Below are 144,179 nucleotides of genomic sequence, written 5' to 3' on the forward strand. Positions count from 1 at the left end.
CATTAGTAAGTGCCCTACGACAGTTGTGTTCTATTGCTATTTCTAAAGGTGAATGCATTAAGTTCCCTCTTGGAGGTGTGGTAGCCCATAACAATATCGTAGTGATGTCTCCATCACTTCAGTCATGAACTATACACCTATCATTAACAATCTAGCCACTAGGCTTACCCTAGCAAGGTAAAGATTAACAACGGATTTTTTTAATGCTTGGCATAAACAACACTTCTGAGAGAGTGATTGTCCCACCATTTGTAGTAGTGAGAACAAAATTACCAACTCTTGGATACAAGGAGTTATTTGCACATGTGACTATTCCTCCTTGAGGAGCAGTCTCAAAGTGAGGAGAATATATCACACTGAGAAGTAATGTTCTTGCTAGCCCCACTACCAAAGTACTAGACATGCTTATCTATCACTGACATGCGACAAAGGGATCATAATTGTAGTTCATAATGAGTGCCTAATCATCATGTGCATAGTTCACTATGACTCTTTCTTTTCAACACTTGATGCACTTGGTGTTGATGAATCAACCATGCTTGACTCTTTCTACTTCTCTTTTCTTTAGCCTTTTTTTTCATTCATTGTAATGGCCTAGCTTCCCATAGAAGTTGCATTTACCTTTCTTCTTAGGCTTATCACCCCCCTTATTATTAGCATCCTTCCTAGAACACTAGGTGGAATCTGCCTTTAGTTTATAGCCACCCTAAAAAAGGCTTTGCCTTTACCTTTTTGACTGGCAGAGCAAATGCCCGATCTCCCACACACATACTAGTTTGGCCTTGTTGAGATTTCTCTTCTTACAAGAGCATTGCAAAAGTAAGATCATAGGGTAATGCTCTAACCTCTGTCCTTTTCTCCCCTCTTGCATGCATGTGGCATGAGGTGAAGGTTGAGCTTTCCATAGCTCCCTCCTTCTTGCTCTCTACGTAGCCATTGAATCTCTACTTGGGTGATACAAGTAGAGGTGGAGTGAGCCCCTAGCAACTTGACATCGAGGAGTTAACCCTTATTAGGGTTGGCTAAGTGCAACTCTCCGAGCTTGACCCTTGCATATTGTCTCTCTTCTCTTCTCTCTCCCCCTTATGTGCAAGGTAGTATGTTAGGTTTAATATCTTTGTCGTCACTACCGGGGAATGCATTTAGCTTAGGGTCCTCCACTTTGTTCATTTTCTAGAGCCCTTGTTTGGCCCAGTTGGAGTGCAAATCCACTAGTTAGTTACTTGATTTTCTACTTGTTTTTGTTTGTTGATGGTGATCCCATGGAGCATTGAAGGTTGATCAAGCATTGGAGCATTGAGATCTTCACCGAGCGCACGAGAGAAGCAAGTAAGTGCTCAACATTGCCCTTGACATTCATGCAACTCTTTGATTTTTTGTTTCTTTTTTATCAAGTTAGCTTAATCAACAAATTAATCTTAATTAGCTAGGTTTCATTAAGCATTGTAGACATCAATAGATAGCTTGAGACTAGCTCTAGCTCTCTATTAAATCAAAAAAACAAAAAATTAGCGGAAAGATTCTTAAATTAGCAGGAATGTGAGGGAAAAACCAAGCAAAAATCATATTTTTTGGTAATTATGAGAAGCGAATGGTTGTTCCCTTTACAGGTCACAGCCGTGGCACATTTGCCATGCCCTTTTCCTTCTCAATGGCCAAATCTGGGAAGATCTTTAGCCCTGAATGTGGCAGTTACATTAAAAATGGAATAATTACATTAAATTGGGCATAAAGAGCATTCAATTGCATTCAACCAAGTTGGAACAACTAAATTTATCAGGGAATATAGTGAGTGGCTCTCAGACCTACAGCCTTAAACTCCCAGAAATCCTCTTGAAAAATCTTAAAAATCTCTGAATCTGACAGTGCCAAGGCCGTTCTTTCCTAAAGGGTATGCTCATTCCAAAGCATTCATTGTGTTTGCCACGGCCATTTTAGTTTTACGACGTCGGTGTCATTCTCTTTTGCACTTAATTCAGCGTACTGCCGTTCCACTTGTGTTGTGACCGTACCACTTGTCTTGTCCAAAGCAAACACCCGTACTAGTTGTTTTTCCTGAAGCATACGCCCGTGGCAAACCTACCGCACCCGTTCCCTTCTTGGCCCTAGCTTGGTACACCCGTTCTAACAACTGCCACACTCGTACCTTCTCCATTCCAAAGCGCATGCCCATTCCTTTGTGAAGCCACTCTCGTGTCCTTCACAAAGCAAACGTACATGCCATCTACCCTTTGAGAAGCGTATGCCCATTTCCATATTTCCATGCACCTACACTTGGGTAAATTGGTACAAAATAACCCTCTTTTTGACAAAGTGAACTCTCCCAAAGCTCCCTCACTTATAAGGTCGGACCCATCAGTTTTAATACTGCATGGAGTCAAATGGTGCTTGTCTTTGATAGCACCAACAAAAGTGAAGGCCACCCTAGTACGGGACGAGAAACTCTTGACCTCGAGACAAGAGAGCCTAAACCTCAGTGCATGGACAGACCACCAAGCTCCTACCTCTCCCACATATTCATAGAGAAGCCTTGCTTCACGCAATTTCATCCCGAGAAACACATAGTCGGAACAACCACAACCCAGGGTGAGAGGTATGGACCATCCACAAGAAAGTGAGCCCACTCCATCTCTAGATTCTAGAGAGGAAGTAGGGCAGAGTGACAGCCAACAGACCTAGACTAAACCATCATTCTGGAGAGCTATTTCCTATTTCAGGAGTGGCTATTATAGGGCACAAAGACCTGTACAAAACCTAGGGCCATGTCCATCATCTCAAGGACCAGAAACGTCATACCAAAGAGAAAGGGTCTACCCAGGCCCTTCACATCAGCCTAATCTGCCTGTATATCAGCAGTACCCACCATAGGGAGCTTACCCTTGGTACCACATGGGACCACAAGGGGCATAATCTAACCCACCTACAAGGCAAAGGCCTCCAATGGTATATTACCCTCCTGGCCTTGCTCCTCCTCCGACCTTTCCTCAACCTACACCTGCTCTAGCCATAACCCTAGAAATGTTAAGATTAGCCATGGAAATAGGGAGGGGCAAGCATCATGCCCCTAACACTAGTGCAACCTACACCTGCACCAAGATTAGAGTGGAACAAACCTGCCAACATCTCAAAGCTTATCACTAAGTTTGATGGAACTAGAGATCCGATTCCACATTTGGAGATGTTTAATCAAATTTGTGAAGCCTTTGGCCACGTGGAGGATCAAGTTAAGGTGAGTGCCTTCAGCCTAATGCTCGATGGTAAAGCAGACCAATGGTTTAGTTCCTTGCAAGTTGAGGATAAGGCCACCTTTGAAGCCTTGAAAGAGGCTTTTAAGGTAGGATATTCTCGCCAAGGCACCAGATGAAGTCTAGTTGAGTAGTTGCACAATGTCAGACAAAGGGATGGTGAAACCATCCGAGATTACATCAATAGAGTCAAATATCTCCATTCTCGTTGCAGTGCCAGAGACAAGTTCTCTGATGAAATACTCATATAAGGAGATTCCTAGAAGGTCTGGATGACGTACCCTTGCATAATTCATTATATGCCATGGACCATACCTCCTTCGAGCAATGTTGTAGGCATGCTATGGACTTTGAAGACAATTTCAAGGGAACACGTTCCTAAGAACTTCATGAGGGCACATCTGAAGCCTCTTTCAAGACCACCAATATGAAATATGAAGGAAAAAGTAAGGACCCCACAAGCGGACATGTTGAGCAGTTGGTCACTACATTAATACAACAAATGACCCAACATTGGAGAATTGGCCAAGGTCGCCATCTCTATCCAAAGAGGGAGCTTGTATGGTGCCTGATCTATTGAGCTAGCCATACTAGCACGGAGTGTCCACATCTGAGAACCCCTTCTAACCTTTACTGCTTATATTGCCAAAGATGGGGCAATCATGAAGTTACAAACTGCTATCATCAGAGAGATGCTCAGGCCCGTGCTCTACCTCAGGCCTTGCTAGCTAATCCAAGGCAACCGCTGGCTTTGCCATCATAATGCACCTCAACCAGGCTGAGAAATGGCCCAAAGAGGAATCCTTGGGGTACCTAAAATGCCCTTATCACCCCTATTCTCCCACCTCAACCCCCATTTCCAACAATTCATCAGCTAACCCTGACAGAAGGGGATGACGAGAAAATTCCAGAAGTTCTTACCTATGAAACCCTAGAGCCAACAAGCACACCCTCACAAATGTACCGAGTGTACTTAGCCACCCCAATGCCATGGGCTAGAGACATGAATACAATGGCAAAATGACCACCTATACAGTGCTATCATTGCGCAGGACCTCACCAAGTGGCTGAGTGTCCTAACAAGAAAGGGATGGCGACGAGTACCTCTATAGGTGGTCCCGCATTAACTCCCTTGTATGTAGGGTGTGGAATTGACCATATATATAAAGATGTCCGCTAAGACCTCGAACAATGGGGAAGGTTTGTGAAGCTAATCCAAGCACCAGCATTAACCTACTGAGTGTGAGAGATGGCTTCATCATATAGTCCCTCTCAACACCGTGACTCGATTACAAAACTGACAATAAGCCGCAGCTCATGCTATAGCAGATGCATCTACCTGACGAGACCAAGGACAAGCCAAGATCATATCCTCAAAGAATGTCCTTGAGCAAGCATGAGCAACTAGATGCTAAAAGAAGAAAACCACAAAGATCGGGATACTATTGTGTAGTTATTCAAAGTGGTTTGAAAGACGACATGACAACACATACATCAACCTCTTCATCAGAAGAGGAAGATATGATATGTGTAGTCGCCCGAGCTTGAGAATCCATTGATGCTACCCATGGGGCTCCCAAAAAATCTTGCTGAATATCCTAACCCCATAAAGGAGAAAGAAAGATTAATGGCAGCCCAAGCATTGGTCAGGGATTGCCAGGGACAAATAGAAGATGAGTCTCCTACTTCCTACGTTAAGCCTTGTCCGTCAGTTTCCAACATGAGATCTTCGGAAGATGCTCAGGTATATCCTAGAGAGATCCCAGACATGTCACCCCCACAGAGGCCAACAAAAGCAGCAGAACTCACTATAGTAGCTACCCCCTACCCCAGGGAGACCAAGAAGCAAAATATCTCAAAGATCTAGGGGATGACCACCTTAAATGAACAGATACATAAATCCCTATCCACATTCCGTACACTTAGAAGAGCTTAAGATTAAGCCAAACCAACCTTCCTCACGAGACAGCCTCTGTCCCTAGAGGCATTGCTGGTCTCTCTTCCTTCCTTTCCTCTCAGATCTAGATCTCTATTGGCACCTTGCTTCAAGGTAGCCAGAGCTTATGGAAAGATCTCAAGGATTGGATGGAAAGACGCGTAGGGGAAGGCATGCATGAATCCATGGACCCAGACAACTCTAATGAGTCTGAGAAAGATGAACTTGTTATACTCCACAAAATAACTAGCACCCTCATAGTCTGAGTAAATAAGTTTGGACAATACTTCGAAGAAGATAAATTGAACCCGATAACCTTCGATGGCCTCCAGGTCATAGCAATCCTAGATGGGGAAGCAGGAGTGAGAATTGCTACAAAACAATGTTGGGAAAAATGGGGAGCACCTGCCATGGATGACACCACATCACTAGTCAAACTCACCTGATGGAGCCATAGCTAGATCCATTGGTCTACTGAAGGATTTGAAGATAAACATCCTTGGAACCACTTACCGCCACACCTTTATGGTGATGAACTTTGGACATTAGCAGCCTGTTTCTTATGATTGCATCCTTGGACGACCGTTCATGAGAGAATCAAAGATGATCCATGACTAGGATACTGATCACATTTACATTCGAAGAAAGGATCAAACTGTAAAGATCAATCTACGCACATGGAAGGTACACCCAATGAGTGGCAGACCATTCGCAGAGGACTCGGTCACAACAACTCGATCGACTACACCCCATATGTGTCAAATGTGCCACAAGACACTCAATGATGAAAAGGATAGTGAGGAATGTGCACCTCTTCTGGAGCCGAAAGACTATGAGAATTGGATGCATATCCTTGCCACCCAGGACATTCTACCTAGACGCAGTGGCACGAGGTTTGCTACAGCAATGGGGAAGAGATCACATCTTTATACATGATTAGCTCAGCATACCTGCCTAGTGTTGCCACCCAAGAATTGGAACAAGCTATTAGAGCAGAACCATTAAGGGACACACGCTCCCACAAGACTCGCAAGCCCGATGGATTCCCAGGGCCAGAACGATATACCTTTCCAGGCGAGTCAAATACCCACTAGCTGAAGTATGTTAGGGCTAGCACATAACCACTTCAACAGTATATGGCAAAAGGAGTTCGCCCAGTAGCTCCCTTCTGGTCCACACAACACCCCAAAGCCAATGGAACACACACCAGAACCAGAAAAGCTTTGCCGCCGCTCAACGCACAGAGTTTGCAATAAAAAGTTTGCTTGCAGAAAAAGAAGCCAAAAGGCTAGTGGAAGAAAAAAGCGTTAAAGTCAAAGAAACCAAATAGGTGCCCAAACATTTCAAGACCTTTTAGATAGCTGACAGATTCATCCAGCATGACTCAGCCCAAAGGTCTCACAATGGGAAACTAGGGACCTCATATGATGGTCCAAGGAAATGAACCTGGCAAGCTCGGGCGAAGACCCGAGGCCAGTATATGTTGGTGAAGACCTCTCTATACAGGAAGAGATTGAGCTTGTTGCTCTGCTTACTGAATTCTAGGATTGCTTTGCCTAGAAGTACATAGATATCAAGGGTGTACCTCTCGAAGTAGTCACACATACCATTCCAATGGTTGATGGATCAAGGTCGTTCAAACAAAGGGCATATCCTATGAACCCAAAATATTCCAAGATGGTCCAAGAAAAGATCGACCAACTCATTGATGTCGGGTTCATCTATGAAAAGAGCATACGGAATGCGTATCACGCATTGTGATAGTGCCCAATAAGAACAGGAAAGTCAGAGTGTGCATAGACCTCAAAAAGGTTAATGTCGTCACTCACCATAAGGGACCATTAGCCCTTACCATTCACAGAACATGTGCTAGAATGAGTAGCGGCAAAGGAAGCCTATAGCTTCCTTAATGGATTCTCTCGTTTACAACCAGGTGTTAATCGACCTAAAGGATCAACACAAAACATCCTTCGCCACCAAATGGGGCACATATGCATACCGTGTCATGCCCTTCGGGCTGACCAATGCCCCTGGCACCTTCCATCGTTTAATGTGCACAGCCTACAAGGAATATCTTTGAAAATTCCTAGAGGTCTTTACGGATGACCTTTATGTCAAATCCTCTTCGAAGGCACACCTTGACTGTTTGCGTAAGGTGTTAGAAAGATGCAGGCTGTATCGCATTTCATTAAACACACTCAAATGTTAATTATGGGTTAGACATGGAGTGATCGTAGGACACATTGTCTCCAAGCAGGGCATCTCCACAGATGATGGCAAAGTGTGACTCATCCTTGAGCTGCCTCCACCCACTAACGTTAAGGAAGTCCAACGCTTCATGGGACATGTCGGCTATTATAGGTGATTTATTTTTATGTATGTTGATATAGCTCAACCTCTTTATGGACTTCTGATAGTTTTCCAGTGGATGGAGGAATGCCAACAGGGACATTATCTTTCATGTCTACATCGATGCCTCCGCTTTTGCTATTGGATGTAAGCTGGCCCAACCAGGTAAACACAAGATGGATTTCCCCATCAGTTTTGCCAGCCGCCACCAACTTAATGAAGCTGAGAAGAATTACATCACAACTGAAAGAGAAGGGTTGGCTATGATCTACACGGTTAAGAAGTTTTGCCATTATCTTCAGGCAACCAGGACCATTAAGCTCTTCTATACCTGGTAAACAAGCCATGTACGATAGGCAGAATCACCAAGTGGCTGCTTATCTTGCTTGATTTTGACTTCACTATTATTGTGAGAAAAGGCTCACAGCATGTTCTCGTAGACCACATGTCACGGATCCCTAAAACGGGGAGCTGCCCGTGGGAGTCGAAGATGCCACCCTGTTCCAACTATGCTTAATTCCTGAATGGGGCAAAGAGGTAGCACACTTTTTAGCTAATAGCTTACCAGTGGACCCCCTCCTAAATAAAGACCGTGCTCGTCGCGCCTAATTAAACAGGTAGCCCCCTACCAACAGGTGGGGGCGAATGCAACTGAGTATGTCAAGCGGTGCGACGAGTGCCAATGTGTGGCAATTCCTCACTTTGAGGAGGAAAGTATGCCCCTGAATCTTGTAGTATCCTTACAACTGTTTAAAAAATGGGGCATCAATTTCATTGGACCCATCAATCCTACAGCCAGATACACCCAAGCTAGATATATAATTGCTGCCACGGATTATTGCACTAAGTGGGTTGAAGCTCGAGCTATCTGTAAAGCTGATGCGCAATCGATTGCCAAGTTCCTTTATGAATCAGTCACATCACACGCTTTAGTTTCCCCCTTGAGTTTGTCAGGACAATGGGACACATTTCATTAATGTGGTAATCCAATTCCTCTTGCAAGAGTTCCTTGTTGCTTATTAAAAGTCCTCCCCCTATTACCCACAAGCGAATGCTTAGAAAATCACACACACACACACACACACACACACACACACACAAAGAAAGAAAGAAAGAAAGAAAGAGGCACCACTAAGGCCACGAGATCCTACCAGTCAACAATGACTGATGAAATTTTCAAAATGTTACAGATGGCATCCTCCAAGGCCTCCGACCCAGAGTGTGAAGGGAACCCGGCCATCACCCAAGCCAGCACAACAAGATCACTGGCTAGTCAGAAAAAAGAAGCGGGTGCAAAGGGGCACAAAATTGACCTATCTGGGGCCATATGCATAGGATTTACAAGGGACAATGCTCCAGAAAAACATCCAGACCAATCAAGGTACAATCCTCCTCCAGTACCACAGCCCGAAGTGCCTCAAGATTCTTGAAGACACTGATGTGGGCTATAGGTTGGAGAAAGTGGGGCTAGGAAAGATGGCAGAGGTACTCCCCTAGACAATTTTGTTATGTGCAGAATACATTAAGACCTACGGCAAGAATACAAAGCAGGGGATCATCACAAAGCCAGATGGATCTCAAGAGCAGGTTCTCATCATTAAAGCCCTAATCAGAGATGCACTAAAGTTTCCCTCTCCAACTCAGTCACATGTGCACTCACAACATCACTGGATCAAAATGCCCATGGAGGACATGCTCAAGAGGGTCTCCTTTAATTCCAATGAAGCTGATTATGAGAACATACAAGAGGAAGCATATGAAAGAGCATGTAGAGTGATGTCAATGCTCATGCAAGTGAAACCAATGGACAGGTACAACAGGATTCCTCTCCATAGAATTGCTAAAGTACATGAGGAGAAATCTAACGATTGGGCATGGTACATCCATAGGGAAATGGAGAACTATCTCTGGTCTCACCAGTCCAAAGTATGAAACCCTTACCTCTTCATAGAAGTTCTAATCCATGCAAGTAATATCCCCATACACAAAGACACTCAAGAAGTAAAACTATCATAGGCCAAAGGAGAAATGGAGCCAACAACAAACATAACACAGAAGAGTTGCAACAAGGACAAGCTATCCTTAAAGAGACAAAGGAGCTTATATAGGGCATTGCCAAAGGGGTCAAAGAAGGTAAGAAGACAAGGAAGCCTAAAAAGACGAGGAGCAACCTAGAGCAAGTGGAAGAGGAGACAAAGCGCCTGCATGAAGAAGTCACCACACAGATTGCCTCATATCAACGGGCTCTTGAGGAACACCAACCAACGCCATGGGTAACAACCATTGAATTGGGCATGGAGAGCATAAACTTCACAGGAAAGTTATGCTCCAAAACCATAGTTCCTGAGTCCATACTCCAAACACCACCTACCATCCCTGCCATCCTTGTGTTCAAAAACCTCTCGCCACTACAAGATCTTCCCACTTCCGATGAGATAGGTGCCACACCAGCTCAGGGGTAACAGCCATTGCCACAAACAGATGAGGGTAACAAGAATAAAGAGACCACATCCGCACACCTAGAGGCTGCTATAGAGGAACAAGAAGAGGACAAATGCAAGAGGACAAAGGAAAGACCCAGCCCCAATAAGAAAAGGAGATTGGACTTCAAAGGAGCTCTATGCATAGGCTTTTTCCTAGATTGTTTAGATATATCTAAAGATGTAGATACCTTTCTCTCAAAGAAACCATTAAAGGTCTTGACAGTTTGCTCCAACTCCAATTTCATGAAGCAGATGGCATGGCCTCTTCCAGCTTCTTGATTTGGTCACAGGAACAAAGAGTGTGGCGATGTCACCTTCTCACAACTCATCTACTACATGACAGACATGAAGAATTGTGGGCAGCAACTCAAAGACAAAATAGAACAGATGCAATCTCTTCAAGATCAATTAGTTGCCACTGACACCACACATAATGAGGTAATCATTAAGGGTTTAAAGGCAGATGAAGAATAAGAAACAAGGTTTCAAACATTGGAAGGTCACAATCAACTACTAAGCTAGAACAACTGAAGAAAACAATGAGCTTAAAGCGCAAGAAGTTGATCAAGCAAAGAAACAACTCCAAACAGGAAGTGGCTAACTCCAAGGAAAAAGAGGTACAACACACATAGCAATTAAGGGCAGCCCATGCCACGTTCCAAGCTAAAGAAGAAGGATACACTTAGCAAATCCAAGAGCTCAAAGAAGCACTTATTGCCTCGCCAACAAAAGGTGGCTAGCCTACAAGCAAAAAGAGAACAGATGAACAAGGAACACACAGAGAAGCTCAAAGACCTCAATGAGGTTATCAGCACCAAGACACAAGAGGTGGATCAAATGTTGGTAAGTCACCAACAAGTGCTTAAACATATGAACCAACAACTCCACAACACCCAAGTCTTGGCACAAGAGCACCTGTAGAGCAGGTCAATGAGGCTCAAGCTCAATCCATAGCACATAACATAGCCAACGATGAAGCTGAAAGACGATACACAATGCTAGCGGCTACTCGGTATGTCTGTGAGGTAGCTTTCTCAGCACTATTTACGACAATGACTCCAGGATCTAGGAGCTGGAGCAAAGACTTTCACTGCAACAACAACGACCTCAAAGGGATGATCAACCCGATGAACTGTGACAACTCATCGAGCAAGCTTTGGAGATAGGTTCGCTGCCAATGACTCCTCAAGCCCCTTCTCAGACTCTCACTTTGTTTTTATCTACACTAACCCTCTTTCTTCTTCAATAAAAAATAAAGCTAACCAACGACCTCAGCTTAGGAGACCTAACACTTATCCATCAAAATACGAAAAGAGCTACAGATTCCACCTTAGTGATGGGAATCCTTAGAGGGGATCTACTACTATCTAACCCAACCCTGACATTGTCTTGTTCCCATTACACCCAATAATGCTCATCCTTCGTAGTTGGATGTTGGGTGCTGCAAACAATTGGCCATCTTGGATGACAGTGTTGATAAACTTGACCTGTTTCTACCAGATGACATACCAATAACACCCACCAACTACAAAGTTGTTGCACGTAGCTACCAATGGGTAATAAACCAAGCATGGATTGAAGTTTATAATACTCATCAACATCTAAATATCTCTGAATCAACATTATATCATCCATACGGTATTATAAAACTATATAGAAACATCCATAGACACCTGGAGGCAATGCTCACCACTATGGTTTATAATTTTGATAAAGAACATATTGAATATCCCAATATAACCATAGAAGAAATCATTGACCTCCATGAATTTATGAAAACTAACAACCCACCCAACCACCAAGCAATTCAGGAGAAGGAAAGGAAGAAATACTCGAATATTCAACATCTGTTACTTACACTATGTTTTCTTCCATCTCCAGTAAGCTACTAAATCCCTTTCCTAGTGTTTCTCTCCTACTAACAAAACTAAGGCGAATGTATCTTCTCTCGCTACTCTTATGTTACAATTATGGGGAGTATGCACAATGGAAGCAATAGTTGATGGCAAGATAGAGCACAAGAAGTTGGTTGAATATTTAGAACGAGGCTTTATTAGGCCAAGTAAGTCTCCCTAGACTTCACTAATATTATTAAAGAAGAAAAAAGATGCATATATATATGTGCTTGTGTATATATTTTTGTGGATTAAATTCAATCACAATTAAAAATAAATTTCCTATTTCTAGGATAGATGAGTTATTTTATCAATTCAAAGGTGCTAAATATTTTATAAGATCGATTTAAAGTCTGGATATCATCAAGTAAAAGTTAGAATTAAACATGTGCCAAAACAGCATTTAGGACATCTTTTGGGCACTTTGAGTTTTTAGTTATGCCTTTTGGTCTAGCTAATACTCTCGCTACTTCTATATTTAGGAAAATCTGTGGTGGTTTTTATTGATGATATATTAGTCTTTAGTTAAAATGAACAAGAATATATTGAGCACCTTAGAAAAGTATTCAATTATGGAGGAAAAACAAATTATCAGCCAAAAAAATCTAAATTATTTGAAAGTAAAAGTTGAACAAAGCTCAAAGTAAATATTCAACTTATGAAAAAGAACTATTTGAAATTGTGCATGCTTTAGTGGAGTCATTATTTATATAGTGCCAATTTGGAAGTATTGTTTGACCATGAAAGTCTTAAATGGTTAAGTACTCAAAAGGAGTTAAAAGGTAGGAAGGCTAGATGGGCTGAAATCCTACAAAAGTTTGATTTTCAAATCAGATATAGAAAAAGAAAAATTTAAGGTCGTGGGGTAGATGCTCTAAGTCAAGCACCCATGATAAATGAGTTGAGTCACCCATGATAAATGAGTTGAGTCACCCATGATGAATGAGTTGAGTTTTACTCAACTAGGAAGTGAGTTGCTGGCTCACTTAAAAGAAAAATGTGCTAATGACCTAGTTTGGAATTACTTGATTAAAAGAGATAACTCTCAAATAGAAAAATTTAGCCACTGCTAGTGATAAAAGGGTATCACTTAAAAAGATAGTAGTTCAAAGGAATCACTTAAGAAAGAGTCAAAAGTGGAAAAGATTGTTAATGCCTAGTAAAGATAGTTAATGCCTGATAAAAGTGACATGTCTATCTATAAATAAGAGTCTAAATCCTTGGAAAAGAGGAAAGACTATAAATTCTCATGGTGGTGAGATAGAATAAAGTGATGTTTGTTTCGGCCACATCGTAAAAGTATGAGTATGTGATTGTAAAAGAAAGTAATGACATGTACTCATTTGTGAAAAGAAAAGTTGACCATATTAAAGAGAGGTATCATTACGAGTGGTTATGGATTCCATGATGGTAGTAGACATGGTACAAGAAGGAACCTTATAATTGTTTCTATATATGCATAAAAAGTTATCAAGCAAATAAGTAGCTTGAAAAATATCTACCAATAAAAAGAAATGTCTATGTGGACATTGTTTCACTTATTGAAGTGTAACAAAAAAGAAATTATTACCTAGATCTAAATTCAAGAACATCCAAACTTTTAAAAGGCAGGGTCTAGTATTAATGACTGGTTACTCAAGGTACTTGGGAGAAACTAGGTGGAATGGGACGCCTAAAGATGTATGCCATGCTAATGTACGAGTAATCAAAAGGAGTTGACCGAGCAAGGTTGAGGTTGTCTCATCAAAAAGAATTTCTCAATTGAGTCGACTGCCGAGAAGTAAAAGGAATTGGCAAAGGGAGTAAATGGTTACTTTACTCTTCATTTCTTATGGTATGTAAGGTTGGTCAACTAGTACTACGCAAGGTACTAAAAGGTAATAGAACAATCTTATTTGGGAATTGTGTCTCACGAAAAGGAGGTTATCCATAATATTGGTTCTAGTTAGTGTATACAAGTGTTCACTAGGAAAAGGGTTGATGGTAACCAAGTAAAGCTTCTGAGTGATCGTGACACGCGAGAAGTTAAAAAGAGCAATGAGAAGTCATTAACTGCATACAATTTTATTTGGGAATTGTGTCTCACGAAAAGGAGGTTATCCATAATATTGGTTCTAGTTAGTGTATACAAGTGTTCACTAGGAAAAGGGTTGATGGTAACCAAGTAAAGCTTCTGAGTGATCGTGACACTTGAGAAGTTAAAAAGAGCAATGAGAAGTCATTAACTGCATACAAGCCTCTGATCAAGGACATGCAAAGTTGGTGGACATAATCATATTAGTTTGTACTCATGTATAGCATCAACCAAAACAAAATGTTCATCTTAGAAGAAGATGTTAAAGCTAACCTCATTGTTATAAGGGTAACATAAAGTTTAACACTGTGTCAGCAGATATGTACGGTGTAATGACACTTGCATGGACAGTAGGTGTTTTTAAAAGAAAAAGATACTCTCCCATAGAAAGGGAGTTTAAGAACACATGAACAAGGAAGTAATATTCCTCTACTAAAGGAAGTGTTTCTATAATTGAAATACTTATAAAAGAGAACTTATTCCAAGTTGAGTGGCTACACTTAAGAAAAGGTTTCCTGAGTTTATTTTCAAAGGGGGAGGAAATGTTATGAGATTGAGAGGAAATACTATAAGGTAAGACTAGAAAATATTATTTATATGTAAAAGGTTTGCATATAAATAAGGTTCAGGGAATTTCAAATTGGAAATACCCAAAGCAATGGTTAATAGGCATTAAGGTCAATGTAAAAGGGATGTAGATGGTGTATAAGGGAAGCCCAAAGGTCACAGAAGTAGGCGCCCCCTTCTAGGGGGAGTTGAGGAGGCATTGGATAATGAAAGGGCCATGCCTAGCCATTGAAAGGTCAAGGGGTTGATGTTGGAAGGCCATGCATCACCTAGGCCTATACAACCATGTGTTTAGGGTCCATTTGGGATGTGGTTGGGTGGAGAATCAAAGTTCTAGTCTTACAAGTCCTAAAGCTATTGATGCAAGGAGCATTACAGGACACCCATGTGTATCTTCAGTAGAAGGCTCTTTATGGTCTCAGATAGGCACCCTGTACCTGGTATCAGAAGATTGATTATGTTAATAATCTCATTCTTTCTAGCTCAGATACTGGGTTGGTCACACCGGTTCAGTCCAAGCTTTTAGAGACATTTGAGATGACTGATATTAGCCTTCTACATTATTTTCTTAGGCTGGAGGTTTGGCTAAAAGATGATTGTATCTTCATTTCTCAGCAGAAGTATGTGAAGAAGCTGCTCTCACTTTATGGGTTGTCAGATTGTACACCTCTCTCTTGTCTCATGGATCCCAATGCCAAGTTATCCAAGGAGGATGATACACCCTTAGTGGATTCCATATAGTACCGATAGATTGTTGGTTCATTGCTTTACCTTGCCAACACCCATCCAGACATCTCCTATGCTATGAGTGTCCTCAGCCAGTTCTCATTAGCCGCTTGAAGGTCTCATTGGCAAGCAGCTTTGAGAGTTCTTTGTTATCTTTGAGGTACTTCAGATTATGCCATCACCTACTCTTATGGTGTTGATTTGGTTGGCTTCATAGATTCTGATTGGGTAGGCTATATTGATACTTGGATGTCTACATCTGGATATTGCTTCATGCTTGGTTTTGGATTGGTTTCTTGGAAGTCTCAAAAGTAGAGGACTGTTTTTGCTTCTTCCATCGAGGCTGAGTATAAATCGTACCCTCTCCTCCGCCTGAGACACTCTGGATTCATTAGATTCTGGAGAATTTGTGATGTGCCGACACTTCCTCGGTTACTATCTTCTCGGATTCTAAGAGTGCTATTGCTCTAGCTCAGAATCCTGTGATACAGGGACGATCCAAACATATTGAAGTGCATTATCATTTTGTACGTGACTGGATCAAGTTGGGACTTCTTCGACTAGCCTAATATTCTACCAAGGACAATTTTCGAGAGCTACTATGGAGGTGTTACTTAAGCGTGCTAATATTGGACCACCCCTCTGGTGCTAAAGAGGAGGTGTTGGATTATATCATCTCCAAATGGTCTACATCTCCAGATGTTCTACATCACCATTTTCATGCTTGTATTGGCCATTTATGAGGCCCTGCATTGGCATATCTTAGCACATATTGTTCAACATTTTTTTAACCATTTTAAGGTATTTTATAGCATTTTATGCTAGTGTCTTACTGTCAGCATGCTATAACTGGCTGACTAGCACTCTGAGGGATATATAAGGGTTCTCACCCTTTCCCTCACTTTCGTCTCATTCTTTTGCATCCAGTTGAGGTCATTAGCAGCTGCTTCTGCTTCTTACCATTTTACAGCACCTACGGGCTTTCCTCGTGCTTAGTTTTCAACAAAATAATAAACATTAGTTTTCAGCATTTACAGGTCTTGTACCTGGGCCTATATTTGTGTTTTCTATTTGCTTCACTTTCTTTCACAATTTTAACAATCTTAATTGATAAAGAATAAAAACATATCCTCTAGAATCTTTAATTCAAAACTAGGTTAAACAAAATAAACTTATACATATTTTCGTTTAGGGCCAAGGGTGCCAAGAGCCCTAGTCATACAATATGAAAAGGTGACCGGGAAAAGTGTTCATAAGATTAGTAATGGCTATTATCCAAGTAATTGGAGATGTGGATGCAAATTTCGGATACCATATTAAAGAAGAATAAAATGTGTAATTTGGATAAGGCATCTGGGAAAGCGTTATGGGTCATGACTGTGATGTCAAAATCCACGACCTTTGTAGCCAAATCCCAAGCGCTTCTACGTGACCATAAGATAAGAGGTCAAGGAAAGTCTAAGGAGGAGGTTCATGGTCGATGAGTTTCTGCACAAAAAGGTAAATGTGAGGTAATGAGGTTTCTCTAAGGGCCAAAAGAAGTGGCCGGATTGAAGGTTGATTGGCCAAGCCAAGATAGTAGAAGCTTCATCTCAAATTCCTGACAAACAACCTTGTGAACAAAAAGTATCTTATCTAGAAATCGAGGTAATGTTCTCATAAATGTTTCAATCACATAAGCTAGAAAAGTTTCCAAGGGATTGAATATGAAAATTGAGTAAACAAGAAACATAGATTTAAGTTAAACTCTTTGTTTATGCTATGCTTTAATCTCTAAGTAATTTGGGTCAAAATTAAATGTGGTCAGAAAACAGTGAAAGATGATAAAATATGGAAGGGATAAAACCCGAAGACGGCCAATTTAATAAAACAAAGGACAAAGGAATAAAGCTTTGACCAAACTTTCTTCCTTTTATAAAACCTTTAAACAAGACCGTCTATGGCTGATTATGTAACCAAAGAAAATTATGAAACCTAGGACAAGGGTTCAAATCTTGGTTTTTGAGGGATCTTTAGCTTAAGAGCTATAAGCTTTCAAAGCTTATGTATATAGTTTGAGTTTAATATATTACACAAAGCTTTAATATAAAGCTTTAAAGCTTAGAGGCAAAAAGGGTTTAAAGCCTTTTTAAAAAAAATCTAAAGCTTTTCTTCATAACAGAAATTCAACTCATTTTCTTTTAAATATAAACATATATATCTAAATTAGCATTAAACTTTAACTAAACCTTAAGCCTTCAAACAAGCCTCCCACGAACTCAAAACAGCGTTGCACGCTTTTCCTTTAAAAAAAACAAAAACAAAAAGAACTAGCGCTCATCCACTATCGCCGAATGGAGGGGAAGAAGAAAAATTGTCATCCGGTCGAATTAGAGGAAGAGGAGATAAAATTTGGTGAAGACAATATATATATATATATATATGGCTTTAATTTTCTTTCCTCACTTAAAATCAACACATCACATTTTTCTTCTAGTGGGATAATTTTAAATCGGTGCAGCATGCTTTTCTTCCAGTGGGATAATTTTAATCTCTTAAAATCGTTTATACTAGCCCTCCTTTATACAAATTAAGGCGAGGATAGGCTTAGCAATTCTAAAGCTAGACCAAGGATCACCTCAATGAGCTGATTTCATCCATAAAGATGGGTTAGTGAGATTAAAGATGGTTTTATGGTTTCCACAAACCCACTAATGGTTTTCCACCTTACTTTACCCTTTGGGCAAAAGATTGATGGAGATTTGTTGTCTAATGGTTAAAATCAAGCCTTCTTTCAACCATAACCCTTGATCTCAATTCCCATCCAAGGGCTCAGAAAAATTCCATGCTTTTGTCCATGGGTTATTCATTCTTTCACTACTCTACCCTTTGTTTGTTTGTTTTTTTTTTGGGTGAGTTTCCCCTATTCAATTCCAAGTATCCTAAGCTCTGATACCACTATGACGGGATCTTTATAAATACTTGATGAAGAATAATACAAATAATACAACCATTCAATTGAATACAAATTGACTAGAGTATACATAAAATAAATTTGGAACAAGAGATAGAGTAGAAGGTACTTCCACACACAAGAGACCAATACTGAGTGCAATCTCCTCCCTCAAGCGTGTAGCTCCCACTTCCATGACTTGATCCCACAGTACCTGGGCTCCTTCGCGGGAGTTCTTGGTCTCGCTGTCATGCCCAGTTAATGGGTCTTCCGAGGTCATGCCTTAAGGAAGTAGCCACGACCGAGACGACGAAGGTAATGGCAAAAGCGTTTCTCTGCTTGAATCTCAGAGACCAGCATGCTCGTCTCTGACCTCGGCTCGAAAAACAAAAAAGTATTTAGAGAATTGTATTCAATAAAAATAGACCAAGGAGCTAATAATAGTGGTGCATATAATTTTGGGCTTGCTTTTCCCACTTTTGGGCTTTGCTTTACATATTAATAATCATATCAAGGTTCCTAAGGTTTGTATATATCAAAACCTTTGCCCAAATATAAATACTAAAACCTTTGCCCAAATATAAATACTAATGGGCCTTTACATATGAAATAACCTTGTGCACACTCGCACGTAAAATAACCTAGCCACATGAAAGGCTATAGAGATGAAATAAGATTCTAATACATGATTAGCAAAATGATCTCCATCTTCACGCCACCGCTCCAATACACCATCCATATGATATCTCAATCGGTACCCTCGCACATTTCATGCCATGCGATACCTAAATCAGTACCCTCGCACATCTCGGCACCTATATTCATAAACACAATCCACATTAGTTAAACAATTGATTAAACTCATTAATTAATCCCAACGTCATTATGAGATATAGGTAACCATAAAAATCAAATTACATGTACCAATGGGCACTGCACACACAGGCGTCCCAAATATAAAATAAGAAATATAATTTCCAATAAAGAAGAGTAATTCTCATATCACAAACAGATAGACATGTAGCATTTTCACATAACTCTTAGTGTAGCTTTTTGCATGCCATGCATCTAAGTTACTACCTTGTACTATACCTCTATTCATAGTGTTGCATGTAGAACACCATACAATGGCTTAGCAAAGGTTAGAGCTTTGTTGTCACGTAGGCTGTAACACCTGTCCGACGGCAGACCGGATGGCCAAGGACGTGGCCATCCGGGGTTCAGTGGGAGAGGACGCCCATGCGGAGTCATGGGCGGCCAGGCTAGTGTGGACGGCAGGCCACACACTATATAGCCTGGGGGATGAGGGGCAATCCTCATTCTTCCTCTATGGCTGGGTGGTGAGCTAGAGGCCGTCCCCTCCTGTGGTAGCGCCCGTAGCGGTGTTACGGGTATCTAACACTGGTATCAGAGCGGTGACGATTTGCTTTGTTTTGCTTCTCGCGCAGGAATTTTCTCCGGAATCATAAGAGCTAAGTCTTTTGATTTCATTTTTTTAAACACATATTCTTTATCTTGTTTTTTGTGTGTAAGAAGCAAGAAGAAGGAGATAAGAGTGTGTGGAGTATTATCTATCTATCTTGGATTCAATTTCTTGCATTAGAGGAAGATAATGTCATGTTAGCAAGATATGTATTGCTTGAGGCAAAGAAGTTGGTGTGTATGCACCAAATACTTGGTCTTTTGGGCCAAGGAGTAGATAGTCTGTGTGTGTGTGTGCGACAGTCACCCATGGAAGCCCTTTGGAAAGAAGACAACGTAGGGCATGGATTAGTGTGTGTGTGTGTGTGCGTGAGTGAGTGTGTGTGTGTGTGGAGCATACACACAACTCTTCTTCTGAGAAGAAGGCGTTGTGTGCGTCTGTATGGTGGCGCAGCCCACCAACTCGCACCAAAGGCCATAATTGCCTTAGCAGAGTTTTTGGGCAACGTGGAGGCTAGACCCATGACGAGCAGGTCAGTGCATAAATCGCACACACAGGCTAATCGGTCTCTCCCTTGGCCTCTCTGCCGTAGTGATGCAATACTACAAAAGCTACTGGAGATGTAGAGAATCCATGGTCAAATAGCACAAGAAGAAAAGGGGAAGCTATGCCTAGCACAAGTGCGCAACTGTGTGGGGTGGTGTGTTTGCAGAGCAGAGCATGGTAGACGAGCTTGGATAGCGTTGCCCGTGATGATTGTGGGCTGCAAAGCCTGTAGGGCAGTTGTGGTCTGCAAGAAGAACCCATTTCTCTCTCTCTCTCTCTCTCTCTCTCTCTCTCTCTCTCTCTCTCTCTCTCTCTCTCTCTTTGTTTTCGCAGCAAGGGCTGCGTGCAATAAACGTAGACACACCAGCTGGTTTAGAAGAGAGAGCATTCGCTCTGCTAGGGCACCGTGGGTGCAGGCAAGCGAAAGTAGGGGAGAAGGGGCAATAGGCCTAGAGTTGCATAGACGTTGGCCATAACATGGCAAACACTAGGGCTTGAGAAGCGACCTCCACCTGGGAGCTGGTGAAAGCGAGCAAGCAGCTCACATGGCGGGCACGCAGGTATTGTGTTAAGTAGAGAATGGGCAAAGGGCACTCAGCCCGCGTAGTTGTCACGCTGAAATGAGCGTGGTATGGCTTGCCTTGAAGCTGCGCATCACTGCCAGCAGATGCGCAACAGCAGGAGCGAAGGTTTGTGGCTGTAGGCTGTTTGGAGTAGCGCCCTAGATGAGCTGAAGGACCCCCAAGCTATGGCCATGGAAGAGACTAGCAGAGCGGAGAGCCGTGCAGCAGTAGACCGCAGTAGTAGCAGGTCGGGAGCAAAAGAAACACCACGTAGCTCGTGAGCAAAGGCAGCCGAGTAGGTCAACACATGTGCGGACATATTCGGGGCTGCAGGAAATGAAGGCCGTGTCCCACCTGTGCCAAGCTGATGTAGATAAGGAGAGCTAACGCAGCTTGCCACCGTGTGGTCGTAGAAGACCCTCAAGGAGATAAAGCTGGCGTGATGCAGCAAGAACATAGGGCCCATGAACCTTGTAAAAAAAAATATTTTCTTCTTTCATTATTAAGGCTTTAAGCTTAAGCCTTGTTTCCACCACTCAGCACGTTCATGCCTAAGTCCTATCACAATGTGCCATAGAGCACTTTTACTAGCGTGGGTGTAGCCCATTTTTGCAACGACTATTCTTGGCGCCCGATTTTTTCTTCTCTCGTGTTGGTTTAGCTCTTTTAAGGGCAGTTCACGTAGTAGAGATGTGCCATTGCGCACATAAACTATGGGATGGGTAATGCACGGCTATGATGTGACACGAGACGTGGGTGTGATATGACCAGAAAGGTGCTATGCTTTCTTAGTCTTCAAGAAGCGATATGTGTGCGTAGTTGAGCATTGATGCTCATGCAATGTCGTTCCATCCACAATGTGTTTCGTCTATGACGGAGATAGGCCAAGCTGAACCATGTAAACCCATGTGCCATGTCACATGCATCGCAGTGGTGCCATGCAAACCCATGCGCCATGTCGCATGCATCGCAGTGGTGCCATAGAGCACCCCCATTTGACGGCGGTGCCATAGTGCCCTTCCGTTTACAAATTAGTTTGTGCCATAACACATTCAGTTGTGCAACTGTGCCGTAGGGCATATATACCTATCTGCTTGTATTTATGCTGTAGCGCACTCGTGGCCATGCCGCCATAGGGTACACATGCCTGTGTACGTGTGTAGGGGTCAAGGGAATATACACAATCTTATTTGAATGCAAACAGTTCAAATCTGTATGGCACCATAGGTGGCCGTAGAGTCACAGTTTTTATTGATGATGGAGCTAGCCACAACTTCTTGAACTACTCGTTAGTCAAGAAGTTGGGGTTGACTGAGACCCGGAGTAATCATGAGTATACTGTTGGCCTAGCCAACGGACATGACAAAACGGTATGGAATACCGTAGTATTGGGGGTCCCATTATCTATGCAGGACTACGAGGCTCCGCTTGACTTTCAGGTCATGCACTTAGCCAGAGCATACGTATATCTAGGCAGGGAGTGGCTGTATGGCTTGGGCCCTAGTCTAGGCAGGGAGTGGCTGTATGGCTTGGGCCCTAGTCTAGCTCGGAATTACTTACATAATACACTATGTTTTGAGCGTGGAGGTAGAGTCATTACCCTGTAGGGCGACCGTACTGTCCCCGCCACACCACTTATTTCCTCCATGGAGCTGTGTACAGCGGTCCAGATAGCAGAGGTATATGCTTGTTACCCTCTTTTGAATTCTGTTTCCGTTGATGAAACGATAATTGATGTTTGCGTAAACAAACAAGAAAAACAAAATAGCCCTGGACGAGACCTACTGTTTGAAAACCTTGTTTGGCATGCATGCGATTCAAACAAGAAAAAATCCAAGGTGAAAGAGACATTAAAGAAAAAGTACGTAGATACTTTAATGAATTTATTAGAGGAATTTCAGAATGTTTTTCTTGATGATTTGCCAGATGGTTTACCACCATCTAGAGAAGTAGACCATGGCATCGAAGTTATGCCATGATCAAAACCTATAAGCAAACCTGCTTATAGATTAAGCCACTCTGAGGCACAAGAGGTGGAAAAACAATTGACGAAATATTTGAACAAAGGCTTTATTCGGCCTAGTTCAAGTCCGTGGGCATCGCCTATTCTTCTGGTAAAGAAGAAAGACGGATCTATGCTGATGTGCATAGACTATAGGGCTCTTAATCAGATAACGATTAAGAACAAGTGTCCAATGCCACGCATGGATGAGTTGTTTGATCAACTCTATGGATCAAGATACTTTACAAAAATAGACCTGAGATCAGGATATCATCAGGTTAGAATTAAATAAGAAGATGTTTCAAAGACAGCATTTAGGACCCGTTTCGAGTATTTTGAGTTTTTGGTTATGCCATTTGGGCCAACCAATGCTCCAGCGACGTTTATGACACTGATGGACAGTATTTTACGTCCATATCTGGGAAAATTCGTAGTAGTTTTCCTAGATGATATTCTTGTGTACAGTAAGACACAGAAAGAACACATAGAGCATTTGTGTCTAGTGTTCGAGTTGTTGCGAGAGCACAAACTATTTGCAAAGAAGAGCAAATGTGAATTTTTTGAAACAGAAATTCACTACCTTGGCCATAAAGTAGAGGCTATTCTTAAATGGCCAGCGTCGAAGAATCTCGAGGAACTGTAGATTTTTCTTGGCATGTCGGGGTTCTACCGACAGTATGTGAAAGACTACGTGAAGATCGCAGTCCCGTTGACTGACCAGTTACGGTCAAAAACTAAAAAACATTAGTTGGGGGGAAGCCCAACAGAAGAGCTTTGATAAGCTCAAGGTGACTGTAGCAGCTGCACCTGTTTTAAATATTGTTGATCCAAATGAGCCGTTTGTTTTGGAAACAGACACTAGTAATGAGGCCATTGGGGCCGTACTTATGCAAAGGGGACGCCCAATTGCATTTGAGAGTAAATAGTTAGATCGTGCGCAGCATAACTACTCGGCTTATGAGCAAGAGTTACTAGCGATAGTTCAAGCACTGAAAAAGTGGAGACACTATTTATATGGTGCTACTTTTGAGGTCCGAACGGACCATGAAAGTTGAAATGGCTTTCATGTCAAAATGAACTGAAGGGTAGAAAAGCTTGATGGGCGGAGATTCTACAGGAGTTTGACCTTCAGATACGTTACCAGAAAGGTAAGTATAACGTGGTGGCAGATGCACTTAGTCGCATGCCACAGATTAATGAACTTAGTTTCACAGTCTTCAAGAATGATTTCTTGGAGTCACTGCGTGGTTTATGTGAGCACGATCCATCTTTTACAGAGGTCTGGCGCGCCGTACGCGTACGCACTTCTTCACAGACGCGACCACCTCCCTCGTTGGCATGGATCGCTAGTCCGGAGAGACTGGCCGAAGGTGCAACGAGAAGGGAAGCGAGAGTTAGTCCGGAGAGACTAGCCGTGTCTTCTGGGTATAGTTTGGAGCCGGAGAGCTCTAATGTAGGCCCTTCATCACCTTTGACTGCCCCACGGCTTCAAAGGGGAGTGATAAACTTCGTCGGGGGGAGAAATATGCTAATTACTCCATTGACGAGACGGTACTTACTCTACAAGGGTAGAGTATGTGTACCAATTATTGGTGACTTTCAGGCCTAAATTCTTAAAGAAAGTCATGATGGTCCAAGTGCGGGTCATCCCGGGATTCAGAAGACCTATGCACTAGTAAAAAGACAGTTTTATTGGCCTAGTTTGTTTAAGGACGTCCAGACTTATGTGTTGAAATGCAATAAGTGCCAGGTCAATAAACATGAACGTCTTAAGGTTGGAGGACTACTCCATCCATTAGAGATTCCTCAAGGGAAATGGGAAAGCATTTCCATGGATTTCATTACCGGTTTACCCAAGACGAGTCGAGGGAATGACTCGGTGTAGGTGGTAGTGGACAGGTTAACTAAAATGGCAAAGTTTATCGCCACGAAGAAAACTGTTAAAACGCCAGAGTTGGCAAAACTCTTTATTGAACATCTCTACAAGCTATATGGCCTGCCCGCAGATATAGTGTCGGATAGAGATAGAAAGTTCAACAGTCATTTTTGGAGGGAAGTCTTCAAAAAGTTGGATACTACTCTGAGTATGAGTACGGCTGATCATCCGGAGTCTGATGGTCAAATTGAAAGAGTTAACCAAATTCTAGAGGATATGTTGCGTTCTTATGTTAGTAAGAAGCAATGTAATTGGGAAGAGTACTTGCCCTTATTGGAGTTTGCCTATAACAGCTCCAAACACTCAGTGACTGGATTTACACCATTCATGTTAATGTATGGATTCCAGCCGAGATTTCCGATGGTTGTTGCAGGCGTAGAAAAGGAGAAGATTCAATTTGTCAAGGATTTCCTTGAAGATATGAATGATATGCTTACAGCCGCACGTGAGAGCATTCGTAGCGCTTAGGATCGCGCTAAAACTTATGCGGATAAAGGACGTAGAAAGGTGACCTTTACAGAAGGTGACTTTGTATTCCTCAAGGTTCCTGCGCAGTCAAAAACCATGAAAATGGAAAAGTGTGATAAACTTTCTCTGAGATATTGTGGTCCTTTTAAAATCCTTAAGAAGATTGGGGACGTAGCATATAAACTTGAGTTACCGGAGAGTTCTCAAGTCCATTCTGTCTTCCATGTCAGTAAACTGAAGAAATCAGTTCATGGGTTAGAGAACGAAGTTTCTCCACAGATTTTGGTGGACTTGATAGAGCCACCAAAGATACCACATGAACCTGAAAAGATTCTAGAGTATCGTGACAGACAAACCCGACATAAAGTGTACCAGGAGGTACTTGTTAAATGGACAGATAGGGATGAGGAGGTAGCTACTTGGGAATGCCGTAGTGCAATTTCCAAGAGGTTTCCCCAGTTTGTTTTCGAGGACGAAAACTCTTCTTAAGGGGGGGTAATGTCACGTAGGCTGTAACGCCTGTGGACCGATGGGCAGACCAGATGGCCAAGGACGTGGCCATCCGGGGTTCAGTGGGAGAGGACGCCCATGCGGAGTCATGGGCGGCCAGGCTAGTGTGGATGGTAGGCCACACACTATATAGCCTGGGGGATGAGGGGCAATCCTCATTCTTCCTCTATGGCTGGGTGGTGAGCCAGAGGCCGTCCCCTCCTAGGGTAGCGCTCGTAGGCGGTGTTACGGGTATCTAACATTTGTAGAGTCAAGTGTCCCCACCATAAAGGCATGCTTTAATTAAAGAGGATGTGGTACCATGCTAATTTCAACTAATCATTTAGGAAGTACTGCTAGTAATATTATTACCTATGCCACCTTTTTAATTTAAATGATGTGTTTGGCAACGAGCTCTTGTTATTAACTTTTTGAGGGACATAAGATACGATCTTAACCAAGCATAACTTCCCCCATGAGATCACAAATTGAAGGGTGTTGATGAAACGAAGTCAATGTGACATATGAATAATAAAAATTCACAAGCACATTCAATTGATTGCTTGCTTTTGAAGTGTGGGATATAGCAATGATTGCTACTTCGACCAATTTTTTTGTAGCATTGCAAGGAGTAGTGGGTTTGCCTCTATATAACCTTAAGATTCAATCGATTAGGAAGACAATATGATGAATTTAGCCATCATGACATTGTTTACATTATTGTGAGTGGACTATGAGTGGACGATCCCGAGTGGAGAGATGCTTAGAAGAAGGTAGCGTTCATTCCCACGGATGGGACACTAGATGCTTGGGAGGTAGCATTAGGATTGTTTTCATGTCCATGAATGGGATACTAGATGAGGTCCTTTTGTGACCTTGATTAAAGATGTATGTTTAGACATAGAGGTGCAAAAAATGTGCCCATGTTAGAATTTTGCCACCTCATTTTGCATGTGAGGTTGTGCAACCTAGCTAACATGGGCACACAATTTTTGGAAAAGGCTTAGGTACATGGACAACATCCATTCGTAGAATGTTTTGAGAATTATTTTTACTGAGCATCACATCAATCCTTTTCACTAGCTTTCCGACAAGCATTTTCTTCACACTTCAACTAATTATAATCGAATCTTAAAGGCGACATTTTCTCCCATCAATTTGAGAAGGCTTTTTAGATGATTAAGCAAGTTTTAGGCTAAGCTAAACTGGTCTTTTCCCAAACACTGCGAGTCCCATGTCCATAGGTGTGCCCAAGCTTAATTTTTGAAGAGCACCCTTGCCCTTCAAAATTGATGAAATATAACATTTTTTTTTTGTATTTTAGTGTAATTTTTGACAAGCATTTTAAAATTTACAAGTATTTTACAGCCAAAATGTTAAAAAACGAGCATTAGGCCTACCAAGAAGAAATTATGGGTGTGCCCCAAATGAAACAATTTCAAGGAAATACCTTCGAGGGTTCACTAGCTACCTTTGTGAACCCACCTTAAATAGGTGGTGGAGCTAGGTTGAACCCATAATACATCAATAAATGAAAATGAAGGTGGTATACCTATGAGTTATGTGAGAACATGAAAAGCTATGCCAAGCAGCTGAAATTCCCATGAGGTGTGCTTTGTGGAGACCCATCATCGCTTCTGCGTTGCTTACGCCTTTGCCCCTCACCACCGCCATCACACCAGCTTTGATGGCGCCCTCAGGTTAGTAGTACGCATGTCTATATTTCACTCAATTCTCCTTCTTGGTGCACAGCTTTAGCCACTGCATCAGGCATCACGTTGCCCTTAGGGTTTGTCCTGTTCGTAATGCTCTTGCAAATTACTGTTTTTTCATATGATTTTCATACTACTTGAAGAGGAGTTTTTCTATGGAGGGTGGGCATCACTAGGAGTGGAAAATGAAGGAAAAAAACATTTCGAGGCGTGAAAATCATATGAAAAAACAGTAATTTGCAAGAGCATTACTCCTCTTATTCTTGAAAATCTCACATAATATATTTAATGGAAATGCAAAAAACATTTTGGTGCCATATAGGCTTCGAGTGAGGTACGTGAGGTAGTTTTTTTTTTTGTTTGGGGTAGGTTTTTCTTACTAATTTCAAAAAGATTAACTACTAACCCATTTTTTCGCTGCTTTTAATCACACTGCCACACACATGCAAAGCTCACTTCCACAAATTTTTATTTTGCATTTTTGTATTAGATTATCTAGTTGGACTTTTGAGGAATTACTCTTATTGTCATTGAAAGCAAGCAGTCGTGCCGATCGAGTGTGTATTTTCTACTTTCAAGCTAAGATAAAAAAGAAAGAAAGAAAAGAGAGCAAGCAGTTGTATCAAACTACATTAACACCCATCAATGCTTTATGGCATACATAAGGAGGTGTCAGCAGCCTACATAAGGAGGTGACTGTGCAAGTGATGGAACAATCTCGGAGGGACCCGTGCAAGCAAGAGGAAGGGCCTACTTCTAAGTTTGGGTTGCCCCACAATTACCCAACCCAAGCCACCTCCCCTTTGAAAGTGGGCGTCCAGGGGAGTGAACGAATGACCATGTGCAACCCCCCATTATGTAAGGTACCATGAATTGTTTACCCTTTTTTGTGTTACATGTGGCAAAAATGCTGCTGCAAATGATACCTCTAAAAACCCCCTTACACCAAGTGAAGACGAGAGTACTCAGTAAGCTGAACTTGGCCTTGATATCATGTCTGAGCAACTATGATGAGGCTTTTAAAAAAAAACCACAACGGGACTCATCCAACAAGAGAGGATAGGAGGCTTTTTTGACCACAATGGGACTCATCCAACAAGACAAGGGGCTAGCCTCCAAATCCACCCCTATGACTGCCCAGCCACCCCTTTGAAAGTGGATGCCCCTAGGAGTGAAAGAGCGACCATGGACAAGGCCCTTACACATTCACCATGCTTGTTGGCATGTGGGACTGTTGTTGTGTTGTGTCTAATCCATTGTGTTGTAATTAATCCATAGGTGATGCCTTCAACACTCTCCAGCCAGGTTAATCAGTTGGCCAGCAGCCAGGACAGCTTGAAGCACACGTGTGAAATGATGAAGAGAAGTGGTAGCATTTAATGCTAAATATCAGCAGTCATGAGCATACATTAAGTGGCTGACAGCAGGAATACATGACCGACTAGCTTTAAATTTGCTTATATAAGAAGTCCCCTCAGCCCTTGCATAAATCATCTCATTCTTCATAGAATTCAGGAGTAAAACATTGCAAACACGTGTGTGCTTGAGTCTTTGGTCTTGTAGCCAAGCACTCATTGTGCTGCAGTCCAAGGCAGTCCGAAGCTATCTTCAGCATTCAGCCTTAAATACTGCATCTCCCTCAGCAGATCTAGGTGTGCATAATGAAGGAATGCACAATGGAAGATGGGAAAGTGGAAACGCAGGAGAGAGAGTGAGATGGAGAAAAACGCAGGTGGATACCTGCTCTCAATATCAACCAAACAATATGAACATGCTGGTACAAGTCCCGAGCAAGAGGGGGAAGATCACCCCGTATGTGAGGGACTGCAGCAAGCCAAAATGCAGAGGCACAAGGTGTGTGTGAGGGGGGAAAGTCCCGGCTATATATTTGCCCAAAAAGGGGAAGCCGACCAGCACCACATGACTAGGCAAATAATAACCCACGACTCATAAATGGGGAAAAAGGTGTGAGGGGTGACCATCCCCTCATGCTAACACGGTCAGCCCTAGAGGCACCAATAGGACACCGCAGAGGAGCCAACAAGAAGGGGATGATGATGTCTTAACACCCCCGCTCAGCACCGGATGTTGAGTGAACTCCAAGAAGCCAGAGACACCGTCCTTGATCAAAGATGAGAGACTGCAGCAACATATACCAGGAAAGGTCCACAAGCAATCTCCTCATCAGCAACTCAGCTACAAAAGCAACAGAACAAGCTGTCTGGTACACCGCTCCTCTAGAAGAAACAACCATGCATAGGTTGCTTCATGTTGCTCCAGATAATGGTTCCACTTACAATGCAAGAGGTTTTCACATGCATGAATGCCCATTTTTTGAGTTTTCATTCACACATGCGCCCCAAACACAAAAACAGAATGCTATGCAAGATTGTAAATGCAATGCAGTGGGTTTTCACATGAGCCATGCCCTCATGGGGTTTTCATTGACTCATGCGCCCGTTACAAAAATGATAAATAATCTGGATGGAGAGGGTGATCCCCCTCTCAATATGTGGAGGGTGATGGTGGAGGACCAATGCTGATCCGTTCGCGAAGATGCTCGAGGATGGGCCGGTTAATGGACTTTGTAAGGATGTCGGCATGGTTGTTCGTCGTAGGAATGTATTGGAGCATGATGGTACCAAGCATAGTTGTTACGAGGCGCGCCTCTAACAGTTTGAGGCGTACGACTGCTTGATCGAGGCGTCCACTTTTTTTTTGGGTTTTTTTTTTGGGGGGGGGGGGGGGGGGGGGGGGGGGGGGGGGCTTTTTTGTTGGTGTGAGTCTTTAGACAGGGGCTTTCAGGGCCCAAGGCAGCCCCTCTCAAACACACTATCTCTCCCTCCCTCCCTTAAGCCTTTCTCAAGACCCAAAGTTCAAAGTTCAAACTTCAAACACACTAGGATGATGATGTTTTTTATACCCACTTTTGGAGCTCTCTCTATACTCTACTGGTTCATTTCAGTTCATTTCATTTTACTTTGTAACCCTTGAATCTTGATGATGTATCTAGATGATAAGGATGGACTATTTTGGTCTTGGTCTCATAGGTCATTTTGGCCTTTTGCAGACGTTTAATACAACTTTCTTTCTCACACACACACACTCTCTCCCTCTCTCATACACACCCTCCCTCAAGGCTCATACATACACACTCTAGTCTCTCTCTCTCTCTCTCTCTCAACTTTCACTAGATATATTGTATCTATCTATCACTATATATATATATATATATATATATATATATATATATATATATATATATACGAGTCTTTTGAGGCGCGTACCATACCTGCCTCGTACCAAACGCCTCTGACGCCTCTAACAACCGTGGTACCAAGCTCAACCTGTTCCTTGGTAAAATGAAAATGGACACCCACACGCTTGGTACGGATAGAAAAAATAGGATTGCCAACAAGGACAATTGCACTCTGATTGTCGACAAAGATGGTAGAAGTGGAGTCAATTGTCACAAAATTCCTTACAGCTTCTATTTTTCTATTGTTCATGTGTGGCATGTGGAGCCTGACATGACATACATGTATGGCTGGTGTAGCCTGACATGGTGTGTATGTGTGGCATATGGAGCCTGACATGATAGTACATGTATGGCTGGTGTAGCCTGACACATAGTCATATCAAAACGTGTTTCTGGAGCCCAAAACGCAAGAAACGTTTCAGAAACTCCTATTTTTTTGATTTCTCAAAAAACAAAAAATGTTTCTCAAAATGTTAAAAGTTCCTATTGTTTGGAACTTTAGCAATGCAAAATTATATAGAAAAAAAACCGAACCTTGGCGTTTCTTAGCCGAAGGCCGAAACGTTTTACCCCGAAACCCCAAAAACCCCGAAACGTCAAAAGCCTCGAAACGTTTCTGGTGACTATGGCCTGACATGATAGTGCATGTGTGGCTCGTGGGGCTTGACATGGTGTACATGTATGGCCCATGAAGCTTGACATGATGAAATTCTCTGGGACTAGCTATCTTGGAGATCTTTTGTATTTATGTTCTGGGAAGGTTTCGGAAGGATTAGGAGCCGTGGACATTTTATCGGATACAACTGAGCAAATGGGTGTTTCTTCCAATGTAGCTGCACTCTTGTGTGTGCATGACTTTGATTTTATCTTTGGATGACTTGTCTTGTTTGCCTGGACAATGCCTGAGATTTCTGCCTGCGTTGTCTATGGGGCCGGGGACGCCTGTGGACGTGTATGTGCACACCTGTTTGGGACTGACAGGTGGTCTACATGTGTTTTGCAGGTGGTAAGTATTCCCAAAAACTCAATTTACAGCTTTATGAGTTCACATGCTAATAATTATTGATGCAGGTTCACACTCACTTACAAGTGGTCGGACAACTTATAAGTGAGTACACTTTGAGCAGGACTTATTTAATACACGTGGCGGCCAAAAGCTGGGCATTGGACATTATTTGGGCCTCCTTCAAGTAGGCACCCCCTTCTGGACCTAAAAAGCACACGTGGGAGCTAAAACTGGCGAAGGAGCTCTAAGTTGGAGTAAGACTCTAGTTTTATGTGAGGCGCCTGCTTTTTTGGGTGCATGGGAGCTGGTCGACTGCTTCTACAGGCTGTTTACAGCCTTCTACCGCGACAAAAACCTTATAGGTGCATGGGAGGTGCACTACTGGCCGGCTGATTTACAGCTTGAACAGAGGCTGGACAGACCATAAAAACAGATAGAAAGGGCTGGTCGAGGGCATTTGGACAGTTTTCCTTCTGAGCGGGGGCTTGCAGGCTTGTGTACAGCTGCTGGTCGATTTCTTCTGAGGCTACTGAGGGCTGGCTGACTGCTGAAAACAGCCTTTGAGGGCTGGTCGACTTGCTCTATGAGCCAGACAGGAAGAAGACGATGATGTTGAGTTGTCCCGGGCTGATGTGGGAGTGCTATGGGCTGTCCATAGTTGTCTTGCATGTGCTTGATGCCAGGAATGCTCACTTGTGCGGAGAATTGTCAGCAAATTCAGTTTATGTTATGTTTTCTTGTTTTCATATTGTATTGGAAGAAACAGGTGCAGCTAGTGGTGAACCCTGGGCACCCACAAAGCTGTATCGGAAGCAAACTCCTTTTTGGTAATCTAACCATAAAGGGGGGGGGGGGGAGCCCATCTTCTGGCCCCTAGTGTGGTGTACTGTGCAGATTTGTCATCTTGTTTTATTTGGCATGCTTATGTGTATTTTCAGATTTCATGATTGATTAGATTTTCCATGTATAGTTGCCCTTCTGTTTATGTCAATTGTAACGTGCATCTCCTCAAGAAGCTGACGAAGATACATAGCCTCAGTGGTGGCGTCATAGAGGGCCCGGCACTCAGTCTCAGCGGAAGAATTTGCAATAGTATCCTGCTTCTTGCTAGACCAAGAGAAGGGACCAGATCCAAGTGAGTACAAATAACCACCATGAGAACGCTGGGAATTGATGTCAGTGGCCCAGTTGGAGTCCGTGTAACCACACAGGGTGATCCCATTACTGAAGTGAAGTCCAAACATATAGGTACCCACGGGATAGCGAACAACTCTCATCGTTGAACTCCAATGTGGCTCCTTAGGAGCATTGAAAAATTGACTTAAAATGGATGTGCAATAGGAAATGTCAGGTCGAGAGTTTGTGAGCCATATGAGTTTCCCAACCACTTGGCGGTAGGCTCGCTCTTCATGTGGCGGTGAGTCCTCTTCCTTTGATAGTTTGATGGTGGGATCCAATGGGGTAGCCACAGGGATAGCACCATTGAGAAAGTAGGAAGTAATGAGTTGAAGACAATACTTTTGTTGTGACACAAAAATACCATCGGGATGTTGGACCACCTCCATACCAAGGAAATATGAGAGAAGACCGAGATGAGTCATCTCAAAAGTTCTTCTCAGCTGTGCCATGATATCAGTCACTTTGGCTTGATTTGAACCAGAAATGATGAGGTCATTGACATATAGCAGTAGGTAGCAAACCATTCCTTGATTTGTGTGGATATAGATATTGGGATCACAGTGAGATGGTTGAAAACCTTGGTTGCGTAAAAATTTGTCGATGCGATGATAGCATGCTCGGGGGGCTTGCTTAAGCCCATAGAGAGCTTTATGTAGGCGGAAGACTTTGTCGTCATACCTGGGGAGCGGGAAGCCCGGAGGTTGGTCAACATAGAATTTCTCCTCGAGAATGCCATTTAAAAAAGCACTCTTAACATCCATCTAGTATACTGGCCATTTGTGGTGAGCAACCAGATTGAGTGAAAGACGGATTGTCGTCATTCGAGCAGTGGGCGCGAAGGTCTCATCGAAGTCAATGCCTTCTTTCTGGCGAAAGCCTTGCACAACAAGCCGGGCTTTGTACTTGTCGAAGTTACCATTGGCTTTAAATTTGGTGCGAAAGATCCATTTGGTTCCAATGACCTTCTTATGATGAGGGCAATCCACAAGGGACGGCGTGCCATTATGGTCAATGTTTTCGAGTTCCATAGCTTGTTTCCAAGATGGAAGTTTAATAGCATCTTTCCCCGATGTTGGCTCATCATGCGCCACATAGTCTGCGGAAAAAATAGAGGCAAATGAGGCACGAGGAGTGAGCCTGGTGGACCGACGAGGACCGTCCAAGGGAGTATCATGAGGAAGCATGCGAGTCACGCATGGTCTGTTGGTACCAACGGGGTAAAGGATCCCTGGGTGGCTATCGGGAGGAGGAAGGCTCCTCAAGAGGCGGAGTAATAGTTGATTGATTGGGTTCATGTGGCACAATCAGAGATTCTTGTTGGGGTGGTATGGGCAGCGGAAGACGAAGTAAATCCCGCTCATCAACGACAATGGTTCGACGAACGAAGACTTACTTTGATCTAGGATCAAGGACTTTGTAAGCCTTTGATTCAAAAGAGTAGCCCACAAAAATAAGCAACTCACTCCTTGGCTCAAGCTTGCCCCTCGTGTCATTCGGAGTGTGTGTGTACGCATGACACCCAAATACACGGAGATGCACCCTTGATACATAACTTGGGCACACTACCAGGAGATGAATAATGCTAACACCCCCTCTTAGATCTTGGGAGTGAAACCGGTCCAAGGAGCTGGAAAAGGAAACCTCCAAAGCAAGTCGAGAAGTCGATCTGCTCCTGCCTCTGCCACTTACTCCAAGAAACTGCTCCCGATTTAGAAGTCAAGCAAAATCCAAAAAATGAACCACTAGAATCCAGATGTCCATATCTCCAACCCAATCTGTGTCACACCTGTCCACACAATGTGCTACCTCTTCAGCCCAAGAAAGGATGTCGTTTGACTCTCTACCTCCAAGAAAAAAAATATGCTTCCTTAGAGAACACCGCCAAATTGTCTCCTCCTCTAGACACTCTAGAGGCCCACAATGCCTACATCAGCCTTGGTACTCAAGCCTCCAACTTTGAGCTTATTGAGCACCAATCTCCAGATACTAGGTTTCTGGATCTCCATGTATCCCTCGGTTCAAGAACGCCTCTCTGTCTTGCTAACACTCGAAGTGGAAGAAACATAACTCTAGCACTCTAGCTGACAATCCTGCCGGCACCTGACCTTTAACACCTGTATCCACAACCTGCCGTCGTGTGATGGGACTACTACTCACACACCCCTATGAGTCACCCAGTCACATGGCAACACCCCCCTGAGCTCTTTGGTGTTAACTATGGCACTGAGCTCAAGAAAGCTCTCTTGCCAAAACTTGATAACCCCAGTTGGCAAGCTCCCAACCAGCCAGTCACGTGTCCATGTGGAACCAACCATCCATAACTCATCATCCCAAAGCACAATCTGATGTCAATCATCTGCTTCAAACTGCTGCTCCACTGGTACCTATCTGTATCCAATGGACTTATACACCTGCCATGCATCTTTTTCCCATCCTGCAACTGAGCAAGTACCTGTGAACCTCAACAATAGCTTTCGTCACCAAATGACCTAGCCTGCCTCTGCATGAATGCTGATATCAACCTGTACACCAAGCTCCCAAATCAATGCAACTTGTACACCAAGCTCCCAAATCAATGCTTATCCTAGGGATGAAAACTCCTGTGCCTGTACGCTGTAATCCAGAAGGTCAACTGCCTAGGGAATAGGAGTGGCACACGTTGCCAAAAGTAACCACTTCCCCCTCTCAAGGTGAACACCCTGAGAACCTGAAAGAAAACATCTGTACACCAGCAAAACAAGGCTGAACTGGCACAAACTCATAGACCCCTCTTCCACCGAGAAAGGACTAACTGTCTTCCACACACACCTCGAGGATCTGAATTCAAGTGTGCACTCATGAGTCTGAAAAACCCTGACAAAGCAAAGATTAGCCGAGCAAGGGCTCAAGGCCATGTGGGAAGGCACCATTCCTGAAAAAGAACACCTGCCTCCACTGCCTCCAGAAAACGCAGATGAGATGATGCAACAGAAAACGCTGTTGTAACCAGCAAGCAGCTCGTGTACCAAGAAGAAGAGAGGGTGGTAGAGGAAAACACAGCCATCATGTTAGTACCTCCTCTGGCCACCCCAGATCTGCAGAAAACGCAGCCATCACAGTTCCTCCTCTGGCCGCCCCAGACCTGCAAAACGCTGCCATTGGAGGCTGCCCTTCACCTGCTCACAAGGGCAGAAAACACAGCCATAAGGGTACCTCCTCTGGCCACCCCCGACCTGCAGAAAATGCAGCCCGTAGGGGCTGCCCTGTACCTCCTCCAGCCGCCCCAGACAATGCCAAAACGCTCCCTCCTCCTCTGCAACCAGCAGTATCAAAAAAACGCAGAAATCCTTCTCTCTCTCTCAAAAAAAAAGGCCAGAACACCTTCTGTAGAAGAGCCTCAACCTGGTGCTCTGATACCATGTCAGAGTGCACAGCGGAAAGCATGAGACATAGGCATAGAGAGAAAGAAATGAATCTGCATAATGATGAAGAAGCAATGATACAAATTGCCCTCTGCAAGGGGTGGTCCCCGTAGGTGAGGGCATGATGAACAACTACTCCCGTAAGGGAGGACCCGGGCCTGGAAGCCCCTGTCAAGGTGAGTACAAACGAGGAGGAGGCAAGCCTTATATAGCCCCAAAATAAGCTGGCTGACTTGCTCTAGAAAAGACTCACGACTAGCTAAAATAAACATGTGAAAAATGGGTGGCAACCCCTACAACCAAGGGCCTGAACATGAGGGAAAAATATGGTGCTGCCCGGGATAAATCTGGGCACCCTTGATACATAACTTGGGCACACTACCAAGAGATGAATAATGCTAGCAAGCAGGACGTTGAAAGATGAAAATGTCAGCATTGCCTGCCATATGGTGTGTAGCTCCACTGCCAACTACCCAAGTGACCGGATGGTCACAGGGAAGAGTTGGGTGGGCTTCAATGATGGGCACAGGAGGATTATCAGATAACTGACAGATTTGAACGAAGGCAAATGCTTTCACACGCTGACAGCCTCGTTGAGGTCTTTGTTTCTTCTTCCTTCTGGAAGAGCGGCCAAAGTCAACCTCAAATGTGACCTGAGCGACAGTGGCCGAGGGGCGAGGATGTGATGGAAGTGATGACCAATCAAACAATCTCTTCCGGGGTGGCAAAAGAGACTGACGGGGGGGGGGACCTTGAGTGACCTGACCAGTGGGTCGCCACGGAGAGGATCTAGGTCAATTTGTACCATTGCCTTGTTGTTGGTTCCTTGGTGGGGAACCCTGCAAAGTAGGTGCTGGATTATTACCCCCTCTTGACCACCAATTTGGGGCATTGCTACCACCTTGGTTGTTTTGGCAATTCGAGTTAGTGGTGTTGGGGTTGTTACCTCTATTTTCCTTGGCTTTAATGCCACACTCATCATCAACATGTCCAGGTATTTGGCAATGAGTGCAGAATCTATTCTTTTTGGGAATATTTTGCGAGTGGGTGTTGAAGGGTTTTTGGGATCAATATTGTTGCCTTGAGGTTTGCCTTGATTACCTGAGTTGCTGTTCCCCATCCCTTGCTGCCCTTTTTGAGTAGAGGTGGTATTGGACACAAGGGCCCCCTCTTGAGTAGAGGAGGAAGAAGGGGACTTCTTGGGATGCAACTCGTTATGCAACCGAGCGAAGCGCAAGAGTTGGCTTTCACACTCATATAGGTTAGGCATAGGTTCTAAACTAATGGTCTGTGTGACAAAAGTAAAGAAACTAGGCAGCAACTTGTTCAGTAAAGTGATAACCTAGTCTTCTTGCGACTTGGCGGAGTGAGTGGTGGCGTATTCCGCGTTAAGGCGCCGGTATTTAGCAACCTTGACAGTCAGGTCATCCCCCTCTTTGATAGAGAAAATTTGGATTTGATGCTTGAGATCAATGCAACGCGTGCGATCACGTGCGGCATCTCTCTATGCAAGGTGTGCCCATCTGTCAGAGACATAGGGGAATTGCTAAAGTTGTGAATGAAACTCTGGTAGAAGGCCTTGCATGAGCTCCACTATGGCAATGGCATTTCTAGCTTCCCAATAGCGGATGACTTCCCAATAGCGGATGACTTCAGGAGATGATAGGGAGGGGTGGGGTTTTGGTTCAAATCCCTTTACTAGGTTCCAAGAACCTCGGGAGGTAAAAACCTGTTCTATAAGATTAGCCCAGGTAGTGTAATTAGACCCGTTAAAACGAGTCTTTTTTGTTAAAGCATATATGGGGAGTTCCTCCTAACCCTCTACACTCTGGATATGGGTACCAGGCATCTTGGACCCCCCCATCTCCTTCCTTTCATGTCTCTATGTAGACAATCCACTAATACTCGGCCCAGGTGTAGGATCGGGGGAGGGTACTCCAAAAGATGAGATATAAGGTTGGGGACTCTGCACAGGTGGAGTACCTGGCTGAGGCACAAAACCTTGAGGAGGCACATATACAGGAACAGAGGTAGTGCCTAAGATGGGTTGGCAAACTATTTGATACCCCGGTCTGTTGGGTGGCAACACAGTGCCAGAAGGCAAAATGCCGAGAGGTCCCTGTGGTGGGTAAAACCCATACGCAGGTTGCTATGGCCCATGGGGGTGCGGCCGGTAGTGGCTCCATGCCAACACTAATAGGAAAAAGATGGGTTGGGTGGGAGGGTGGGTTTTGAGCTTGTGAATGAGCAGTATTCCAAAACACATTAGGAGCAGGAATAGAAGGTGAACTAGAAGAGAAAATAATGTTACCTGCATGAACACCAGTAAACTGGGAGCGAACTGTGCTCCTAGACCCTCCTCTATTCGGGTTCACATAATTCCAAGGATCGAGGGTAGTTGATGGTACCATATGCTGAACCTGTGCTGCAGAAGAAGACACCCAGTAGAATTAGGAACATAAGCACTCAAAGGTACATACGAACTTGACTCGGTCTCTAGTAGAGCTGATGACAATGGAACTCCGGACGACCATGATGGTACTTGTCCTCCTTGAGAGAAAATCCCATATCAAAGTCCAGGTTGTCAGCTAGACTGAGCAGCAGGATTCTCTAGATGAGGCTGAATACCAGGGTCCAGTATTGGCACATTGGCAGTAGGCATGTATCCCCCTCTGGAAGGAAAATCTGGTAAGCTTGGAGAAGGACGAGATGCCAGTGGTGTAGAGGGTGAGTAGGTGTAAATAGGACGGTTATCTCCCAATGAAAGACCGTGAATGGGGCTCCCTAAGGAAATCCCATCCTCCGTGTGGTCTAAATCAGAATACGGAGAATCAACAGGTTGATCTCTGGAATTGAGGGTAGACCCTCTGATATGAGGTGAAGCACCGTCGGTGTTGAATGAGCAGAGAGGGCTGCTGTCCCAAAGATGAGATGTAGATGTAAAACGCTGAAGTACTGTAAATGTAGGCTGCTGCAGAGGTGTAGTACTGCTCCAGAGTATGAGAAGCACAAGTGCTGCAGATCCAGAGATGTGGGCCAATGATGGCTGCAGGTAGAGAGTGCTGCGTTTGCAGAAGCCGAGAGCAGCAGCAGAAGTATAATGATGAGCAACATGTTGATGTTGATGCGCCGGCAGCAGCAGAAACTGTAGCAGCATACAGAGAATAACCATGAACAGTGTGTTGATGTTGATGTGCCGGTAGCAGCAGAAACAGCAGCAGCAGCAGCAGGGAAAAACGATGATCTTTTGATGATTTTATGAATAATGAGGCTTTTTGTATATATATGTTGAAGGGGTGCTGGTCGGCCAGGGATAGCTGTCGGCCAGCAGAAAAAGACAAATAAATGCCAAAAATCACACCCTTTTGGGCTGGATAAAATATTAGTTTGGGTATATTTTCACACATTAAGTGGGTAGATTGGGACCCAATCTAGTGTCATCTCTACATTCTCTCTCTCTTTAGCTCTATCTCCTATGAATAAAGATTAAAGGGATTGCTTCATGCTCACTAACATAAAGGTATAAAGAAGGTCTTGCTGAGCGTTACACGATCATACTGGTTGCATGTTACATACGGTCTCGCCATGTGCACGGCATGAGCATGTTTGCTCTCCCGATCCAAGACAGACCTTCAGTGGTGCATCTGCACATCTGTGTCTCATAATAACCTAAGCTCTCACCTATATAGTGATAATTATGCCATAAATAGCTAACTTGCTATAAATGGCCATTAAGCTTGTTTTACAATCCACGAACCCTAGCCACGTATCTTGCTAATCCCTAATCTCGAGGCCCCCTAACTTTGTTGGATTAGGTCCCTAATCGGGTGTCTTGGTACATAACATTGTGACCGGTGTAGGAGAGAACTTATTGGGAAAGTATTGCTTTTGGCACCAACTCAATTTGATGATTCCCAACATGAATGGGTGGGAGCTTGGGCGAGTGGTCATTACTCAACCTGATGTCGTGAAGCTACGAAAGGAGACCTATCATTCGTTGCTCTCAAGGTTTTGTTGGTTGACTAGTGGATTGATCTTTTGGATGATTGGAAAAGGACCAAAGCTTCGAAACGAGAGCTTGGGACAACGCTTGGCTACTTGCTTCAATCTTTGCTTCGATCCGGAGATAAACCCAATCCCCTTCTTTGTAGTTGACATCTCTTCTAGACTTGTGCGCTTGCCTAGTATATGCTTCTTGAGCTTTGGCGAGGTGCTCCTTTACTGACACAATGATTTCTGAAAATGTTTTTGTGATCTTGTTGGCCTCCAAGGAAGGGGACACCATCCTCGTAAGAAGTGACAAGAAACGGTGGCCAAATGCTTGCTCATAAGGAGTCCGACCAATACTGGACGAGTGAGTATCGTTCAAGATTTCTTTACCAAAGGAAGATAATAATGCTCCCACTTCGACTGCTGATCATGGCAATATGACTTGAGAACATCAAATGCAACCCTACTTGCTTTGTATGAGGAATGGTCACCTTTTGGCAAATCTGACATGTTGATAGACATCCCTTCTCATTTTTGGCCAATAAAATGAACGGTCTAACTTTCCAATGTACTGTTGATACCGTGATGACTTCCGACGAGAGTCATGGGCATTGTGAAGAAGTGTCTTTCGCTTTTCCCTTGGTATACATAGCCGGTTCTTGTAAAACAATCATCCATCTTGGATGATATAGTGACCTGGTTCTGACTGAAGGGCCAATCTATACTGAGTCGTGAATTCCAAAGAATCCTTATACTGTGCTTTAATATTGTCTAAATTGTTTCCCTGTATTTCGAGCATAGTGGACCCTTACAGAGTTTGAATGGTATCTTTGTGACTTAGATTGGCAACGGGGTTATTTTGTGTTCCATCATATCTCCAAAGTGCTGGAAGATCTGATTCCATCTGACTTGTCTATCACTCCATTGGGCACTAGGCATGGTTTGTAGCTATTTAAGTGCTTGATGATCTGTCTTAACTGCGAACTCTCTCCCGTTAAAGGAAAGGTTTCCAATGCTTAAGAGCCATCATCACTCCCAATAACTCTGTCATACAGTGAATAATTCTTCTTTGCGTCAATCAATTTCCGGCTATAATAAGCCACTAAGCGCCCTTCTTTTACCGTGTTTGCTTGTTTGGTAGGAGATATCCACCAGTAATGTCCTCCTTGGCCTTTTTCTCAAGTGTCTTCTTAGGCTTGAATTCCCTATTCTTCTTGCCTCTTGAGGTGCTTTGGGAATATTTCTTTGTATCCTTGTTATTCTGAGCTCTCTTTCCCGACTGAGATGATGATTGTTGGGTGGTGGATGACTCTTGTTGGGGTTTGGAGCTAGCTTGGATTTGCCTCCATTTAGCATCATCTCTTGATTCTAAGCGAGAGTAAGGGCCTTGTCATATGACTGTGGCTCAAAATTACGCATGGTGAACCGAATGTTCGTATCCAACCCCCTAATGAACTTTTCAATTTATCCTCCTCGGATATATCCCGAACTGCTGCGTTGATGTGATAACTCTGTTAGAGTATGTCAGTACAAGAGACCTGTAACTCGCGGCGGGTGCCCGGGGGACTAGGGCCTTTGACACACTTGTTGATACCATCAATGCATATTAAAACATTTAAACATGGCCATAGCCTTAACACATATCCATCATCACTTTGCATAAAACATAAAGTTGGACAAAACATCCACAAATGCTGAAAATGGAGTGGTATCAATGCATATTAAAACATTTAAACATGGCCATAGCCTTAACACATATCCATCATCACTTTGCATAAAACATAAAGTTGGACAAAACATCCACAAATGCTGAAAATGGAGCTTGCACGAGTGACACCGCATAGAGGCCGGAATGGGCCGACCCCTCCCCTTGGAGTATTTTATTACCCAAGGAGAATAATATCATGTACAAGCTTTGAGGGCCTTACTCTCCCCACGGGAGATGCCGGATTATCCATATACAAATGCCATAACACAGCCCAACACAAGGCAACTGAGCCGGAACATAGGCTGTAGAAATGCCGAGCCAACAATATAATCCATATACCTCCGTGTGGGTACTGATTCTTCCCCAAAAACCACGGGTCTTCATGCAATAAAGCTGGTACAGTAGGTACAATGGTTGGTACAACAGGTACAGTGGCTGGTACAGTAGGTACAATGGTTGGTACAGCCGGTACAATGGTTGGTACAGCAGGTACAGCAAGTACAAATGCTGGTACAACATGTACAAAGACTGGTACAACAAGTACAATGGCTAGAAATCATAAGAAATGATTAAATATCCTTGCCTTTAGTATTTCTTCGCGATGGAAGCCTCTAAAACAGTCCCCAACAGCCAGTATTCTTCATGGGCAGCCTTCAAGAGAGAGAGAAAGAGAGTAGCCATCATTAGGGCAACCTGTAACGGTGGTAGAGGCTAGTGTGCAGCAAGAGAGCCTCCATTAATGAAGAGAGAGGACTCCAATTTATAGATTTGGGCCTCCCATGAGCTAAAATGGCAAGAGAAGGCTACAATGACAAGTGGAGAGCCACACAATAGCTGAAGTGACAAGTGTGAGGCCACTTGTCTCACTTTGATCCACTTTATAACAAGTGTCAGGCCACTTGTCTCACTTTGGTCCAGTTTCTTGCCACATGTCCCAATCTAAGAGATGGGTCCTTCCATAATCTTTACCTCTAAAAATATCCCAACTGGTAGACATTCTGTCATAGGCACTTTGCCAACTGTTGGTATCTGCTCAATTCCAGATGTAATGACGCGAACAGAATTTCCATCAGAGTCGGGCCAAAAATAGTAACTCTCCGAAATTTTAGGAGTGTGGTCCTTTGTATTCTAGGATAATCCCCCATTCCCAAAGCTTGTACTTTCCAAATATTTAGGCATCCTGGAGTCCACCAGACCCCTTTCATACTAGGAAATGTCCAGGTTGGTGACATCCTCCCCAGTTTCTTAAAAGTTGCCCGCAACTTTAAGCTTCAAGCCATATATTCAAGATATAATCATGTCCCATCAAGTGGGCGAGACGAGATAGTCTGAAAAATCCATGTCCCAAAGAAATGGGTGAGACAAAACAGTCCCATAAGTCGAGATATCATCATGTCCCAAGTAAATGGGCGAGACAAGTCAGTCCCACAAGTCCAGATATCATAATCCATGTTCCAAGTAAATGGGCGAGACAAAATAAGTCTCCTGTCAACAAGGCATCCGTCCACATGACCCTTGGCATAGATATAAGTTCCGTGCGAACCAGGCGTTATGTCCACTTTACCACTTGCACTCCGTGTTGGTACTTTGACCACACACCTTGGATGGAGGTGGGCTCAAGTAACAAGATAAAACAATCACTCGCAGGCATAGATAGCGTAGTGTTCCATAAGCATTTCTGCTACACATAGTTTATAGGCATTTCGGCCACTAATAGTTTGTAGGCATTTCGGCCACCAATAGTTTGTAGGCATTTCGGCCACCAACTCACACTACCCTCTCGAGTGCCCATATTCCCTTCCATCTGCTCTCTATTGTTCGATCCACACATGGCAGAAACAATCTTCAAGAGAGCACGTAGGACAAGAGAACACTACACAGGGTATGTTGTGCTCGACACTATCCTCTGAAGTGTCCATGTTCCCTTCCATCTGCTCTCTATTGTTTCACCCACACATGGTAGAAACAATCTTCAAGAGAGTACGTAGGACAAGAGAACACTACACAGGGTATGTGAACCATGAGTTTCATAAGTCCAGTGCATCCCAAATAAATGGAGCCAAAAAGAATAATCCATCCGAGTAAAAGGGAATCATAAACATAATCCATAAACCTGAGGATGGATCCAAATCCCTAGAAAAGAAGTCCAGGAATCTATAGACTCGTATACCATAATCCTTGTATACCATAACTCTTACCACATACTCCGTGCTAACCACACACCTTGGAGTAGAGGTGGACTTTATTCATTAAAGCATCATATCAATGAGATAACCAAAGATTTCTTCTCTATAAACTCGGACAGATTCGTCCATAGAAATTGCTTGTGAAGCCCAATATCTATATAAATCTCGTCCAAGAAAGAAATCTCCATAGATATAATCCATCCCAATAAAGGGAGTCATGAAAAGAATTCATCCCATTAAAGGGAGCCATAAACAGTGTTTCCCTGAAACCATCTCAAGGCAAACAACACCACCTTTCTCCTTGCATGGCTATACAAGGGTTAGTGAACATCAAAAACACTTCATAGTAAATAGCAAAAGCACCAACTTTGCAAACTCAGAGTATACTTAGCTTTTCTTTGCCAGGTTGATCATGAAGCCAAAAGAAATATCTCGTCACCATATCCTTAAGATATCCTGAGATATATCTCCATATAGCTTGCCTGTAAGCTTGATAATATAATCCACAATATCCATATGGAAAGAGTGCTAAACGTGTGCACATAAAGCCAACTCCACACTTCCAAGATAAAATTTTGTGAATTCATAAATCCTTAGACCAAGCTGTCTATTGCTCATGCTCTTGCTTCATAGGCTCTGAAGTGGCTGGCCATGCTTAATAGCAATGATGGTAAGTGTGGTCTCCACTTGAGATCTTTTCTCTTCCTTATTGATAGAAGGAAGCCTCTGCTTCCAAGAAAGCCTATGCTCTGATACCAATGTAACTCGCGGCGGGTGCCCGGGGGACTAGGGCCTTTGACACACTTGTTGATACCATCAATGCATATTAAAACATTTAAACATGGCCACAGCCTTAACACATATCCATCATCACTTTGCATAAAACATAAAGCTGGACAAAACATCCACAAATGCTGAAAATGGAGCTTGCACGAGTGACACCTCATAGAGGCCGGAATGGGCCGACCCCCCCCCCCCCCCCTTGGAGTATTTTATTACCCAAGGAGAATAATATCATGTACAAGCTTTGAGGGCCTTACTCTCCCCACGGGAGATGCCGGATTATCCATATACAAATGCCATAACACAGCCCAACACAAGGCAACTGAGCCGGAACATAGGTTGTAGAAATGCCGAGCCAACAATATAATCCATATACCTCCGTGTGGGTACTGATTCTTCCCCAAAAACCACGGGTCTTCATGCAATAGAGTTGGTACAGCAAGTACAACTCTCCATTTAGCCGGTACAGCAAGTACAATGGTTGGTACATCAAGTACAATGGTTGGTACAGTCGGTACGGTGGTTGGTACAGCAAGTACAAATGCTGGTACAACATGTACAAAGGCTGGTACAACAAGTACAATGGCTAGAAATCATAAGAATTGATTAAATAATACCCTTGCCTTCAGTATTTCTTCACGATGGAAGCCTCCAAAACAGTCCCCAACAGCTGGTATTCTTCATGGGCAGCCTTCAAGAGAGAGAGAAAGAGAGTAGCCATCATTAGGGCAACCTGTAACGGTGGTAGAGGCTAGTGTGGAGCAAGAGAGCCTCCATTAATGAAGAGAGAGGACTCCAATTTATAGATTTGGGCCTCCCATGAGCTAAAATGGCAAGAGAAGGCTACAATGACAAGTGGAGAGCCACACAATAGCTGAAGTGACAAGTGTGAGGCCACTTGTCTCACTTTGATCCACTTTACAACAAGTGTCAGGCCACTTGTCTCACTTTGGTCTAGTTTCTTGCCACATGTCCCAATCTAAGAGATGGGTCCTTCCATAATCTTTACCTCTAAAAATATCCCAACTAGTAGACATTCTGTCATAGGCACTTTGCCAACTGTTGGTATCTGCTCAATTCCAGATGTAATGAAGGGAATAGAATTTCCATCGGAGTCGGGCCAAAAATAGCAACTCTCCTAAATTTTAGGAGTGTGGTCCTTTGTATTCTAGGATAATCCCCCATTCCCAAAGCTTGTACTTTCCAAATATTTAGGCATCCTGGAGTCCACCAAACCCCTTTCATACTGGGAAATGTCCAGGTTGGTGACAAGATCCATTTCGGGAGAGTCTATAGAACTCATCCTCAAGGTTGGTTATGTATTGTGGAGAAAGAAACCGTTTTTTGAGGTCGGACACGAAGGTGTTCCACACATACTGAGGAGCCCCTATGGTCGGGTCTACATGTAGACTAGACCAATGTTGTCACCAGGTAACTATTTCATCGTGGAGAGGTGAGGTACTGCCAGGTGGACTTGGTCTTCAAGATCTACAAGCTTAGCTAAAGGAAAATATGCTACAAATTGATGAATAAATGTCATAACTGCAGCATGATCATGGCAAAGGAACAAGAAGAAGTGCATGCAAACCTTGTCGCTAAAGAAGAAGATCATGAACCAGAAGACAAGGCATTCACAGTGACCAATGTATTGTCAATGGAGAATCTTTCTCTTAAGGAGAAAGATTATTATTGGGCCTTCCAATTCCTATTATGTTTTGAATCTTGATTCATGGGTTGTCTGCCCGTCCCCCAAAATCTGAGTATTTTGTAGTCATGGATTCTTTGCCCAAGAAGTCCCCACAAAATTTGTTTCTTTTTGTAATGCTCCATCATTCCCTCTTAACCCTGCTTAGAGCAAGGAGACACGCGGCAGGGGGGCGCCGCGCGGGGGGGGTGGGGGGGGGTGGTGTTCTGGTATGCTGATGTAGGCTGTCTTTATCTCCCGAGGCAAGACTTGACCTCTGTGTCCTTCGCACTGAGCCATGCTACATGAGTTTCTAAGTCAGTTGCGAGGAACATGTCTTGTTTTTTTGCTAGTATTGGAGTATGGAGATTATTGAAGGCTTGCCAGGCATCACCTCCATCACTCTAAAGGAGGGTATTGGGATTTCCGGGTTAGTTGATGTGAACACCCTCTAAAGGTGTGAATAGCTCTTATTAAGTCTAGGTCAAAAGACAAGGCATGATGCCTATAAAAGCATGTACTTGGGTGGTTCTTTTAATCATAAGAGTATCATTTGAGCTGTGCAACATCTCTCTTGTGTTTGCTATCACATGTCTCTCTCTCACTCTCTCTATCTCCTCTCTGTGCACCCATCTCCATGGCTCCATCTGTCCTTGCACATGTCACATTCTAGCACCATGATTTCCTACAATTTGCATACGTAGGAACTTGCATCGTGATATACATCGACCCCAGCTCTTCAAAAGAAAAGAAGCTAAGCATGTTGCAGTGTCACATGCACCGACACACTTGCTCAACATTTTATGTAACATCATATAGTATTAATACCTTTTTTAGGATTATTTGTCATACGCCGTAGCCCCAATCCGGGCACGAGCTACGTAGGTCAGCCCCCCAAGCCTTAGAAAGTCTACGTGTGTTAGTCATCTTGCCCACTTGGAGAATTCATCATATAGTGCATGTAGATGTCAGCCTTAGCATTAGATATTGCATTAGGGAACATTATTAGGGGCATGTGCACATGGGCCAGCTTGTGGACTACCCCATAAGGCACCCCATGATGGGGGCTGCCTTGTATATGGTATATGCGACCCCTAAAGGTCATGTTTGCCACCACAGACAATATAGACATCATAAACAGGTAGTCAGCCAGCATAAAATAGCATTAGAGGAGCAGTCGGCCAGCACATATCTGACAAGTGCAGCAATTAATGCTGTTTTCCTCAATCGTGGGCATTTAAAACATTGCATGGTGGAAGCGTTAGAATTTGTACATCTCAGTGTTTTGGGATCTGGACCTGTTATTTGGACACATGTATATTTTCTCATGTTTGTCTAGTCGTGGGGTATTGTTGCTGCTATCGGCCAACTCCTTGAGGGTAGTCGACCAGCCACATGCCTCCCTATATGAAGGGCATTTCCCTTCTCACTTGTAATCAATCTAACCTATTCATAGGCACACTGTTCTACAACATCTGCTGGCTGGTATTGCCATCGTAAAGCCTATTGCTACATAATAAAGATGTTCATTGTCTGATGTCTCTTTCTATCCGCCTCTCCCTCTCTCCTATGTTTTGCTTCCGCATTGTGCAACTGTATCATGGTATAAGTCGCCTAGGTTTCTGCTGCCCATATGTGCGTTTTGCTCCATCTTCTGTGTTTTTTGGCGGTTGAAGACATTGCTGCGTTTTCAACAGTGGCTGCATTTTCTTCTCCTGCACTGCTCTCTCGATCAGCGTTTTCCTCTCCTACTGCTCCTGCCCTGCATTTCCTCGCGGAGTCTAGGTAAAATCTGGGGGGGCTGCATTGGTTGGTGATTGGTGCACTGGCTGCATTCTGTTGCTGGCGGCGTTTTCTTCATCAAGAGCCTCTTCTTCATCAGCGTTTTACTTCGAGTGGCTCTCCGGCCCTTGCATTAACTGCATGGCGCCAAGCAAGGACAGCAATGGAGGGTGGTGTGTTTGCGTATGGTGCGGCTAGATAAGTAGCTTCAACAGATCCTCTTCTTCCCTAGCTTCTTTCCCCTTCCGGAGGATGCTTTCCGGTGCATTTTGGTGGACTGTTTGCTGCTGTCCAGACCCTTTCTCTCTCAGTCTTGAGAGGGGGCTGATTGATCCTCGTGCCTTGTTCCGTTGGTGAAGTTTAGGAGATTGGTGCAGTGTTGAGATCATTGGTGGCACAAAGGCTTGATTGCGAAGGTGTGCTATTGCCATGGATATGGGTTCCCTCTTGGAGGAGGAATCTATCCTCGTTTCTACAGGGCAAGTAAGGTTCCCTCCTAGTGGACAGGATCAGGCACTTGGTACAGTGCAACAGACAAGACGATGCCGCTGCTACTCTTGTGGAAAGCAGGGTCATTTGGCCAAGGATTACAAGAACAACAGTAAAGCCCAAGCTAGTACCAAGTTTTCAAAGAAGTGCAATGATCATATACAGGATGATGACTCTGATACTTCTAGTGTCCCCAATTCTGCAAAAGCCAGGGAGGACCTGGATGGTTAGTTTCTATAGTTATACAGATTGTTTCCCCCCGTGTGCTTCCAGCCAAAGGAGGCTTGTGGACAGGAAAGGGGGTTGTCACAAGCCTTGACTTTTGGTGCATGGGATTAATGCGTTGGACTTCCAAGCAGGTAAAATATCTCGCACGACAAGTTCATTTTTTGGAGCTATGGACTGGATGTGTTCCAAGTCTATTGCTTGGTGTAGCAAGGATGAGTTCCGAGTTCATTGTACAAGGTTTTTTGGACGTGGTGTGTTCACCGTCTATTGTTGGGGGATGATGGGAGTGGTGTTTCTGCAAACTCATAATTCTATACCAGGATCCAAGCAAATTTCTTTGATGTTTAGGGTGGCATTTTGTTTCGAGGAGTCGGGTAAGCAGGTGCTCTTTCTGTGGTGTATCCCCAGTATCCGATATCTCAAGTACCGGAGTGTCCATGGTTGCATCTTCATCAGCTTATCTTCTTCAGACTTTTGCACACTATGAGTTGCAAAGGGGGTGTTAGAATTTGTGCATCTCACTGTTTTGGGATCTGGACGTTTTATTTTCTTGCATCACCCATTGGATGATAGCAACCGCCTCGGTGTGACAACGAGTGCGGGAGGACGGCGGTGACGAGCGGCTACGGTGGAACATTTGAGCCATGCTCAAGCTCGACGGATAGGCAACTTCCCACGACACGTTAGGGTAGGGTTTCATTAACATCTTTGGCATCGTTGCCAGGGAGTGCCAACCGCCTCTTGTCTACGCCATCTTTGATTCGAATCTGACGGAGTCTCCATAGCCGAGTGCTAGGTAGGCTCTTTCGCATGGGGTTTTTTGATTTTTTGATGTTTTGAATAGTTTTTGTTGTGATTCATGTATAGCTTTGTGTTTAGAGTAGGATTATCACTTGTTTGAGTGAAAAAACTTGAGATTTGGGTGACTAGAGAGCCTAAACAAGAGGGTTTTTGATTAAACCTAGACTCTTTTTGTTAGTTTTTAGCTTAATCTTGTTTTTTTTGCTTAATTCCTTTGCATAGGTAGGCTAGCATTGTTAAATAGAACCCTAATCAAACAAAAAACCTAAAAAAAACTGGCGAGAAAGGCCACTACTGGAGGAAGTGTCCTAAGTGGACTGGAAAGAGTGCTGATTCTTCAGCCTTAGCTGCAAAGACTCTTGCATTTGTGCACTTAGAGATGATGGACTCCGATGCTTCATCGTCTTCGAGCGAGGAGGCAGTTGGCTTCACTAGGATACCCGGGAATGCATTCTTGACAGTGGTGCTTCCAGGCACATGACTCTGTCTCGTGACTTCTTTCTGGATCTGAAACGGCAGTTAGGTCGCATTTTCATTGGCGACAACTCCACCATTCCGATTCAGAGTGAGGGCCGGATGGAGATTATTCCTGACGACAAGGGGGGCAAGCATGCTTCCCGTGTTCTTTATGTCCCTGCTCTTGGTTTTCATCTTCTGTCAGTGCATGAAGTATGCAAGACTGGCTTTCGGGTGGAATTTGAGGAGCATTCAGTTGCTGTACGGGACCGTGAGACTGGCCAGGTTGTTTGGGAAGGCGGTATGGAGAATGGTATCTACAAGCTCTCTGCACTCTCCTCAGTGTGACAGGTTCTCAGGTCGGAGATCTGTGACACTTTCGTTTTGGCCACTTAAATGTGGATGCATTGCGGCGAGCTTTCCGGGACCAGATGGTGGTTGGCTTGCCAAATGTTGGTAGTAGGCAAGGACGTTGCAGTTCTTGCATACGTGGTAAGCAGCACAGGGAATCCTTTCGGAAGCAGGCTTCCAGGCGGGCTTCAAAACCATTGGTGTTGATTCACAGTGACTTGTGTGGACCTCAGCAGACACCATCGGTGGGAGGATCTCTCTATTTTATGCTGCTTGTTGATGACTGTACCAGATTCACGTGGGTCTACTTTCTTTCACAGAAGGACCAAGCTTTTGCACGGTTCAAGGATTGGCACGTGATGGTGGAAAAAGAGTCTGGATTGCAGGTAAAGACTCTCAGGGCTGACAAAGGGGGTGAATTCTCCTCGAATGTATTTCTCAGATTTTGTGCAGATCATGGCATCAAGAGGGAACTGGCCAATACAGGATCGCCTTCAGAGAATGGAGTTGTAGAACGCAAAAACAGGACTGTGGTGGAGATGGCGAGGACCATGCTGGAGCATCGTGATCTTCCTCGTCCACTTTGGGGAGAGGTTGTGGCAACGGCTGTCCATACCCTCAATCGGTCTCCAATGACTTCAGTACCTAATATGACTCCGTTTGAGGCATATTTTGGCAGGAAACCTGATGTCTCGCACTTCCGTGTTTTTGGGAGTGATGCGTATGTACATATTCCAAAGAAGCAGAGGGGGAAGCTTGACTCCAAATCCCGCAAGCTTATATTTGTGGGGTATAATTCTCTTTCCAAGGGATACAGATTGTATGATCTAGATAGGAATGAGATTGTTGTTAGCCGGGATGTGGTTTTTTGATGAGCATGTTCTAGTATCCACTGTCGAGGAGCCGCCACTTCTTGGAGATCTAGAAGAGTCTAATGATGATTCCCAGACTATTGTTCCAGTTGATCCACCTCAGTCAGTACAGGAGGTTGAGCCTGCAGCTGGAGAAGAGCCCCCGCAACAGCAAGAGGCTCCACGATCTGTTCGAGTACCCAGGTGGTTGTTGGACACCCTTCGGGAGTCAGGTGTCACAGAGTTACCCTTCGAGTGGACCACAGACGACGGCCCTCGAAGATCGCACGGAGTCCGCGTCAAAAGCAATACCGCGGAGCTTCGTCAGGTAAACTATGCTTTGATGTCTCGTATTATGTGGGACAAGGCATGCCGTCTGTTCAAACCCGGGAAAGCTCGCAGTTGCCACCCTCCTCACCAAAGTCCTCTACCACGTTGGTGGACCCTTTCACAGGGTACTTGGAGGAAAGCCATGCAGGTGGAACTTGATGCCATCGAGAAGAACAAAACATGGGAGTTGGTACCGAGGCCGTTGAAACGGTCAGTCATTGGTGTCAAATGGGTCTTAAAGACCAAATATGCGTCAGATGGATCGGTGGACAAACACAAAGCCAGACTTTTGGCTAAAGGTTATGCTCAGCGGCGCAAGGCGCAATCTCATTCTCACCGGCGGTCATGTGGAGCACGTTGGCGTGACGAAGGCTGCCTTGTCAAAGGAGTTTGAGATGACCGACCTAGGCTTACTCCACTTCTTTTTGAGATTCGAGATCTGGCAGACCCAGAGGGGGTTTTTTTTCTCTCAGCAGCGATATGTTCATGAGTTGCTTGAGGCCTTTGGGATGGAGAACTGCAAGCCTATTACTTCGCCGATGGACCCGAACACAAAGTTAACTGTTAATGATCCTTGTGAGCCAGTTAATGCCTCGCAGTATCGGAAGTTGGTTGGTTCATTGATTTGGTTGCTGAACACCAGATTGGACTTGAGCTTCTCCGTGGGGCTATTGAGCTCTTTTATGCAGACGCCATTGAAGTCTCATTGGGATGCAGGATTGCGGATCTTGCGATATCTGCAGAGTACGAAGGATCTAGGAATCTTTTACACACGAGGGGATGGAGTCAGACTCCAAGGTTGGAGTGACTCAGATTGGGGAGGAGATCAAGACACGAGGAGATCCACTTCAGGTTACAGTTTTACCCTCGGCTCAGGAGCAGTTTCTTGGAGTAGTAAGAGGTAGCCAACTATTGCCCTATCTTCGACAGAGGCAGAGTACCGGGCTGCTTGTGGTGCTGCCTCGGCTCAGGAGCAGTTTCTTGGAGCAGTAAGAGGCAGCCAACTATTGCCCTATCTTTGACAGAGGCAGAGTACCGGGCTGCTTGTGGTGCTGCTTGCGAGGTTGTGTGGCTGCGGAGGCTGCTAGGCGAGATTGGGTTTCCACAAAAGGAGCCCACAGTCATCTAGTGTGATAACCAGAGTTGTAGAGCTATTGCTCGGAACCCGGTCTTCCATGCCCGGACCAAGCACATAGAGATACAGTATCACTTTGTACGTGAGAAGATCTTGGTTGGTGACATCTTGCTACTTTATTGTTCGATGGAGGACAATGCGGCGGACCTCTTCACGAAGTCTCTACCTCAGGCTACGCTTAGGCGGCACTCCAGCTCCCTAGGGTTGATTTCACAGCCAGGATCTGAGAGGGGGTGTTAGAAGTCATCTCCTGCCTTTATCAGACACCAGGACCTCTATTGTGGGTGTGCCCGCCCTGTATAGGTGTTTTCTCATTTTTCCTCACTCCCCGTATTTTTTCCCCATTTTTCCGTGGTGTGGGTGGTTGGCAGGATTAACTGGAGCTGGCCGACTGCACTCATTTGCACATGGAGCTGGCCGACTTGCTCTGTTGGGGTCGTGGATGTTTTTCTTGCTTGGAAGGACCCAGTCGTGAGGCTGGCGGCACATCCCTACACTGGCCGATTGCAGTTATGGGGCCATATAAATAGGCCCTATTGCCCCCACTTCATTGTATTCAGTTTTCATTGTATTCAGTTTTCATTGCGGGATCTTGTGTATAGAGAAGAGTTACACGCCTATCTCTCTCCTTCTCTTGTGCTGTCTATTTTCTGCACTCTACTTGCTCTTGTGATCTCAGATTGTGTTATCATCTCCGCTGCGTATTTTGACACCACCAATGACAATCAAGCCTCGTCGTCAACATTGTCCCTCAACTCTACAACCTCAACCACCCACACTGCAAGCACCCCAAAATCCAAATCCAAGTCTAGATCCAAATCCAAGTCCAATTTCAAGTCCAAATCCCAAGCCCACGTTCAAGTCCAAGTTCCAAGTCCAAACTCCCAAGTCCAAATCCCAAGTCCAAACTCCAAGTTCAAATTCCAAGTCCAAATCTCGAATCTCAAAGATGGGCGACGGTGGGCGGACAGGAGGCGGCAGCCGGAGCTGGGCAATGGCGGGGCTGAGCTGGGCGGCGGCTAGCTGAACTGGGCAGGGGCTCTAGGCGGCTGAGCTGGGTGGCGGCCGGGTGCAAGGAGGTGTAGCCGGAGGTAAGGTAGATGATGAAGATGATGATCTCCACAACTTTATGCACTTGATCCAAGAGAGAGACTCAAAGTGTCTTTTTATACTTGGGGAGTCTTGCTTTTTGCCAAAAATCTCTAACCAAGATTCGCTTTTGTCTTTTTGTTTTTATATTTTAATAATGATAAAATATTACTCATCTTTTACCAAAGTTCTTGATTTATGCTTTTCTAGCTTTCTTTTTGGCCCTGGAGCGGCTTTTTGGAAAAGCGGTCTTTAGCTTTTTGGTTCGGCTTGGTCCTCTTTTTCAATGGTGCCCTTGGCTCACAGTCAACTCAGTTTGACTTTTTTGCTTTTCCTTGCTTTTGACCAAAATTGGTGCTTTTTCCTGTGCCAACTTCATGAATCCTGTTTCCATGCTTGCATCAATCTGTCCATGTGTCCGGGCATAAGTTCCATTATGTGAAAAAGAGCTAGGAGGTCCAAATAGTTACAACATGTTACAACAGTCAACCTATTGCATGCTACATTGGTATCAAAGCTGCAGGTTGTGATCTAACTTAGCTACCCAAAAGTGAGAACATCCCATGGATGATAAAACTACCGTCATATAAACCACACACGGCTCCACAATGTCAGGAGAGACTTCGTCAGAAAGCTACAAAGAAGACATGAAAGGAAAGATGAACAAAGAAGACACCACCACAGAAACACTTCCGCAATTCAGTGAAGACTTCATCAAAGCAATCTTGGAACAAAACAGATTGTTTAGGCAACAAATTGAGGCTAAAGAAGAAGCGGAAAAGGCCAAAGAAGAGGAGGTTGAAAAAGCCAAGGAAGCAGTCAAAGAAGTTGAAAAGCTAAAAGAACTTTCAGAACTAGAAAGATTGTTTCTCATCATAGAGCAACAGAGACAAAAAGAAGAAGCCAAAAAGGCTGAAGAACGAAGGGCCAAAGAAGCCTGACGTGATGATGAACAAAGAGCCGAGGACGCCAAACGCAGGGTTGAAGGAGACCAACGACGGGCAGACCAAGCAGCCCAAGAACACCAACAAAGGCTTGAACGAGATGCTATGCAACTCTAGCACGAGCAATATCTATGTAGGCAAACATGCTGTCGATTCTCCCCGCAATGGCACAACAAGGTTCGATTTCCTCCACCACCCCAACCACCACCATCATACGAGCCCAACCAAATTTTAGCAAGTATGATGGTAAGTGTCTTCTTGAAGCATTTTGCTTCTATGTGACCAAGCTTCTTGCAATAATTGCACTTAATTGTCGTGCCCTCTTTCTTTCCTTTCCATTTGGTTACATAGCTTTGTCTACATCAAATGCCTTTTCACCTTGATCCTTAAGACAGGGGTCTTCTTCTATTAACACTGAAAGCATGTCATCAAAGGATGTCTCTCTGGCCTCTCATAAATGTCAAAATCTTTGAAAACTAGGTGATTTCTTCTATGCTGGATAGAAGACCAGCCTTCTTATCATCTTCTTCAACAGGAGAACAACCTTCTTATCATGTTCTTCAACATGCACTCCCAGACTTGAGAGTTGTTGGAGAATGGAGCCAAGTTTACTCAAGTGCTCTCCTAAGGTCCTCTTCTTCATTCATTTTCAAACCAAACAATTTTTGCTTCAAGAAAACCTTTGTTATTTATCTTGTTGCCAAACGAATTTTCTATACCTCATTAGCACTCTCATTGAAGTCCACATGGTGAACAAGATGGTTGGACAATGCGAGCCCGATGATTTCCCAAGCTGTCCCCCATCAGATCTCCCCTTGCCTTCCATAAAAGTGCCCAATTGATGCAGACTTAAGCTACTGTTGATGTGGCTTAGGCGCAGCACACAACATGTTGGCGGCGGTCGAACGTGCTCGTTGCAGGAGGGCAGCCACTGGGCATGGGTGCCAGGATGCTCAGAAGGCAGTGGCGGTGCTAGAGAGGCAGGCTGGAACTCTGGCAGGGAGCGCCTAGGGTGGCCGGCACAGTGTTGGTTGCTGCTCAGCACTAATAGCACCGGCCTATGGGCAGCGTGCGGTGCTAGATGGGTGGCACAAGCATACCTATGCTCTGAGCATGGCGCTGGCAAGGCAGAGGGAGCAGTGCACAGTGGTCAGGTAAGGTTCAGGTGGTGGGCAGCAGCATCATATGCTTGAACGCAGCTCAAAGAGGGGAAAAAAATGCACAGTTCAGAAAAAAAAACGCACTGATGGTGGTGGAAAAAAAATGCATGAAGCTGGCACATGATGTTAATGCAGAAGTGATGATTGTGGCAGCAGCATGGCGTTAACACAGAGATGGTACCGATGGTCTGATACCATGTAGGAAACCATGGTGCTAGAATGAAACGTGTGCAAGGAGAGATGGAGGTTCGGGCCATGGAGATGGGTGCAAAGAGAGGAGATAGAGTAAGGAGAGAGAGTGAGAGAGAGATGTGATCACTGATAGCAAACACAAGAGAGAGATGTTTCACAACTCAAATGATACTCTTATAATTAAAAGAACCACCCTAGTACGTGCTTTTATTCTCTGAAATCCCAATACAAACAAGGTGTTGCAAGTTATTTAGGCTGGTTACACAACCATGGCTGCCTGTTGCATGGGTGAAATATTGCATAACAGCCTTACTTTTTGTAGATGACAGCATACAGATAACAGATTGTCCTTGCTGCAAATGTTAACATAGAAGCAATCATAGTTACCGCGGAACGGGAACGTTCCGGGAACGTAGAACGGGAGCGGGAACGGGAACAGGAGCAGATCGGGAACGTCGGGGAATGCCACGTCATATGGCATGTCAGCATATGACATAAAATGACAAAACTATATTATGCTCTAAAGACTAGAGAACCTTAAGGCTTAGAGTATGCTAGTTTAGGCTTAATTCATGAATCTCCAAATTCCAATGTTCATTGCGTCAAAATGTAGAGCCTTGTTTAAACTTTACCTGCTCAAGTGCCGACCCAAGTGGCAAGAGGGTAGTGTGGGTAGTTAGTAGCGTGGCTTGTCACCTGTGGGGCAGCCAACTTGCTAAGAGAAGGGGCCAAGGCCCCGAAGAGGAGGTAGGGAGAGTGTGGGGCAGCCAAGCCTCAAGGTGGAACAAAGAGTGTGGGGCAGCCAAGAGGAAGGGTGGAGTGGTAGGGGAGAGCAAGTTGCAACTCAGCAAAGGGGAGAGCACTCAAGCTTCAGCAAATGGCAAAAAAACAGCCGCAGCAGCAACAAAACACGTCGCCGCCGCCGCCGCCGCGTAGAGACAGTCAGGCTGGAAGGCCCGGAATGCGCGTTCCGCCCTACGTTCCGGCGTTCCGGGAAACGTTCTGCCACGTTCCGAGTTTCCTGGGCGTTCCGCGCTCCGATTGCGCGTTCCGGGCACGTGGCATCTTCCAGACCGGCGTTCCGGCGTTTGAGGAAGGCGGAACGCCGTTCCGCGGTAACTATGGAAGCAATACCTCTCAAATGTGTGGGCAGTTGACCTCCTCTGGCAGGCAGTGGAATAGCTCCCTTTACCCAAGTGGGAAGAATGCTTGTAGCTTTCCTGGTTTCAACTTTTAGGCTCGGTGTTTCGACACATTGCTTGTGCACATGGTTTTCCCTTTAGTAATATGTTGTGATCTTAGGTTTTTGGGAAGTTTTGCCTTGGTTTTAAGCCTGTTTGTTGTACAATTTGATGTTTGTATCTAATGGCTATGAAAAAACGTGGGCTATGTCTCTAATTATTCTCTTCTGTTTTTGAATGCAGGAAAGAAGCAGAGAACAATATTTATTGATAGTGTTTTCCGTGAGCCATTTGAACAATATGCGGACACTCTGACTGCAATGGTAGTGCTTCTGTTGTTTTCAGGATTAGATTAAGACAAGCTGGCAATTATTGGAAGTTTAATGGGATATTTGTTTGTAGTAGTACACTATGAAGGCATGAAAATGTGTTCCATGGATGTTTACACCTAAAAGGTTCTGTTAAGCTGGAAGTTTAGTGTTGTGGTGGATGTCTCTTCAAACATGGCTTGTCGTATCGAGTTTTCCAAGAAAACCTTTCATTCACAAAAGAGAATGAAAAGGGGATCATTACACAAAATGAATTAATGGAGTGAATAGCTAGATTGCCTATCACTCACAACCAACTTGCAGATTAAATGAAGAAGGTAATCTTTCATGTAATAGTAAGCACAAGGGTCTATAACTTATACATGAAGAGTGTGGCTCGCACACAACTAAAAATGGACCAACAACAATATACTACAAGATTGCAAGATGTGGAAGGTACAAGATTGAAGATGCAATAGCCATGAGGCCTAGTGCATATTTATACACGAATGTGAGGAGGTGGAATAGAAACCCATGTGTAGATTAGGTGCCACCCAAAGTTAAGGTAATCCTATGTGTCACAATCAAGGAAAGTTCTCTCATAAGTCAACAAGATATGATTGCCATGTAGGTGGGTGGTGCAAAGTCAACAAAAAGACAACCAAATTAACTAAGTGTGCTAATATGAAAGTCTACTTCAATATGTGCTACTATTCTAAGGCTCACAGCCTTTGATATATTGAAATGCTAAATCCTAAGGTTGAAATCTACTAACTTATCATAAATATTTCAATATTCCCCCTTGATGAGGAGTGGATTTTCTTTCATTCCAAGCAAGAATGTGAATTCTTGATGTCGCCAAGAGGTTTTGTTAGGATATTTACTTTTTGCTTATTAGTTGGACAATACATAAGTTTTGTCTCATTACGCTCATGCATTTGATGAATGAAATGATATTGTATCTCTATGTGCTTTGTTTGAGCATGCCAGTTTGATTGAACTTTGATTATCTGTCCAGAAGGGTGTCCGATTGTCTTGCTCTTGTCTGATGTCTCTCAAAATTCTTCTAAGCCAAATAGATTCACGGGTTGCATTGGTGGTGGTTATGTATTTTGCCTCAGTGGATGACAAAGCCTTTGTGCTTTGCTTCTTGCTACTCCAAGAGATCATCCTCGATCCGAGTGAGAAACAATATCTGACGTGGATCTTCTGTCAGCTTTGTTACCTGCTCGGTCACTATGCGTGTAGCCAACTAACGTCAAATATGCTTGAAGGGCAGCCTCCTTCTCTTTTTGTAAAGTGCTGATTGCCTTTATCTTTTTTTGTCAAGATTGACTGATTGGCCATAAGCTGAGAATTTAGCTAGTCTAGCTCTGCTGCATACTGCAATTGCTTTTGAGAGTGAGTCCTCTTCATCTGAATGGTTGCCAAGCAATGCCTCTTTTTCCCTCAAAGTTTCATGTATTTGAGCTTCCCTCAGTCTGATCTGTTCTTGTAAGATAGGGTTTTGTTGGGCATTCTCGATAGCTCTTTGTGCTTGAACTGTGTGTAGCTGGGAAAGTTGAGCCACAATGTGTTGGACCAACTCCATACATCCAGCTTGGATGTCCAGTTGTCCAATGCCAGTTAAGCTCTGGCTCTCTGAAGTAGCCATGTAAAGTTTTGTACAATTGCCTCAGCGTTTTGTTGTTTGTAGGCTCTTATTGCTTTAGAAGTACCCTTCACTAAATGTGTCTACTTTATAAAAAGAAAAGTATGTGCAAATTGCTTTTTCTGGTGTGACAAGGTATGGAAATCTGACATCTGTCCAGTGGGGCTTGGTAATTTTGGTTGAGCCAAACATTGGTGTAAATTCAATGCCATGATTCAAAGTTGCTTTGATATACCGAAGTATTCGTGTAGTGGCTTTCCAGTGACTTTCCCTAGGCTGATCCATGAATTGGAGTGCGTGTGTGAGAGCATATCTTGATACAGTGTTCTACACCCACTATTGGGCACTGATGACGTTAGTGGGGATGTCGTAGTATCTAGTCCATACTATGCATAATGGAGTCGATAGTTATATAGTCTTGTGGGTTGACTACCATGAGTAACATGCAGGTTCCTAAAAGGTGAATTTGTGCATGGTCCTGGATTCATCTAGACATATAATTCAGCCGTATTAGCGGACATGTAGATTTCACATTGTGAATTTTTCGTCCGAGTTGCGGCCAGTTGATATTGTGCTTATTCTTTCTATCTTTGGTTCGCCTCAAGGATATTGTTATGAGTGGGTTTGTCTTAGTCATTCCAGACTCGCAGAAACCTTTCTCTGTGGAGTGTGATGCATCTGGAAGTTGCATTGGGATTGTCCTAAATCAAGAAGGACATGCCATAGCTTATGAAAGCTGTTGTTCGCATGATGCAGAACTTTCTTTGGGCATTTATGAGAAGGAGTTGTTGGCTGTGATTCATGCCTTGACTATTTGGAAACACTAACTTCTTGGGATTGATTTTATGGTCAAGACAGATTATTAAAGCCTAAGGTACTTCTTGACATAAACAAAGCTTTGGGAGAAGCATATGAGGATGGCAAACTTCTTATCTATGTTTCATTTTCACATTATGCACACTCCAAGAAAGAAAAATGTAGTGGCAGATGCATTGTCTAAAAAATCATATGTGGCTGTAGTGTCGATTGCCTCACATGGGGACTTGTCTGCCATGTGTGAATTGTACCATACAGATGTTGATTTTGGGCATATATGGACTGATTTGGTGGCTTGATATGCACATGCCTCTTATGTGATCAAACAGGGGTATCTCATGAAGGATAACTGCCTTAGACATGAGGCAAAAGGTCATTAATGAGTGCCATGCTCATGCGTATGCAGGACATAGAGGTATAATGCCTACTACGTGCGTGATTGAGTGGTCCTTCGTTTGGCTAGGAATGCACAAAGATATAGAGGCATATGTACGTTCATGTATCACTTGCCAGAAAGTGAAGTTTGACAAGCAAAAGGCTCTTGGTTTGCTTCAGCCTTTGCCTATTCCCTTGCAGCCATGGGAAAGTATTGCATTGGATTTTATCATGGATTTGTCTCGTACTAAACAAGGCAATGATGCTATTTGGACCATTGTTGACAGGTATAGCAAGCAAGCACACTTCTTGCCGGTCAAGAAGACCATTAAGCCTGAGCATATGGTCAAGATATTTGTGGCATGAGTGTTCAAACACCATGGTATGCCTAAATCCATTGTGGGGGACATAGATCCCAAGACTATGAGCCTCTGTTGGAGAGCTCTGTTTAACAATATGGGCAGTAAGCTGGACTTCTCGTTGGCTTTTCACTCCCAAATGGATGGGCAAAGTGAGGCTGCAAATTCAGCCTTGTTGGATCTTCTCAAATGCTATGTTGCAAACCAAAAAACAGCTTGGGAAAATGTCATGAGAATATATTTTAAGTCCTCTAGAAAAATATTATTTATCCCCTCTTGAGTAATTTGGGGACGCCTAGATTACTCTTGCGTCATGCCGGCTAGGTTAATATCGTGGGTGATACCACTATAAATATTAATACGTGCGGTATATGACGTATGTTTGAGGCCACCTATGATTATTTCAGTTAGGTTTGTATGGCAGGGTGATTTCTGGGGTACTTACGCCTGGTAGTCATGAGTTGGTGATGATTTGTGCCTGTTTAATATTTGTGGGATTAATTTAATAATTAATTGGGCTTATATTTTCAGGTGATGAAGACTATGGGAATTGAAGAGTTTACTTTGGAAGAAATGTCTTGGATCATCACATTTCATTTTTGGCAAGCATAGTAGCTTGTAATCTTATTAAATGATTTTTTCATTTTGAACTTTAGGAAAGATACATTTATTTTTGTGGAATTTATTAAAGCCTATGGCTTTACCCTAGTCCCAATTTGACACTCTATTTTTGTTAAAGAAGAGTGCCGTGCTCTCTAAAAAGCACATCTTGTATTTTGGGGGCTATGGCCTAATTTTGGTGAAAAGGAAAGCTAATAAAGAAATACTCTTGTGTGGGGAGAGGCCACGCACAAGAGGGGGGAAGATTGCACCTAATATGGTCTTTTTGGAGCTAAGTATTTTTGTTTAAGTATTTTAATTTTTCAATTGATTTGATTTAGTTGAAGCTTACAAGCAATGGTTTTTATGATTGAATTAATTCTCTATCTTTCCACAATCAATTCCTAGAATAAGATTCCGGTTGCAGTGGTATCAGAGCTTGGGCTAGGAGATTTGTGGAGAAGGTAGGAAAGGGCTTCAACTTCTCAAAAATCAAGAAAGTGCAGGAATTTATCCAGTGGACAGAAGGGTGTTTTGCAGGTCTTTACCCAAAGGTCAAAGATTCAAAACTAGATCTACTCTCAAACCCACTCACCACCCTGCAAAACCATCCCTCTTTATCAAAAAGCGGTTTTTCCAAATACTCAGTGAAATCAGAATCTGACCGTATGGATGAAATCCTCATAGCCAAAAACCTCACGGGTAACTCTCAGAAATCAGAAAGCTTCAAAGTTGAGCAAATCTATAATGGACGGGGGAGATAAATCTCTGTAAAAACCATCACAAAATTCTCAACAATCTTTTGGACAAGCAAGCGCACGGCGGCAGCCTGCCGGCGCAAAAGCGTGGAGTGGAGTAGAAAAAAAAAAGTCCATGCTTAATCTTCCATAAGCTAATCACCTCCTTAATCCACTTTTTAATCAAGTTTACTTTTTCCAATCCCTATGCAAGTCACATCACTCCTTTTTCAACCTCTACTTTTTCCTATTTCCAAATTTGAGGAGAAATTCAAAGGTTTTCCAATTCTGAAAATTTCTGGGTGCAGAAAAGTGATTTACAGGTTTTAAAAATCTTGGAAATTGCCTAGAAAAGGCTAGAAAGTTCCGAGATCGCTTCTGAAAAATTCTGAAAATTTCAGAAAAATATTACAGAGTTTGGGCAAGGTTTACAGGACTGTTTCAGCAGGTTTCAAAGTGCAGAAAAATTATTTCATCAACAATTCGACTAGCCCAAGACTCTTGAATCACGCGGAATCGTTCGGGATTTGTTTGAGGCGACGAGAATTCAATTCAGCCATTGAACAACGTCTTGTTCAGCTTCAACCAAGATCGAATTGCGGGAGAAAAACAAGATAAGTACTCATTTTTGCTTTATTTATTTACATCAAATAAAGTAAAATTTTATTTATCTACATCATTTGTACAAGCACTATGGCAGATTTGCCTATTTCGCCATCAATTCAAGAGCAACTCCTTTCTTTACAACATCAAATTGTAGAAGAAAGAGAGAAGCGTATTGAATTGGAGAGACAGCTCTCGAATCGTAGACGCAAGCGTGACTCTTCGCTATCTTTTGATGACGAAGATGACACTATTCAAAGGGCTGTAAATGCTACATTGCAAGCACAAAGGTCACAAAAAGAATCGAAGATTAGTCGGAAAGCTTTCACATTTCAAAATTATGATGGAAAGAAGGATGCTAGGGTCATTTTAGCTTGGCTTAGTCAACTAGATGACTATTTCTCTGGAGAAAAATTTTCAGAGAAAGATAAGATTAAATGTGCAGTCAATCATATGGTAGACAGTGCAGCTTTATGGTGGAGTGTAGTTAAGCAAGGTCGTGATAAGCCAGACTCTTGGAAAAGATTTCAACGGCTGGTTAAAAAGCACTTTTTACTCTCACAATTCAAGTCCAAAGTTAGGCACCAATGGGACACTTTGCATCAATTGGAAAAGGAAACTATGTCACAGTATGTACAAAAGTTCTGGAATACTTTATTACAGGTGCAGGTTGTGGATAGAGTTAGTGAGAAGGATCAAAAAAGGAAGTTTATATCGGGCCTTAGATCTACCATTAGGGCCGATGTGAATATGTTTCGACCTCATTCACTATCTTCTGCAATATCTTTGGCAACTAATTCAGAACGTAAAAATGGTTTTCCTAAAGAGATTAAAGCACATGAGGGTACTTCTTCTAAACCATTTACTAAATCTTTTTATGCTTCAAAGAAGATGTATAAACCAGGTTATGACAAAGGCAAGGACGAGGCTAAAGGCAACCTGAGTACCAATAAGAAAGTCAATGGTGGCAAACCGAAGACATCTCCTATCAAATGTTTCAAGTGCCACAAAGAAGGTCACATAGCACCGAATTGTCTGGAGCGTACCAAGAATTCAACCCCAGCAGCAGCAGCTCGAGTCAACATGATTGAAGAAGACGACAATGAAGAAGAATCATTCAAGCAAGAGGGTAATTCCGATCCAGATTACTCAGAACAGGAAGGTAAACCTCATGTTCATTCTTTGCTTAAAATAAAAGGAACGATAAATGGACATGAAGTTCTTATTTTGCATGATGACGGTAGTACACATGATTTCATTTCTGAAAAGGTACTTAGAGCATTAAATCTTCATTCTTCACCTACGTACTATAAAGTCAAAGCAGCATTTACTGGAACAAAGTATAACTGCATGCAAGTAGTGAAAGATTTGGATTTATGCATCAAACCTTTAACAGAAAAGAGGGATTTCTTAGTTGCACCTTTACAAGGGGTAGATATAATTTTGGGTATGCCTTGGAGACACAAATACAATCCTATTATAGACTATGATACTCATAGAATTTCTCTAAGGAAGGACAATGAAAATATTATCCTCCAGTGTCAAGTCAAAGGAGAAATGAGTCCTTTGTTGAGTCACACTCAAGCAAAGAGAGCCCTAAGAAAAAGAGACAAGACTTATATGGTATGGGTTAACCAGCTTGATGCTGAGTTGGACACATCCAAAATACCAAAGTTTGATTCTTTTATCTCCAAATTTAGTGACTGTTTCATGGAAGATCTGCCTCCAGGATTACCTAAGTCTAGGCCAGAGGATCATAGCATTGACTTATTGCCTGGAAATTCCCCGCCTTGTAAAGCTCCCTATAGAGTCAACAATTTAGAGCAAAGAGAAATCCAAAGCCAAATAGAAGACTTGCTAGAGAGAGGCCTTATTCGACCTAGTAGTTCACCTTTTGGAGCTCCAGTACTTCTTGTTAAGAAGAAGAACGGAACTTACCGAATGTGTGTAGACTATCGTGCATTGAATAAGATTACTGTCAAGAACAGATATCCTATTCCTAGGGTAGATGATCTTCTTGATAAGCTTAGAGGATCAAAGGTCTTTAGCAAGATTGACCTAAAGTCTGGGTATCATCAAGTCCGTATGACTCAATCTGACATATTCAAGACAGCTTTTAGAACCCAAACTGGTCATTATGAGTTTTTGGTTATGCCATTTGGTTTGACCAATGCTCCAGCTACTTTCAGCCGTATGATGAATCGTATATTCCTTAAGTTTCAAAGTTTTGTTATAGTGTTCTTTGATGACATTCTTGTTTTCAGCAAGGATCGACAAGAGCATGAACAACACTTGGAACAAGTGTTCAATCTTTTGAGAGAAAATGAATTGTATGTCAATTCTGAAAAGAGTTCTTTCTTTCAAGAGGAGATTGAATACTTAGGACATATAGTATCGGCCGAAGGAATTCGTGTAGATCCTAAGAAAATTGAGTGTATTGCTTCTTGGCCTACGCCTAGAAACATACATGATCTTAGATCTTTTCTTGGCTTATGTAGTTATTATAGGAAGTTCGTCAAGAATTTTGCTTGTATTGCCAATCCTTTGACTGAACTCCTTAAGAAAGCTACAAATTTCAATTGGACTGATAAGCAAGATAAATCTTTTGCAACACTCAAGAATGTTTTAACACAAGCACCAGTTCTTACACTACCTGATTTTCAAAGACCATTCTTTATAGTAGTGACTGATGCTAGTGGCAAAGGATTTGGAGCTGTTCTTATGCAAGACAACCATCCTATTGCTTATCAAAGTAGAAAGCTTAAGCCTGCAGAGCAAAATTATAGCACTTATGACAAAGAATTAGCAGCAGTAGTGCATGCTTTAAAAATTTGGAAGCATTACCTAATGGGCTCTGAATTTCTTATCAAAACAGACCAACAAAGCATTAGGCATTTGCTTACGCAACCTCTTATTTCAGATAGGCATATCAAATGGGCAGCTTTCATTCAAAGTTTCCAACCTATGATTCAATATCAACCTGGAAAAGAAAATGTTATTGCCGATGCTTTGAGTCGAAGACCAAATATCAACAACATTTCTATAATTGAAAGTGAACCATTTGTTCTCATGAAAGAAACTTATGAAGTTGATCCAGATTTTTCTCAAATATGGATCAAATTGCGTGAAAACAATTGGACACCTCAAGGAAGTTATTCTCATAATGATGGCTATCTTTTCTTTGAGAAAAGATTGTGTGTTACTCAACCTTACAGACAGCTTGTCTTGGAAGAGATGCACCAACCACCATTTGTGGGACATAGAGGAGTTTCCGCAACACTTCAAGTAGTTTCTCGAGAATTTTATTGGCCCCATTTGAAGAATGATGTAGCTAAGTTTGTAGCTGAATGTAACATTTGCCAAACAATTAAAAGCTACAAAGGCAAAGCTTTAGGATTGCTTATGCCTCTACCTATTCCTGATAGACCATGGGAACAAGTGTCTATGGACTTTATTACTGGCTTCCCTACTACTTCCAATCACCATGACATGATTTGGACAATAGTGGACAGATTTAGTAAGCAAGCCTATTTCATTCCATGTAAAAAGACACTAACTTCTCAGCAAGCCGCGAACATATTTGTTAAGCAAATTTTTGTTCATCATGGTCTACCCAAAGTGATAGTTTCTGATAGAGATTCTAAATTTTGACAAGCGTCGATTAAAGAGTGTGGAAAAATTCCCTGCAGTGAAGCTAGCGTCTAGATATTATGGGCCATTTAAAATCCTTCAAAAGATTAATGATGTGGCCTATAGATTAGAGCTTCCATCTAATTGGAATATCCACAATTCTTTTCATATCCATCTCTTAAAACCTTTTCGAGGAACACTTCCTACTCACCCAACATATGAGGAACCACCTCTTATTGAAGGAGAGGAAGAAGTACTAATTCCTGATGCTATCATTGACCAAGAGATAACAACAACAAGGACAGGTAATCAATACTTCAAGTATCTTTTGACTTTTAAGAATCATCCACAAGAAGATGCTAAATGGATGCCTGAGAAATTTTTCCGAGTTTACCCTGAAATTCTTCATTCTTTTCAAACCCAGCAAATCCGCAATTGAGGACAATTGCAAACTCAAGCAAGAGGGATGTCATGAGAATATATTTTAAGTCCTCTAGAAAAATATTATTTATCCCCTCTTGAGTAATTTGGGGACGCCTAGATTACTCTTGCGTCATGCCGGCTAGGTTAATATCGTGGGTGATACCACTATAAATATTAATACGTGCGGTATATGACGTATGTTTGAGGCCACCTATGATTATTTCAGTTAGGTTTGTATGGCAGGGTGATTCCTGGGGTACTTACGCCTGGTAGTCATGAGTTGGTGATGATTTGTGCCTGTTTAATATTTGTGGGATTAATTTAATAATTAATTGGGCTTATATTTTCAGGTGATGAAGACTATGGGAATTGAAGAGTTTACTTTGGAAGAAATGTCTTGGATCATCACATTTCATTTTTGGCAAGCATAGTAGCTTGTAATCTTATTAAATGATTTTTCCATTTTGAACTTTAGGAAAGATACATTTATTTTTGTGGAATTTATTAAAGCCTATGGCTTTACCCTAGTCCCAATTTGACACTCTATTTTTGTTAAAGAAGAGTGCCGTGCTCTCTAAAAAGCACATCTTGTATTTTGGGGGCTATGGCCTAATTTTGGTGAAAAGGAAAGCTAATAAAGAAATACTCTTGTGTGGGGAGAGGCCACGCACAAGAGGGGGGAAGATTGCACCTAATATGGTCTTTTTGGAGCTAAGTATTTTTGTTTAAGTATTTTAATTTTTCAATTGATTTGATTTAGTTGAAGCTTACAAGCAATGGTTTTTATGATTGAATTAATTCTCTATCTTTCCACAATCAATTCCTAGAATAAGATTCCGGTTGCAGAAAAGTTTCTACCATTGGTAGAGTTTGCATACAACACAGTGCATGCCTCCATGGGAAAGGCTCTGTTTGAAATTGTTTATGGCAACGTGATATTGCTGCCCGTCCTACGCGCTAAGAATGTGATCTTTGTAGTTGATAAGTATGTCAGAGATACCTGCTATTTACAGGTTCCAAGGACGGGAGATATTTCCATTGCATCATGCATCTCTGCCTATTTGAAACTGTTTTTTGCCCGACTTGTTTTCGTGTGAATGCTTACTATGATGTGTCCAGTTTACGGGCAGGGGACGCCCACCCGTGAGCCGTGTGAATGTCCAGTATTCTGACATGGTTTGTGGCAAGTGAACAGGTGGTAAGTTGTTTATTATTGTAAAGGTTTTATAACCTTAATAGTGCACACTTATTAAAGTTCGGCATCGGTCACTGGCTTAGTGCTTGGGGCCCTTGGTTAAGAGTGTGGCCAGCCCAAACTGTGGTGGGCACACACACATGGCCTCCTAATTGTGTGGACACTTAAAGGAGGTGCCCACCATTAATTATAGTGGGCTGTGCCACATGGCACAAGGGGCTTGGACCCCTCCACCTCCTCTCCCCCATTCTTCTCCACCTCTTTCCGCTTTTCCTTCTCCTAGAAGGTGGTGCCCATCTCTCCCTTGCTCTCTTCCCTTTTTCTGCTGGTTGACTGCTCCCTACAGTACCTTCAGTACGTGCTGCACCTGCAGAACCTGTTGTACTTGCAGCACCTTCAATACCTGCAGCACGTGCTGAAACTTTAGCACCTGTTGCACCTGCAGGACCTGCTGCACCCTCAGTACCTCCTGTACATGCAGTACCGTCTGTACCTACAGTACCAGCTGTACCTGCTGTGTACCTGTTGCTGCGGGCACCTGCTGTACCACATGTACCAGCTACCGTACCTGCTGAAAACCTAACTGTACCAGCTGTACATGCTGAAAACTGTACTCATGGTTGTACCTGCTGAAACCCTAATAGTACCAGCTTGTATACCGGATCTTCTACAAGTACCTTTTCGTGTACTTGTAAAGTGTGAGCACCTGTTTGTGTGCCTACACTTGGGAGGACCAAGCCCGTTCCTCTACGAGTTGTGCAAGCCAGGCTCTAGTATGAGAGCGCCTGTTCGTGCGTGGTCTCGGAACGACAGTTTCATGTTCACACAACTCAAGGTGTATGAGGAGTCGGGGCTGTATTGACTCATTCGACGAGTCTGGCTTCGACATTCTTCACCCGGCAAATACTTGTTTGGGTAACATGCCTTCATATTATGCATTGCATGGATTATCTCTACACAAATAAAATACTCCAATAATATACTTCAGTATTGAGGGGGGGGGGGTCGGCCTGTTCGCGGCCCCAATGGTGTTGTACTGTGCAGTGCTTCTCTTTTGCAGACACGAGACGGTGCCCAAGGACGTGCACACCTAGTCGCTGTAGTTGCACTTTCCGTATAGTTAGAGGGGGGAGTACATGTCCAAGGAGTGTAATGCATACTTGTCGGAAAGAAGCATTCAACGTCAGTGTACCGTGCCTTACACACCTCAGCAAAATTGTGTATCTGAGAGGAAAAATAGGTCTCTCATGGAGATGGCACGATGTATGGGCAAGGGCCAGCACGTGCCTCACAAGTTTTGGATGGAAGGTGTCATGTGTGCAACCTATGTTCTTAACAGTTGTCCAACAAGAGCCTTGCAGACCACCATCACTCCTTATGAAGCTTGGCATGATAGGAAGCCATCAGTGGCTCATATGCGTGTATTTGGATGCTTCGTTTATCCTCTTGTGCTTGAGCAACATCACACAAAGCTTGATGATAAGGCAATGAAATGCATTTTTGTGGGCTACATCTCAAAGAGCAAAGGGTATCGTCTATACCATCCGGCCTCACATGCTGTTAATCAGCCCATAACAGCTGATTTTTTGATGATAAGGCAATGAAATGCATTTTTGTGGGCTACATCTCAAAGAGCAAAGGGTATCGTCTATACCATCCGGCCTCACATGCTGTTAATCAGCCCATAACAGCTGAAAATCAGCAGCCAGACATGCTTAATGTTGAGCCCATTGGTCAGGCAGATGCTGATGATACAGTGGTAGAGGCAAGGACAGCCATGCATGAAGCATGAAGCTAAAGCAGTTTTACCTCGTTGGCTGTTGCAAACCTTATGGGACAGTCATGTTGAGGCTCCTCCTATGTCGTCTAAGCTCTATCAGGTATATCTCGAGACATCTTTGGTCCTGATATTGCATCACCCGTGCTACTGGCCTGAACCCCCGCCTCAACAGGCATTGAAATCTCCCCCATTTCTCATAATACTATGGGCATCTGAACATATAGTGAGCCTCGTCCTCTACCTCCCCTATGGTGCATACTCTGCATATCTGCTTCTCTTTTGGGGGTAGAAAGAAAGAAAGAAAGAAAGATTTTATTAACGTCTTCCAAAAGACCGAACTCGGCCTATGAGACAAATCGGAGTACATGTATGGGGTATCCTCTGTCATCCCAACAAAATGAAAAAGTACTGAATAAAAAAGCTGAATCTGGGTGTGTAGGGGATGGAGCTCTATTACTAGGAGAATGCAAAGCTATATGCATGGAGTATACAATCATGATATGCAACCTAGCTAGCTCCATCCTGTACCATACTGGGGGTATAAAATGGTATACATCAGTGAAGGGGGTGTCCACAGCTCTCTGAAGAACATGCCTGGGTGTGCTCTGAAGCGAGCCAGTCGCTCCTCACCCTCTCTATGAAACTGAGCTCTGATCTCTGTCATCTCTCTCTGGTATAGGCGTGGTGTCCGAAAGCCAGGTGTCCTCTGTCTCCTGCGGGCTCTAAGTGTCTCTGCTCTCTGGAGAGTAATTCCCTGCCGTGTAGGGGCTGGGAGGGGTATGGATCTCTGAAAAAATGTAGTAATCTGTGTCTGTCGTCCCCCCTCTGGAGCTGTCTGAGCCTGTAATAATGTCTCTCTGTGGCGCTGTATGTCTAGAATGTAGCTCCCCAATATGCGCTGGTCTGCTGCCTCAAAGATCTGGCGTAGGGAATGTGGCTCTCTGAATAAAATGGGATATCTCTCTCTGATGGCTGTATATGCTCTGCATCTGCATACATAATGCTCCTCACTCTCCACCTCCTCTCTGCACAATCTGCATACCCTCTCCTCTCGGGGGATCCGTGCTGCTCTGCCAGTCTCAATCTCCAATCGGTGTGATGAAACTCTGAGCTGACCAATAGCCACTCGGGAGCCGTGTGGTAAAAAGCCCTCCATGTATCTAGGCCTCTCTATAAATCCATCATCAGTGATACTCATGAGTGATCTCTGTAGTATAGCATCTTCGGTGGAAGAGGCTGTGTAGGCGATATCCATGTCTCTCGTGTATAGAGCTGCCATAGATCCTGTCTCAATACTCTGTTCCTCTCACTATGAGAGAGACGGATATGTGGTGCATCCCTGTCATACTGGAATGGTGGTAGATGATCCATGTCTAGGCCATGCTGTGAGAACCAATGTGTGACCTGTGCATACCATGATCCTCTGTCTCCTGCCTCAGCCAACTGTCTAGATGCCTGAAAAGCTCTGTATGATAATCTGTCCTGTGGCATCTCTCTGAATCTGTCTAGCAGGCATATAGTCTGAAATATGGCCTCTACCATCATAGGAGAGAGAGAGAGAGAGAGAGAGAGATTAAGCGTCTACTAAAGACCCAATTGGCCTATGGGACCAAAGTGATACAATAATGTCCATGGCATATCTCATCATGGAATGGAAAATTAAATAGAAACAAAAACATAGCTATTTCAATAGGATGATACAAAGGTATCCATGGAAAATCATCATGGAATACCAGGAACATAGAAACATGAGAGGAGCATTAGTCTCTAGTAGATGGTATACCACACTCCAAAATATCAAGCATGGGGCTAATGAGTATGGCCGAGAGGTCTCCCTCATCTACGTTATGTGGAAAGGTAGCTCGATGGTGGTGGAGCATGTCTTGGATCTCGAGTTGATGAGGGGATCGTGGCTGGTGTCTAGGGGGTTGGGGGCGTCGGGCACGCTGGAATGCGGAGGCCCGGTCGGAGGTAACTCCTCTCGGGCGAGGTAGGTCCGGAGTAGCCCGAGGTGGGTCCACAAGATCACTGTATGGGTGTCCTCCACCTCCTGGGTCCAGAAGAAATTGGTGATGGTTGGCTGGCGACGAGGGAGGGGTCGGGGTGATTGTGGCCGAAGCTCTCTCAAGTGATTGTCCCCGAAGAGCCCTAGGCAACGTTGGTCCAGGAAGTCAATGATTTTGGCGAGTGGACCAAATCCCTCACGAAACAGTCAGTGAAACCTCCCGTAGATCTCATATTATAATGGGCAACGACATATGTAATGCTCCTATGTCTCAACCTCTGTGTGGCATAATCGGAAGATCCTCTCTTCTCTGGGTCTCCATATGAGCTCCCCGGCTCTGAAGACGTGCTCAACTCGACCTGTCTCCACTCTGAGGTGGTGGAATGAAACCCGCATTTGGCCAATTGCAATCCGCATGGCATGGTATATGTGGACATTGAGGTAGCTAGGCTACTGGATGAATCCATTCTCAGTGAGCCTGAGGAAGTGATCTCTGTAGAAGTGCATCTTTGTTAGGAGCTCCGAAGGTGTGATCCATGTGCAATGGGTGTAGAGGGAGAGAAGATCTAATCGGATAACCCAGCTGGTATCCTCATGAGAGATCCGGAGAAAAGGGGAGTCCGAACTATACTAAAGGGGTGGTAGACGGTCCATGTGGAGCCCATATACTGAGAACCAAGTGGAAACTAAGCATAGTTGCAATGAAACGCGTTTCATTCCATCTGAATGAAACGAAACGTTTCATTGGAATGAAACGCGTTTCTTTCATGCTCTGCCTGGGAAAACGTACGTTTTTCAACGTTTTCTATCCAGAGAGCACGCTTTTCGAAAAAAAACGTCTACAGGCGACTGGGAAAGTGATTGAAGGAGCTCCTGCCTTGCACATCATTCATGCATGATTGCATCTATCAGGCTTCAGCATGCTTTACTTTGTGTATTTCAAACTTCAGTTTACTTTTTTTGTATCAGCTCAGGATTCAAACTTTTTGTGGTCACTTTGAGTGCCATTATTGAGTAGTTGCCATTATTGATGATGAAATCCAGATCTTGATTCTTGATGTTGCCAATTTATTTATGCCAATTGGTCAGTGACTCAGTTGGGTGCCCATTGTAACTGGGTCACCCAGATTCTTTAGTTTTAGCTTGTAAACATGTTTTAATGTGTAAATGATGCATGTTTAATATTGTTTTGCAGAGAAGGCAACATATTTTTAACATATTATAAACCTGTATATAAATTTTGAGGCGTGTACCCTCCCTTTTTGTATGAATGAAACTTCTGGAAAATGAATGAAACGTTTATGAAACACGTTTCATGAATGAAACTTCTGGAAAATGAATGAAACGTTTATGAAACACGTTTCATGAAACGCCTGGTAACTATGAAACTAAGGCATACCATACTCCAGAGTGGCCCTCAAGTGCTAGCTGTCTCGAGGACTCCAGGGCAATGCTCGGATACTTGTGGGGATCCATGTGATTGATGCGATGGAGGTGTGTGATTGTCTGGACGAGTGCATCCAGTACCATTGGGGCTGCAACAAACTCTACCTGGATAATTTGGTATGGGATTGATGGTTTGCTGTGGATCATACGGGAGAACATCGTGACCTGGGGCCCCGCCAATCCTCATCGGATAAATGTGGCTCCCAAAAGGATGCTCCATACATCAAGGTTGGTGTGACGAGGGTGTCAAAGAGCGAACCCTTCGTCCTGGGCTCCTGGAAATGTGACTGGAAGCATTGCCGCTCAAGTAAGCTCAATGTTGCATATCCCCGTGTCACTCTGGCATGTGCTGCGGCGGGAAGCATGGTGAAGTGTGGGCCACTGAAAGTGACACCAAGTAGACATAGGATGAGACAATCTCCACAGGATCCCCTCTATATGTGAAGCTCAATCTGGATATGAAGGGGCGGGAAGTATTGAAGAACATTACCTTGGTTTTACCAAGGTTAACAGAGAAGTCCCGCTGAGTGCAAAAGTCTTGTAAGGCATCCAACTGTCTCGGAAGCCCCTTGGCTGAATTTGAGAGGACGACGATGTCATCTGCATAAAGTAGTATGGGGATCAGTATGCTTGCCAGTGTGGGACCAGCCCCGCCTAATCCGTCAATGAAGCTCGAGATCTATCAATGTAGAGGCTGAAAAGAGTGGGTAAAAGAGGGCAACCCTGTTTCACCCCAATAGTCTCCTGCGATGTACCTCTTGGGGCTCTCACTCGTCCGGTGACGGACTCATAGAGGGCGATGATGCTTCAAACCATGTTATCTCCTGATGGTGTAGGAGGCGGGCTCGGGGTACAATATTCAAAGCTTTGTGGAAATCCACAAAGCAGTAGTAAATCCTTTGATGTCATGCTCTACCCTCCACGATAATGGCATGGAAGGTGAAGATGTGGCCAAGGGTAGAGTAGCTCCTCTGAAAGCTTGCTTGTCCTGAGGCTTTGCATCCCTGTCTCTCTACAAATGAACTGAGCTCCACCTCTAGCACTGTCATGTGCACAGTGTGTATCTACCGTGTGCTACACGCACACAAGACTAGTTTCAAGGCTTGGGGAAGCTTGGAGCTAGGCAGGCTGATTGACGAGTTGAGTTAGGGATATACTAACGAGCGGGCACCCAAGTATGGACGGGCGGGCGCCTAAGTGTGGACACCCGATGACCGGCCAAGAGCCTATAAAAGGGTGGCCAAGGTTGGTTATTGAGATATAAAGAGTCACGCGAGTTTGTGAGAGCTCTATGGTCTTGGAGCCTGGATCTAGTGTAGACGTGCACTTGCTTTATGCAGCCGAGGCTGCCAGCAATCTCGAGGCCCGTGAGGGCAGCTTCGTGGCGGTATGGGACGTCGCCAAGAGAGGAGATTGGTCGGTACGTCAACCTAGTTAGCTCAGCTCGTGGCTCGGTGGGGACAGCCAAGACTGTGGGCTCGCCCACGGCTGTCATGGTTGGGAGGTGAGTCAGGCCTGCACCCCCTCTCAAATCCCCACGGATCTCCTTGTGATCGTTCTTGAACGAGACTCGAATCCTGCAAACAAACGAAGAAACAAACAAGGGGGTGCAGGCTTGACTCACCACCCAACCATGACAGCCGTGGGCAAGCCCACAGTCTTGGCTGTCCCCACTGAGCCACGAGCTGAGCTAACTAGGATGACGTACCGACCAATCTCCTCCTCCTGACGTCCCATACTGCCACGAAGCTGCCCTCGCGGGCCTCGAGATTGCTGCCGGTCTCGGCTGCATAAAGCAGGTGCACGTCTGCACTAGATCCAGGCTCCAAGACCATAGAGCTCTCACAAACTCGCGAGACTTAGATCCAGGCTTAGGGTTGAGTTCCTTTCACCAAAGCAAAGCTTTGCCGGACAGGAAACCTGCTACTAACTGGATCTTTTTTCCATCATCATATGGATGAAACTGAAAGTGAACTTGCCACTTATGTAGCCACGTGTCCACGATCTCCTTGGTACGCTGCTTTTGGTCGCCCCCGAACGGTTCCGGAGTAATGTTGGGGCCTAAAGCAAAAGCCAAGGTATCCATATCCGAGAAAGTAGAGAGGGTAGTGGTCAATAGAGCGATGGAGTTCTGCAAAGCTTGCATCTGGGCTACGATTTGTGCCTGACGTTCCATCGAAGAAGCTTGGAGAGCTACTTTGAACTCTTGGAAATCTGATTTTGACACAAAATCGTCAAAAAGATCGGTATCGCCTTCCGTAGCCGGCAAGCCTTCGCGTTCCACAAGGGGCTCCAACTCTGATTCTTGGGTCGACATCGTGAAGAGGGTAAGCGGAGAGAAAATTCGATCTTTGCACAATGAAAGTGCAAGGGAACTTAAGAGCTTGAGAGCTTGAAAACTTGAGACATGTGCGGCAAGAAGCCCACTTAAGGGGGTTTATAAAGGTTTCTACAAAAACTAAAAGCCCCCAAAAGCTATGTTTGGCTTTTGCTTTTGTGTGTTTATATATATATATATATATATATGGATATATATATATATATATATGGATATATATATTCTATATTCTTAAAAAAAAAAACACTTTTAAACCTTGGAGGAGGGGTTTGTAAACTTTAAAAGAAAAAAATTTAACTAAAAAAGCGAAAGCCCCAAAAAAGGCGTATGCTTTCCTTGTTTTTTTTCTCTCTTTCCTCTTGGATTAACCCTGCCGGTTGAAGCATGCCGTCGATTAAAGTTGCCGGCGCTTGCTTGCGCACAGTTGGTCTGTGCCTCCCTCGCGTAAGTCTGGCCACAAGGCCGCCTACGTAGGCCTGGCCTGGGCACCAGCGCACCTGGCCTAGGCGCTGCATAAGCTTGCTGGCCGCCTGGCTCTGTTGCTGGCTGGCTGTGTACAGAGCCTGGCTGCCTGCGTACAGAGCCCGCCTGCGCACAAGTCTTGCACACGTTTGTGTGCACATATGTATACTTGGCCGACTGCACTCCATAGGTGCGCTTGCCAGCCTGTGCACCAGCGCCTGTTCACATGCGCCGGAGCATGTTAAACAGCCTGCTAGCGACTGCACAAGAATACACGCCCTGACTGCGCGTACAAGTGCTAAACAACCCAGCCGTTGACCGTCTCTCTCTCTCTCGTTCACGTTCAACCAAAAGCAACGAACATGCTTTTTTTTGTTTTCTGTTTCTCTCACTGCTGAAACTGTTTATACAGTTCAAAGCCATCTTCCTCTTCTTTGCAAAGCAAACGACCCTACCATCTACCATCCCCATCAACATGGGTTTTTTGATGAAGAAAAAACACATACTGAATCTGAAAACCACAATATGCACAGAAAAAACAGCAAGCTTTTTAACACATACCTTTCTTCGACCTCATCTTCTCTACCTACCGACTTGCTCGATCACGAGGCATGCTCTGATACCACTGTCAAATCCCCACGGATCTCCTCGTGATCGTTCTTGGTACGTGACTCGAAACCTGCAAACAAACGAACAAACAAACAAGGGGGTGCAGGCTTGACTCACCTCCCAACCATGACAGCCGTAGGCAAGCCCACAGACTTGGCTGTCCCCACCGAGCCACGAGCTGAGCTAACTAGGTTGACGTACCGACCAATCTCCTCCTCGCGACGTCCCATACCGCTGCGAAGCTGCCCTCGCGGGCCTCGAGATTGCTGCCGGCCTCGGCTGCGTAAAGCAGGTGCACGTCTGCACTAGTTCCAGGCTCCAAGACCATAGAGCTCTCACAAACTCGCGAGACTCTCTATATCCCAATAACTAACCTTGGCCACCCTTTTATAGGCTCTTGGCCGGTCATCGGGCGTCCACACTTGGGCGCCCGCCCGTCCATACTTGGGTGCCCGCCCGTTAGTATATCCCTAACTCAGCTTGTCAATCATCCTGCCTAGCTCCAAGCTTTCCCAAGTTTCGAAACTAGTCTTGCGTGCGTGTAGCACACGGTAGATACATACTGTGCACATGACATACTCCCCTTCCTCTAAGAGCTCACTCCTGAGCTCACTAAAAAGCCAGGGTAGTCTCTCTGAAGAGTAGTCAATGTCTCCCATGTAGCGTCCTCCTCAACACGGTCCTTCCACTTGATCTTGTATTCCGTGATAAGTGTACTACGCAGTCTTCAAATCCCCACGGATCTCCTCGTGATTGTTCTTGGTACGAGACTTGAAACCTGCAAACAAACGAACAAACAAACAAGGGGGTGCAGGCCTAACTCACCTCCCAACCATGACAGCCGTGGGCAAGCCCACAGACTTGGTTGTCCCCACTGAGCCACGAGCTGAGCTAACTAGGTTGATGCACCGACCAATCTCCTCCTCGCGACGTCCCATACCGCCACGAAGTTGCCCTCGCGGGCCTCGAGATTGCTGCCGGCCTCGGTTGCGTAAAGCAGGTGCACATCTGCACCAGATCCAGGCTCCAAGACCATAGAGCTCTCACAAACTTGCGAGACTCTCTATATCCCAGTAACTAACCTTGGCCACCCTTTTATAGGCTCTTGGCCGGTCATCGGGCGTCCACACTTGGGCGTCCACCCGTCCATACTTGGGTGCCCGCCCGTTAGTATATCCCTAACTCAGCTCGTCAATCAGCCTGCCTAGCTCCAAGCTTCCTTAAGCCTCGAAACTAGTCTTGCGTGCGTGTAGCACACGGTAGATACACACTGTGCACATGACATATTCCCCTTTCTCTAAGAGCTCACTCCTGAGCTCACTAAAAAGCCAGGGTAATCTCTCTGAAGAGTAGTCAATGTCTCCCATGTAGCGTCCTCCTCTCAACACGGTCCTTCCACTTGATCTTGTATTCCGTGATAAGCGTATTACGCAGTCTTCTTTCACGAAATCCAAGAATCTTTTCAGGTTCGTGCGGAACAAACGTCATGTCCTCGACATCTATAATTTCTAGTAACTAACTGATCTGTTCCACCTAGTACTTCCTTAAGTCTACTGACATGAAATACAGGATGAACTTTCACATGAGAAGGAAAATCCAATTCATATGCAACTGAACCAATCCGTCGTGTAACACGAAACGGTCCACAGTATCTAGGGGATAATTTCGGAGGTCGACTTGTCCATAAAGTCTCGGAATCTTTCGGAACTCGCAAATACACCATCGTTCCTTCAGAGAACTCTCTGGGTGAACGATGTCTATTAGAATAAAAGCTGTCTCGATCTTGAGCACTTCTAATAGATTCCTTCGCAACTTGTAACATTTCCTGTATATCTTGCAAAAAATTACGTGCTGCATCATGCTGAAGTCCTGAGAATCCTATTGTAACAGGTGATCTAGGTTGAAAACCATACATAAGCATGAAAGGACTAAAACCTGTACTCGTATGCTTAATACTGTTATATGCAAATTCTAACATAGGAAGATAATCTTCCCATGAGCTCTGTCTTTTGGATACATATGCTCGAAGCATATCCTCCAAAATCTGATTCACTCTTTCAGTCTGGCCATCAGATTGAGGATGATCAGAGGAACTCAAATTCAAAGTTGCTTTCAACTTCTCAAAAACAAGTTTCCAAAAATCACTCGTAAACTTAGAGTCCCTATCACTGACTATGTCCTGCGGTAACCCGTACAGTCTAAACAATTGCTCGATAAACTGCCGAGCTAATTGCGTAGCTGTAATAGTCTTCCGGGTCGGTAAAAATCTAGCCATTTTTGTCAAGCGATCTACCATAACCCAAAGAGAATCGTGGCCTTGATGTGTTCTTGGCAATCTGGTTATAAAATCCATGGAAATACTTTCCCATTTATTACCTGGGATTTGCAAAGGATGCAACAACCCAGCCTGTCTAAAGCGTTCAGCTTTATTTGCCCGACAAATTTGACACTTGAGAACATAATCTTCTACATACCCTTTCATCTTTGGCCAATAAAAAGTGTGTTTCACTAACGATAGTGTCCTGTTTACCCCAGGGTGTCCAGCAGAAGGGGCGTTGCGACACTCCTTAAGAATCTTGGACCTAATGTCTGGGATCTGTGGTACACAAATTTTGTCATTACGGAATAGTAAACCATTCCGAATCATCCACTGGCCTCCTGTAGCCTGAATGGTAGAGTGCTCAATCATCGAGTCTTGGTCAATCACAATGAGCTCCCGTCCTGGATCTTTTGCCAAAATGGACCAAAATAACTATCAGTCCTGCAAAGCCCTCTCAATGACTGAAATAAGTTAGTAGAAATCTCGGTGAACAACAAAGTATTCACCTCTCTTATTCGACTAAGCGCACCTGCAACACTATTCATGGATAATCAGGGATTGGTTAGTGCTCGCTGAAGCTCCCGTCGCCCCTGCCCGTGGTTCTGCATCGCGTTTGTCGCCCCCACCTACCTGCTCGCCCTCCCGCCTGCCCATCGTTCCTTCCCCCCCTCCGCCTTCATTGCCCGCCGCGGGGTTTTCTCTAGCCCCCCTCGCCTGCTTCCGCTGTTGCCCCCCCCCCCCCCCCCCCCCCCGTTTTTTTCTGCTCCGCTTCGCTTCCTCTCCTCGCGCCTCCCCCTTGTCTTCGCGCCCCCACTCTGCTGCGCCTCATCCTCCCCCATCCGCTTGCTTCCTCCACTTTCCAGTTGCGCGCAGCACCCGCCTTCCCCCTTTTTTGGGGTTTTTTTTTCTTTTTTATCATTCGCCTTCTCCTTCTAGCTTCCGCCCCCCACCCTTGGGGTTTTGTTTCTCTTTTTCGCTCCGTATCCCGCCTCTCTGTGTGCAGTTCGTTTCCAGCAGGTTTCCGCCTTCGCCGCAGCTTCAGACTCTGATGGAGGCTCCTCCTGCCCCGCCTCAGAGGGACTCATCCGCAGCCCCCTCGCCCGCCCCCGAGGTCACCCCCATCAGGCTTTCTCTTTCGCCGGAAGAGGAAGCGAGCCTCACCGCAGAGGTGGAACGCCTCCAGGCTCACTCCACCATCTGCCGTATAGTCGGCACTCGCCCCAGCAGAGGGGAGATCAGGGATCTTCTTCAGGCCCGCCTTCTTGCACATGTGGGCAAGATCCTGGATGTACAGCTTCTGGGCCGGGGACATTATCAGATCGAGTTCGAGGCCGCCCAGAGCGTTGCCAAGGTCCTTGCCATGAGTCCCCTTGACATCAGGGGTGCTCGGGCTTTCTTCAGACCTTGGCAGCATGGATTTGACCCAGCAGCGGCGGAGCAGGGAGAGCGCCTCTTCCATGTTACAGTTTGTTTCCCTGGTCTCCGCCGGGAGTATCTTCCGCTCCTCTCCAGGCTCGGAGCATTGGTGGGCTCGGTACTAGAGACGGGCCCCTCAGTTGCTTCAGTGGTGGCCAGAGCAGCGGGGCTACCTTCGGTCAGAGTGTTGCTGTCCGACATCTCCTCCCTTCCTAAGGTCATTCAGCTACCTAGGATAGGGGGGGGGTGGATAGATCAGAGAGTGGAGTTCTCGGGGCTCCCGAACCAGTGCTTCATTTGCAGGCAGGTCGGTCATCTGGCCAAGGCCTGCCCTCGCAGGAGACCTCGACCCGCACCACAGCAGCAGGCTACTGATGGCCCGCCCACAGATTCGGCTCGGCAGGCTGCCTTCGGGACACCTGCTCAAGCCACAGAGACCTCGGAGTGGCAGCCTGGACAGGGGCGCCGCTGAGGGAGACAGCCACAGCAGCACGCCCAGAGACCGCTGCAGCAGCAGCCACAGTCTCAGCCTCACTGGGTTCCCGTGAGGAACAGCTTTGCTCCCCTACAGGAGGAGACCCCTGCAGCGACTGAGGACCAGGAGATGCCAGCTCCCCCTCCTTCACCCCCCCCACCCCCGTCCCCTCCCTCCGCCTCGCTTCCACCATCGCCTCCTCCCGCCTCCGCTCCGGCTTCGGCAGCGGCTCCCTCTCCACCTCCCTCTCCTCCCCCTCCTCTCCCTCCGCCCGCCTCACCTTCCCGGGAGGCCCTGGCAGTTCCCTGGCGCTCACCTGCAGTCCGGAGAGCGCTGAGCACTGACCTCGCTCGAGCATCACAGAGGAGACCTATGCCGATTAGGGCCTCACGGATTTCATCTATCCGCAGTCGGCTGAGTCGCCTTGGCATTAGACAACGCTCGGAGGCTTTTGATTATACTTTCACACAGCTTTTTGGAGCAGAGGGCCCCCATGAGCCAGCACCCATTCGCGTTCATGTAGTGATACCTCCGGCCCGCGGGGAGGAGGCACTAGACTCAGCGGTGGCCTTCCCGTTCCCTCTTTGTGGACCTTGTGACCGGGAGTGGACTCTAGAGCTCGCTCTCAGCACTTTGAAGACTCAGGCAGTTGAGTTTTCGCACCACACGAGCGATCTGGAGGTGACAGATGTGATAGGCCGACTTTGGGAGTTGGCTCATTTTTTCTTGGATCCCGGGAGTGTGGATACCTCAGGGATTCGTCATTTGGTCGTGCGCATAGTGGCAGACTTGGCACGCGACCCTGGATATGTTAGTATACACGAGGTTGCTCTGTCAGAGCAGGAGGCAGTCGCCATGGGCCACAGCCACTGGCGCCTGATCCGGGATTCTTGCAGTACACCGGGTGGGCAGATTCGCAGCCGTTCGGATGGGGACTACTCTCCATCCAAGCCGCTTGCGAAGGCCCGCCGTACGGCTGAGACAGCATCCACCTCAGCAGGGCATCCATGAGGATCATCTCATGGAATGTACAGGGCCTTGGCGGAGCACACTTTATACGCTATCGAGGCTGCTTGAGGCAGGAGCTTCAGAGATGCTTGGTTGGTGGCAGCATTGATATTTTGATGATGCAGGAGCACCACTTGGGTGAGAGCAGGATCCGGAGATATGGTTCGGTGATGCCTGGTAGATGGGACACTTTGTGGTCTGCAGGGTTTGGTCCTTTGGGTGGACAGGGAGGAGTATGCATGGTTATTGCAGATGTATGGCGGCAGGCCATTGTGGATCGAGGGATCATTGTGCCTGGTAGAGCACAGTATGTCATTCTGAGGATGCACGATCAGCTATTGGGTGTGCTCAACATCTATGCGCCCAATCTTGCTAGTGCCAGAGCAGAGTTCTGGACTGAGGTTACAGATGCATTGCCAGAGGCCGCACATTGGTGTGTTGGGGGAGACTTCAACATGCTTGAGGACTCGGCAGATAGGGTGGGAGGCAGTCATGTTACAGTGCATGGCACGGAGCTTGCAGCTTGGGACCGGTTTTGCATGTGACTGAGGATCACTGATGCATGGCAGCATGGGGCTTTCTCCCGGTCTCAGGACAGTCTTAGTTTCTCTCGGTCGGATCGCCGGCAGGGAGGGACTAATCTATCACGGATTGATCGCTTTTATGTGGGCGACTGGTTAGGGGAGTGAGGGGGCTCCGTCGGCATTCTCGCTGGCACCTCATTTTCAGATCATGCGCTAGTTATATTGGCATTGGAGGAGGGGACCCGGGAGCCCAGCTTGCAGTTGAGGATCCTAGAGAGGGTACTTACAGATCCCAGTCTCGCCGAGGACATTGAGAGGATCTGGCATGATAGCCAGTGCTCTGACCAGGATGCAGCGGGCCAGTGTGCCCAGGGACTCATTGATCTTAGCTCTTTTCTACACGCTGCAGCTTTGACACGACTGGGAGAGATTCGCGAGCGGGAGCAACGGCTGAGACGCAGCCTTGCTTCGCTACAGCGCCTTCAGGAGCAGCAGCCTGCATGTGAGTGGGTGGCGTCCCAATTGAGCCAGGCACGCCAGGAGGTTAGAGAGGTAGAGGAGCAGAGACATGAGTTTTACTATCGTCGTCAGGCCTCTCAGTGGACGCAGCTTGGTGATAGAGTGACTGGAGAGTTTTTTGAGATCACTGGACCCCGTCATGCGCGAGCAGGAGTCCGCCAGCTGGGTAGACCGGATGGATCGGTAGCTACTCAACTCGGGGAGATCAGAGCCATTGCTACTGCATTTTATAGTGACCTGCTTTCAGCGGAGCCAGCCACTGAGGATCGAGATGTTTGCAGACAGACTGTGTGGGCCCATGTGCAGAGGAGGGTCACAGACCATATGCGTACGGTTTTAGGTGCGCCTCTGTCAGAGATTGAGCTTGCCGAGGCCTTGAGGGTCCTGCCGTGACATAGTTGCCCAGGGGAGGACGGACTGACGCCGGCCTTTTTTATGCGCTATTGGGACCTTTTGGGGCCAGGCCTCCGCAGGGGCTTTCAGCATGTTTTGGACACTGGGGTGATGCCGCAGAGCTTTTCAGAGGGCTTGATCTATCTTATCCCCAAGGGGGAGGGAGTATCAGATGACATTCGGCATTGGAGGCCTATTACGATCCTCAACACTGTCTACAAGGTCTTGGCAAAGGCCTTGAGTTTGAGGATCCAGCCCTTCTTGGGGGAGTTGATTCATGCTACTCAGACAGGATTTGTCAAGGAGCGCAGTATCCTTGACAACATCTTTACTTTCTGGGAGGCGACGGCCCGAGCTAGATTTCTTGGCGAGGACTTGGTCGTGATGCTTCTCGATTTTGAGAAGGCATACGATAGAGTTGATTGGGGGTTCTTAGAGGGCACTATGCTTCGCCTGGGCTTTGAGCCAGGATGGATCAGAGGGGTGGCAGCTCTGTATTCCACAGCTCGCAGCCAGGTGCTGATTGCAGGAGGACGGGGGCCGAGTTTTGAGCTGACCAGATCAGTCCGTCAGGGGTGTCCTCTCGCCCCTTTCCTTTTTCTCTTCTTTGCGGAGGCTATGAGTATGTATTTGACGGCAGAAGAGGTTGGTTTGAGAGGATTGCAGCTCCCAGTCCGGGGGGAGGACCTGCTTGATGCTGAGTTTGCAGACGACACGGGCTTATTCTTGCATGGCCATGAGGCCAATCTTATTCGGGCTGAGCAGTCGCTCCAGGTTTTTAGTGCAGCTTCGGGAGCACTGATCAATTGGCGCAAGACAGTGGCCTTTTGGATCAGTAGTGCTCCCACTCCGGCATGGAGCCCGGACCCCGGTTTTAGATGGATTCCTCCAGGCACAGCAGTGCGGTATTTGGGATGCCAGATTGGCCTTGATTTGTCACCTGAGCAGCAGATTGCCCCGCTTCTTCTGAGCATTCGGAAGAAGCTATTGTATTGGAGTACAGCTCGACTATCCTTGGCTGGGAGGGTGGTGGTGGCAAATCAGGTGCTATTAGCGACCATGTGGTACATTACGTCTTGCTGGATTTTCTCGAGCTCTTGCATCAGCCAGGTACAGAGGCTGATCAGGAACTTTCTGTGGTCCGGGAGGGACGGTCAGCCAGCTCGGGCAAAGGTTGCATGGGCAGTTATTACACTTCCGCTGGCTCAGGGCGGTTTAGGCATTATAGATCCAGTCGATCAGAGTAGAGCCTTATTGGGGAAGCTTATTGTTCGGGGGTTGCTTCCAGGCGCTGAGCCTTGGAAAGAGCTTCTCTTGCAGCGACTACAGGCTCGGGCGCCCCCAGCAGGGGGTACTTGGGCACCAGAGATTCGCTGGATCTTCATAGAGATGAGGAGGACAGGCCTCAGTAGAGGATGGGAGGACAGATTTGCTTTGAGCATCCTGAGAGCTTGGGAGCTGCTGAGACCGGGGCTCTCTCAGCGGCCTCCTTCTTGTGTTGAGGAGCGGGCCCGACAGCCGCTCATCTGGAGCCCAGCGGTTCGCACGGAGCAGGGTCATATGCTGGGTTCTCGGCCTCGTCTAGCCTGGGGACCTTTAGCGGCAGGCCCAGCTCGTAGTTTTGGAGACTGGCAGGCTTTCTGCAGTCTACCAGAGGAGATCCAGGTGGAGAGGCTGAGTCACTTCAGAGGGGGTTTGATTATGAGGGATGATATACAGGAGGCACTCACAGAGGAGTGGTTCACGCCTCTCGAGCCAGTGGCCCCACGGTGGATGGGAGCCTTTACACAGTTGGAGATCCTGATTGCTGTCAGAGCTAGCATTGAGGATGGCAGATGCCTCTACTATGAGATCCAGGATGAGGGCAGACTCCAGAGAGTGGAGGTGGAGTCGCCTTTGGCTGCAGAGTGCACCTTTCAGAGGATTCGGGTAGTGGCCGCCGCTTCTCGGAAGTGGCATATTGACCCCGACCCTGCTGATGTGCTCCCGGATTGGCGCATATGGGCATATGCAGCGCGCCCCTTGGCCCGGCTACAGTGGGACCCCGGGGAGTACGAGTGGCATGATCCTTATGCATCCCTTGAGGCCACAGAGATCACCTTTTTCCAGTATACTGTTCGGTTGGGGCGGCATATTTTGACGGCGAGGAGGACGGTTTCTCTAGCGGCAGCGGGGCATTGGCAACTACAGGGACTCTCACAGGAGTTCCTTGAGGATTTCTGGGCTCGGCTCTGGGCTAGTCGGCAGGCCCGCAGGATCTCGGCTTTTCAGTGGCTGGTCGCCCACAGGGGCTCAGCAGTTGGCACTTGGCTTGTTTACAGCGGTCTTCCGGCGGCCTGCGTCCGATGCGGCCACCCTATGGAGACACAGAGACATTGCCTTTGGGACTGCACTCAGGCACATCAGATTTGGCTGCGGATGCTGCGTATTCTGGCCCCCCTCTCTTCAGAGGGTATGTTTACATGGGGTGCCGCTGCTTGGTCGACTTCGTCAGGGCCTGCTATGGGCTATGAGATGGAGCAGGACAGTCAGGCCATCAGATTTATTAGGGGCCAGCCTCGCCTGGTTCCGGCATCGGATTTCTCGTCTGCCAGCTGGACACAGGAGAGGGATTTACGATGGGAGCTCCTCAGCAGCCTCACCATCTGGTTCACCTGGAGGGCCCGGTGCTTTACGGCCTTTGAGGGGAGATTGGAGCCACCAGCAGAGACTGTACGGGGGATTTGGCAGGAGTTGATTCACACCCTGCGAGGACAGTACGACCGCATCCGGGGAGACTCGGATGAGGCGATCTTACGGCGCCAGGCCTTTCACACCACTTGGCGCTGTGGCCCTTTCTACACCTTACACACGGGATCCCCCCGCTGGCACTACAGGCCACCTGTTTGGCTTTTTCCCCCCTCTATTGTATGATTTAGCCGCTCAGTTCTTTGTACTGATGCTTGTATTCTGCAGCACCTAGGGAGAGTCTCCCAGGCTGCCATGATGTATTCGCTGCTCTATCTCTCTTAGGAGCAGGAGAGATCTTTTGTAGCCCTACGGGCGTTTTTATATAACTAATGAAAGGATCTTTTCTCGGAAAAAAAAAACACTATTCATGGACCCTTTCCGATAACGGATCTCAAAATCAAAATCTTGCATTAACTCCGCCCAACGAGCTTCTTGGAGCCATATAAATAATGTCTCTAAACCTTGAGAGCATGAATCACAGCATAAAGCTCTTTCGCAAGGGTTGGCCAACGAGATTGAGTGTCGTCTAGCTTTTTACTTTCAAAAGCAACGGGTCTACCATCTTGAAATAGAGTAGCCCCGATAGCATAGTCACTGGCATCAGTTTCAAGAACATAAGGCCGACTAGGATCGGGTAATGCTAAGATAGGTGCTTCCTTGACTTTATCTTTCAAAAGTCTGAAGGCCATATCCAAATCGTTATTCCAAGTGATAGGCTGATTTGACTTACGTCCACGACCTTTCAATAAGTCGGTCATCAGTATTGTCAGCTGAGAGTACTCCCGTAGAGATTTCCGAAGAAAAACAACAAAACCGAGAAAAGAACGAAGTTTTTTCATTGTTCGTGGTATAGGCCAGCCCAGAACCTTCTGAACTTGGTCATCGTCAATGCTCAATCCATCTCTAGTGATCTTGTGTCCCAAGTAAATGATGTCGGTCATAAAGAACTCACATTTAGTTAACTTAGCATATTGTCGATTCTGTCTTAAAATAGATAAGACAATCGTGAGGTGTCTGACATGATCCTCAAGAGTACGACTATATATCAAAATATCATCCAAGAACACCACCACAAATTTTCCAAATGTTCACGAAAAAGATCGTTCATCATTTGCTCGAAAGCAGCTGGAGCATTGGTTAATCCAAAAGGTAATACCAGTACCTCGTAATGGCCATACCTAGTCCGAAAGGCGGTTCTTTCGACATGCCTTTCATGAATACGTATCTGGTGATAGCCAGTACGTAAATCTATCTTCGTGAAATATTTCGCTCTTGCTAACCGGTCAGTCAGGTCATCTGATCTAGGGAGAGGAGAACGGTTCTTAATGGTCAGCTTGTTTAATCTCTTGTAATCTATACACATTCTACAAGTATTGTCCCTTTTCTCCTAAGCAACACAGGTGCAGTCCAAGGTGATTTACTTGGACGGATCTGGCCCATCTGCAAATAATCTTGGAGTTGTTTAGCCAACTCATCTTCCTCAGCTTGGCTCATCCTGTAAGGTGGAATACTGACAAGATGAGCACCAGGAATCAAGTCAATACGATGATCTTCTGCCCGTTCAGTTGGTAAACCCGATGGCAGTTCCTTAGGAAATACATCTTGAAACGAATCAAGTATCTTCTGTAATTCTTTGCTTTCAAATACACTTAATTCATTTATATCCATGGAAGGTATGAGAGAGGAAGAAAGTGGAATCAATACACAATGGAAAGCGATATACAAAGAAGAATCCATTATATTTCCAAAATTAATGGTATTTACAAGAGGTCCCTGCGAGGGATGAATATAATCACCTAAAATACTATACTGGGTGTCCCTATGCTGAAAAGAAAAAATATGACTAGACCAATCTATCTCGACTTGAAGAGTCTTAAACCACTCAATCCCTAATAACAAGTCTACATTCTCTAGGTGCATTACATAGCATTCCAGAGTATCTTTGTAGTCCTGAATCTGGATTGGAAGCATCTCCACCTTTCGATCCCATACTTGTCTTCCTGCAGGTAGGCGTACCTCATAGGTATGATCGCTGTGTGTCGTATCAAGACTCAATTTCTGCACAAGTTTGTAGTTAACAAAGTTGTGTGAGCTGCCAGGGTCTAGAAGAATGTGAATCTTATGGCCATTCACTTCTCCATAAACTCGGAGAAGATCATGCAAGCCAAATACTTTAGAATTGAACAGGCAATCAGAACAAGTACTAGGACGAGAAAGTCCAGTAATTGACGTACCTGTCAAAGACAACTGGCTAGCTGTCTTTGGCTTGGGTCTTGCGTTTGTCTTGGCACACTTTTGCTTTGGGCACTCGTTACGCATGTGTTCTTTTTCTTCGCAGATAGAACGTCGTCTTCCTTCTTGAGCTTTAAAGCCCTAAGGAGTCGTTTCTTCTTCGCTGGTGTTGAACTTGAATTCTTCGAAGGTTGGTCCGAAGACTTTCCTTCAGTTGTGTTAGCCATAGGTGCAGAGAACTTTCTTTTATGCTTGTTTCCCTGCTCGGTAACGGGTTTTGACTTGGAAGAGACCATTGTATCATCATAGATACGAGCTGAATGAATAGCCTCGTCCAATGTTTTACATTTGTTATTTTTAACCTGTAATCGGTACGAGTCTGGTAAACCTGCTATACGAAAAATCCCAAAAGAGTAGTAGGATCCATCTTTGTAACTTTCATCTGCAAGTCTCGAAACTTCTGGAGGTAGACCTCATAAGTGAGGTGCTGCGAGGTCATGGTCAAAGCTGAAAACCGAGCAACATCATCATAATCATTCTCTTTCTCTCAAGGAATTCTTTCTTAAAGACGTCTTCGAATTGTGCCCAAGTCGTTGGCTTAGGGTTGAGTTCCTTCCACCAAAGCAAAGCTTTGCCGGACAGGAAACCTGCTGCTAACTGGATCTTCTTTCCATCATCATATGGATGAAACGGAAAGTGAACTTGCCACTTATGTAGCCACGTGTCCACTATCTCCTTGGTGTGCTGCTTTTGCTCGTCCCCAAACGGTTCCGGAGTAATGTTGGGGCCTAAAGCAGAAGCCAAGGTATCGATACCCGAGAGAGTAGAGAGGGTAGTGGTCAATAGAGCGATGGAGTTCTGTAAAGCTTGCATCTGGGCTGCGATTTGTGCCTGACGTTCCGTCGAAGAAGCTTCGAGAGCTACTTTGAACACTTGGAAATCTGATTTTGACACAAAATCGTCAAAAAGATCAGCATCGGTACCTTCTGTAGCCGGCAAGCCTTCACGTTCCACAAGGGGCTCCAACTCCGATTCTTGGGTCGACATCGTGAAGAGGGTAAGTGGAGAGAAAATTTGATCTTTGCACAACAAAAGTGCGAGTGAACTTGAGAGCTTGAGAGCTTGAAAACTTGAGAGATGTGTGGAAAGAAGCCCACTTAAGGGGGCTTATAAAGGTTTCTAAAAAAACTAAAAGCTCCCAAAAGGTATGTTTGGCTGTGAACGAGAGAGAGAGAGAGAGAGAGAGAGAGAGAGAGAGAGAGAGAGAAATGAAATGAAATGATATATTAACGTCTTCAAAAGGCCAAAATGACCTATGAGACCAAAAAGGTTACAACAATTGGTGGATCTGATACAATGTCTGTGTAAGGAAAGCTAAAAATAACTAAACAACTAACTGAAACTGAAACAACTATGAGGAAAAGTACGGTACTAGGAGCTCCTAATGGATAACATCTGGGAAGAAAACTCCAGCAACAAAGGTAAGCATCATACAAGATTTCTCTCATCGGTCGATGGCGGATATCCTCAATGTCCTCCATGGTGAGTACTCTGACTGGACGTCTCCCATGCCGTGCTAGTATGGTCCTGATCCTCTGTTGTAGTCTCCGCCGGTGGAGAGAGAGAGAGAGAGAGAGAGAGAGAGAGAGAGAGAGAGAGAGAGTCGACGGCTGTGTTGTTTAGCACTTGTACGCGTAGTCAGGGCGTGTATTCTCGTGCAGTCGCTCGCTGGCAGGCTGTGTAGCATGCTCCGGCGCACGTGTCCAGGCGCTAGTGCGCAGGCTGGCAAGCACACCTATGGAGTGCAGTTGGCCAAGTATACATATGCGCACACAAACGTGTGCAAGACTTGTGCGCAGGCGGGCTCTGTACGCAGGCAGGCAGGCAGGCAGGCAGGCAGCCAGGCTCTGTATGTAGGCAGCCAGCCACGTAGCCTGGCGGCGGCAAGCAAGCTTATGCAGCACCTAGGCTAGGTGGGCTGGTGCCCAGGCCAGGCCTACGTAGGCGGCCTTGTGGCCAAGCTTACGCGAGGGAGGCGCAGACCAACTGTGCACAAGCAAGCGCCGGAAGGAAGCAAGCGCCGACAGCTTCAATCGACGGCAGCTTCAATTAGCGGGGTTAATCCAGGAGGAAAGAGAGAAAAAAAAAAACAAGGGAAGCATACGCCTTTTTTGGGGCTTTCGTTTTTTTTTTAAGTTAAATTTTTTTAATAAAAAGTTTACAAACCCCTCCTTCAAGGTTTAAAAGTGTTTATTTTTTTTTTAAAATATAGAATATATATATCCATATATATATATATATAAAACGCAAAAGCAAAAGCCAAAGATAGCTTTTGGAGGCTTTTAGTTAAAAATAACAAATGTAAAACATTGGACGAGGCCATTCATTCAGCTCGTATCTATGATGATACAATGGTCTGTTCCAAGTCAAAACCCGTTACCGAGCAGGAAAACAAGCATAAAAGAAAGTTCTTCGCACCTATGGCTAACACGACTGAAGGCAAGTCTTCGGACCAACCTTCGAAGAATTCTAGTTCGACACCAGCGAAGAAGAAACGACTCCTTAGGGCTTTAAAGCTCAAGAAGGAAGGACGTTGTTTTATCTGCGAAGAAAAAGAACACATGTGTAACGAGTGCCCAAAGCAAAAGGGTACCAAGACGAACGCAGGACCCAAGCCAAAGGCAGCTAACCAGTTGTCTTTGACAGGTACGTCAATTACTGTACTTTCTCGCCCTAGTACTTGTTCTGATTGTCTTTTCAATTCTAAAGTATTTGGCTTGCATGATCTTCTCCGAGTTTATGGAGAAGTGAATGGCCATAAGATTCACATTCTTCTAGACCCTGGCAGCTCACACAACTTTGTTAACTACAAACTTGTGCAGAAATTGAGTCTTGATACGACACCCAGCGATCATACCTACGAGGTACGCCTACCTGCGGGAAGGCAAGTATGGGATCGAAAGGTGGAGATGCTTCCAATCCAGATTCAGGACTACAAAGATACTCTGGAATGCTATGTAATGCTTCTAGAAAATGTAGACTTGTTATTAGGGATTGAGTGGTTTAAGACTCTTCAAGTCGAGATAGATTGGTCTAGTCATATTTTTTCTTTTCAGCATAGGGATACCCAATATAGTATTTTAGGTGATTATATTCATCCCTCTCAGGGACCTCTTGTAAATACGATTGATTTTGGAAATGTAATGGATTCTTCTTTGTATACCGCTTTCCATTGTGTATTGATTCCACTTTCTTCTTTTCTCATCCCTTCCATGAATGTAAATGAATTAAGTGTGTTTGAAAGCAAAGAATTACAGAAGATACTTGATTCGTTTCAAGATGTATTTCCTAAGGAACTGCCATCAGGTTTACCACCTGAACAGGCAGTAGATCATCGTATTGACTTGATTCCTGGTGCTCATCCTGTCAGTATTCCACCTTACAGGATGAGCCAAGCTGAGAAAGATGAGTTTGCTAAACAACTCGAAGATTATTTAAGGATGGGCCAGATCCGTCCAAGTAAATCACCTTGGGGTGCACCTGTGTTGCTTAGGAGAAAGAAGGACAATACCTGGAGAATGTGTATAGACTACAAGAGATTGAACAAGCTGACCATTAAGAACCGTTATCCTCTCTCTAGATCAGATGACCTGATTGACCGGTTAGCAGGAGCGAAATATTTCACGAAGATAGATTTACGTACTGGCTATCACCAAATACGTATTCATGAAAGGCATGTCGAAAGAACCGCCTTTCGGACTAGGTAGGGCCATTACGAGTTTCTCGTATTACCTTTTGGGTTAATCAATGCTCCAGCCACTTTCCAGCAAATGATGAACGATCTTTTTCGTGAACATTTGTGGAAATTTGTGGTGGTGTTCTTGGATGATATTTTGATATATAGTCGTACTCTTGAGGATCATGTCAGACACCTCACGATTGTCTTATCTATTTTAAGACAGAATCGACTATATGCTAAGTTAAGTAAATGTGAGTTCTTTATGACCGAAATCATTTACTTGGGACACAAGATCACTAGAGACGGATTGAGCATTGACTATGACCAAGTTCAGAAGGTTCTGGACTGGCCTATACCGCGTACAGTGAAACAACTTCGTTTTCTTGTCGGTTTTGTAGTTTTTCTTCGGAAATCTGTGCGGGAGTACTCTCAGCTCACACTACCGATGACCGACTTATTGAAAGGTCGTGGACGTAAGTCAAATCAGCCTATCACTTGGAATAACGATTTGGATATGGCCTTCAGACTTTTGAAAGATAAAGTCAAGGAAGCACCTATCTTAGCATTACCTGATCCTAGTCGGAATTATGTTATTGAAACTGATGCCAGTGACTATGCTATCGGGGTTGCTCTATTTCAAGATGGTAGACCAGTTGCTTTTGAAAGTAAAAAGTTAGGAGCTTTATGCTATGATTCATGCTCTCAAGGTTTGGAGACATTATTTATATGGCTCCAAGTTTGTGGTATTGAGTGATTATCAGTCAATCAAGTATGTGTGTGATGCGGATGATTTGAGAGGAAGGAAAGCTCGTTGGGCGGAGTTAATGCAAGATTTTGATTTTGAGATCCGTTATCGGAAAGGGTCCATGAATAGTGTTGCAGATGCGCTTAGTCGAATTAGAGAGGTGAATACTTTGTCGTTCAGCGAGATTTCTACTGCCTTATTTCAGTCATTGAGAGGGCTTTGGAGGACTGATGGTTATTTTGGTCCATTTTGGCAGAAGATCCAGGACGGGAGCTCATTGATTGACCAAGACTCAATGACTGAGCAGTCTACCATTCAGGCTGCCGGAGGCCAGTGGATGATTCGAAATGGTTTACTATTCCGTAATGACAAAATTTGTGTACCATAGATCCCGGACATTAGGTCCAAGATTCTTAAGGAGTGTCACGACGCCCCTTCTGCTGGACACCCTGGGGTACATAGGACACTATCATTAGTGAAACACACTTTTTATTGGCGAAAGATGAAAGGGTATGTAGAAGATTATGTTCTGAAGTGTCAAATTTGTCAGGCAAATAAACCTGAACGCTTTAGACTGGTTGGGTTGTTGCATCCTTTGCAAATCCCAGGTAATAAATGGAAAAGTATTTCCATGGATTTTATTACCGTATTGCCAAGAACACATCAAGGCCACGATTCTATTTGGGTTGTGGTAGATCGCTTGACAAAAATGGCTAGATTTTTACCGACCCGGAAGACTATTACAGCTACGTAATTAGCACGGCAGTTTATCGAGCAATTGTTTAGACTGTACGGGTTACCGCAGGACATAGTCAGTGATAGGGACTCTAAGTTTATGAGTGATTTTTGGAAACTTGTTTTTGAGGAGTTGGAAACAACTTTGAATTTGAGTTCCTCTGATCATCCTCAAGAGTGAATTAGATTTTGGAGGATATGCTTCGAGCATATGTATCCAAAAGACAGAGTTCATGGGAGGATTATCTTCCTATGTTAGAATTTGCATATAACAGTATTTAGCATACAAGTACAGGTTTTAGTCCTTTCATGCTTATGTATGGTTTTCAACCTAGATCACCTGTTACAGTAGGATTCTCAGGACTTTAGCATGATGCAGCACGTAATTTTTTGCAAGATATGCAGGAAATGTTACAAGTTGCGAAGGAATCTATTAGAAGTGCTCAAGATTGAGACAGGTTTTATTCTAATAGACATCGTTCACCCAGAGAGTTCTCTGAAGGAACGATGGTGTATTTGCGAGTTCCGAAAGATTCCGAGACTTTACGGACAGGTCGATCTCCGAAATTATCCCCTAGATACTGTGGACCATTTCGTGTTACACGACGGATTGGTTAAGTTGCATATGAAGTGGATTTGCCTTCTCATGTGAAAGTTCATCCTGTATTTCATGTCAGTAGACTTAAGGAAGTACTGGGTGGAACAGATCAGTTAGTTACTCCTCAAGAAATTATAGATGTTGAGGACATGACGTTTGTTCCGCACGAACCTGAAAAGATTCTTGGATTTCGTGAAAGATGACTGCGTAATACGCTTATCACGGAATACAAGATCAAGTGGAAGGACCGTGTTGAGGAGGACGCTACATGGGAGACATTGACTACTCTTCAGAGAGATTACCTTGGCTTTTTAGTGAGCTCAGGAGTGAGCTCTTAGAGGAAGGGGAGTATGTCATGTGCACAATGTGTATCTACCGTGTGCTACATGCACGCAAGAGTAGTTTCGAGGCTTGGGGAAGCTTGGAGCTAGGCAGGCTGATTGACGAGCTGAGTTAGGGATATACTAACGGGCGGGCACCCAAGTGTGGACGCTCGATGACCGGCCAAGAGCCTATAAAAGGGTGGCCAAGGTTAGTTTTTGAGATATAGAGAGTCTCGCGAGTTTGTGAGAGCTCTATGGTGTTGGAGCCTGGATCTAGTGCAGACGTGCACCAACTTTATGCAGGCGAGGCCGGCAGCAAGCTCGAGGCCCGCGAGGGCAGCTTCGTGGCGGTATGGGACGTCGCGAAGAGGAGATTGGTCGGTACGTCAACCTAGTTAGCTCAGCTCCTGGCTCGGTGGGGACAGCCAAGACTGTGGGCTCGCCCACGGCTGTCATGGTTGGGAGGTGAGTCAGGCCTGCACCCTCTTGTTGTTTGTTTGTTCGTTTGTTTGCAGGTTTCGAGTCGCGTACCAAGAATGATCACGAGGAGATCCGTGGGGATTTGACAAGCACCTATCCATAGAGTTTGGCCAATGTGTGGCCAATCATGATTGTCTTGTAATTATTAGGATCAAGTGGATCTTCGGCCTGGGAAGTAGCCGCTAATTTCCAACAGTGTGATGATCTCTGTAGCCCCGTGTTAGTGATGCCTAGCTCCTGTAGTCTGATAGGGTCGTCCAGATGAAGTAGTGGGACCTGTTGACTCCTTGTCCTGGTGTTGAAGTCCCCGAGCAAGAGGACTTGCCCAGCTGTGAGAACTCCATAATATCCCCATAGTGACTGGCTATGTTGTGCGGCGTAAGGGGAGTGGTGGGTGCAAAATAACACACAACAATGTGGATGACTCTGTCACTGCTAAGTTGTAGTTGCACCTAAAGATACCATGCATCCTCGTCCTTCCGGACGACACTGAGAATCTCGGAGATGGGATCTAAAAAGGATAGCTACCCCTTTGGAGCCATGTACTCTTGTTGTGTGGGTCTCACCTCGGAAAGCTAACTCCAACTTATACCCGGCTATGTATGGTAAGCCCCTCTTAGGGCTTTGATGAGTCTCTGTATAGAAAATGACATACCTGCTTGTGAGAATCTCACTCAAACCTCCTGGATTGGACCACAGGGTGCCATTGCAGTTTTGTATTGCTAACCTCAGGTGTCTGGTCTCATGGACCCCGCGTCCCTACTTGGGACGACACTCAATGATAATGACCCTACCATCTCTGTAGATAGCTCACTTTCCTACTCTACAGGCCTCATGAACTGTCACCATTGCCTCATGCCGGTGTGCCACTTGTGCTGGGGTGAGATCATCTCCTATGTACACCTGTGGTGCCCTTGAGGGCAGCCGGTCTGTCTAAGAAGACCTGCCTACTGGTGGCATGAGAGAATCTGATGAGGGGCCACTCTCGTGTCATATCCTTGGTTGCCCTCCATGTATCTGCAAAGGGGAGGGCGATGCCGTCCACTCCTATCATCTAGCAAAGTGTCATGGCATCTGCCTTGGGGGAAGCCCCCACTTGTAGCCCCCGCACTCGCACATGGAGGACCCTATCCTTCTTGCGTTTCTCCTCCTCGAGAGTCTCTTGTGTGATGCTTTGTGGGGGTTTGTGCTTCTTCACTACCTCCACCCAATCTTTCTTGGTGGTCTGCAATTCTTCCCGTAACTTATCGCTCGCAGCCTTCAGCTGCTCCAAGTCCGTCCTTAGACCCTTCTGAATATTCAGTTCCCCTTCCTACATTGTATGGTCCTTGACCGTAGCCTTTAGGGCTTCCATTTCTGCCCAGATTTCCCTTATCGCTGGGGCAGCCTCTGGCATTTCCAGTTGTTGCATCTGTGTCTCTTTCAACATCCAAATCTCCTCCTCCTGGTGGTTCACCTTTGCTGCCAATTCTTCAATCTTGTTATTCTTGCCTTGTATCTCCTTGCAGAGGCTTTCCAACTGTTTTTCATGTTGGTTCAGGACCCTGTCTAGCACCTTCTTCTGTTCGCCCAGCGCCTTCTTGGTGCTGTCCTCCACTGTCTTGATGTATGCCACCAGCTCCTGTGGGTTCATTGTGCCTATTTTCCCCTAGTTGCTGCCTTGGAGGCTTGCGCAAGGGTGGGTGGGAAAACGTGCGTCGGAGGGGTGTGCACCAGAGCAGCGCAACACAGCACAACAAGCACAACGACAGGGCAGCAAAGCAGCGCTCTTGATGTATGCCACCAGCTCCTGTAGGTTCATTGTGCCTATTTCCCCCTAGTTGCTGCCTTGGAGGCTTGTGCAAGGGTGGGTGGGAGAACGTGCGTCGGAGGGGTGCGCCCCAGAGCAGCGCAACACAGCACAACAGGCACAACAACAACACAGCAAAGCAGCGCACAACAATGCACCAGAACAGCCCACAACAGGCGCATCAACTGGAGGGGGGGATGGTGCGAACAGGGGGAGAGCAACCAACGCGCAGCGCGAACACACGGGAGCACGAAGGTGCTCACGCCATCTGCAGAGAGATAGAGAGAGAACAAAACACTAGAGAGAATTTGATGGAGAGAGAGATAGAAGAAAGATATATTAAGCGTCTACTAAAGACCCAATGGGCCTATCATATCTCATCATGGAATAGAAAATAAAACAGAAACATAGCTATCTCACTTGGGTGATACAAAACTGTCCATGGAAACTCATCATGGAATACTAAGAACATAGAAACATGAGAGCAACATCAGGTTCGAGTAGATGGTATACCACTCTCCAAAATATCAAGCATGCGGCTAATGAGTATGGCCAAGAGGTCTCCCTTATCTATGTTACGTGGAAAGGTAGCTCGATGGCGGTGGAGCATGTCCTGGATATGGAGTTGATAAGGTGATCGTGGCCGACCCGGGGGGGGGGGGGTGTGTCAGGCACGTTGGAGTGTGGAGGCTCGGTCCGAGGTAACTCCTCTCGGGCGAGGTAGGTCCGGAGCAGCTCGTGGAGGGTCCACAAGATCCACTATATCGGTGTCCTCCACCTCTTGGGTCCGGAAGAAATTGGTGATGGTTGGTTGGTGAGGGAGGGGGCGGGGTGGCTGGGGCCGAAGCTCTCTCAAGGTCTCCCTGTGTCTGCGGAGCTCAAGCAGGAAGAGGCCTAGGCAACGCTGGTCCTAGAAGTCAATGATCCTGGAGAGTGGACCAAATCCCTCACGAGAGAGAGAGAGAGAGAAAGAAAGAGAGAGAGAGAGAGAGATTTACATCTTACAAAAGGCCCAATAGGCCTATGAGACAAAAGATGATTACAAGTGTCCGTGTGGAATATCATCGTCACGGAAAACTGAAATTGAAACTGAAACTGGAAACCTAGTAACTGAAGCTAAGTGCTAGGTAAATGCACAGAACAAACGGGGGAGCATACTAACGAATGATCATAATGCACTCTATCCCGAATCTATGGAGGGGAGGGGTCCATGGAGGAGGTTCATCATCGGGCAAGAGAGGGTGGCCACAAGATCTGAAATAGTGAAGAGGGGCTGAGAAGAAGAGTCCTCCATCGTGCGTCAGTGACATGTAAGAATCACATCGATCTTGGCCTGATGGCCTAGTGGTGGTCGTGGTCTAGGGGGCCAAGGTCATCTGGCAACATGAGAGAGAGAGAGAGAGAGAGAGAGAGAGAGAGAGAGAGACTAAGTCATATGTGTTTTTGCAGCATGAGAAACGAGAGAGGTTGGTGAAGGCAAGCCGGGATGTGACCATGTACAGTAAGAAAGTCATATTTCAGGTTCATAGGTGAGTCATATTTCAGATTCACAAGTGTAATCTTAACATTGCATGAAGTTTCTTCCTTGCTTTCCAATGGATGGATTATAGTCTATGAGTTCAATTTTGCAGATACAGTTGGCTTTTTCGCTTGTATCTTACATATGGTGCTGATATTTCAAGATGTTATGTCTTAGGCATAATTGCTAGCGTTTAAACTTTTTATGGAGTTATGGGACTTTATTCGTCTCATCCATTAACAAGGATATGCTTATGATATTTTGGAAGATTGCTATCTTGGCACAAATTTGGGACATTCTCTTGAATTCAATCATATGTGTTATTACAAATGAGATCCATGGACTTGGTGAATGTTTCTGATTCGATTGGCTTTTATGCTCGTATCTAGATATCTTGATGTTGATTGGATTCATGAGAATTTACTCTACTCGATAGGGCATGCTATACCTTTGGGCATGTTTTGGAGCGTAGAGCTGAGGACAACTTCTCAGAAGAGGGGGAGAACATAACCAGCATTTGTATTGAGCTTTTTACTGAACTCAAAGTTGAGGACAACTTTTCAGAAGGGGGGGGGAGAATGTCTGTAAGCCCAGCAGGGCGTGCAGTGATAGTCTCAACCGTGTGTCCAAGAGATAAAGCTTTAGAGAGAGAGGGGAGAGAGAGAAGGGAATAGGGATCTTGCACAATACACCACACTGAGCGGGGAACAGGCCCCGCCCCCTTTTAGGAATTTATTTAGGAACAATCCACGAGGATCAATACAATCAATGAATACAAAGCAAACAAATATTTCGATGTAGGATATCCAAGTCGATGTCGATGTCTATGTCTAGGCATGAGATCTCTGATGCCGAGCACACCACGGGGATGACCCACAAGTATCTCTCACCGGGCTAGTACCAGATCTAATATCCAAATCCAAATCCAAATTCCAGTCTAAGACCAAGTTCCATCTTCATGTCTAAGCTCTATGCCCAAGTTCTATGTTTTAGTTCCAATATATGACACAAGGAATTGAGGACAAGGTAATGGAAGAGTGCCATGCTCCTTTCTACATGGGGCATAGAGACACCTTGACTACACTTCAAGCTTTGGAGAGCTATTTCTATTGGCCTACTATGAAAAAAGGACATTGAACTTTATGATTCGTGAATGTTTGGTTCGTTGGAAGGTCACGTTTGATCGACAAAACTAGCAGGACTATTGCACCCATTAAATCTTCTATCGGAGAGTATTGTTATGGATTGGATTGCCAAAGTGAGGGAATGATGGTATATAGATCTTTTTTCACGATACCAAGAAGATCAACCATGTATGTCATTGGTTGGACCTTTTAGATATATAATGCCTTCCATGACAGTTTATGGAAACCATGTACAGGGTTACCCCCAGAGGAGCTTGTATTGAAGGATCCATCACGGATGAAAAAACCTAGAACAGATTGTGTTTCATTCTGTGAGAAAAAGAGGAAAGACACTAGTCAGAAAGTTCCTCTTGGAATTCAAGAATTATTTGCTATTGAATGGGAAATGGATGCTAGAGAAGTACTTCTAGGACTATCTAGATATACTTCGAGCTTATGAGGAAGTAGTTGGTGTAGATGTATTTGAAGTACAAATATGGACGTCTTGCGATCAAGACAGATTCAAGAGGGAGGGACTGTGCCTCTAGTCCTCTTCATTGTATATATATTGGACTAGAATTGATCATTATTTTGCTTATAATGGTTACTTGGACATGCTCTAGTTGGGTGGCAACGATGCCGGATAGTCCAAGGAGCAAGATTTGTATATGGGTGGCAATGATGCCAGATGGCCCATTGGACGGTAACAATGCCAGAACAAGATTTGTATATGGGAGGCAATGATGCTAGATATCTTGGATTTCGCAGTCGGGCGGTCATTGCAACCAGATGACCCAGATGTCTGTATTGGATTTCGCAGTCGGGCGGTCATTGCGATCAGATGGCCCAGATGACTGTATTGGACTTCGTAGTCGGGCGGTCGATGCTACCAGATGGCCCATATGACTATATTGGATCTTGTAGTCGGGCGGTCGATGCTACCAGATGGCCCAGATGACTATGGAAGAACTCTTAGGCGGTCCTAGTGACCAGATGGCCTTGAGGATAGTTTGAGCGGTTTCCTCGAGAACTTGATGGCTCAACACGGTTTCGATGAAACAATCCATGAACAGGAGGATCATTACTTGTGCGTTGCATATTGATGTATGTTTGAATTTCTTTGACTTTGTGTGTTGTTTTGGATGTATAGACAATGCTTGGATTTATGGCATGTGATAGTCCATTGGGCTGCAGACTACCTGGCTAGTACCTGGAATACCCAGTAGACGCGAATGATGCATACTTGTTTGTTGACTAGCTTGTGTCTAGTTTTTGTAGGAGGTAAGTATGCATTTATTTTATCTAACACATGTGATAGGCCATGAAGATGTAACATGAAGAACAAGGACATCGGTCAAAGAAAAGGCATTGAGATGTTACCAGATGAATAGATGACACCTTAGATATAGGGAAAGACTAGATGCACAAGCTCACCAGATGGGGCTAGTACCTAGGAACATATGGAAGTGCTTGTTGTACTTGCAACACATGGATATATTTAGAACATATGGATATATTTGAAACATATGGAAGTACTTAATATACATGGAACAAATGGATATACTTGGAACACTTGTAGTCCGCAGTTTAGTACAACTGTGATATAAGAGGGAGGGAATGTAACTATTTGGTCCTCCTAGCTCTATTTCACATGATGAAACCCATGCCTGGACAAGAGACAGGTGGAAGAAGACATGGGGACATGGTCCATAAGGTTTGATTAAGAAAAAACACCATTCTTGGTCAAAAAGAAGGAAAAAGCAAAAAGTCAAATAGGGTTGACCGCCGCGAGCCAAGGGAACCATTGGAAAGAGGAGATTGAGCCGGACCAAAAAGCTAAAAGGCACTTTCTCAAAAAGCAGCTCTAAGGCCGAAAAGCAAGGTCTTGAAGCCAGAAAAGCAAAGCAGCAAAAGTTGAGTAATATTTTATCAATAAAAGAAAAAAGAGCAAAAGCAAAGGCAAAAAGGGAAAAGCAAAGCATAAAAAGGCAAAGCAAAAGCATGGACAAGCTTTTGGCAAAAAGCAAGGCTTTCCCAAGGTATAAAAGAAGCATGAACCCCTTCCTTCTCATCATCCATGGAAGCTTGGGGTTTATTTTCACCATCATCTTCAAAGCAAGGTGTTCATCATCATCAACTTTGTAGCGTGGAGTTTTCTCACCGCTGCCACCTCCATAACCTCTGCGGCTACCTGCCACGTTGCGCCACTGTCAACCTACTGTGTGCTCCCCGCCTGGATGTACGCCACCTGCTACCACCAGCTGGTGCTAGTGCCACCATCACCAGCCACTAGCACTGCTGCTACCTTATCCCAACCTGCTGCTGGACTACCTACGCCTGTTTGTGCCTTCAATGCGCCTGCCTCCAGTGCCCGAGTACCACCGCCACCCAGCCCCGCTAGCCACAGCACTAGCCAGCGCCAATCTACGCCGCTGCCAGCTGACCTATCAAGAGTTGTTGCCAACCGTGCTAAACCTCTGCCGCCTGTTTGGCCAGTGTCACCATCTGTGCTGAACCTCTGCCACCACCTGAATGGGAGCTGTTGCATTGTCTTCTGATCAACGCCACCTGCCCGATCGCCATCACAGTACAACTGCTGTATCTTCAGATCTACTGCCACTTGTTGTACTTGTGCGCGGTGTCGTTGACAGCCATCAAACTGCCACGTGAACTTGACCCTAAACATACACCCCTATGTGTCCTTTTGTGGGTTGTTTTCCTTCACCACGTTGGGCACTAAACCTACAACTTGTCATCATAAGCTTGATTATCCACATCTTTCTCTTGTGCACCTTGTGTGCAAGCTTTGTTTGGATCTGGACTTAGATTTGAACTTGAGCATAGACATGGAGAACTTGGACGTAGAGCTTGGGCATGGAACCTGGACATGAACATGGAACTTGGACATATAGCTTGGACATGAAAGCTTGAACTTGGACTTGAAGCTTGGGTATGGAACCTGGACATGAACATGTAGAACTTGGACATATAGCTTGGACTTAGATTGGAACTAAAACATGGAACTTGGGCATAGAGCTTGGACATGGAACATAGAGCTTGGACATGAACATGGAACTTGATCTTAAACTGGAATTTGGATTTGGATTCATTGGCTCTTGGCCGGTCATCGGGCGTCCACACTTGGGTGCCCGCCCGTCCATACTTGGGTGCCCGCCCGTTAGTCTATCCCTAACTCAACTCGCCAATCAGCCTGCCTAGCTCCAAGCTTCCCCAAACCTCGAAGCTAGTCTTGTGTGCGTGTAGCACACGGTAGATACACACTGTGCACATGACATACTCCCCTTCCTCTAAGAGCTCACTCCTGAGCTCACTAAAAAGCCAGGGTAATCTCTCAGAAGAGTAGTCAATGTCTCCCATGTAGCGTCCTCCTCAACACGATCCTTCCACTTGATCTTGTATTCCGTGATAAGCGTATTACGAAATCCAAGAATCTTTTCAAGCTCGTGCGGAACAAATGTCATGTCCTCGACATCTATGATTTCTTGAGGAGTAACTAACTGGTCTGTTCCACCCAGTACTTCCTTAAGTCTACTGACATGAAATACAGGATGAACTTTCACATGAGAAGGCAAATCCAATTCATATGCCACTGAACCAATCCTTCGTGTAATACGAAATGGTCCATAGTATCTAGGAGATGATTTCGGAGATCGACCTGTCCGTAAAGTCTCGGAATCTTTCGAAACTCGCAAATACACCATCGTTCCTTTAGAGAACTCTCTGGGTGAACGATGTCTATTAGAATAAAATCTGTCTCGGTCTTGAGCACTTCTTATAGATTCCTTCGCAACCAGTAACATTTCCTGCATATCTTGCAAAAAATTACGTGCTGCATCATGCTGAAGTCCTGAGAATCCTACTGTAACAAGTGATCTAGGTTGAAAACCATACATAAGCATGAAAGGACTAAAACCTGCACTTATATGCCGTACTGTTATATGCAAATTCTAACATAGGAAGATAATCCTCCCATGAACTCTATCTTTTGAATACATATGCTCGAAGCATATTCTCCAAAATCTGATTCACTCTTTCAGTCTGGCCATCAGATCGAGGATGATCAGAGGAACTCAAATTCAAAGTTGTTTCCAACTTCTCAAAAACAAGTTTCCAAAAATCACTCGTAAACTTAGAGTCCCTATCACTCACTATGTCCTGCGGTAACCCGTACAGTCTAAACAATTGCTCGATAAACTGCCGTGCTAATTGCGTAGCTGTAATAGTCTTCCGGGTCGGTAAAAATCTAGCCATTTTTGTCAAGCGATCTACCACAACCCAAATAGAATCGTGGCCTTGATGTGTTCTTGGCAATCCGGTAATAAAATCCATGGAAATACTTTTCCATTTATTACCTGGGATTTGCAAAGGATGCAACAACCCAGCTTGTCTAAAGCGTTTAGCTTTGTTTGCCTACAAATTTGACACTTGAGAACATACTCTTCTACATACCCTTTCATCTTTGGCCAATAAAAAGTGTGTTTCACTAACGATAGTGTCCTGTGTACCCCTGGGTGTTTCACGAACAGGGCGCCCTGCGCTGGTCTACGCGTAGGCTCGGTCGCCTGCACAGGCCTGGCCCCGGCGCCCGCCAGGCTGGTCGCCTGGCTGCGTAGGCCAAGGCGCCTGCCGCCTGGCTTCGCAGGCCTGGCCGCCTGGCTACGCAGGCCTAGCCGCCCGCCAGCAGGGCTGCCTTCGTACACCTGGCCGGCTGCTAGCCTTGCCCGGTTCGACCAGCATGCCACAACCGCCTCTCTCTCTCTCTCTCTCTCTCTCTCTCTCGTTCGCGTTCAACCAAAAGCATCGTGCTTTTCGTTTTTTTTTTTGTTTTCTCTCAACGTTTCATGCGACTGCACAAACGAATCTTTACGTACTTCATGCAAAGCAAACCGACCCTACTTAGACTACCATCTCCATCAACATGGGTTTCTTTGATGAAAAAAAAACACATACTGAATCTGAAAACAACAGTATGCACAGAAAAACAGCAAGCTTTTTTGAACACATACCTTTCTTTGACCTTATCTTCTCTACCTACCAACTTGCTCGTTCATGAGGTATGCTCTGATACCACTGTGAAATCCCCACCGGATCTCCTCGTGATCGTTCCTGGTACGAGACTCGAATCCTGCAAACAAACGAATAAACAACAAGGGGGTGTAGGCCTGACTCACCTCCCAACCATGACAGCCGTGGGCAAGCCCACAGTCTTGGCTGTCCCCACCGAGCCACGAGCTGAGCTAACTAGGATGACGTACCGACCAATCTCCTTCTCGCGACGTCCCATACCACCACGAAGCTGTCCTCGCGGGCCTCGAGATTGCTGCCGGCCTTGGCTGCATAAAGCAGGTGCACGTCTGCACTAGATCTAGGCTCCAAGACCATAGAGCTCTCACGTAGGCCATATTGGGTATGGGTGTCAACCCAAGTTTCCCTTCAGAATTAGAACATGAAGATGTTGTTCTAGATGCAAATAGTCCTAGAAAGAATCGACCTGATGTACAACCAATTAAAAAATTATACATTTGGCAAATGTAACTTCCGGGGGGCCCGGGGGTTTCGCAAAACACTTGACCATGAATGCAATTAAACACTGAAATCGGCCACAGCCTTAAACATATGCCACTTAATCCACATAATTGTAAAAGAGAGATGTGCGTAATTGACGCTCCATAGGGACCTAAATGGCGGCCCCCCCGCCCCCGCCCCCCCCCCTTTGGAGTATTCTATTGTCACCTGCACTCTGCACTGTAGTGCATGGTTACAAGATGGCTCATCATCAATGCAACACTGTACATAAGTAGAACCGTATAGGATTTGATATTTGTCGTACGCCGTGACCCCATTGTAATCCTCCGTCGAGAATATGTTAGGCATGAGCTACGTAGGTTATTCCTTAGCCTTAGAGAGTCGGTCAGTCAGTCAAGTCCCTTAACCCACTTGGAGAGAATCATTCATGCATATAGAGTCAGTAGAAGCCTTAGGGTTTGCATTAGATAATGGTTGCATATTGCATATCATTCATCTCATTTGCACATAGACCATGGCAGAAGCCTTGGAATATCATCCAATATTTTTATCATATTTTATAGCATTTTTTACAGCATTTTTACCACATTATTCCAACAGTATCCATTTATGCAAGTCGTGTAGCAGTCGGCCAGCTTCACAGCCAGCCGACCAATACATGAGAGCATATAAATAGCATAGCCTTGCATCATTCATTCATCATCTCTCAAGCGTTTTATCCCACAGCATCTAGAGCATCATCACATGAGTACACAGAGCATACTTCAGCAAACCGCATCAGCCAATATTCAGCCAAGGAAGGAATCGCTTCAGTACCCGCGTTCTCAACCTTCATGCAGAATTCAGCACTCATACATCTCATTGTTTTGCTACAGCCACTTTGGTGAAGGTAAAAAGTTTCATATTCATTCATTCCTAGTGCATAAAACAGCCTAGAAACAGTCCCACTCAGCCCCTTCTCTTAGCCTCAGATTTGCAACCTTCCTACATTCCATTGGAAGAGTGCATAGGCTTGAGATCGGTCATCATTGGTGCTTCTACAGCTGTGTACAGTTCAACCTGACTCTTGGTCTTTCAAAGGTCTTGCGTTTGGCTTATCTACAGTCCCAAGTCAGTCCTTCATTTATTCTCTTCAAAGATAATAAAGCAAATACTCCTAGCAATAGGAGGGGGTTAATTTGGGACCCAATAAGGTGTATAGTTCTCTCTCTCTCTCTCTCTCTATCATCTCTTAAAGTTTGAAGTGATAAAGTGGATTGCAAAAGACTCGTGAAACTTAGGGTAAAGAAGGCGGTGTGAGACTTTGTGTGATAGGATCCTTCATTACGCATAATTCCGCTACATGTTACATTGGTATCAGATTCAGCTTGTCCACACACCGCATTCTAGCGTGAGAGCATCCTTGGATGGTCATACTTCACTCCGGCATGACCACCGATTTCAGTAACATGTCTATAGAGGAGAGTACACATCAGCAGGAAGACGTCTCCCCCGAAGGAGACCTTGCTCTTCCTCTTGCTACAGATGCCATAGCTCTACTCCGAGCAAAGAACCAACTTCTTATGGAGCGTCTCCAACTCTTGGAGACAACAGCAGCAAAACCCCTTCCTCCAGTTACCCCCGACTTCGTTCAACGCAAGCTTGAAGAAGACCGGCGTTAGGCTAAACTCGCGACTCGGGAGTACCAACGAGAGCTCGGGAGCACCAACGAGAGCTCAATCGAGAGTGCATGTTACTCAAACGCCAACGGGAAAAGGAGGCCTTGCATGTGAGGTATCAACACCTCTCTTCAGTTTCCCCACCCATAGGTGCCACCAGCCAGAATCCCGTGACATCGACTACCGTCATTTGAACTCAACCGAACTTTAGTAAGTATGATGGTAAGTGTGATCATTTAGTTGTTGATCAATTTATTCATCAATTGAATGCTCTTTTTCCTTTAGCTAGGATCACAACTTCTCAAGATAGAGTCCACGTAGCGGCTCGCCACCTTACGGGTGAGGCAGTCACTTGGTGGCAGCATTGGTCTAGCCTTCATACAGACCTGACCACAAGTGTCACAGCTTCTCGCTGGGATACCTTTGTCCATGACCTTAAGACCAGATTTCTCCCTTCCCAGTATTTGACCAACCTGGCAGATGAGTTCTGTGGACTTAGACATAATGGGTCACCCTTGCTTTAGTTTTCTGGTAAGGTTATACCTTTAGCACAACAGTTAGGGTTATTTGAGCAGGCCAAGATGGATCAATTCATCCGTGGATTAGATCCTAACATCCGATTTCATTGTCTCGCCTCTTTTGGGGTGTGACATGATCTTAGGAATCTAGTGGTTTCGTCATTATGAGCCTATTCCCGATCGGGGACAAGACACTTTTACTATCTGTAAAGGTTTTTCTGAGGCCGTCATGATTCGTGGGGATAGAAACATTCTTGGCTTCTTGTTGATTGCTCAGCTCTAGGTCCGGCGAGCTATCCGCAAGTGTAACATACAGCGGAATTATGCGTAATGAAGGATCCTGTCACACAAGTCTCACACCGCCTTCTTTATCCTGAGTTTTGGGAGTCCTTAGCAATCCACTTTTATCACTTCAAGCTTTAAGAGATGAGCGAGACAAAGAGAGATCCGTACATCTTATTGGGTCCCAAATTACCCAATGAAGGGCCCCCTCCTATTGCTAGGAGTATTTGCTTTATTATCTTTGAAGAGAATGATTGAGGGACTGATTTTTGACTATAGATAAGCCAAACTTTGAAAGACCAAGAGTCGAGTTGAACTATACAAGGCTGTCGAAGCACCAATGATGACTGATCTCGGGCCTATGCACTCTTCCAATGGAATGTAGGAAGGCTGCAAATCTGAGGCTGAGAGACGGGGCTGATTGGGACTGTTGTAGGCTGTGAATGTATGCTGAAAATGAATGTATGAATGCGTTTTACCTTCACCAAAAGGGCTGTAGCAAAACGATGATATGTATGGATGCTGAATTCTGCATGAAGGCTGAAAATGCAGGTTTGTTGCGTTTCCTTCCTTGGCTGAATATGGGCTGATGCATTTGCTGAAGTATGCTTTATATGCTCAAGCGATGAAGCTCCAAGTGGCTGAACATTAAAACGCTTGAAGGCTGATGATTATGAGATGAATGAATGATGGGAAACAATGCTATTTATGGGCTCGTTGGTTGGCTATAAAGCTGGCCGACTGGCTCCCTAAAGCTACACGACTGGAAAAATAGAATAATGATGATAAAATGCTGGAAAATTATGGAAAAAATACTAGATAAATAGGATAAAATACTGAATGATATTATGAGGCTTCTGCAATGGTCTAGATGGTATCATGGTCTATATGCAAATGATATACAAAATGCAAATGCAAACCCCAAGGCTTCTATGACTTCTATATGCATGAATGATTCTCTCCAAGTGGATTAAGGGAATTGACTGGCTGACTGACTCTCTAAGGCTGAGGAATGACCTACGTAGCTCGTGCTTGACTGAGGATTACAATGGGGTCACGACATACGACAAATATCAAATCCTAAAGGGTTCTATTGCTATACAGCGTTGCAATGATAATGAGCCATCTTGTCACCATGCATTACAGTGCAGAGTGTATGTGACAGGAACGGAGTGGAAGGAGCATTGATTTATGTTTGTGCTCAGACAGCTCTACCTCTTCGATAGCGGCTATCTCATCTTCATCTCCACTTCCACTGTTAGCAGATATTCTATCTAGACACTAGAACATTATGCTTAGGGACGATCTCCAGCGCAGTCTCCCCCCAGTCCGTCTTGAGGACCATCATATCGATTTGGTCCCTGGATCAGAACCTCCTAGCCGGTTCCCCTATCATCTTTCCAAGACTTTAGAGGGCGAGCTAGAAAAGCAGTTATCTGAGCTTCTCCGAGTCGGATTCCTTCGGCCATCTTCCTCACCATTTGCTGCACCCATCCTAGTTGTCCAAAAGAAGGACAAGTCTACACGCCTTTGTATAGACTACATGGCATTAAACAAACTCATGATTAAGAATAAGTTTTCTATGCCAAGAATTGAGTACATTTTGGAATGTTTAGACGGTGCAAATTTTTTCACTAAGATCGACCTCAAGAGTGGTTACGATCAGGTCCGCATTTTTGAAGTTGACATTTCCAAAAATAGCTTTCTGGACAGAGCGTGGTCACTACGAGTTCGTAGTCATGCCCTTTAGGCTTACCAATGCACCCGCAACCTTCAATAAAATGATGTCCAGGATTTTCGCAGTCCTGGTTGGTAAGTGTGTGTTCATATTTCTTGATGACATACTTATATTCTCAGCCACTGCGAAGTAGCATGAGAAAGATGTGGAGAAAGTCTTGCAACTTTTGCGAGATAATGGGCTCTGCATAAACGCCAAAAAGTCTATCTTCGGCGTTACAAAGGTTCAATACTTGGGCTATATCATCTGTTCCGCTCGTATTAGATTGGACCCCTCAAAGATTCAAGATATCTTGGATTGGGACATCCCTTAGATTGCCCAAGAGATCTGTTCTTTCATAGGTTTTAGCCAAGTCTACAATACGCATGTTTACCAGTTTTCTAACCTTGTAGCACCTCTCACCGACTTGTTCAAGGGGTGAAAACTTGTAGACCAAAAGTCACAGGTACAGGCAAGGCGCTTGATGCATTCCGTGCACTCCAGAAAGCAGCCTCAGAAGCGCATGTTTTGAAGTTATCATCTTGGGATGAATCTTTCGAGATCATTACCGATGCCAATAATGTAGCCATATGTGCAGTTCTTCAGCAGGAGAATAGACCTATAGCCTACTACAGTAGAAAGTTGGATGTCGGCGAAAAGAATGATTTGGTTTATGACAAAGAGCTTTTAGGTGTGATCACAACGCTCAAACATTGGAAGCCTTTTCTTTATGGACAGACCTTTTCATAGTCAAAACAGACCACCAAGCACTCAAATTGCTTCAGACCATGCCAAGTGCCCAGTGGAGTGATCGGCAAGCCAGATGGAGTTAGATCTTCCAACAACTTGGAAGAATGATCGAGTACATCCCTAGTAAGCATAACCCAGTTGCAAATGCTCTTAGTCGGAAGGCCAGCATCCAAACCATGCAAGAGTCTACCATTCTTGAAATCACTGGGAAAGACTTAGATAGCATGAAAGATTAGTATGTCGATATCCCTGAGTTTGGTACTCAATATAGTTTGGCCCTCACTTCTGAGCCTGGCCATTACTCAGTGCAAAACGGTTGGTTGTTTTTCAAGATCCGCCTCTGTGTCATTCAGGAAAAGCAAGCAGCTGTTCTCCATGATACCCATGAATCCTTAGTTGGAGGACATAGAGGGATCAACAACACTCTCGAGAAATTGGAATGGTCCTTTTATTGGTAAAAAATGAGGCATGATGTTTATTTACATGTTCAAGCCTATAAGATTTGTCAAAAAGTTAAGGTTCCACGTAGGAAAAAGATTAGGTTACTTCAACCTTTGCTTATCCCCGACGGACCTTTCATCGACATCTCTATGGACTTTGTAGGGCCTCTACTAGCATCCATCAGATCTCGTAACACTCAGTGTTTTACCATTGTGAATCGCTTGAGTAAGTTTTGCATGCTCATCCCATGCAAGCATACAGCCATAGCTGAGGACGTAGTCCGCCTTTTTCTCAAGCATTGGTATCCCATTTGTGGTTTTCCTAGCACCATTACATCAGACAAGGATCTCAAGTTCACCTCGCATTTTTGGAGGACATTATTTGAGAACTTTGGGACCAAGTCACAGTTGTCTAGTGCATTCCATCCACAGACAGACGGCTAGACAAAAATCTATAACCAGTTGGCCTTTGATGTTCTCAAGTCATACTGTCATGACCAACGGTCCAAAGGGGAACATTGGCTTCGATCGGTCCAAGCCATCTTGAATGATAGTCATTCATCCAGTGTAGGACGTACTCCATATGAAGCAGCCTTTGGTCGAGGTTTCTTTTCTCTTTTGACGAGAATAGTGTCTCCATCTCTTGAGGCTAACAAATGACAAAAGCACTTTCCAAAATCATTGAGTCAGTTAAAGACCGCTTGACTAAAGTCCAGGAAGCTTATAGCAGACATGCAAATAAGTCTAGGCGAGATGTCCACTTCAAGGAAGGGGATTGGGTCTATTTGCGCATCATGAAATAGATATTGAAACAAGTGGGCAAACGCTATCCCAAGCTTTCTTTCCGTAGTTTTGGACCCTTTTCTATAGTTAAAAAGTTAAGTGATGTTTCCATGGATTTGAAGTTGCCTAACAACTAGACGATGCATGATATTTTTCATGTTTCTTGGCTAAAACTATATGTTGGAAAAACGTTTCATTTTGTGAGGTGTCGCGGATTCTCTAGAAGATGTGGATAAGATGTCACTCCATAGATGAGATCTCACATGTTCTCCTTTGATTTAAAAAAGAGAAAAAGCCATCTTTCTCTCAGTCTCTTATCTTTACATTAGGTTGCCTTATTCTTGTTTTAGTTGACGGGCTGCAAATTCTGTTAAGATTATGTGATGCAAGACGAAGGGCTTGCTACATATGAGATGAGAGAGCATCATAATCTGCCACCTTCCTTGATCTTAGCCTGAAGTTGAGGTGGACGTTTTTTTTTTTTTTTGGTGGGGGGGGGGGGGGGGTTCCACTTGGTCCGGCGCCATGCCTATTGGGGGGAGAAAAGAAGTCAGCCCTATGAGCAATGGATGGGAAAATACTCAGAAAGGAGTGATCCGCATGTTGCACCACTATTCGGGGGCATGGTTGCATGAAACCAAAACGGCCTAAAATAGAAATGGCTAGAGAACGGCAGTCTTTACCATTACGTAGTATATATGAAAAGTAGAATTTTTGTGTGTGTGTGTGTGTGTGTGTGTGTGTGTGAGAGAGAGAGAGAGAGAGAGAGAGAGAGAGAGATCAAGCAACACATGTACTGCAGATTGAATGCCAAGAACAAGGAGGCCGTGCTAGAGCAAGCGGAAAGAGATCTTGCAACCGTCAAAGCTGATCACGTGATGCGTGTTGCAAAGGAACTGCAGGGTCCTGAGTTTTGGAAGTTCAGAAGAGCTTACTCTATGGGGGTCTTTTATTTTCCCTCCACCCAAATCAAATAGATCAAATACATATATATTTTTTCATGTACTTTTTCTTTCAGGCAAGTCAGCATTGCAGGATTTCATTTTTAGATAAGAGAGAGAAACAGAGGGGAGGCTGTTTTGTCTGCCATTTTCTTTTCTGTTTGTGGATTGTTTTTTTGCTTTTTGTGCAGATGCAAGAATATGTAGAGGCAGCGACTTTCTTGGAATTTTGCAAGAATGGAAAGCTACTTACACTGGATGATGTGAATAAGAGCTTTTCGGAGCTCAAGGATGCTTCTGAAAGTGCTTTCAAGATGAACCTTGTAGATTATCTTCTGGGGGTATGTGCTTAGCAAAAGCTAGCATTAAAGTTAATTAAGTAGTCAATCAGTTTTGTTAACTGATGATTTCTTTTTTTTCTATTGTAAATGGATTTTAGCCGTCTTGTGATTTTACAGGTTTGTGACCTGACGGGTGAACTGATGCGGCTAGCCATCAGTCATGTGACGGAAGGAGAAACGTCTTCCGCCAAGGAGATATGTAACTTTGTGAGGTCTTTGTATGTCAGTTTGAGCCTTCTTTTGCAGGAGGTAGATGATGGCTGGGATATGAAGCAAAAAATGGAGGTTATGCTTCAAAGCTTGATGAAGATTGAGAACAGTGAGTCTCTCTCTCTCTCTCTCTCTCTCTCTCTCTCTCTCTCTCTCACACACACACACACACACACACGCGCGCGCACACACATGCAGGTTTATGAAGCTATCTGAAATAACTCGAGTGGACTGTTTGACTGCAAGCAGCAAAACACAACCCCCCCCCGCCCCCCCCCCCAAAAAAAAAAACCCCACAACACAACCCAAAAAAGAAAAAAGAAAAAAGAAAAAAGAAAGCTTGCACACAGTCACAGGCTTGGATTAGTGAAGCTATCTCGAATAACACGAGTGCACACTCATGGACGCACGTGAAGCTATCTGAAATAACACATGGTACACCCATGGACTCATGATAAGCTATCTTAAATAACACATGGGTGTATTGTGTGACTGCAAGCAGCTTGCTACACAGTGCATGTTAGAGGATCGGAATATTTTGCCGGTGCTGCTCTGGATAACATGGATGAACGCCTAACTGATGAGAGTTAGAAAATAATCTTCAGAACAAGCCTTGTGGATGTGCATCATCAAACTGATGTGTTTTAACATGCGAAATGGGCTAAAAGTTGTAAGCTGGAAGCAATGGGGTGTCTGGCACGTTTGTAAGACATTTTTTTTTTTGGATAAGCCTGTTTTTTCACATGCGTGTGAGTCTAGCAAACTGTATAGGTCAAATGTATATGTTCAAATGCACCCAACTCTGCTTGCCTTTATAATAGATGTAGGATTCAAATTTGAACTCATTTGAAGTCTCTCATAAGGTCCAATCAAGTGGCCAATGAGGTGATAGCCCAAGTGGTGAAGGTGTTAGCCTAGGACCAAGAGATCTTGGGTTCAAAACCCCACAAGGTGCTTACTCGGCGGCATCGCTTACAGGTGAATAAAAAGCGCCTACGGGCAATGGTAACTATGGGAGGATCTTCGGCCGGGGAAATTCAATCAAGTGAGTGAGCTTCTATCAAAGCCTTAGATTAGATCACTAGTCGTTAGGGCTATATACAACAGAGTCATGGTATTCCAAAGTTAAATCTGATGGGCGATAATCATCTTCTCAAAATTTTCTTTAATTATTATGATGTGCACGTTTTTTCCTTGTTGAATGTATCCACTCACATTTTATCTCTATTCTTTCTGATGTTTAAGGCAAAGCTGTAAGTAATGAGTGCACTTCGCAAACCTAGGCAATGAGAGGCATATGCCAAGAAATTTGAAGCTTATCGAGGCCTTAAGTTTTTGCACATGATCAAGTCTAGCAAGGATGGAGAGTCGAGGGCGACTCACTTGGCTTTTTGATCTACCATGCTAGGCGTTTGAGCCATGTAGATAGCTATAAAGTCATCATTTGAGCACAACTTTTGTTTGGCATGAACTCTGCAATTAGACTCCTGTAAAGTTGGGCATGTGTGCATGGCTCTCAATCGGTGCCAACTCTTTCTAAGGCAGAAAAACCCCTTACCAACTTGTGTGTGGTCAGGTGCATGTTGATTATTCGTTGCCCTTGGATGGATGATCCAAGCCCTTGTCGACATGGGCTTGTATGTTTGAGGTAACGACGACCAGTTAATCAAGAGAGGGACCTACAAGGAGACCCATATCCTTTCCCACGAAGAGATGTAATTTGCTACCTTCTTCTCTTCCAAGAGTTGAGCGAACGATAAGCACATTGGTGTATCACATAATGAGATAGAGGCAGGGCATGGAAAAATTGTAGGGGTAAGGCAAAGGGGAGCTTCATGCCAAGAAATTTAAAGCTTTGCGAGAGGTAGGTCTAAACAAAAGAACTCACTTAGCACAAGCATCTACATGGAAGGTTAGAAAACCATATGGATAGCTATAAATTCATTCGTTTGAGCACGTCTTTTGATTGGCATGAACACTCCATTAGACAATTGCCCAAAGTTGGGCATTTGAATAAGTTTCTCAATTGGTGCCAACTCTTTATAAGGCACAAAAACCCTTAACAAACTTGTGTGCTCAGGGGCATCTTGATCGCTTGTCATCCTTGGATGGACGATCCAAGTTCACGCTCGTCCAATGGGCATGGGCTTGTCTATAAGCTATCTAATTGTTCTCAAAGGGTCGTGCTAACTATCCGGGCATCACTGTTTATAATAAGAATGGGAGATACGTTTATGTGAAGAATGGCCATTCTAAAGACAAAGAAGGATCACAAAAGAATATCTAAGAATATAGTCAAAGGTTGGCTACCAATTAATCTAGAATCAAAATATTGAAAGAGAATGATAACACACCTTAGTAAAGTGAAGTCTCAATTTTAGGCTTAAAAAGTATGAGTTTTTTGGTTTTTTTTTTTGGATTGCATGATGGAGGGTTAGAAAATGATTTGAAAAAATACCTTGTTGATCGACTTGGATGACATAATAAGACCTTTTGTAGAGCTATGTTTTGCGATTAGTCTAATGAGTGAGCTAGGGTGCATGGACTCACTATGTATGACTTAAAATCAATGCATTTAATGCTTTCATTCTCGCCCCTCCCCAAATAAAAAATCGTACTATCCTTGAATGGGCCTCTAGCCCTTTGATTAGATAATGTGGGAAGCACTCCTCCCAATGTTACAATGTGTTCGAATAGACCTATTTTCACAATGCCATCATGAGCCTTTTGGTTTGAATTGAATCATGGTGGCCAAACCAAGGCCACCCAAAAAATGTCTTTTCCTTGTAAAGAGCCTATGAATATGAGCTGGTCAATACCTTGGCACTTGCTGGTGAAGCTTGATCCTAATTTTCAGTTAGGATTATGAGCTTATGTTAAATGTGCTCCTAATTTGTTTTTTAAATGGCATTTTAACAGGTCTTCTACTATGCTAAAGATGTAATTATGTCTTTTTCTGTCGTGCTTGGACCTAGTGCTCTCCTTGCATATTTGTACTTGATGTAATGTGAGTCACAATTATGGCAATGTGGGAGGAAAAAAGCATGGTTTGTGTATGTGGAAAAATTCAATGAAATATGTGGTCATGAGCTAAGAGGGTGGTCCATTGGAGTCTCATGCTCATATTTCAATTCATTATAATTATACATCATATGTGGCATGTAAAGACTTGCAATTAGATTTATTACGTGTGTAAGTCATATGGCAAATCATAAAAATTAGATGCAATTGCATAAATGTAGTCCTAGAGTATCAATTCATGGTTAAATATTTTTGAAGTCCCATAGTTGTCATAAGAAATTGGTTGTATACAATTGTAAGAACTACTGTCTTTTTACTGCCTTTTTTGTATTTTGTATGTAAGGTTTTGCGGGTTCCAATCTCACAAGTATTTCATAAACAATGTTGAATTCAAACTTGAGCCTTGTAGGCTAATTTCTATCCTAGTTCATTCACTCTTATCTCTGCCAAGTATGAGAGAGAGAGAGAGAGAGAGAGAGAGCTGTATTAACGTCTACTAGAGGCCGAACTCGACTAGACAAATCAATGTACAACTGTCAATGTCTTTTGGATGTCCAGAAAAAAAAGGACAAAATGAAGATGAAATAAAGTATGAAAGTATTGAGCTAGTGGGGGGGTGTGATGGATGGAGCACTACTGCTAGAGGCTAAGTATGAAACCTATATGCGTAGGGTATACAAGAATGCAATGCAGATCTGTCTAGCTCCAACCAGTACCATAATGGGGGTGTAATATGTGATACATAGGCGATGGCAAGGCAAAAATACCTCGGAGCATGATCTTCGGGTGTGAGTGTAAGTGAGCCAGCCGTGCTTGGATATGGTGCTAATGTCAAGTCCGTATCTTTGTGATCTCCCTCTGATGTAGTCTTGGAGTCTGGTAGCTTGGTACTCTCGGTCTCCGTCTGCTCGGAGGTCCGCAGCGCGCTGAAGTGTAACCCCCTCCTGTGTCAGGGTAGGCATTGGGATAGATCTCTGGAAGAAATCAGTGAGCTGGAGTTGTCGCCCACCTCTCCCTGTGGTATGAGTCCGTATCAGTGTCTCTCTGTGGCGCCGTGTCTCTAACAAGAACTGGCCAAATCTGCACTGGTCTGTGGACTCCATGATCTGGCGGAGTGAGGGATGTCCATTGAAGATGGTGGTGTATCTCTCTCTAATGACACTATATGCTCTGCATTTGTATACATAATGTTCCTCACTCTCAACCTCCTCGTGGCATAGTTTGCGTATCCTCTCTGCTCTGGGGATCCGTGCTGCCCTACCTGCCTCAATCTCAAGCTGGTGTGTTGACACTCTGAGCTAGCCAATCGCCACTCGGGCACTGTGAGGCATGTACACACCCATGTATCTAGGTCTCTGTATGAATCCATCCGCGCTGAGATACGCATAAACTGATCTCTTTAGTATAGCATCTTCGGCAGTAGAGGCTGATTGGGTGTAATCCAAGTCTCTTGAGTGTATCGCTACCATAAATCCTGCCGAAGGACTCTATTCCTCTCACTGTTGTTCACCGAATCAAGTTTTATCACTTCCCCATTTGGCATTTAGCTCAGGGCAAGGTCCTTTTATGAAGTCTAGCATTGTTTAACAAAAGATGGGTTTTTGTTATTATATGTGGGAAAGATGGCAAAGCGCCTCATGATAGTTTGGGTGGGTGAAACCATGTTAACCTGTAAAGTGGTTAACATACCTCCCTTCCAAATGGTGACGACATCCTCACGTCACCAAGCTTAAGTGGTGCAGATGTTATTGTCTTTGAAAAGTGTAGATGGCCAGACTAGTCCACATGCTTCGGGGCTTATTGGAGATAGGGTTTGGTTGGCCGTTGAGCTACAAAGCATGGGGAGATTGTGTATGGTGTAATGTGGGTGAAAAAATGCTTGATACGAGGCTTCATCTCTAGGTTTGTGAGTTTGTTGGACATGCACAAGGAAAGAACGCATGTGGCTTGCTTGTGGATTCATGTACCAAGGCCACCTTCATTTGATTGGCAATGGCCCCAATGGTGGTCTTGAATGGTTTGGTGCAACAAACTCGAATTTCTAGATCTCATGGGAGAAACTAGAGATTGGGGTGCTTCTTTTGCTTGTTGCTCTTTGTTGGTGAGGTTCTTGTTGTGATGGGGAAGATAGTCAAAGAAGAGACAAATGGTCCAATGGAGACAGGAAGGAGTTGTCTCTTTGAAGATGTTGGAAGATTCCTGCACATTTGAAGAGGATTCGGGTGATGGGTCCATGGAACAGGCCTTTGTCCAACCATGGTTCTCCCATCGAGAGATGTGCCTGGATGGCTGCTGTTTTGATGATGAGGCTTGGTAGAGGTGCTAGCTATTATGGGTGCCTATGTATGTGAGGTGTTTGTGGGAGGGGTTGTCACGTGCATCCCGCACTTGGATGCCACATGGACATATCTGTATAGCAGGTGTAAGATCTAGAGTGGAAACTGGTCCCTTGTGAGCCAAAGCCTGGGATGAGTTAGTTAAAAAGCCTGGGATGAGTTAGTTAAGGTTTTAGTCTAAGCATCCAAGGTCAGGTGTACAAGTCCCGTACATGGTCTTGGTCAGGTGGGCAAGTCCCGCACATGAAGCAGTGCCAGTTCTGAGTCACCTGTACAAGTGTTCCAGGTGTTCAACTTGTAGCCAGATACCAGGTATGCGAGACAATGTGCATGTAGCTATATAGAAGAAGAGGCAGGCCTGTGGGCCACCCCAAAAAGGGTATTAGATCCTTGCCTACCAAGAGGGTAACCCTTGTGGGCCAAGAGGGCCATTGCTGATGCCTAATAGCCCAAGAACGGGCTAGGCCTTGGTCCACCAGCCCATATGACCTTGGCAAGCCAGTCGGCCAGCCCACTAGGTGGCCAGCCTAACGGCGACCTGGGCAAGCCATGCACATATTGGACAGCAATTAGACTACTGCAAGGTAGGCAACCAAAGTGTGAAAGGTGAATATATAATATGCATGATCAGATCGTGAGGTGAATTATCCAGCAGGATGACCCCTGTAAGAGACCACTGACTAGCATAAGAAAGTGCTATATAAGGATAAGCTAGGAATTCATTCGAGCATCTTACAATTTACAAAGTGTTGAAGCAGTCCAAGGGCCAGGACAGCTAAAGGGAATCCTAAAGCAAAAGTGAAGGTTGAAGGTCAAGAGTCAGATCATCTACAGATTTGCATTATTTTCTCATCATTGTAATAAAGTAAATACACAATCCGTGGTGGGGACCCTAGAGAGGGCATTTGGGACCCAATACTGTGTTCGACTCTCTCTCTTTTGCACATATCTATCTATCTTGTGTGTTATCTTTGTCATGAAAGATTGTTGAATTCTGTTCATTGAAGAACTGATTCTATTTATCAAGCATCCACTTGTTACATTGGTATTAGAGCCTTCTTCAAGTGTGAGGATTTAGCCCTTCCGGTGTCACTGCTATCCCTTGAAGGACAGATGGTTTTTAGCCTCTGTAAGCCTTTGAAAAGTCTCCGACATGCATAGTGTATGGTACGTGACTATTCCCACTATGGCACACTTCGACAAAGAGAGAGAGAACAAAGAAATCCGGAACAAGTAGCACCAAGCAGTCCTTCAAGGATGGCAGACATGAGTGTGCACAAGATGTTCTAGACTATGATTAAAGCACTCACAAACCAGAACACCAAGTTGAAAGAGGAGAAGGCGTAGATCTTGGCCTTGGAGGAAAGAACCCATACTCTAGCCCTTCTTCTTTGTCTATTCCTCTCTCCCTCTCTTTCCCAAAACTCGATAGTCGATCCTCTTCCAGGTAACCCTCCCGGAGGTTTACTACCGCAGTTGAGTTTGTGACTTGAGTTGTAGATGTGAGTATTGGAGATTCGATTGATGGAAGACCATGAGGTAGCATACCGTGTTGCCACACAAAAAGACACCAATTGATGTGTGGAGCATGAACGATTACTTGCAGCTTTAGACGCAAGAGAGACACTCGCTTCTTCCTTGAGTTATCCTCTCGAAAAGATGAACTTCAATAAGTATAATGGTAAACTCGACCCATGATCCTTTATTCTTGGCTGCATCAATTTGAAGCTAATTTTTCTCCTGTTATTAGGAAGAATAATACTAGCAGAGTGAGGCTAGTTGGTATTTAGAGGGCGAGGCCATCCCATGGTGGACTTAGTAGGCTTATGCCCACACTAGATTCGATATGGCACCTTATGTCTAGGACAAATTTGTCTTAGATCTTAAGCGATGGTTTCTATTGCCCTTTTACCTTGAGCGACTCGAAGATGAGTTTAGGGGGCCGCATCAAAATGCGAAACCAATCCTGCTGTATGCCAATAAAATTTCAAACCTATGTTTGCAATTGGGCATTTTTGATATGGTCTTGACACACAAGTCCAACCAGTGGAAAGTGCGTATGTTTCGGCCATCACCTTTGAGGAGGCACTCTCGCTTGCGTAGAGTGCTGAGATGGAGTACAATGGAGGAACACCCAAGACTTCACAGCCTTCCACTTACAAGGCACCCGCCTGGGGGAGAAAAGGCCAGAACCAGACGGGGTCTTCCTCGAGAGACAAAGCACAGGAGGCTCCAAGAACTCAACTAATGCACCCAAGCTTACTCTAGACCAAAAAGCTCAGCCAGGCAAGATTGGTGGCAAGCTTAGTCTAGAAGAGATAGCCTAGTACAAGGAGGAGGGTAGGTGTTTCTTTTGTCATACAAATGTACACACTTCTAAGTATCCAAAGAAGACTACCACTCCTCGGACTACCACCCCAACTTCTATGGCTTTCGTGGTGAGGTGCTAAACTAGTTATTCAGGGCATAGAATTGGTGTGAGATTTTATGGTTGCCCCTCTTTTAGGAGCAGACATTATTTTGGGAATTCAGTGGTTTCACAAGTTCCAGCGAGACATTGATTGGGTTAGGCACACTTTTCGGATTACCCGAATGTATCCAAAGTCCCAGTAATCATTAAGTGTGAGCCAGGGATCCCAAACTTTCCTCTCAGAAGGCGCATGCAGGCTAAACAAGAAATCCAAAAAGGCGCGCAATGTGGAGTGATTTATATCTAGATTGCCCAGATAGTATCCATTGCTTTCGAAAAGTACCAAGCTCTCCATGACAACTATAAGATTTTTCTTCAAGATAGTCTTCCTCCCTAGCTCCCTCCGTCTAGACCGGAGGCTATAAGATTGATCTCCTTCTAGGCTCCTAACCCTCGAACAAGTTTCCATACTACTTGTCCAAGGCAATGGAAATGGAGTTAGACCACCAATTCCAAGAGCTGTTATAGGTTGGCTTCATACTCTTATTGTGTCGCCATTTTTTGCCCAAGTCTTGTTTGTCAAGAAAAAGGATGGTTCTTCTTAATTGCATGTGGATTAGTGCACTCAATAAGTTGATGATAAAAAGCAAGTTCCCTATGCCTTGGATTAATTACATTTTAGAGAGGCTCAATGGGTCCAAGGTGTTCTTGAAATTAGATTTGAAAAGTGGGTACCACCTGGTTCAAATTGTTGAGGGGTAAATCCCCAAGACAAACTTCCATACGAAACGGGCCCACCATGAGTGTGGTCATGCCTTTTGGCTTGATGAATGCGCCAACCACATTCAACCACATGATGATGGGGATATTCAAGGACTTGATTAGCAAGTGTGTTGTTATGACCCATGTTATTTGACGAATGATAATCATGGTCATTTAAATTTATATATTTTTTATGATGCCTATTTCTCATGAACACGTTAGGATTGATTGATGTGATGTCAATTGATTGTTACTACTGACGTGTTTATGTTTATGAGTTTAGGTGATGAGGTGTGCAAGGGTACCGATTTAGGTGTTGCACAGTGCGAGGGTATCGATTTAGGTGTCGCACGGATGGTGGATTGAGTCATGGCGTGTGGACATATTATATTCACAATGTTTTGTGGCCGTACTATGGCATTTGATATTATTTTGTGACATCAGTGTGATGTGTGTGTGTGTGCACGCGTTAATTTATTGTACAGTGTGTGTACGAGCACTAGTTGATTTATTTTGTAATGTGCATATGTGCACAAGTTAGATTATTGTATTAGAAAAATTGTGCAAACCTTAGAAGGTTTGAGGACAAAGGTTAATTGAGGACAAAGGCTAATTAAATGGCAAAGTCCAAATATGGATGTATACTTTATTTTTGGCTTAAAGCCTACTTTTGGAATATATCACAAATACCCATGCGAGAAGCCACTCACGTTGGGGGGGGGGGATTTGCCTTGTGTTGATGGTGATGTATTTCTTTCTCTTGCTCTATGTTTTGATATGTGCTTTAATTTTCAATTTAATTCAAGTAGTTGTTTTGATATTTGTTATAATTTTTATGAGTCTTTTGATTATTCTCTTCAAGAAAATTAAAGGTCCGGTTGCAGTGGTATCAGAGCTTTGGTGTAATTTAATTTTCTTGAAGACGGTCAAAAGAGGTGAAAGAGACAAAAACAGAGGTGATTTTGGTAATTTTCTTGAATTTAAATTGAAGAAGAACACGTTTGGAGATTTTTGTTGATGTATGGATCAAATTAAGCTTGTTTTTGACCATTGGGTAATCAATCTCCATCAATCTATTGCCCAAAGGGTAAAACTAGGTGAAAAACCATTAGTGGGTTTCTCAAAACCATAAAACCACCTTTCTCTTCACTAATCCTCTTCCTAATCTGTCTGTACGGATTGAAAGAGCAAGCAGAGGAGCATGGAGAGCCATAAGCAGAATTGCTAAACCTTCCCTTTGCTCAATTTCTATAATAGAGGGATGAGAATTCTTCAAGAGTTGCTTTCAAAAAAAAGAATTACTTTTAAATTTTTATTTTCTTTTTTCCTCCTCTGCGCTGCACTGGGCGCAAATCTTGGAGTAAAAAATATATATATATAATATATATAATTTTCCTCTCTCTCTCCCTCCAGCAGCAGCGGCAGCAACTTCTCTTTCTCCATCCGGCCGGCGGCGAGCTGCGATTTCAGGGGGGAGCGTCGATTTTCTAATTGAGCTTAGTGAGGCTTTAAAAAAAAAGCTATCTTCTAATTGCGCTTATTGAGTCCTTAAAGCTTTGATTATTACAAAGCTTAAATTAGCTAAAAGCTTTGTGAGCTTTTGCTTTAATCTTGGCGGGTTAGGCTAAATCCAGGAGGCACTAATTTATATTAAAAATAAAAATAAAAATAATAATCAAATCTCCCTTTTTATTCTTAAGCGCTGCGCTGTCGGACCCTAGGAAGCCCTTGACTTGATTCAAGTTGGTGAGGACTAACTTGCATTCGAAGTGCCTATGGTAAATCCAAGAGGTTGGAGAAAAAGAAATTGTACATCTTATAAAAGCTTTAATAAACTTAATTAAAGGCTTATTAACCAGCATAAAAGCTTTATATATATATATATATATATAGGTTGTAAATATTGAAATCATTATGCACTAATTATAATTTTCTCCAAAGCTTTTTTTAAAAACAAATCTGCGCTGAACTTCATGAATTCCAAGATGATTGAATTCACCTAATCATTTCATTTGAGCCTTTATTAAGCTTGGGTTTAACTATGCGTTGGATTTAAATTAGTAAAAAAAAAATCATGTTAAGCAAAGCTTTTATTAGTAAGCTTAATTAAGAAACTCTTTGAGCTTTAATTAATAAACCTTTAATTTTAAAAGTACATGGATTATTTCTTGAAAAATTATGCATTTGTGTATTGAGCTAACTTGGCAGGACTCACATCTAGTTCGACATTCCATATGAGATAAGAAACCCTATCTTTTCTTTTGTTTTAAATTTTTCCTATTCTTTTAATTGTCAAGAAATGGATAAATATCCGCACCATCGTACTATTCAGGAACAGCTTGACACCGAAGAGGTTAACGCACTCGACACATTAACCAAAGGTGGAGGTATGTGTAAAAAAATTATTTATTGTATACAATTTCTTGTTACTTTTGTATCTGTTTTCTGAATATTATTTCCTTCTAGACCTAGTTAGAAAACTTTAGCTCCTGAAAAGAATTTTAGATACAGTGACCTAACTAGAAAGATCGAGACAAGATTAGCAAAAGTTATCTTCAAGATCTAGTTGCCCAAATTCAAGTAAAAATGATTGCTAGACATTTCATAGAAGATTAAGACCAATTTGAAGATTCAAGAACCAAGCAAGTTTCTCCAGTCTTTGATTCAAGTTATCAATTGTTTCACCATTGAATTTAGTGATGATGAGAAAAGTAAAGAAATAGTTCTCAAGTGACTAGAAACCAAGCTTAAGTTGTATACCAATCACAATTACGAAGCTTATACCAATTCAAGTAAAGTTTTGTCTAAATTTTCAAGTGCTCTAGTTTAAGATCTATCCAAGTACAAGATTCTTTCTAGACCAAGAATTGCTCTAAGTCAAAGATATATTCAACCACAAGATTTAAACCCCTTAAGAACAAGATTTATGCAAGAATTGTAATTATGATTAATTAAAGACTAATCTCTCAATTTTCATCCATTCAAGTATTTTTAATCTAAGCCAAGATTCATTACTAGTATATCAAGTTCTTGCTATCAACTAGGGCGTAAGATGTCTATCATTATTCAAGTTCTGATTTCAAGTTTAAGATTAAACTTAAGATCAAGATTTCCTTTCGATTTCATTGTTTACAAGTAAGATTCACAAATTCAAGAATTATCAACCTATTCAAAGATTATAATTTTTGAATTTAGTTAGACAATTACAAGATTAAGATTAAGATCAAAAACAAATCTCGAGAATTCATCAAGATTAAGATAAAAAACAAATCCCGAGAATTTAGTTAGACAATTACAAGATTAAGATTAAGAACAAATCCCCAGAATTCATCAAGTTATTGACAGCAATGTAAGTGATTATTTTTCAATCTTAAGTTGATAAGAATTTTCATTTCGACCTAATTTATTTTTGGAATAAGACTTGTAGTCTAATTTTGAAGATAGAGAAAAGTTATGTCAAAATGAAAGTTTCAGAGGGAATTAGCTACTCCGTCTCAAACTTCTGTTCTTAAGGTAGTGTCATGTGGAATTAATCTATGGTATGGGACATTAGATTGGTTTTACATGCCTACCCCAGACATATCTATGTCTTCTATCTTTCACCAACGAGTGTTTGTATGTGGAAGGTACCTGTGTGGTATGGGACACTTAGATCCTTTTCACATGCGTTCACTTGTTCGGTTTTATTTTCAGAAATTGTTTGATGTGATGATCTTGTCCTCCACTTGAGCCATGAAGCCATCCACTCATTGATTGAGGATAGTTGATTCCCAACAGGGGAGACTGTTATGACCCATGTTATTTGACGAATGATAATCATGGTCATTTAAATTTATATATTTTTTATGATGCCTATTTCTCATGAACACGTTAGGATTGATTGATGTGATGTCAATTGATTGTTACTACTGACGTGGTTTATGTTTATGAGTTTAGGTGATGAGGTGTGCAAGGGTACCGATTTAGGTGTTGCACAGTGCGAGGGTACCGATTTAGGTGTCGCACGGATGGTGGATTGAGTCGTGGCGTGTGGACAGATTATATTCACAATGTTTTGTGGCCGTACTATGGCATTTGATATTATTTTGACATCAGTGTGATGTGTGTGTGTGCACGCGTTAATTTATTGTACAGTGTGCGTATGAGCACTAGTTGATTTATTTTGTAATGTGCATATGTGCACAAGTTAGATTATTGTATTGGAAAAATTATGCAAACCTTAGAAGGTTTGAGGACAAAGGTTAATTGAGGACAAAGGCTAATTAAATGGCAAAGTCCAAATATGGATGTATACTTTATTTTTGGCTTAAAGCCTACTTTTGGAATATATCACAAATACCCATGCGAGAAGAAGCCACTCACATTGGTGGGGGGGGGAAGATTGCACCCAGTCTTGTGTTGCCTTGTGTTGATGGTGATGTATTTCTTTCTCTTGCTCTATGTTTTGATATGTGCTTTAATTTTCAATTTAATTCAAGTAGTTGTTTTGATATTTGATAGAATTTTTATGAGTCTTTTGATTATTCTCTTCAAGAAAATTAAAGGTCCGGTTGCATGTGTGTTCAAAAATATGGTAGAGATGGGTTGCACAGACATGGGTCTCAAATAAATGGTAGCCTTGGAAGGACAACTAACACGGGCTAAAGAGATTTATGAAATAAGCTATAAAAGCATTACGAGATCCAGGCCAAAGATCTCAAGGACACCCTATAGAGCTTACAAACAGAGAGGGTAACAATGTTACAAAGCCACTAGGAGGTCGTTCCCCACTTGAATGAATAGATTCTGGATACTCATTCAGTGATAGTGGGACTACAGGCTAAGGTGGCGGGGCTTCAACAAGGAAAAGGATGCCCTGGTGGTTCAAAATTTATAGCTTTAGGAAGCCCACCAATAAAGGGAGGTAGAGGTAGCCAAGGCATTGGCTTGCCACGAGGAGCAAGTCACAACCCTCCAGTAGCACAACAACTTCGTTTGCACAGGGAACCCGCCCAATGACAGAAGAGAATGACCCATATAGTAAACTAGTGGAAAGGGTAGCCCCTCTAGCTGACCTTCCAATGGTTCCTTGGGTCCCTAATCAAACCTTTTTCTTGTTTTTTGCTTCAATAACCCCCTCTTTGCCACCTACCTAGTGTTTAGTCCAATAACATCTTATTTATCTAATATCTATGATAATAAAACTAAGAATGATACTAACACACCACTAACTAAGAGCAAATTTTCATCTTCTATTGATTTTCCAACTACTAATAGTTTTAACATTGATGAATCCCTAGATAGCTAGCGAAGCTCCCACTCAAACAATAAGGTCATGACACAGCGGGTTCCACCCTTGACACCATCTTGGATCTCCCAATCCCAAAGTATGAGCAACTCATCATCAGGAGTGGGAATCCTTTACTCAAGCCTCATCTTATACGCTAAGTCCTCCTGCAAATCACTCTTTTCAACCCCACCACTCTAATACAGGGAGAGGCTTATGCAATAGGGGCACAACCGAAAAAGTTTACCATACCCTTTAGACAGATTTAGACAGATGCTAATGGGGGCTGGGCTACAGTGGACAACTTTGGTATCTAGTTGGCTTGGAGATTGCCATTCCTTGCCATTAAGGAATATGCTGACATAAATAGAGCATCTCTGAGGCACCTTCAAGTTGATTCATTGTATATGCCGATCAAATAAGGTTCACTGCTAGTGAGTTTCAAGAAAGGTGAGCTCATGATTCACACTTCATCTACAACTTTCCTTACTTCGAGCATAGCCTTTGACACTCTCAACAAATAATGAAAGTTTATGCTAACCACAATGCATTCATGGAAGGCGATTCTCGATCCAGTACTGTTGAGATATCGAGCTCAACTAGTGCTACGACGGACATTGATGGCCCGCCTGGGTATTAGCTTCCACATCTACACGACTGGCATGGTTGGTGAGATTATGGGTGATATGCGGCTAGTGGGATGATAGGTTGTGTGACAGATATTTTGGATTACTAGAGACTGGCATAGTTATAACACCATCTCATTTAGTCGGGTTCACATTATGGACCGATCCTTTTATGTTGTAGTAGTTGAGAACTAACCCATATAGTGTGTTCTCTTATCTTTATGTTATGTTGGTTGAGTAGAGAAGAAGAAGATAGAAGAAAATGCAGCTATCCATCTCTCTCGTGTCTTGCTCTCTCTTGTGTGTGTGTTTGCTTGCTAGCATTGAAGCTCTCCCTCTCCCTCACATTCTTTTAATGGTATCAGAGCCTGGTTCATGTGAGAGCTAAGGAGGCAAGCAAGAGGCAAGAACAAGCAAGGAAGGAAGCGGTACTACACGGGTAAGAGCACCATCATCTCTTTCCCCTTCTTGGTTTAGGTATAACACTACCTCAGTAGCTATGGGAGATACACATCTCCGATTGAGGAGCTGTCTTCACGGGAGTGGAGTTACAAAGCAAGTATATTATCCTGTTGGATATTGTTTTTTTAGCCAGATTCACGTTTCGGGCGCGTTACGGGTCCCGTTTCATCACTGCAGGGTATTTGGCAGTTTTTGAAAAGTTCTGCTAGAGAACTATTTCTGCTTGAAATCTGGTTATTGCAGTGCAGCAGTGCATTTTGAAAGTGCAGATAGGGTTTGCACATGTATTGTTGATACTGGGTGTATGTATATGTACTCTGGTCACATTTGGTGACACATAGGCTGCTGTGCTGAAGTACCGCTGCTGCAACAATTATAGGAGATACTGCTGTATTACTACAGGTTGCATATAGGTGCTGTGGATGATATAGATATTTGGCACAAACATATTGGTCATGTAAATGAGTAGCAATTGAAGTCCATGCAGAATTTTGAAATTGTCATAAGTTTGCCAAAGCTTAAGGTGGATGGAATGCATAAGGTTTGCAAAGCATGTCGATTTAGGAAGTAAACAAAGAATGTATTTCCACATGATGAAAATGTAAGCAAGAGGGCACTTGTTGATGTGGTGCACCCAGATGTATGGGGGGGAGGGGGGGCTGACAAAGATCTATGGGGGGGAGGGGGCTGACAAAGACGACATTGATGGGAGGATGTCGCTATTATGTATCTTTCATTGATGACCACACAAGAAAGGTATGGGTATAGTAAAGAGAAAAGTAAAGTGTTTACTCAATTTCAAAATTTCAAAATGTTGGTTTAAAAACAAACAAGTTTACAGATTAAATGCCTAAGGTCAGATGGAGGGGAAGAATATTTCTCCAATGAGTTCAATACGTATCTAAAAAAGCATGGAATTTAGAGGCAATTTACATGCATGTACACTCCAAAGCAAAATGGTATTGGAAGAATAAGAACATTGCAGAAGTTACTCATGCATTAATGGTTGAAAAGAGCATGTCTCATTATTAGGCTCAAGCAGTTGCGGCTATAGTTTACATTATGCATAAGACCCCCACACAACAATAGAGCATAGTATGACTCCAGAGGAGAAGTACAACAAAAAATTAGATTCGTCACACCTGAAAGTTTTTGGATGCATTGCATATGTACATATTCCTGATGAGCTACACAGTAATCTAGATCCAAAGGCTAAAAAACATGTTTTCATTGGTTACTCCCTTGATCAAAAGAGGTATATATGTTATAACCCTATCACACGTGAGATAAGGGTGAGCAAGGATGTTGTATTTGATGAGATGAGAAACTGGTATGTTGATGTAAAAGACTCGATTGGGGCTGATGCATAAGAACAGGTGGTTGCACAAAATGCAGTTCAATAATCATAGTCATTGAGTGGACCGAAAGATTCCTCTAGCTTGGATCTATTGATAGACCATGGAGTGGCAGCAGGCTACATCACAATGTTAGTCCTCCAAATTTAGTGCATCACATAAGGGCAAACAGAAGGTTGATGAGCCCCTTGGTATGCTTGATATTTCATCATAGCATTCATTTGTTGATAGAGAGTCTAATGGCTTAGAGCAAAGCCTTAATGAGGATTTTGGGATTCCATCTATCAAGACACTTGGTGTAAGGAAGGTTAAGGTAGCTGCAAGGACACTAGGTAACTCAAGACACCGAAACGCCCAGGAATCATGAAGTGGCCGCTATGCTCAAGAGCATGAAGCCTCATGTGTTCTGTAGGGATGAGAAGGAGCGTAGTAAAGATGCACTGAACACTTTTTTACAAAAGTGGATGGACTTGCACCTTTTGAACCATTCTCTTTATGCTTTTTGCGCTCTCGAGGCAAGTCTCACGCTTGCGGGGCAAGGCCTACAAGTGGTGGATGAGCCTCGATTCTTTGCAAAGTCTTTTTCTTGAATTTCATGATGTGTTTCCAAGTGACTTGCCCTTTGGTTTGCCCCCTGATGAGCGCAATGTCCAGCATGCCATTGAAGTGCTCAAGGATGCTAAACCAGTTTGCAAGCCTCCGCGTATCAGATTAGCGCTAGTGAAGCCAGTGAGGTAGAGCGTCAACTTGTTGACTACCTCTATAGGGGCTTCATTAGGCCTAGCAATTCACCATTATTGGTGAAGAAAAAAGATGAATCTATGCGTTTATGCATGGATTATGGTGGTTTGAATGCAATCACGATAAAGAATAAGTATCCGTTTACTGTGAGTTGATGAGCTTTTTGATCAACTGCAAGGATCAACTGCAAGATGCGTGATACTTTAGCAAGATTGACTCAAGATCGCGTTATCATCAAGTTCGCATCCACATGGAGGATGTTCCTAAGACAACTTTTCGTACTAGATTTGGACATTATGAGTTTTTAGTTATGTCGTTTGGTCTAATTAATGCTCCAGCTATGTTTATGATGCTTATGGATAATGTCTTACTGATAATATTTTCATCTTTAGTCGCACCGAGGAAGAGCATTTGCAACACTTCTAATCAGTGTTCAATTTGCTAAGGAAAAACACACTTTACGCTAAAGAGAGCAAGTGTGAGTTCTTTGCCTCAAAGATCCATTATTTGGGTCACATAATCTCGACAGAGGGAATTTAGATGGATCTTGTGAAAGTGGAGGCAATCCTTAAGTGGCCTCATCCAACCAATCTAGAAGAATTACAAATATTTCTTGGATTGGTAGCGTTCTATCATAAATTCATCCGAGATTACGCTAAGTTAGCGGTTCCAATGATGGACCAATTAAAATCTAAGAGTCACAACTTTGTTTGGGGTGCTGACCAATAACAAAGTTTCGATTGTCTTAAGGTTGCCATAGCTACCACACCTGTGTTGGCAATAGTAGATCCTAATCAACCGTTCATGGTTGAAACGGGTGTTAGTGACCATGCAGTTGGTGCCATGCTTCTTCAAGGAGGAAGACCGGTAGCTTTTGAGAGCAAGAAGTTGGATAGAGCTCAGCGGAATTATTCTGCGTATGAATGTGAGCTTTATGCCATCATTTATGTGAGTCTAGGGAAGTGGAGACATTATCTCTATGTGGTGCTAAGTTTGAGATTGTCTTTGATCATGAGAGCATCAAATGATTGACAACTCAAATTGATTTGAAAGGTCATAAAGCTCAGTGGGCAAAAATCCTCCAAGAATTTGACTTTTGATTAAGGTACCGCAAGGGCCAATACAATGTCGTGGGGCTGATGCCTCAAGTCGCATGCCTCAAGTCAACTCGTTGAGTTTCATGGAGTTGAAAAGTGATTTTTTAGATTCACTCAAAAGCAAGTGTGAACATGATCAATCATATGCACAAGTGTGGAAAGTTGTTACATGGCAGGGGTCCCTCCCACTCCACAATAGCGAGTACAAATGATAGTTCCACACCCATCTCTTCTCTCTATAGGGACGAGCTTAATCATTGGAAGCATTTTTCCATTGATAATGGGTACTTATTAAACGAAGAGTGTGTGTACCCTCGGACTCCGACACTAAGCGCCAAATACTTTATGAGTGTCATGATAGTCTAAGTGCAGGTAATCCTGGAATTAGGAAGACCGATCCCTTAGTGAGAAGGAAATTCTATTGGCCTGGACTTCACAGCAAAGACGTCCAAGAATATGTTTTACATTGTCAAAAATGCCAGGTCAATAAAGCTAAACGTCTTAAGATAGGCGAGCTGTTACAACCCTTAGAGATCATTGATGGTAAGTGGGAAAGCATCTCTATGGATTTTATTGTAGGACTACCTACAACTAGCAAAGGCTATGATGCCATTTGGTTGTAGTGGACAGGTTGACCAACATGTCTTGGTTTATTGTAGGACTACCTACAACTAGCAAAGGCTATGATGCCATTTGGTTGTAGTGGACAGGTTGACCAACATGTCTTGGTTTATTGTAGGACTACCTACAACTAGCAAAGGCTATGATGCCATTTGGTTGTAGTGGACAGGTTGACCAACATGTCTTGGTTTATTCCAACTAAAACCACAGTGCAAATGCCAAAGTTAGCTCGGCTTTTCATTGAGAATATCTATTGACTCTATGGGTTGCCAGCCAATATAGTCAGTGATAGAGATCAGAATTTTTTAAGTAACTTCTGGGCGAGCGGTGTTCAAAAGGCTGGACACAATGCTCAGTATGAGCACGTGTAATGAAGGGGGGTTGGAATTAGACATAAAGGGAGCCCATGGGCATGGAAATGGCCGGGCAAGTATAGAGGTCCAACATTAATGAGTGTGAAAAAGTGGGCAAGTATATAAGCGAATTTGTAATGAAGGGGGTTTGGAATTAGACATAAAGGGAGCCCATGGGCATGCATATGGCTGGGCAAGTATGGAGGTCCAACATTAATGAGTGTGGAAAGGTGGGCAAGTATATAGGTGAATATTGTAACTAGGGGCAAAAATCACTTTTGACTAATCAAAACATATTTTCTTGGAGCTCTATGCTTCCATGGCTATGGTAGTACTCCCTTGAGTGCATGTGGTACTCCATCATGAGTGCACTTTCTTTATTTCTCTCTACATCATTACAGTGGTATCAAAGCCTTGTCTTTGATCCAAACTTTCTGAAATTTTTCAAAATTTCAGCATTTTCTTGATTTTCTTGATCTTCTTGGAGTTTCTTAGAAATTTTCTTGATTTTGATTGATTTCTTGATCAAGAAATGGGGCATGGGGAGTGTGGAATGCTGGAATTCTCCTTGAATTTTGAATTGATTAAAGTTTTGGGGTCATGGGTTGGCTAAGGACCAAATTCTAAGGCGGTTGCTCCAAAAATTTGAAAGAAGAGACCAAATTTGGGTTGGCTGAAGTTCTACTTGCCATTTGGTTAATAGCTTGCTCATTGATGAGGGCTATGGAGTAAAGGCAAAGGACTGAAGTGATTTACATGAAAATAGTGAGGTGTGGTTCCATATTGTTGCCAAATACTAGCCTAATGCAAGCACATGCATGTGTCTATATGGGCCAATGGTTGCATTAATCTTAGGAGTTCCAACTTGAAGCTAATCCTTGTTGCAATTCATTTTCCTTGTGATTCACATGATGTGGGATGCTATTTGGATGTTGTTTTTGTGGTGATTTGGTGTATCGGGAGCTACTTTGGATGATTGAGGGAAAGCATGAGGACATGCTCTTTATAATGGATAAAATGAAAATAGCATGAGTCATTATACACATTGTAAGTGCTCCTACCTTATCTTTTTGAAGCTACATCCACATACACTTCACTTGTACTCTCACTTCAATTCCTAGTATCTAGTATGCTTGTGAGGGTACCTCGGGCATTGGAGGAGAGGCCTAGGGGGAGCATGGCATGAACTATCCTTGTCATGAGTGCTTTTGGTAAGGCCTACACTCTGCAGCACTGTGTACAGAAGTGCAATTCAGTCCCAATCCGTTCAAGATCTCTCAAGGGTCTTTGGAAGCCTTAAAAGGGTGTCTTAAGGCAAACCTAACAAGCCATCAAGTGGTTGATTCGGACACCATCTCAAGGTACAAAGGGGACAGTTCTATCAAACTGAAAACACTAATTCAGTAAAAAAATAGTACAGACTGAATTGAAGGTGTTTACATAGTCTAAGAGCACTACCTAAGAGCTTCCAAATAAGCCAACAAGTTCCCAATTCTATTACCGTTTGGATGGTCAACCTCACATAATTGACTTTCAGCTACTATAACAGTCAAAACAGAGAGGTATAGGGGTGCTAAAAGTGGTGATTCATGGTGACAGTGTTCCTCTCATCAAGACAAACGTGGCAAGCCTTTGATCATTCAATTCTGACATCGATAGCACAAAAAACCCTAATTTGGTACTATAGGTGACCGTGAACAAGAGGGAATGCCTTTACATGACATGAGTGATCACATAGTGAATGAGGGCATGTCAGAGCACACAAGTGGAAGTGCACAAGTTTCTTTGGAGCACATTACTTTGGATATGCTAAATGTTACTATCACCGAAGCTATGAAGGATGCACAAAGGTTCATTTTCTTCCAAAATAGTGAGCATATGCGGCAAAGCAATGTTCATGGAGAAAATGTTCAATGCTATGAATGAGGGCTTCAAGAAGGTTGGTGATGGGATAAATGAAGTGCACATGTGTGTGAAAAATATTGACACTTCTCTTGATAAGACAAGAGGCTGGTCACAACCACAAAGGTCATTTCCAAATCCATCATCTTATGGGCTTAGTCAGCATGGAAATGTTGTTTTTGATGTGGGAACTTCCAATGGGAACACTCAAAATATGAAGACAGCACTTCAAAAGAACCCAAAAGATGTTTCTTATGTTGAATCACTATTGTCAAAGCCCTGTGGAAAGGAAGAAAAGGATAGGCAAGATTTGATGGAGTCAAAACAAAGGGAAATAGCCATAATTTCCAATGATGATGACAAAGATAGGTATGCACGGTTGTATGATGAGATCATACACTCCAAGTTACCAAAGTCCTTGACAAAGGATGAATTTGTGGATCGTATGATTTCTAATCCTATTGGAAGCTTATGGTTCAAGCATGGTGAATCATTTGTAGAAGCTTTGCTCTCTTTTGATGGGGAAGGAGTCACTTGTATACAGCTTAAGGAATGGATTCGCAATTGGGGATGCCTACTTTTGTGCATTTCCATGCAATGAGGGGGACAAAGTGAAGCAAGTAACATGCAAATTTGGAGGCAAAGCTAGACAATGGTGGCTGCAAGTAATGCATGAGTACAAGTGGGATTGGGAGAATCTAGCCTATGAAGTGGTGCAAAACTTTGTGGCTACTCAAGAGCAATGGAGCTTTAGGGAAAAATGCATGCCACTATTACATGTGGATTCATTGCCTAAGTATGCCGAGGAATATTGGTACCTTTCCTTCTTTGTGCCTAAAATTGAGGAGAAGGAGATCATAATTGGATTTGTGCAAAAATTAGGCAAGGAGTTCATGCAAGTGGTCCAATGCATCATGGATATTGACAATGACATTGCTCTCAATGAGATCATGGATATTGACAATGACATTGCTCTCAATGAGATCATGTTGTTGGTGGAACTCTTCTACACGCCTACCTATCTATACATGGGCTTTCTACTAGGAGTTCACTTCAGTCCACATCTCTTATTGGAAGCTGTTGCTATGGGGACACTTCAAGTGATGAAGGCGATTCTAATGATTTATGTCAAGTGGCTTCAATGCATGTATGGATGGCTGAAAGCAATGGACAGCCACCATGAAGATGCAAGTGTTGATGGGGAAGATGAAGAGCAAATGCATGGATCTCTTCTTGAGGATAATTGTATGGATAAAGATGAATGCAATGAGACTCTTCTTGATGAAGGAGACAACTCTTATGAAGATCTTCATGGTGTTGCATTGCATGAGGAAAATGTGGTTGCCGACCATGAAGATGTAGCACATGATGTGGATTCACAAAATTATGGTGTGGATGAAAGCAATAATGTGATTTATTGTGATCCATATGATGACATCTATGAGGAAAATGCTTTGGGTAATGATGATGATGATGCTTTGGTTTATGGGAGTGATTCATGGGTGGACTTTGATGGCGGATCATTGGTTGGTGATGACACTTCCAACCATGATGTTTCATACCCATTTGATCCTGGTATACATGGAAAGATTCTTGATGTGGATTCATTTCCATATATGATCCGGGTGGACAGCGTGCATTGCCACTTGAAGCGGATGGGTTTCCTTTTGAACCGGGCATTTCTGGAAGTCAACCTTATTGATGGGGACTTGGTGTGGGTCACCTATTACTTTCTGCTTGAGTCTTCATGAAATGAGTACAGCTGTATGGTATCTTTGGACAGCTATGTGCATGGAATGGGATGATGGCATAAAGAGTGTCATTGCTGCAAATTTACTGTATGGGCAGCCATGGCCATTGGTTTACTTCACCAGTCATCAATCAAAGCTCAACAAGACTCCATGGGTTTATGGTCATCATAGGGGGCAGTCCATATGTACATCAAATAAGTGGACAACTCTATGTGGAGTTCTCTTGTGTGAGACACTTTCGGAGTTGCAACAAATGTACTTATGCATTCATGAGAGAAGTCAAAAAGATTCCCAACATCCCATACATTGCTCCATACATGGTTTCGAGGACGAAACCTTTGGGTGGGAATGGTTTGAAATGAAGGGGGCTTGGAATTAGACATAAAGGGAGCTCATGGGCATGGATATGGCCGGGCAAGTATGGAGGTCCAACATTAATGAGTGTGAAAAGGTGGGCAAGTAATAAGTGAATATTGTAACTAGGGGAAAAAATCACTATTGACTAATCAAATCATATTTTCTTGGAGCTCTATGCTTCCATGGCTATGGTGGTACTCCCTTCCGTGCATGTGGTACTCCATCATGAGTGCATGTGGTACTCTATCATGAGTGCACTTTCTCTCTTTCTCTCTCCATCATTACAGCATGACTGACCACCCTCAGAGTGAAGGTCAGACAAAAAGGGTCAACCAAGTACTCGAGGATATGCTAAGGGCATATGTAAGTAAATGGCAAACGAATTGGGAAGATTACCAAACCAATAGCTATGGGGTTAGCTACTAAAAGAATTCAAAAGGTGAAAGATTTTCTGCAAGATCTTAGCGATATGTTGAAGATCGCTAAGAAAAATGTTAAACGGGCCCAAGAACGTTACAAGCATTATGTGGACAAAGACCGCAGAGTGGTCACATTTGAACAAGGGGACCAAGTATTTCTCAAGGTTCCCTCAAGTTTGGAAACTTTGAAGACGGGAAAAGTGCCAAAGTTGTCGCCTCAGTGTTGTGGACCTTTCACAATACTTAAGCGTGTAGGTGAAGTCGCCTACAAGTTAGGTCTGCCAGAACATTCCAAGGTTCACCCAGTTTTTCATGTTAGTCGTCTGCAGCGGCGGTGGACGACTAGGCGAAGATGCCAATGTGATGGATACAAGTGTTCTTGTAGAAATTGAGCCTCCGGTTTTACCACACGAGCTAGAGCGCATCCTGGATTTTAAAGAGAAGCGAACTCATCACAAAATTAGACAACAATCAACAATGATGTCTAGTTAAGTGGAAAGATAGAATGGAAGAAGGTTCAACTTGGGAGGACATTAGTACTCTCAAGACCCGATATCCTACCTTTGTTTTCGAGGACAAAAACTCTTCCAAAAGGGGGGAGTAATGTCAGGACAAGGGTAGGACTAGGGGGAGTCGGGCGGTTGAAGGGAGTATGGACATGTATGGACAGCCAAGGCTATTTTAGCCGACTAGGGTTCCTATATCCAGCGGTTGGAGTTGTCCTATTCTCTTCTAGTAGGTTTCATAGTGGCCTATTCTCTTCTAGTAGGTTTCATAGTGGCCTCTCAGCTCTCCCCTAAAGCTTCAGTTCTATAAAGAGCATTTCATGAGGGTCATTGGGGATGGGGTTAGCTATCTACATGAACACTACATCGCCCCTCACTCAGGGGTTGAAATTGTAACCAACCTCTAATTTTCTTTTTTAACAAAAATTGAAGCTTAATTGAAAGTTGATAATTGTAACCAACCTCTATTTTCTTCTTTAACAAAAGTTGAAGCTTAATTGAAAAGAAATGGTGATTTGTAAAGTGTAAAGATCTATAATTCTCAAATACCCTTACTATAGCTAACCAAGGAGTTCAAAACGGTATGACCACAAGAATTAAATTGTAGCTAGCTAAAAAAATCAGAGAGATGGCCACAAGAATTAAACTGTAGCTAGCTAAAAGTTAAAAAATCAAGCTACCGAATCATTAACAACTTTCAACCATGAGAACAACTCATAGTGAGTTGAAAAGTCATCCTTGTCGCACGATCAACTACTCCATTAATTGTTGTGAGGAGAGCTTAGCCTCAAGTCTTATAGGTTGTAAGGTGTTAAATTGTATAAAGGAGCTTAGTCTTAAGTTTCATAGGTTTCAAGGTGCTAAATTATGTAAAAGAGTGGATGATAGTTGTTGGATAAATGTAATCCCAACTCCTTAGTCCAATTTAAATGTGGTTGATAGGCTAGTGGTCAGTGGTGGTTGGTGTGTAAAGCCTACAAATGGTTGGTGCATGTTGTTCATGCAACTAAAAATAGGGTAGAGGAGTCTCTAAATAAGGTAGAAGTCGTGATCAAGTGATTATGTAAGTTTGGTTCATGTTTAATCACAATTAGTGTCTTCTTGTGTTAATCTCATATCAATTTTCTGCATATACCAATTTTTGTCCCTCATTTTCATGATGTCTTGTACAATCTTTGATCCACCTTGAGGATGTTTTGATCAATCTTCATAGCTTAGTTATCAAATCTAACATTTGGTATCAGAGCTTGACTCAATTAGATTTAGTTTATTAGAAAAAACCCTAATTACTTTCTTAATCACCATAGCCAGTTTTTCTATTTTGAACCCCTTGCTGTAGTTTGATTCCATGTGTGCACCTGAGGGGATGAAACCCTAATATTTTGTTATAGCCTTGTTGGTTTACTCCCACGCATGCTCCAATACGAAGCTCTTCACTCAATTTTATCGCAGCTAGGCGAATTTTGCATCGCCATCAGCGCAGACTTTTTTCTGTTCATTGAATCAATTCGCCGTCGTCCGTACGAATTGTGCCAATCCCTTTGAGGTGATGCAAGACCATCAAGTGAAGATTGTGCATCTCAAATCTTGTGCAATTTGGTGCATTGTAGCAGCTGTACGAAGCAAATTTCCAGTCGCCCCTTTTCTGCAGTTTCTGCTCCAAGTATATGGTGATACCAATTTTGCTTTATATTGATGATATTTTTGTTATTTGGGCTTAAATCATCTATGTGAGCAAGTTCTCAACATCAATCATCATATTTTATCATCATGAGTTTAAAATTTCTCGACAAATTCAACGGAACTGGGTTCCATACCTGGCAAATCAAGGTGAAGCGCTACCTCATGAAGAAAAAACTGTGGAGTATGGTCAAGCCACTTACTGAAGATGAAGCTGGTATTTCTGCTGCAGTTACAAGAGCTACAACGGCTGCACTTCAAGCAAAAGATGAACAAGCACTTGGTATTATCATTACTGCTTTAGAAGATGATTTTATTCATTATATTGATGATGTTGAGTCAGCTATGGAAGCTTGGGAATTATTAGAACGTACTTTTGGTGCAAAGGCAAAGCATTCCAAGATCAGTTTGAAGATGCAACTCTTTGATCTAACCATGGAGAGTAATGAAAATTTAGCAGCTTTGATTAATAGGTTGAAGAGCTTAATTATACAGTTGGTTTATGTTAAATCTCCTGTTCCTGAAGAAGATGCTATTGCTATCCTGCTCAAAAGCTTACCTTCAAGCTTTAGACAAATTGTGACGGTACTTAAAGAGAAGGAGCTAGTCCCTTCTTTGGAAAGTATCATAAATTCTTTGCAGGAAGAAGACAAGAAGATTACAAAAGGATGTGATAGATCCTTATGCATATACTGTTACTACGACATCGGCAAAGAAGAAGTGTACTATCTGTGGTCGTACAAATCATCTTACTAAGGATTGTTTCTCCAAACATCCTTGTGAGTATTGTGGAAAGACGAATCATCCATCCTCAAAGTGCTACCAAAAAGATCAAAAGCAAGCAAAGGCACATGTGGTTGAAGAAGTCAACCAACAAGAAGAAACAAATCTTTGTTCTAGTATCGGTATAAAAGATGTAGATGAGGAATATGCTTTTTAGATTATGTCATGTATGTGGTTGAGTCAAGACTTATGTTGTTCCAACTTGACGAGTTGTAGAGAAGAGTACACTACCCTATGTTGTTGTTCAGGAGGGGATCTTACTCATTGTGTCAAGGAGGTTTCTTAGACTTGATTCATGTTTTGTAAGAAGTTGGTCTTAAGAGGGGATTGTTGGATAAATGTAATCCCAACTCCTTAGTCCAATTTAAATGTGGTTGATAGGCTAGTGGTCAGTGGTTGGTGTGTAAAGCCTACAAATGGTTGGTGCATGTTGTTCATGCAACTCATGCAACTAAAAATAGGGTAGAGGAGTCTCTAAATAAGGTAGAAGTCGTGATCAAGTGATTATGTAAGTTTGGTTCATGTCTAATCACAATTAGTGTCTTCTTGTGTTAATCTCATATCAATTTTCTGCATATACCAATTTTTGTCCCTCATTTTCATGATGTCTTGTACAATCTTTGATCCACCTTGAGGATGTTTTGATCAATCTTCATAGCTTAGTTATCAAATCTAACATTGTGACATGTGGCACATTAGGCTTTTTCACCAACCACATGCTATTTAGCATGTCGCTTTTATTTTATGTGCCACCACTCTTGAGGATTGTAGCAAGTGGGGGTAGAACCCATGACCTCCTCTCACACATTAGGCTTTTTTACACAAAAAATCATCTAAACTTTGTAGCACAATTGTGAAGCTCTAGATTTTTTTTATTTTTTTGTTCTTTTTTGGGGGGGGGGGTTTAGCAATTTGTCCCCATGGTGGATAGCATTAATGAGACCCTCAACAAAAATAAATGGCTTTTTTTGGCTAGATTTGAGGACCACATTGCACCATGTAAACAATCAATTGTCCTTTCAGCAGCCAAATAATCGATCCAAAGAAGAGAATGGATAATAGACTAACTACCGATGGCTTATTGGTGGAGGGCTAGGCAAATGTCACGTAAATGATAAAGCCTCTCCAATGCCCCAAAAAAGTCACTTAAAGGTGGGGTGGCTGGGGCGCGGGGGGGGGGGGGGGGGAAGCATTTGCTCAATGCTCCACCTTTGTGATGCCACATTGCGACAGTGATGAATGCGCTCTATTTGGTGGTGAGCATCCATGCACCCGTCAATTCTTGGTTTAGACATTGAATGGGTGGAGACTGCTCATGTAGACTTGGCAATTTACCTAGATAGTACCCTAGATTTATTGTTGGCATAGTTAATTGTACTGTGAGAAAACCACATAAGAGTTGCTCTCCATGTAGCGGATACGTTGGAGAAAGGAGGCTTCCAGTTTCCACAATCTAGGGAAGGGGGGGGGAGGGCAGGGTAGTGGGCGTGAAAATTTTGTTGCTAAAGTAGGGTTTGGAGTATGTAGCCTAAAACCCCCAAATCCAAGGAAAAAGTTACCAAATGTGTTCCCTACAATCAAGGAGAGGAGGAGGGTAAGTCTAGAGGAGGGTGGACCTTTCAAATAGCAGCACCAAGCACCAGTACGTAACCTCCCAAAACATCCAATCTAGCAAGCCCCTTGTTAGTCCATGGGAAAGAAACTTGACCTGCTCAACCTTTTGTCCACAGAGAACAACTCTAAGAGCACCATTTCGTGACCGGAGAAATGGAGGTCAAGAAATCAAGCTTGCCACTATTTCTTCTTTAAAACAGCCACCAACACCTACACATGGCTATTGGCAACATGCAACAACTCCTCTAAGTGTCTATTGCAACAACTAGCAAAATCAGTAATAAAAGTGGGCCAAATTTCTAATAAATTGGCGAAGGAGGTGGAGAGGGCCACCACCTATGTCAAAATGAGCAGGTATCACCCCCATGCAGGGAGGGACAGTGGAGAGGAAAAGTTCAAGCTACCATGTGAAGAAATATTCGGAGATTTGGTGATGGAAAGGTGCTGGTTGGGAATGGGCTGGGGGCTCTAGGCTTTTAGCATTGGTTGGGCTCTTATTGACACCTGTAAACCGCGTTGTGATGACACCAAGAATAGAAAAGGCTTAATTATGAGGGTTGTTATTCGCATTCGGCCATCAACGGTCAAAAACCAAACAGCAATACGCGTCCCTCTCTGTCTGTGAGCCGGCAAAGCGTTCCATCGCAAGCTTGAACCCTCCATCGCCATAGCCAGAAGCTTATAACCAACGCTTAATAATTCCACATCGCTGGCCATTGCCATAGCCTGAAGCTTCAAATTGTCATAGCTTGAAGCTTAAAATAGAACACATCGCCGTAGACTGAATCTCTCCATCAAGCTTGAAGCTTTATGTCGCCCTAGCCCCTTGCCATAGCTGAGGATTGAATCTCTCCACTACAATCCTTCTTAAGTTTTTCACCATGTCCACCCCTTCCTGTTCTATCAAAGGGATGTTCTGCAAATTTCGGCTCTGGTCGTCATCATCATCATCTGCAGGCTATCACCAGCTGCGACTCTCACCTCCTATGTCTGAGAGGGAGGAGTTCCGTGCTTCTTTCTCATTGAAGAAGAGGAGGTCTCTGATTCCTGTGGTGATCGGTAGGGAGGAGCAAGGGAGCCAGGTCTTCTTGGTGGATCCACACATTTTGGACCACTGGCTGTTTCAGGACCTGCTGCAGAAGACGATGAAGCAGTGGGGGGAGATGGAAGAAGACTGGGAGGTGGACCTCGACGATCTCTTCTGTGGCAAGAGAAAGGGGCCTTGTAGTGGGGCTCGCCCCATCTGGCTAGACTGCGACGCCATCCTCTTCGAGTTCTTCGTCTGGCTTGTCGAGAACGATGACCCCTCCCTGCGTGATCTCAACCTCAACGATCTCATGGAATTTTATGGTGCAGAGTCATGAAGATTGCCTCCGCCATAGCTAGAGTGTCCCGATTCCTCCACGTAAAATTTATATCTATAGTTTCTTCAGATCCTGTTACATGATTAAGGTTCCTCTGCCACTGCCATGGCTAGGGTTTCTCGAGCATGAAAGACGAGAACCCGTACCCTGCACAAATTGGGGTTGAACTTGACAGGAAGCAGAAGATCTGTGTAAAGGAAAGGCTTGTCTCTACGTATCTCTTGTCTTCAGAACTCGGTGTTACACAGGATCTCCTCTACAACAAGGCTAACATTCCACATAGGGAGACGCCTTCCCCACAATACAGAGAGTAGGGTTTCTTTATTATTAAAGTTAGGGTTATCTGTGTTTCTTTATTATTAAGCTGCTAGAGATTGTATCCAAAAAATCATAAGAATGGCAAGATCGACCCAACTCGTCGATCATACAACTCACATTCTTTAATTGGCAATGCATCTCTTCGTCTGTCACAATGTTCCTCTGCCTCAATGAAATTCTTATATATTATCCACTCCTCGTTGCTCATGTGCACCTCCCACCACTACACTCCCCTTTCACATGAATCACATGCTTCCATTGTCAAAGTACTCTTTTTTGCTTGCATTAATATATCTGTTATGAACCATGATGGTGCATTTGTTGTGAGTACGTGTGGTCTTTGTGTTCTCCAATAGCTGAATTGCATGCTGTCGATTTTTTTTTCATAGATCCACATGCCATGAATTGTATTTGCTTGCACTCTATGTGTATGATTACGTTCTCAACATGTAGATATTGCATGTCTCTTGATTTCTATTTTAACATTTCTATGCAAGTTCTGAAGCTCATGCATGGCAATGCATTGTTCACGCCTTATATACCATATTGGGGCTTGCTATGTATACCATTGTAGTTAGTTTAATTCTTGTAACAGGATGCGTAAATAGCTTAGACCAGAATGTGCATTTCCAGCATAAATAGTTGGATATGCATGCCATGATCTTTGATATGCTGGGCACAATGATGGCATCTACAAACTTACATGAAGGTGTGGTCACTTTCAAAAAAAAACTGGTGCAACATTTTATTTTCATGAAGGTGTGACCCTTGCTTGGAGATGGCCTTGGTCGATTCTCCAATGTGAAAGACATTAATGAAACTGAACACTCATTGGGCACAGTAAAGACATCCAAAATCTTATCGGCCACGCAGCATGGTGCAGCAGGGTAATTGTCAATAGTGGTCACTGGTATGTAGTGGACATGAGATGGTGCCTTATGCTCGTTTGAATTCGTTTGCTCCAAAGTGGAGCAGAGAAGGGAGAAAGCTCCAAAAGCAAACCTTAGAATAGGGTTTATGCTACACACGAAGGAGGGTCTATGAGTCTGCACAACTGGTTTGAGGGGGGGCTAGGGAGGGGGCGGGGGTCGGGGGGCAAGGAGTGTACGAACCGATGACAGAAAACTAGAGTGGGCTTGAGTGAAAAAATTGGCTCGTATATAGGGAGTGGCTATTCTCTCTCTCTCTCTCTCTCTCTCTCTCACACACACACATTCTCTCTCTTTCTTGCAGACACTCCTGTTAGTGGCGCGGAAGGGATAGGCTGAGAAGTGGTCTGAGCTAAGGCGACATGCATGAGGCGGGGGCAAAGATGGAGCTGGGGCGGATTTGGCTGTCTGTGAGGAGCCGGCGGAGCTGCGATCGTAGGCAAAGGTGACGTTGAAGGTGCGTAGGAGAGCACACGTGGAGGTGGTGCAGGCGACGCAAGTGTTGCAGACGGGGGAGAGGCTAGAGCACGTGTGCGTTGCGGCGTTCGGCATGGGCGTGTTGCGGCAAGGGGGCCAACGTGGGCATCGGCAACGGCAAACGGAAGCAACGAAGGCACCCTTTACATAATGGTTTCCAAATTTGCAGCTAAGCCTCTAGATAAATAATCATGTTCCATCAAAAGCCTTGGTCAAAGAATACAAACCTGACAGAGAAATCTATACTATATTTTACAGGGCTTGCACCTCTTGCCACGTGGTGACTTTTTTAGGTGCAAGCCCTG

At 44.0% G+C, this 144,179-nt stretch overlaps 2 protein-coding genes across 2 annotated transcripts; both read left to right on the forward strand.

Annotated features, from left to right (window-relative positions):
• The first annotated feature begins 27,163 nt into the window (after positions 1-27,163).
• On the forward strand, positions 27,164-113,568 carry LOC147637327 (Translin family protein). Its single transcript, XM_086799100.1, has 7 exons — positions 27,164-27,334; positions 57,775-57,854; positions 98,344-98,423; positions 112,035-112,176; positions 112,365-112,514; positions 112,632-112,833; positions 113,227-113,568. Exons 1-7 carry the CDS (start codon positions 27,238-27,240, stop codon positions 113,313-113,315), a joined length of 840 nt encoding a protein of 279 aa, XP_086655226.1. The 5' UTR covers positions 27,164-27,237; the 3' UTR covers positions 113,316-113,568.
• A 27,777-nt stretch (positions 113,569-141,345) lies between these two features.
• On the forward strand, positions 141,346-142,677 carry LOC147637328 (uncharacterized). Its single transcript, XM_086798847.1, has one exon. It carries the CDS (start codon positions 141,668-141,670, stop codon positions 142,148-142,150), a length of 483 nt encoding a protein of 160 aa, XP_086654973.1. The 5' UTR covers positions 141,346-141,667; the 3' UTR covers positions 142,151-142,677.
• The last annotated feature ends 1,502 nt before the right edge of the window (positions 142,678-144,179 follow it).

This window comes from Cibotium barometz, chromosome 6 (genome assembly GCF_041138505.1).
Source record: "Cibotium barometz isolate CiBa-2024 chromosome 6, ASM4113850v1, whole genome shotgun sequence".
Lineage (NCBI taxonomy): Eukaryota > Viridiplantae > Streptophyta > Polypodiopsida > Cyatheales > Cibotiaceae > Cibotium > Cibotium barometz.

What these genes read in the sequence shown, in the direction of transcription:
- LOC147637327 (XM_086799100.1), top strand. Translation starts at nt 27,238, where the DNA reads ATGAGGTGTGCTTTGTGGAGACCCATCATCGCTTCTGCGTTGCTTACG. An exon ending in AGCTTTGATGGCGCCCTCAG is followed by an intron (nt 27,335 to 57,774) that starts GTTAGTAGTACG and finishes TTTTGAATGCAG; the next exon opens with GAAAGAAGCAGAGAACAATA. An exon ending in CTTGATGAAGATTGAGAACA is followed by an intron (nt 112,834 to 113,226) that starts GTGAGTCTCTCT and finishes GACTGCAAGCAG; the next exon opens with CTTGCTACACAGTGCATGTT.
- LOC147637328 (XM_086798847.1), top strand. Translation starts at nt 141,668, where the DNA reads ATGTCCACCCCTTCCTGTTCTATCAAAGGGATGTTCTGCAAATTTCGG.